The sequence below is a fragment of the Arachis hypogaea genome, chromosome 4 (assembly GCF_003086295.3).
Source record: "Arachis hypogaea cultivar Tifrunner chromosome 4, arahy.Tifrunner.gnm2.J5K5, whole genome shotgun sequence".
NCBI classification, from domain to species: domain Eukaryota; kingdom Viridiplantae; phylum Streptophyta; class Magnoliopsida; order Fabales; family Fabaceae; genus Arachis; species Arachis hypogaea.
Window position 1 is genome coordinate 2037416 of NC_092039.1, and position 144179 is coordinate 2181594.

At 32.4% G+C, this 144179-nt stretch overlaps 10 protein-coding genes, 1 long non-coding RNA gene and 1 pseudogene across 23 annotated transcripts; 4 read left to right on the forward strand and 8 right to left on the reverse strand.

Annotated features, from left to right (window-relative positions):
- The first annotated feature begins 2199 nt into the window (after window positions 1–2199).
- Window positions 2200–3976, forward strand: LOC112795677 (probable xyloglucan galactosyltransferase GT14). The gene has a single exon (XM_025837759.3). It carries the CDS (start codon window positions 2381–2383, stop codon window positions 3827–3829), a length of 1449 nt encoding a protein of 482 aa, XP_025693544.1. The 5' UTR covers window positions 2200–2380; the 3' UTR covers window positions 3830–3976.
- Window positions 3977–12518: 8542 nt separating this feature from the next.
- Window positions 12519–16531, reverse strand: LOC112798320 (probable polygalacturonase At3g15720). The gene is made up of 7 exons (XM_025841589.1): window positions 16385–16531; window positions 16123–16260; window positions 15186–15359; window positions 14202–14409; window positions 14025–14106; window positions 12999–13107; window positions 12519–12878 (listed from the first exon to the last, which is right to left on the reverse strand). The coding sequence occupies exons 1-7, from the start codon at window positions 16529–16531 to the stop codon at window positions 12519–12521; spliced, it is 1218 nt and encodes a 405-aa protein (XP_025697374.1).
- Window positions 16532–28200: 11669 nt separating this feature from the next.
- Window positions 28201–33647, forward strand: LOC112795678 (histidine--tRNA ligase, cytoplasmic). Of its 3 annotated transcripts, none has more exons than XM_025837760.3 (8): window positions 28201–28464; window positions 28953–30376; window positions 30695–30874; window positions 31050–31307; window positions 31814–31948; window positions 32152–32433; window positions 32639–32779; window positions 33119–33647. In XM_025837760.3, exons 2-8 carry the CDS (start codon window positions 29045–29047, stop codon window positions 33416–33418), a joined length of 2628 nt encoding a protein of 875 aa, XP_025693545.1. In that variant the 5' UTR covers window positions 28201–28464; window positions 28953–29044; the 3' UTR covers window positions 33419–33647. The 3 variants fall into 3 exon arrangements, with proteins under 3 accessions (XP_025693545.1, XP_072090898.1, XP_029153535.1); XM_072234797.1 differs by lacking the exon at window positions 28201–28464 and adding an exon at window positions 28657–28807; XM_029297702.2 differs by lacking the exon at window positions 28201–28464 and having other exon boundaries at window positions 28833–30376.
- A 3212-nt stretch (window positions 33648–36859) lies between these two features.
- LOC112795680 (uncharacterized) lies at window positions 36860–42594 on the reverse strand. Of its 7 annotated transcripts, none has more exons than XM_025837764.3 (10): window positions 42404–42594; window positions 40971–41089; window positions 40830–40895; window positions 40386–40730; window positions 39807–40056; window positions 39625–39682; window positions 38688–38774; window positions 38443–38574; window positions 38178–38316; window positions 36860–37157 (listed from the first exon to the last, which is right to left on the reverse strand). In XM_025837764.3, the coding sequence occupies exons 2-10, from the start codon at window positions 41045–41047 to the stop codon at window positions 36932–36934; spliced, it is 1380 nt and encodes a 459-aa protein (XP_025693549.1). In that variant the 5' UTR covers window positions 41048–41089; window positions 42404–42594; the 3' UTR covers window positions 36860–36931. The 7 variants fall into 7 exon arrangements, with proteins under 7 accessions (XP_025693549.1, XP_025693547.1, XP_072090901.1 ...); XM_025837762.3 differs by having other exon boundaries at window positions 36860–37160; XM_072234800.1 differs by having other exon boundaries at window positions 40386–40672; window positions 42404–42573.
- Window positions 42595–58173: 15579 nt separating this feature from the next.
- LOC140184274 (uncharacterized) lies at window positions 58174–61811 on the reverse strand. The gene is made up of 4 exons (XR_011880698.1): window positions 61665–61811; window positions 59122–60131; window positions 58441–58475; window positions 58174–58359 (listed from the first exon to the last, which is right to left on the reverse strand). It is a non-coding gene; the product is annotated as an uncharacterized lncRNA (long non-coding RNA).
- On the forward strand, window positions 60025–61815 carry LOC112794148 (cysteine proteinase inhibitor-like). The gene is made up of 2 exons (XM_025836271.2): window positions 60025–60157; window positions 61591–61815. Exons 1-2 carry the CDS (start codon window positions 60062–60064, stop codon window positions 61813–61815), a joined length of 321 nt encoding a protein of 106 aa, XP_025692056.1. The 5' UTR covers window positions 60025–60061.
- Window positions 61816–64502: 2687 nt separating this feature from the next.
- Window positions 64503–65688, reverse strand: LOC112794149 (probable mitochondrial adenine nucleotide transporter BTL1; annotated as a pseudogene).
- Window positions 65689–74578: 8890 nt separating this feature from the next.
- On the forward strand, window positions 74579–74938 carry LOC112798321 (protein RALF-like 22). Its single transcript, XM_025841590.1, has one exon. It carries the CDS (start codon window positions 74579–74581, stop codon window positions 74936–74938), a length of 360 nt encoding a protein of 119 aa, XP_025697375.1.
- A 12233-nt stretch (window positions 74939–87171) lies between these two features.
- Window positions 87172–92128, reverse strand: LOC112795681 (glutamate decarboxylase 1). Of its 3 annotated transcripts, none has more exons than XM_025837767.2 (7): window positions 91759–92128; window positions 90973–91186; window positions 90681–90881; window positions 89521–89735; window positions 88508–88761; window positions 87987–88039; window positions 87172–87877 (listed from the first exon to the last, which is right to left on the reverse strand). In XM_025837767.2, the coding sequence occupies exons 1-7, from the start codon at window positions 91884–91886 to the stop codon at window positions 87455–87457; spliced, it is 1488 nt and encodes a 495-aa protein (XP_025693552.1). In that variant the 5' UTR covers window positions 91887–92128; the 3' UTR covers window positions 87172–87454. The 3 variants fall into 3 exon arrangements, with proteins under 3 accessions (XP_025693552.1, XP_025693553.1, XP_025693554.1); XM_025837768.3 differs by having other exon boundaries at window positions 90973–91180; window positions 91759–91990; XM_025837769.3 differs by having other exon boundaries at window positions 90681–90876; window positions 91759–91983.
- Window positions 92129–101814: 9686 nt separating this feature from the next.
- On the reverse strand, window positions 101815–104970 carry LOC112795682 (adenosylhomocysteinase). Its single transcript, XM_025837770.3, has 3 exons — window positions 103561–104970; window positions 102853–103117; window positions 101815–102490 (listed from the first exon to the last, which is right to left on the reverse strand). The coding sequence occupies exons 1-3, from the start codon at window positions 104428–104430 to the stop codon at window positions 102009–102011; spliced, it is 1617 nt and encodes a 538-aa protein (XP_025693555.2). The 5' UTR covers window positions 104431–104970; the 3' UTR covers window positions 101815–102008.
- A 1025-nt stretch (window positions 104971–105995) lies between these two features.
- On the reverse strand, window positions 105996–120920 carry LOC112795683 (general transcription and DNA repair factor IIH subunit TFB1-1). 2 transcript variants are annotated; one of them, XM_025837771.3, is made up of 22 exons: window positions 120615–120920; window positions 118746–118883; window positions 118445–118585; window positions 117567–117645; window positions 117385–117446; window positions 117175–117235; window positions 116659–116761; window positions 115946–116021; window positions 115406–115501; window positions 114636–114680; window positions 111886–111942; window positions 111617–111772; window positions 111439–111504; window positions 110261–110384; window positions 109470–109526; window positions 109282–109391; window positions 108925–109116; window positions 108621–108734; window positions 108285–108362; window positions 107318–107365; window positions 107125–107193; window positions 105996–106411 (listed from the first exon to the last, which is right to left on the reverse strand). In XM_025837771.3, exons 3-22 carry the CDS (start codon window positions 118523–118525, stop codon window positions 106331–106333), a joined length of 1755 nt encoding a protein of 584 aa, XP_025693556.1. In that variant the 5' UTR covers window positions 118526–118585; window positions 118746–118883; window positions 120615–120920; the 3' UTR covers window positions 105996–106330. The 2 variants fall into 2 exon arrangements, with proteins under 2 accessions (XP_025693556.1, XP_025693558.1); XM_025837773.3 differs by having other exon boundaries at window positions 118746–118848; window positions 120615–120782.
- A 3382-nt stretch (window positions 120921–124302) lies between these two features.
- Window positions 124303–138764, reverse strand: LOC112795684 (DNA repair protein RAD50). Of its 2 annotated transcripts, XM_025837775.3 has the most exons (27): window positions 138433–138764; window positions 138251–138337; window positions 137936–138103; window positions 137444–137619; window positions 136800–136914; window positions 136153–136381; window positions 135820–135998; window positions 135565–135735; window positions 134972–135076; window positions 134795–134902; window positions 134496–134707; window positions 134302–134394; window positions 133164–133291; window positions 130658–130772; window positions 130411–130540; window positions 130075–130284; window positions 129731–129939; window positions 129136–129337; window positions 128470–128639; window positions 128066–128390; window positions 127783–127908; window positions 127649–127701; window positions 125744–125894; window positions 125587–125649; window positions 125070–125203; window positions 124851–124979; window positions 124303–124640 (listed from the first exon to the last, which is right to left on the reverse strand). In XM_025837775.3, the coding sequence occupies exons 1-27, from the start codon at window positions 138553–138555 to the stop codon at window positions 124601–124603; spliced, it is 3951 nt and encodes a 1316-aa protein (XP_025693560.1). In that variant the 5' UTR covers window positions 138556–138764; the 3' UTR covers window positions 124303–124600. The 2 variants fall into 2 exon arrangements, with proteins under 2 accessions (XP_025693560.1, XP_025693561.1); XM_025837776.3 differs by lacking the exon at window positions 127783–127908.
- Between the last annotated feature and the right edge of the window lie 5415 nt (window positions 138765–144179).

Below are 144179 nucleotides of genomic sequence, written 5' to 3' on the forward strand. Positions count from 1 at the left end.
ATTGGGCCAGGGTATGAACAATAATAATAATAATAATAATAATAATAATAATAATAATAATAATAATAATAATAATAATAATAATAATAATAATAATAATAATAATAATAATAATAATAATGTTACGATGGGTAACCGAAGATTAATGGGCTAGACCGTCCAAACGTCAGGAGGAAGTGATCTCCGATTTGGCTCGCGTCAAGGAGCTGCCGTCCGACTTGTGCATATGAATGAATGGGGGTGGTACCTGCAAAGACACTTCGATGCCTAAGTTAGCAAAGGGTAAGCAGGTTTAGAGAGTATTGGAACTTAGAGATACCTGAGGGGTGTCAATGTATTTATAGTGGTAAACCAATAACCACCGTTGGAGTAGTTCCACCTTTTAAGGAGGATAACCGTCCCTTTATCATAGGAAAGTTGAGATATGGCTCCTAGAGGTGGGTTGAGAGATTTTAGGGACAATTACTTATTTGAATAAGTGTTATCTGCCATCTATCTTTTAAACCCGACTTCTTTGAAGTGGAGTCTGTGTTGAATCCGACCTCATCTGAGGAGGTCGGTGGAGAGCAAAGACCAATCTTTATATTAAACCTTTTGGTATATTTAAACCTAAACCCTAGTGTTGGACCAGATTATTAACAATAATAATAATAATAATAATAATAATAATAATAATAATAATAATAATAATAATAAATTGTACTCTTTAATGTATCAAAATTCTTTAATATTTAATTTAGTTAAACTTTATTTTTAATTTTATTCTTCAATAATATCAAATTTTTACGGTAGATAATTATTCAATTATTTTTTAAAATTTATTCTTAATCACATTATTTTTTTCTAAGTGAATTTATTTTTTATTTAGAGCAAAATTAAAAAATAAATTAAGTAATTATTTGTCATCAAAAAATTAAAATTATTTTTTTCTACAAATTTATGTACTAGTCATTTTACAAATATTTTATGATGAGTAAAAATTTTTACGAGTAAAATTAAAAAAAAGTTATTTAAAATGAAAGTAATGTAATTAAGTGTAATTTACTTAGATATGATGAAAAAATAATTGAATAACTATGTACCATAAAAAATTGATATTATTGAAGGATAAAATTAAAATTTATTTCTAGATGTCATTTTGTCCCCAACGTTTTCGTCATATTTAAGTTCCAAACGTTTCAAAATTGACTCAATGTTGTCCTGTCGTTAGGAATTTGTTAACAGAATTGGCGGCGGGACAAAAGGCCCAGTTTGGGTAAACAACTTAATTAAATTACTTTTGAAGAAATAGCTTAAACAATAAATGCTTATATTAAAAGTAACTTATAAATAAGTTATTTTGTATTTGGTTTTTTAGTTCTAAAAGTACTTATTTTAAGAGAAAAGTGATAAAAAGCTTTTTATTATGAGAGAAGTCATTTTTTTTAACTTCTCCTTGAATACTAAAATAGCTTTTTAAAAAGTTACAATTTTGTTTTAAAAATTATACCAGACATTAATACTACACTTTTTCATAAGTTAAAAATAAAAAAAAGTCACTTATAAACCTAGCCAAACGGGATATGACGATTTAAACGTTAGGGACAAGACTTATCCCAAACTTTAGAAACAAAAAAATATTTTACTCTGATTCATATTAATACACTGGTGTATATAAAACTCTTTTTTTTATTTGTAATGAGATTTTTTGTTTTGAAAAATTTTTTCCTATCTATAAATAATTGAAGGGTTTTGTTAACTTAAAAAAAAGAAAAGTAAGAAAAAAAACTGTCGCAAACTCACCAAAAAACAAAGTAAAAAAAACCTTTTATTAAAAATTTATTTATATTTAGAATAAAACATATATTTGGTTTCTAATATTTATAATTTTTTAAAAATATTCTTAACATTTAATTACATTCAATTTTATTTCTAATATTTTTTATTTATATCAAAATTATCCTGACGTTAACTTCATATTAGATATTAAAAACAAAATTAAAAACTTTTTAAAAATAATTTTATCACAAATAAAAAATATTAAAAAAATTAAAAAAAATTAAAATATATTAAAAATAAAATTAAATATTAAAAATATTTTTAAAAATTATAAATATTAGCAACAAAATATATATTTTACACTTATATTTATTTAACTAATATCTTTTAAACCCTTGTTCACCGGTGAATACTGAATAACGATAACATTCTATCGTTTTGAGTTTTGACTACCCATCTTTGTCTAATTGTCTTTATGACCGAATCATCCCAAAAAGCTGAGTGAGATACTGAGATTGCATTTTTCTCACACTTAACAACCTTGCCAACACGTTTCTCTCACAGTTTACCACTTTAACTACTTAAAGAGACCTTCTCCTCCTCCTCCTCTTGTGATGATCAAATGGAAAAGCCATCAATAATGATCTCGAGAACCTGCTGCTACGATCACCAACTCGGCTTTGCAACCCTCATCTCTCTCCTCTTATGTACCATAATCGTAACACACTTCAATCATTCTCCTTCACTTGAACTAGTATTCAACAACAATGGAGAACAAGTAGATCCATGCCATGGCAGGTACGTTTACGTTCACGACCTTCCCCCTCGCTTCAACCGCTACTTGATTGACCACTGCGATTCTCTAACCAGAGGAACCGATAAGCCCAACATGTGTCCGTACATGGAAAACATGGGCTTCGGCCCAAAACTCGATTCTTCCAGTTCCAAATCGCCAGAGATTTTCACGAACAGCAATTGGTATGAAACAAACCAATTCTCCTTAGAGCTCATCTTTCATCACAAGATAAAAAATTACAAGTGTTTGACGAATGACTCGTCGGTAGCTTCGGCGATTTTCGTTCCGTTCTACGCCGGTCTCGACGTCAGCAGATTCCTTTGGGTCTCTAATCTGACGGTCAGGGATGCTTCTGGAAGAGACCTTGCTCGCTGGCTTTCGTGTCAAAAGGAGTGGAAAAGAATGTGGGGAAGGGACCATTTCGTAATTTCCGGGAGGATTTCTTGGGACTTCAGAAGACAACATAATACTTTGTCGGATTGGGGAAGCAATTTCAGATTCTTACCGGAATCCATGAACATGTCAATGCTGGCCGTGGAGGGAAGCTCATGGAACAATGATTACGCTGTTCCATATCCAACCTCGTTTCATCCATTGAAAGAAAGCGAAATTGTTGAGTGGCAGAGGAAGATCAGGAACAGAGAGAGGCCTCACTTGTTCACCTTCACCGGCGCCCCTAGGCCTGAAATCGAGGATTCCATTAGAGGAAAAGTGATACAACATTGTAGAAGCTCGCGTGCTTGCAAATTCATTGATTGCAGCTATGGTAAAGAAAAATGTGAGGATCCTGTTAATGTTATAATGGAGTTTGGGGATTCAGTGTTCTGTTTACAGCCTCCGGGAGATTCTTACACAAGAAGGTCGATTTTCGATTCAATGGTGGCTGGTTGTGTTCCGGTTTTCTTCCACCCTGGCACGGCTTATTCGCAGTACCGATGGAATTTACCGCAGAATCGAACCAAGTATTCAGTTTATATACCTGTGAGGGATGTAAAAGAATGGAATGAGAAAAATATTAGTGTGGAGAAGGTGTTAATGGCGATTCCAGAGGATGAGGTAGTTGCATTGAGAGAGGAGGTTATTAAACTGATTCCAAGTATAATATATGCAGATCCAAGGTCTAACATTGAAGATGCATTTGATTTGGCAGTTAAAGGGATTCTTGAAAGGATAGAGAGAGTGAGGGAAGCAATTAGGAATGGGAGAGATCCTAGCATTGGTTTTGCTGATGAAGATCATTACAAGTACACATTTTCTGATCATAATCATAGCTAAAGTACTTACTGAACCTGTTTTATAATATTCTTCATCATTATATATAGAGTCTAATTTTGATCCGTTGATAATGTAAAGCCTTTTATCATATCATTTTGTTTAAATGACGATTTACGTGATTAATATAAAACATAATTATTTTTATTAGTCTGACATTATATAATTAGTTATATGTATAAAATTATTTTACATTAATAGTACTTTAAAATTAAATTCTTTTATATATATATACACCTAGGAGTATTAATGAGTAGGGTAAAATCGGGTTTGATGTGATTCAGATCCGGCCCAAAATATATACAAGACCTATTTGTTAGACTCAAAATCGGTATGAAATATATACCGGGTCTATTTGTTAGATTCGAACCCGGTCCTAGATCTAATAAAATCAACACACTTTCGGGCTACGATTATACCGTATAAAAACCGGGTAAAAATCTAGCCATTAACATTACTTTCTTGTAAACTAATATGTGAAAATATCTAAATTTTCAAGACTCTAACAATTATTTGATATAGTAAAATTCACTTAGAAAATATAACAAAAACCAAACCTTTCCTAAAATTAAAGCATAACCACAATCACTACTAATATTGTCTAATAACACCTAATATTTAAATCAATACAAATAACACAATATTATATATTAGTCTAAAGTCTTATGTATTTAAACATAAAATATTAACTTATAGTCTTATAATGACTAATAACACAAAATATTAAGGTTTACAATATTTAAATTCTACATAAAAATAGCCATCATCCATCACTAATAGCACAAAATATTAATTGTATATGATGACTTGGCCATCGAGTCGAATTTGGATGACCCGAACCATGACTCAGTCCCAACCTAATATAATGACCAAATTTTCTAAAATCATACCAAATTAGTCTCTAAAAAATTCAAGATCAGGCTAGATCTTCGAGCAAGACCGACCCATAAACACCCTATATATACCCTACCATAATAACAGCAGCAGCATTCATAGTTCATACTTCATGGTTCCTTTTTTGGTCTTAGAAAAATGTGAAAAGGAAAGTAATATGACTGTTTTTTAGTACTGTGAAGTGTACACTTTTGATATAAAAACTGGATCCCACAGATCCGGATGCTATGATTAAAGGGTTTAGGGTTTAATCGCCCACATTAAAGAATAAGCTTTCATCATTAACGCCACCTAACCACTAGTTTGAATGCTTTGAATGTTTAATATTTGTTCACTATTACTAGCTTCCGTTTTCAAAATTTTGAGATTATTAAAATGACTATGCTTTTCTTGGTAAGTATTTAAAGGATTCAACTATTCACTAACTCCATCTGAGTTTTGTTGGTATCTGTTTGAATGTTTGATACAGAACCCTTGCATAATTTTTTGTTCTTTTATTTTCTTTCTAGAAAAAAATGATCTCATTAAGTAAATTACATTTTTTATACTAATTATTATGGGATAATATTCTTATTTAATGACATCGATTAATAAAAAATTAGAAGAAACATCCAAATTATCTCCAAAAAATTTCAAGTTTAATACTTTGATTTCTAATAATTTTTTGTTGCTCTCAAAATTTTCGAAAAATATTTCTGTTAGACAAGTTATCCATTTATCACTTACAATCAAATTTTTAATATTTATATTAGATAAATAAGTGTTTAAACAATTAAATTTTTTTTAATATTATTATAATATAAATTAGTCTCCACTACTAAAGGACCAATTTATATGACAATAGTAATTTTATAAAATTCTATCGAAAAAATGGTTAGAAAGCAAAATACCTAATCGAAAATTTTTTAAAGACTAATTTATATATTTATTCATAAAAAATTAATATATAAATTGTATTTTTCAATTAATCAAATTTAATTTAAATGTCATTAAATGCTACTCTCTTATTTATCAAGTATATTATATTTTTAGGTTTATTTGAAATATATTCGTAGGATACATAATAAGATTATTATTATTATTAATTTTTAATATTTTTTTAATAAATAATAATAAATACATTAAAAATTAAATTTTATCTCTTTATCATAAAATCTTTTTTATTAATAATTTTAATATATATATATATATATATTTTAACTAAATTCATTATTATTTTATAAAAAATATTAAAAAATCATTAAAATTTATTTTTTTATTATCAATTAATAGCCAATATTTATAAGTGTGGACTAAAACATGTTAGTGGGTTATTTAACTAAAAGACTAAATTAATAACTAAAAATAATAGATTATGATGATTTTCTATTATATATATTAGTTTATTAGAAAGAAATATTGTTTGGACAGTACATCTTCCTCTTCTTGAGATTTTAATCTTGGGTACTGTACTGAATAATTCGTATCTTTTAAAATTTAAATTTTATTTTAAAGAATAAAATATAAGTTTTTATTTTTAAATAATTTTTTTATATTTATTTTTTTATCGTACTTATGAAATTAATAGTGAAAATTCACACTTTATTTTTTAAAATAAAATTCAAACTTTAGAAAATTCAAATTTATACAAACCACTGAGTCTAAGAAAATTACTGTTTGCCGACAATGAATTTGACTGTATATGAGTGGGAGCGTGGCAGCTCCGTTACAATGAGGTTCATGGAGATAGGAAATGGGATGCATCATGCATGTGATTATGTCTTCTGAGGCTGGTAGCTCTGACACAAGCCAGAAGCCCTGAATGTTAGATGTATGAGGAGCCATGACATGAAATAATGCAATGTGTGGAGTTTTTAATTTTCATATTAGGTTTATAGCAGTATGTTTTAATAATGTATAAAATTTGGTATTTTCTTTTATATAGAGATTATAAATCTGATCTTTTGATTTGTGAAGTTTAATTTTTAAAACACAAAATTTACCATCTGATTTGTAAAATAACACAAAATTTATCATCTAATTTATGAATTGACACAAAATTTATCTTCAATTTGTGAAATAACACAAAATCTACTATCCAATTTGTGAATTTTAAATTTTTAAAATTTTTAAAACATAAAATCTGTCCTTTAACTTGTGTTTCAATATTAAAGTTTTTGAAATGTGCAAATCGAATTCTCTAATTTATTTTTTATGATTATTTTTATACTAGATTAAAACACACAATTTTTCTATAATAAAAAATAACACGATAATAATTTTCACATAAAAAAAACCTAATGTATGAGAAAAAATTAACATTTTTTAGCATAATTAACCTGTATTTTAGAACAACTGAAATAACTGTACTTAAAATTTAATGGGTTTAGGACCCATAAGATTATCAATAATAAAAAGTCTTAAATATTTTTCTTTCAGCAAATATAAAATAAATATATTAAAAATTTAATTTTTTTATATTTTTAAATAATTTTTTTATTTATAATTTCAATGTGTATTCTTAAAACACAAATTAACAAAATCTAAATTTAATATACTTTTTGTTTGGTTATTAGTTTTCCAATTTTAGATGGTTACACATAATTGGTTAAAAATTAAAGTTAGTTGTTGATACTTACATTTTCTTCTTAGCTAGTAATAATTTCAGGGGAAATGTTGGGGTAGAGAGTACCCTTATTGGATCAAATAAATTTGTTTAAAAAGCCGTTTAATGTCAATTATTTATATAATCAAACAAAATTAAAATATTTAAAATTTACAAAAATTAAAAAAGAATTGTTTTTTCAATTATCTCAGCAACTTAATTCACGATAAGTATAACCAGAAAAGAATTCATAATATCTAAATCTATTAAGTAAAAAAACTATTTATAAATAAAAAAATTTAAAAGTAAATAATTAATAAAAACATTTAAAAAAAAAAGTAATTTGGAGACAAGATCACAGGAGAGACAGAGCATTGAAGAAAGTAGACCCAGTCTATTCCCCTTCCTATCGCCATTGATTAAGCATCTTTTTGTAACTGTATTCTCTACTCTTTCCCCTTAGTAAAGACAATGTTACAAATTGGTTATCAAATTTAAAAATGCATTTTTGTTAAATTAATTATTATATATTATAAAATTTTATATATTTTTCAGTAAAATAAATATTTTTTATGAATATATAAATTAAATCATTATATTTTTACTATTTTTAATTATAAATATATATACAATATAAATTATTAAAATGATACTCGAAAATTTACGTTATAGACAAAAAAATTTCTAAAAGATAAGAACGACAAATAAAAAATACTATATATTAAGTATATAATTTTAAAAAATATTTTAAAAATTAAAATTTTATACAATTTTCTTAAATATTATTAAAAAAATAGTTTCAACTTTAAAATTTGAATCATTCATTGCTGATTCTCTTTCTTTGAGCGAGTATTTTAGAAGAATTTCATTTAGTCATGTTAAAAGAAATAAGAATAGAATTGCTCATGAATTAGCCAACTCAGTTTTTACTACTCATGCTTCAAACAATGTACAAAGTTTAGCTTGGTTAGATGTTCCTTGTCCATCCGGATGAAATTACTCTTTTCCTGTCTGAAAAAAAAAAAAATTAGAGATTGGTTTCTGGTTCTATTGTTCTAACAAAGCACTCTAGTTTCTGAAAGAAATAATATTAAATGATCACCTTTGTCAAAGTTGTCTCTTACTTTTTTGTGCCCTTTAATCAAGGAGGGATGGCAGGACTTGTGTTCAAGTTCAACATTTATACCGTCCTAGGAGGGGAGTGATAAGGTGGTTTGGACAAGTTTCGTAAATTAATGGTCGGTGTATTAATTTTTGTTTTTAGAAATTGGTAGATTTTTTTTTAATGTGTATTATATATAGTTGGGTGCCGTCTGTGGTGGCTGAAGCATATTGATAGCTAAGGTGACTATAACGTGTGAACCAATGCGAGAAGGACATCTGTGATGTTTGAATATAAAGAGTGGATATTGACTCTCCTAATGACATAATAATTCTACTAATTAAATATACTAAATCATTTGGCACATAAAATTAGAGTAATTAACATGAAAAAATAGATAATATAATTTTGTGGAAAAATTGATAAAGATTGGTCTTAGGTATATAATGATTGGAGAACTAGGATTCCAATTAAGATCGAAAGTCAAATATATCGGAGGGTTAAGTCTTGGCGATGCACGGTCAGTGAACATGTCAGTGAGAGGAGAAATAACTAATTAATGAAAGAAACAACTAATAACTCGATATTTTTATTTTTTTTTCCTTCGTAGTCGTTTGCATATTTTAATTTGTTAGATTTGAAGAAAACGAAAAAACATTTTTTGGAGTTATGGACAGGGATAATTTCACTAACTCCCTCCTTTTCATCTCACTCAATCGTTTCTAATCCTAATCAAGATAACCAAGAACACTTCATCTCAGTGAGGCGCTCCTTCTACCAATAACGGTGGTCGCTGCTGGATGACAGAATAGAGTAGAACGCTGGTGAGCCATTGAACGCTACTGTCATGGAAATGAGTTGCTCTTCGTCTGTACCAATACTTCTTTTTCCGTTATTCTCTGTTGATCGGAGGAGAGGAATGCTGGATTGCTTGCTTTGGATCTCATTGTTGGATGATTCTGCCTTTCTTCAGTTTTTTGTTAGATGATTCTATCTCTCTATTGGTGTTCGAAGTTTTGTCGGCAGTAGTATGCTTCTATTTTCACTTGGCACGAAAACTCTTCTCATCAATCTTTATGCGTTCTTCACGAACCCAAAAGTAATACTGGCCAGGAAACCAAAAAATAATTATTTTCATATTTTTTTCTTTTTTTTTTGACCCATCTTACTTTGACATGGTTTTTGTCCATGCAATCTAAAGCTCACATGTTTTGAGGTACTGGAACAGAGACTGAGTTGAGACTCAATATCATGTTTGTTGGTTTAGAGACTGTTACTAAAATTTCTGTCTCTATCTCCAAAATTCCAGTATTCAGTACCTCTAAAAAATAGGGACACAGGAGACTGGAATTTTTAGAGACGGAGACTAAAACTTTAATAATATTTTATACCTAAATTACCTCCATTTCAATTAATTAATTCTAATTTTACCCATTGTGTAAATTAAATTAGAACTTTATTCTTGTTTCAATTTCTGTCTCCCACTTTACACCAAACAAAATACTGTGATTTTTTCAGCCTCTGTCTCTTAGTCTCCGTCTCTCAATCTCAGTCCTTCAGTCTCTAGCTCTCCACCAAACACTACCTAATGGATCTGACCTGATTGCCATTGTTAACTTCATTGAGGTCAGATTATAAACTTATAGCAAGTGAAGGTAGCAGTGAAGGAAGTGATGCTAATTCTCAAAATGTAAGTTAGTTTATTTGTTAGTTTATCACTGTACTTCTAAGACGTTTCTGTGAATTTTTTTCATCAATTATAAACTTGAAGGACTATAAGATATGCAAAGAAATATTTAGCCAATTTGAGTGATTTCAGGATCAAGAGTAGAGAGAGTGGTTCTGCATACTACATTCATATATTACTGAAATGGAATTTCATTAGAAAATTTCTAGTGTGAATAAGAACTGTTATTACCTAATAAAGATAATGCTATAGAGACATAAACATCCAACAACTTTTAATTTCCTAATATTTTCTCTCTAAACTATAGGAAGTTACAACCATTGGATTGCATGTCTGAGAAAATAAAGAAATTTTTTTTATTAAAAGTTTGTTATAAAACAGCGTAACATATCATGAGGCATAGTGTTAATCCAGAGATGTGTAGAAAAAATTTTGGACTGTTGCCTTATATGTCTTATCTTTTGTTGATACTTAAAAAAATATGTATTGCTTGTTCTAGTCTGAGCATAGGAAAAATTCATGCCTTCAATATACTTGCTTTTGAATTTTTCGTCAGTCAAATTGGTTCTCTTGTTTGAAGAACTATATAGAATTCAATTTTTTTAAACAATTTTAGTTATTACTATATCAATAGTTCTTGTTACCATATGCCATATACAAGTTCTTTCATTATGTTGATATGATCATATATGGTTGCATATATTTGTTTTTATATGCAATAAATTGTTCTTACAATTGTGTGATAATTAATCATTTTTTCGTTTTTCAATCCAGACCAATTACCCGTGGAAGTGATTATTTTTAACAACAGAGGTGTATATGGAGGTGACCAAAGAACTCCCAAAGAGATGAATAGATTTCACAAAGATGATCCTACTCCCACTTTCTTTGTTCCGAAAGTAGGCTACCATGCTTTGATTGAAGATTTTGGTAGAAAAGATTATTTTCTTGGGACACCTAATGAACTCAAGTCTAATCTTTCTCGGCGGTTATCTTATTGGGACATCTAATGAACTCAAGTCTAATTTTTTTCGGCTAAAAAACCGGCTATTATCAATGTTATTGTTAATTCTTATGCTGATTCAGAGAGTGGGAGGCTGCAACATAAGAACTGATTTTCATCTGTATTATACTAAAATTATGTTTTCTATGATTTTCGTTTTAAGATTTCAAATTTCAATAACACAAATTACATAGCCTTGTGATTTTTCATGGTGTACCATGATATGAAAAAGATACAAAATATATTTTATGAATCCACACAAATATAAAATGTTACATGATCATAATGAATACTTGAATGATGAAAATTGAATTTTATATATACTTATTACTACTATTTCTATTTCATTTTATCAATATTATAGGAATATCTTTTATTAAATATTTATAGTTTCATTGAATTTTCAATTAGGTCTCTATACCTTTTTTTTTCAATTGAGTCTCTATATACTATTTTTTCTTTCCAGAGGTATATAAGTAATTTCACAATTTATTAACATTTTTTTTACGTTTAATGTTAACAGGGATTAAATTGAAAAAAAACCATGTATAAAATCCAATTGAAAAAAAATATAAGAATTTAATTAAAAATTCGATAAAATTATAAAAATCTCAGAATAATTAAACTTAAAGTAAAATTATTTTTTATAGACAAAAATGTCATGATGCTAATAAGGTTTAATATGTATAGATCTCTAACATGTATTTTTATCCATCAAAAATAATTTATGAAGTGCACTTTGATATTTACAAATATTTTTGCATATTTTTATTTATCTTAATTTTTTTATGTGTAGCTCAAAACTCAACGCCAATACAAGTGGAGTACAATACCATACCATTATTCAACGGCACACATAAAATATAAATTAAGCATACAATTTAATGAAGTTATAACTTTTTATTTTGTGTAATGAATATATTTTTAGAATACATAATAACAAAATCCAATAAAAATATCAAAAACATCAATTTTTTTTATAAATAACCTTAATAAGTGTTTTTCTAACACTAAATACACATTCTTACATTTCATGGTTGCTTCTCATAATTAATTCCTTGCAACAACAACAATAATAATAATAAGGTTTAATTATTCTGTTAGTCTTATAGTTTCGCAAAATTTTCAATTAACTCCTTATACATTTTTTTTCTTTTAATTGAGTCTCTACACCAAATTTTTTTTCAATTGAGTTCCTATATTTTTTTTTTTATTTGAGTCCCTGCACTAATTTTTTTTTTAGTTGGGTCCCTATATAATTAAACCAATTACTACTAAGAGAGACCTAATTGAAAAAAAAATTAGTGCAGGAACCCAATTAAAAGGAAAAAAAGTATAAGAAACTAATTGAAAATTTTACGAAACTATAGAAACCAACAGACTAATTAAACCTAATAATAATAATTAGTGGAAAAACATAAATCAAAGGAACCCAGAAAGACATGAAACATGTGGATTGCAAGAAGTGCATGTCCCTTGTGCATATTGGCAAGTTGAAAGTGCTTGGTTTGCTTGGCCATAATAAGTAGAGGTTATGTTAATATTGTCTAATACAATGTCATTGCACCCAATGGGATCACAATTCAATTGGATTGCATCTTTCCAAGCTGTGGTTCCCAACACATTGCGATAAGTTACATCACTCACTTTAACTGCTGTTCCAATTCCATCATCAGTAGTATAATAGGGATTATCGTATTGTTGGTCGATAATAATAGGGTTATTGCCTCCAACAATAGTAATATTCTCGAATGTAATGTTTCTTGCATATCCAGATCCTCCCTGGTTCAAAAAAAGGTATTGCTTATTTCATCCATATATATATATATATATATATATATATATATCATTTAATGAAGTTATCATATTCAACCAATTAATTAAAACATATCCTTATGTTACCTTCCATGTCTTGATTCTGGCCCCATTGCTAGATCCATTGAAAGTGCAATTTTGCACATGCACCATTTCAACCGTTTCATAAGCTCCATTTCTTCCGAGGCTTCCAATACTGAAAGTTACAAACGTATTTAAAAGGAATGGTATTATGTATATACATATATAAAAATTAGTTATCAAATTAACTGATAGTATAGAATGCATATTATGATATAAATACATATTAATAAAATCATAGTTATTAAAGTTAAATCGGTAATTAAACCAGTCAGATTATTGAGTTATTGAATTATTAGTTCAACCAGTAAATCACAAATTGAATTAGTTAATTCGGTCATAATTAAATAATTATGTAAAATTTTATAATAAATATCTTTTTTTATTTTATTTTGTATTCAATTAATTATTATTTTTAAATTTTAATAATTCATTAGTTAGTTTGATTTATTATAATATTCAAGTATTTATAAATATATATTTATTATACTCTTTAATTATTTATAAAAAAAAACAGAAAAATAACAATCATAAAAATAAAAAATATATTATAGTTAATAAAATATTATATTTTTAAAATTTATAAATATAATTTAATTTTGTTTATGTAATATATTTTATAAAAGAAATCATGATAGAAAATATTTTTTTTTAAATTTAACCGAATTTGACCAGGTCGATTTAAATTATTTTTAAATAAATTTGGCTGATTTTTATCAAATTTGATTAAATTTGACTGAGTTAATTATTTTACTGTTCAAAACCCAATTCAAATTGATAATCGGATGACTGAATTTTCGATCCCATCGATTGGGTTGGGCTGAATTTGGTAACTATGTTAATATATATATATATATATATATATATATATATATATATATATATATATATATATATATATATATAAAGTAACTAATCTAGTGATCCACTAATTCTTAACATGTGCATGGTATTTTTATTTACAAAATAAGCTTTGTTTTTGTCATTGATTAGATACCTCAAAGTAAAATTATAGAAACATATATAACTGACCTAATGCCATGGCCAGGTCCACAAACAATGGAAGTTATATTGATGTAGGAGGAACCGTTATTAATTGCAATACAATCATCACCTATAATAAATAATAAAATTAAGCTGAATTGATCAAAGCTTATAATTAGTAAAGAAAAAACTAGAAAGTTTGAGAAATATAAAGTTTTGTTTTACCAGTTTGTATAGTAGAAGTTGTAATGACAAGGTTGGATGAACTTGCAATATCAATTCCATCAGTGTTTGGGCTTTCTTTTGGTGCTTCAATATGAAGATCGGAAATTGTTGCGTTGTTACATAAATTTATGCTTATATGATTTCTTGGACTATTGATGTGTGCCAATCTACTAAGTTTTAGATTTTGGCAATCATTGAACTTCAAAACCTGCATATATATACGTAATTAATTCATCTGTTGGTCCATATAGTTTCGCAAAATTTTTAATCGGTCGTTCGGGTAGGGTAAGCTGCGGGTAGAGTAGGGTAGGGTCTGTGTATGCCTGCGGGTAAGATAGGGTATGGGTTTAGGATGTACCCTACCCTACTCTACCCGCACCTCATATATAACACATATTTTATAAAAATCTCCCTATATAATGAAGAAAGTGAGAGTTGAACCCACAACCTCTCTTATGTAATAACTTATAATAAGTGAACAACAACTAAACTAATTAGTTAATTTAATAGTTTAGAGTATTAGTTTTTTATTTTTTATGTTATTAATACGTATAAAATTCGAAATAATTGAATTTTATATTTATTTTGAAAAAATTTGATATTTCTGCGGGTAGGGTAGGGTTTAGAATTTTAGGGTGCAGGTAAGGTTAGGGTTGAGAGATTCTCAACCCGCAGGTAGGATAGGGTAGAATTTTAATAAAATTTTCAACCCGCGAGTAGGGTTAGGGTAGGTCTACCTTACCCTACCCATTGCTAGCCCTAGTTAAAAGGGACCTAATTGAAAAAAAAATTAGTACAGAGACTCAATTAAAAGGAAAAAAAAAAGTATAAGAACCTAATTAAAAATTTCGTAAAACTATAGGGAACAACAGAGTATTTAAACCTTAATTCATCCGAATTAATCACAGTTACATGAATAATTATAAAATAATAATATAACTAATTTAATATATATTTATAATGTTTAACTAATTAATTGCTTACAGTTGGTCTGTCACAATTTTTGCATTGCCACCATGGAGCACCTTGACCATCAATTTGACCACCTCCATTGACGACAAGGCCATTTATATTAGAGAATGTGATCCATGAATCCTTGTTACTATTTCCCCATTTCCATGATTCAAGTGTGTTTGGGGCAGTAATAATCCCTTGCAACTATATATCAAGCAAAATAATCACAACATATATTTAGATATTTAAATTAACTTGCATTGCATGTATTCATCAATATATAATTATTTATAGGATTTAGTTACTATGTGCTATGTGCCATAAAATTATTAATTAAAAAAAATCTGTATAAGAAAAAATATAGAGTTGGGTTTCTAACGTATTTGTTGTGTATTTATTAAAATAAAAAATTTAAAAGTTTTTATTAGTAATAATTTTAAGATGTGCCTTAGAAAAGATGATAACATTTATATCAACCAATTTTAAAATATTTAGGAGAAATGATTTACGAGATTTTCTTACAATTACATTAAGAATAAATGACAAATAGGTCTATAAGTTTTCGACTAATTAAAAATATAAAAACGTCTCTCGCTTTCTAAAATGCAAGATATTTAAATCCTTTCGAGCGACTAATTTATTTGTCCTTATATATTTTGAACGAAGAGATTTAAATGTATCGTATTTTAAAAGATTGGAGATATTTTTATATTTTTAATTAGTTAAAGACTTAGTATATGTTTAGTTTACATTTTTATTTTCAATATTTTCTATTTTTTAAATTTTGTAAAGAAAAAAGAAAAAATACGAAGTAAAAATAAAAAATAAAATTTTATTATTTTTATTGTTTTTACTTTTTTCTTCACAAAATCTAAAAAACAGAAAATACTAAAAATAAAAATAAAAATGCGGCTTCTATTTGTTTTCGAATTAAAAAATTAAAAATTTATTTATCTTTTTCTCTTACATTAAAGTTGACGATTGCGGCTTTACAAGGTCCCATGAACATAACTGGCTGCAACATGAAAGTTTTTCCTCGAGGTACAATGAGTGTTGGAGTTCCTTGAGTTGCTCCACACACTTGTTGCCATGCTTTTAAAAATGCCTTCAAACATTGCCAATTAGTTAGAATTATAAAAAAAGAATAAAATTAAAACAAAAAAAAAGAAAGAAGCAAAAGGTTCAAATAATATTATTTATATATTAATATATAAATTAAAAACATATACTTGTGAATCATCGGTTTGACCATTTCCTAAAGCACCATAATCAACAACATTGAAACTAGTATTTACACCACTAGAAAATATTTGAGTGCAAAAGCATGGTAAAAAAAATATAAATGTTGAAAGTAGGACAAAGATTTGGCTTTTCATTTTTTAGACAGGGGAGAAAATTTCGGATGGTTCTATAATTAAGGTTTGATTTTTATCAAAGGTATTTGCAACAAGGTAAGTGATATATGGCTAAGTGTATTTTGTGAATGAAGTGTATAAAAGTTGAGAATTTATAATAAGATGAAAATTAAGTCACAATATTCACATATCTATTAGTTTGTTAATTTTTTAATAGTAGAAAATTGTTACTTGAATTCTTTTTTATCCGATTTTATGAAAAATTAATTCGCAATAAAAAATAGTTCCATATTCATATCAATATATTCTCTAATTTTAGTTTAGTATCATCTGCATATAAAGATAAATTATATACATTATGAATACTTGAAAGCTTTGTTAGAAGAAAATCTTTTAACCAATATATTCTCTAATTTATCTTATATTATTTTCTTTAGTTTTAAGATCTGTCACGTTAGATGCAATGTATTTTTTTAATTAGATATTTGGCATAGGATTTTGTTATTAATGATTTTTTTAATGAGACATAAATTTTTTCTGATTTACCTTGACAAAACTTTCAAAATGTAGTGCAACAAATTTTATGGATCTAGATTCATCATATAACACTCACTATTATAATATGATGATACTGTAATACTAGAAAGATAAAAAAAAAGTTAAAACTTACTTTATTTAATATTTATTAATTATTATAATAATTAATAAATATTAAATAAAATAAAGTTTAACTGATTTTAATTAATTTTTTTTGTTATTAAATATTTTTATAATATAGAATGCCTATGTAATATTACTAATAGTACAGACATTATTCGTATAATCATATTTACCCATTTGTTTATATAACTATATAAGAGCCTTCACTGTATTTGAGAAAAAACAATAAACAATAACTGCATGGAAATGGGAAAATGTTAATTTCATGATATTTGAGAAAGTATTTTGATCATTTTAAATCAAAATATAATTTAATAATTATATTAATGTGTCATTTAATGTTTGCTCAAGTGTATCAATAAATTAATAATTTTTTCTTAAATATTAAAAGCAAATTAGGTCCCTCTTGAACTTAAAAAGGTTAAAACTTAAATGAAAATAACCTCAGAAGCTAGCTAATTACATAAAAAATAAGAATGCTTAGTTAGAAACATGACAGGTTGACTTCCACTTGCGAAAAGATCAAAGAGGAAAATCATTAACTTAAAAAAACATCTTGCTTCTAACCCTAAATTTAAGAAGAAGTATAAGGAGGCAATAAAGTATTTATATAATATGTATAATGGAGATTTAGGGAGGTTTGATTCAGTAAGATATCAAATGTTTATTATCCCTAGTACTTAGATAGTTATTTTGGATAGTATGAGTATATTGTGTTTGAAAAATTAGTAGTATTTTATTCTGTATATTTATTTTTTAACTCATATTAAGCCAAATAAATATTCTATTAACTTCCTAGAAAAATTCTTTATTTTAAAGCACTCAATAAGCTAAAGTGATTTGCAAAAACTTTCTCTATCTCTTAACTCAAACATAGTACATCACAAAGCTACCATTCTTTGCAAAAATTGCTAACATAAGCTAAAAGTGATTTGATTTTCATCACCTTTTGAAAAATATGGAGATAGAAACAAAAAAAGGGGGAGACAGGTTTGAGGGATCTTTAATGCTCGTTACCTATATAAGATAGAATCAAATTCTTGAAGCAGTAGAAAAATGATCATAGAGAATGAAGTGGTGCTCTTTTCATAACCTCATTTGTTTATTCTCTTCCTCGTTCTTTTATCTTAAAAGAAATATAGTTCTTTCGACTTGTAATTGATGCGTGAACATTTTTTTCTTTTCTTAGTAAATTTACATTTGAATTGTTATGTTTAATCAATATTTAAATATTTTTTAGTTATTATAAATACCACTTTAAGTTGTATGTAATTCTATTTATTTCAGGTAGTATTCAGATGGATTTGACGGAATTTTATAGAAGAAGAGGAAGAAAGTGGATGATGTTGTCAATCTTGACCTCCTTGCACTTTAACGAGCATAACTTGAGTTACAGAGGTCAAATTGATGCGGTTTTAATGGCATTGAAAAGCTAACTTCCAGAATTTTCCAACGATATATAATAATATACACTTTTCTTCCAAACCACACGGCGTTGGTGGCGCCAAACATGGGATTCTCCAAGTTTGGTGCCATGATCATTGCAAACTCGCTAAACACACTACCTTGGGATTCTCCAAGTTTGGCGCCAAGATGAAGAAAAAGTAGTATTGCATACGGTTGAAGTGGCACCAAACTTGGGATTTCCAAGTTTGGCGCCAACCTTAATGAACTTGGTGGTCCCCATTCGTCCCAAAGGAGCAGCTCGAGATGAATTATTTATTTCTGATCGATTAAAATTTATTTTATTTACAAATAGAAAAATATATTATTGATTTTTAGAAAATATATTTTACATTAATTAGGATTAGATATAAAAGAGAAAAGAATCAGCTATTTTGGCTCTTCTTATCTTCTCTTTTACATATCTTATTACGCAATTTATAATTTTTCTAAATCCTAGTTTTCTCTCTGAACCATGAGCAGCTAAACCTCCACTGTTAAGGTTAGGAGCTCTGTCTATTGTATGAATTGATACTATTACTTTTATATTTTAATTCATGTATTGATTTCTATTTCAAGAATTGTTTTCGTTCTTTATCTTATGAATTTGGGTGGAATGGAAGTATGACCCTTGTTCTAATTGAGTTATTGTATAACTTAGAAAAGCTCTTTACTTGAACAACAACTTGAAAATAATTTCTCCTAAATTTCTAATTATCTGGACTTAACGGGATACGTGATATATAATCCTATTATATTTTGGTAATTAGGGTTTCTGTGGCATATAAACTAGCATTGAACTTCACTCTCTAATTGGAATTAAGTAACCAAAGAATTGGCGGTTGATGAAGGTTAGAGAAGACTAAAAAGGTCTAAGGAATTAGGGTTTAATCACATATAGTTTGCCATAAATTGATTCTTGCATAATTACAATAGTTAGTAAGAAAAGTCAATCCGGAAGATAGATATCTCTGAAACTTTAACTGTTTCTCCACATATACTTCACAACTTGTTTACTGCTTGCTTTTCTGATTCTCTGAATTACTGTTTGATGCATTTGAACTCTCAACACTATTTTCTGTTTGGTTAACTAAGTAAATCACTCAACCATTATTGCTTACTCCATCAATCCTTGTGGAATCAACCCTCACTCACTTGAGGTATTACTTGGTACGACCCGGTGCACTTGCTGGTTAGTTTGTGGGTTATAAAATATACAACAATAATCTAGGTAGATTATTATTTTATATCTTAGACCATATTTCATTTTTCTAATTTTGAAAATAGTTTACGTTCATTTGTGATATTCTAAGTGATTCATTGGCTATAACTCGGCTCAAGGAAACCTATAAATCGGAATCTGCTTAAAACTAAATAAACACGTCCTATATCAGGAGTACATGGAGTACGTGTTTTGCTCTTCTAACCGACTTATCCGATAAAATTAAATAACCACGTGCCAACCCAAATCGGCACTGATCCGACCATTACAAATATCAACTCATAACTCGGCATTATGAGTCATAACTCAGCAGAATGCATCATAGTTCGGCGTTATATCATTAATCAGCATTACAGTTATTAAACGGCGTTACGGATGTTACTCGGCGTTACAGTTATTAATCCGCTACTTACGTTACAATTCGGATTAATGGACTACTCTCCAAAAGTGAAACGTCTAACCTAACATCTCACCCTCATTATTGCTCTCTAATACAGGTAATAAAGCAGAGACATAACCGACTTGTACATTTTTACCTACAAAAAGGTATTATCTTCTATCTTATAGACACATTGAATTCTCAATACTGCCTTAAGTTTCGGAGTGCCTTTACAGGTACACTCCCCCCTTGTTTCTTACTCAAAGCTCTGCGCGATTGGACATCCCCTTGGAGTAAAGCTCGAATTACCACAAAGCTCAAAGGTCGGCACCGAAGATAACAACTCGGCGTCTATTCCCAAAGACCAAGCTCTCCCTCCAGGTATCTATACAAGAACAATTGGCCCCACCGTGGGACCGAGAATATAATCCCTTCCATATATCATCGGCCTCGAGGTTCTCACCTGAGTCATGGCTGAACAACTTCCACTCACACCATCCGAACTCCTTCAGATGGTGACCGAGTTGCAGCAAGCCAACCAGCGCATAGCCGAGGAGAACCAAAGAATGGCACCGCAAATTTCCAACTTGAATAACACCCGAATCAAAAACAATAATGATCGGCAAGAACGGACAGAGGAAGCCGAACAGCAGTCACGGCCAACACACGTCTTTGACACTGCTCGACAGGAAGAGGAGCAACCCGAGCATAATGAGGAAGCTCGGCCAGACAACGAGGATGACGATCAGGAAAGCTCCCCTTCACCATTCACGGCCGAGGTGATGAACTTCGTGCTACCCAAGAGGTTCACTCTGCCGACCACCCTAACTCCCTATGATGGGTTGGTATCCAAAGAAATTCATCAAGAAGTTCACCTCCATAATGATAGCCAACGGTGCATCTGATAAAGTTTTATGTCGTTGCTTTCCATCTTACTTAGACGGTCCTGCACTTGATTGGTTTTGTCCTTTGCCTACAGGTTCTATTTCCCGATTTCGAGACATATAAAAACCCTTTGAGGAGCACTTTGCTGGATCGGCCATCTACCTACACGACTCCGATTACATGAACACAATCAAGCAAGGCCAGCACGAAAGCCTCAGGGACTACATGATACGCTTCACAAAAATAGTCATGAGTATACCCGACCTCCACTTCGAGGTGGGACTGCACGCCATAAAAGGCGGATTGCGACTAGAAAAATTCCAGGAAACTATTGCCGTAGCCAAACCTAAGACTATGGCCGAGTTCCGTGAAAAGGCTAAAGGTCAGATCGACATCGAAAAACTCTGACAAGCTCAGAAAATAGAAAAGCTACACTACCGAGACAACGACAGAATACGAGTCAACAAGAAGAACTCCAAGCCGACTTCACGATATGAGTCTTACACTCAATTCAACACTAAGCGCGACGATATTATCAAGGAGATCTTGAATTCGAAGTTGATTAAACCACCAAAAAAAGCCGGCAGGAACCCCAATTCAAAAGGCATGGACAGATCAAAATACTGCTCTTTCCACCAAAAGCACGGCCACACTACCGACGAGTGTGTCATCGCAAAAGACCTTCTGGAGTGATTAGCTCGGCAAGGTCACATTGACAAGTACATCAGCGGCCACATACAACGACGAACAACCCCTTCTGGTGAACAAAACTCGGCGACACATCATGGCCGAGATAAAGATCGGCCAGACAATAGCCATTCCGACCAACCAAGACGAATTATTAACTGTATTTTTGGAGGTTTTGCAGGTGGAGGAACCACAAGCTCGGCAAGAAAACGATCTTTCCGAGCTATGTTTTTCATAGAGGTCAATCAAACTCAACAACAGACACTTCCGCAGTTTCCGCAGATAACATTCTAGATAGCCGACTACAACACCAATGTGGCAAACCTAGATGACCCGGTCGTAATCACCTTGCAGCCCGGAGATCTCCTAGTAAAAAAGGTGTTACTGGACCCAAGAAGCAGTGCCGACGTTCTATTTTATTCCACATTCCAGAAAATGAAACTAAGCAGTAATATCGTCCAACCTTTCACTGGAGACCTGGTAGGTTTCTCAGGTGAGAGAGTCTCGGTTATGGCCTCTGTGTGGTTACAAACCACACTCGGTGAGTTTGTCTCGTCAAAAACTTCAGACATTCAATACTTAGTCATTGACTATTTTAGTCCTTACAATTTAATACTTGACCGACCTTTCTTAAATAGGTTCGGCGCTATAGTATCTATAATTTATCTCTGTGTTAAGTTCCCTTTGCAGGATAACACAACTGCAACCATTCACAGTGATGCCCGAGAAGCCAGAAAATGCTACAACAACAGTCTCAAAAGACCTAACCCAAACACAAAAGTCCATGTTCACAACATCGGCAGCATGGACAACCTACCAGCCCTGGCCGATCTTGATCCCAAAACGGGAACCCTTGAAAGACCAACCCCAACAGAAGACTTGCATAAAATCTATTTCACAGAAAGCACGGACAAATTCACATATGTCGGCTCAACATTATTATCAGAAGAGAAATCGTCATTCCGAGCATTCTTACAGCAAAATGCCGACATGTTTGCTTAGACCCCAGCTGATATGCCAGGCATCGATCCATCCATCATATCTCACAAGTTGGTGTTAGATCCATCTGTCCGACTAGTAGTACAGAAAAAGAGAAACCTCAGCCATGATCGAAAACAAGCTTCCCTAAAAGAAACCAAGAAGCTCATCAACGCGGGCTTCATCCAAGAAATCAGATTCACAACATGGCTGGCGAATGTCATCATGGTGAAAAAACATAACGGTAAATGGTACATGTGTGTTGATTTCACCGATCTCAACAAAGCATGGCCCAAAGATTTCTATCTTTTGCCATCTATTGATTGCTTAATTGATAATGCCTCTGGTTATGAAAAACTCAACTTTATGGATGCATATTCTGGTTATAACCAGATCTAAATGCATCCATCCAATTAAAATAAGATAGCCTTTATTACTGAATATAAAAACTATTGTTATAAAGTCATGCTATTTGGCCTTGAGAATGCAGGTGCAATATATCAACGTTTTCGCCAAACAGATCGGCAGGAACATTGAGGTCTACGTTGACGATATGGTCGCCAAGACAAAGATCGGCAACAATCACCTTGATAACCTCGTAGAAATCTTCGGACAACTAAGAAAATACAACATGCAGTTAAATCCCGAGAAATGCGCATTTTTTTATAAAAAATAACTACAATATCCCTATTATAAAAAATGACTAAAATACTCTTATATATATATATATAAATTTTGAGAACTCTAAATTCTAATCCTTTTCTTTTTTCTATGTCATTAATGAATTAAGATTTAAAAATTAAAAAAATTAAAAAATTAAAAAATATATATAATAAAAATATTTTAATCATTTTTTATAATAAATTTTTTGTAGTTATTTTCTATAAAAAAATATTAATTTAAAGTGGTCCAAAATTTAATTTACCAATTTTTTGATCAAATTAATCTGTCTAATTTAATTTTGTCAAAAGTAACACAATTTAATTAATTATACATATTAAATTTTAATTAATAAAAAATATCAACATTTTAAGTATTTTTATTTAAATAACTCCTTAACAATATTATACCTGTAAATACTGGTCTAACGCAATGTCTCCTGCATCGTTTATTAGCTTCCCGTTTACCAAATTGGTCGGACAGTGACATGTATGGGAAATGCTCTGTCACGGTAAATTTTTAGAAGGTTATATTTAACAGTGTTTGTATAGTTTTCTGGAGTGTTTGAGAATACTCTAGATGGTTCCGGAACGTTCTAGAATGTCCTAGAAGGTTCTGGAATACTCTAGAAGGTTCTAGAAGACTTTAGAAGATCATGGAATATTCTAGAAGAGTGTAGATGTATATAGAAGTATAAAGAGTGGTATGGAATAATCTAGAAACATTTAGAGAGTTGTGGTAGGATAGATATTTGTAAAGAAGGTTCTGGATGATTAATCTGGACCGTTGATTAGATTTAATCCTAACCATCCATTGAGGAGGTGGATGGCTATAAATAGGGGTAAGAGTTAGAGTTTGGGTGTGTGTGAATCATTTGTAACCACACTTGAGCAATAAAGTGTTCTTCCACCAAAGCTTCCTTTCTCTTGTGTTCTCTTGTGTTCTTAGCTTTCTTGCTAAGTATTGAGGGTTAGGCTGACTTGGTCTTAGCTCAAGAGGTTGAGTAAGTCCGAGTGCCGGCACGGTAGCGTTGGAGTGTGTCCAAGGCCGTGACAATTTGGTATCCGAGCAAGGTTCGAGAGGGAGCACAAGTGGTTTGTGGGTATGGCTTCAAATATCACCATGGAGCATGTTGAGTCACAAAGGGGAAGGGATACTATTCCTTCTCAATGGGGAGGCAAGAAGGTACGTTCTTCAAGTGAGCCTAGAGGTAAGGACTCTAACTTCTTAGAAGAAAGAGTTTCTATGTTGGAAAATGTTCTATCCTCTATGGATGAGCGGTTCCAAAGGATAGAACATGACAAGGAGACCCTCGAGGCTCACGTGTTAGGAGAACTAGATGCTTTCAAAGAAAGCATGCTCCAAATCGAAGAGAAGCTTGAGAATTCCTTGAAGTTGTTTGAAGAAGTTCGAGTTTGGTTCGAGGAGGCGAAATCTCGACCAACCATTATAAGGGAGACGACAAAGATTGATCTCCCCAAGCCAAAGGATTTCAAGGGCGTAAGGGACGCTCGCGAGGTGGAGAACTTCCTATGGCAAATGGAGAGGTACTTCGAAGGCCATGGGGTGGTCGAAGAAGCAATAAAGGTACGCACTGCAGCTCTCTACCTTTCTGATAATGCTACTTTGTGGTGGAGGAGAAAGTGCGTAGATATGGAAAAGGGTACTTGCAACATAACCACATGGGAAGATTTCAAAAGGGAGTTGAAAAGACAATTCTTCCCTGAAAATGTGGTTTATGAAGCAAGGAAGAAGTTGAGGGAGTTGAAGCACAAGAGTACAATTAGTGACTATGTAAAGGAGTTCACTACTCTCACACTTCAAATCCCCAACTTAGCATCAGAGGATGCATTGTTCTTCTTCATTGATGGACTCCAACCTTCGGCAAAGCAAGAACTACAAAGAAGGAATGTTAAGGATGTCGATGAGGCCATCGTGGTGGCCGAATCACTCACTGAGTATCATAGGGGAGACTCTAAACCCAAGTCTTCCTCCAAGCCTAGTTTTGCTAAAGGTGGGGGAGACAAGGGGAAGAGTTTCTCAACCAAGAAGGAAGGAAAATACTCTTCAAAGAAAGAGTACGAAGAAAAGAAGAAGGCTTTCGTGCCCAAAGGAGGATGCTTCGTGTGCAAGGGACCACACCAAATGAAGGATTGTCCCAAGTTAGGGACTTTGGCATCTATCACTGAGGAACGAGAAGCTCAAACTCAAGTAACTGAGTGTGTTGGATCTATCCAACACATAAATGCTGTGAAGACCAAAGAGGCAAGCACTGCAGAAAAGAAAGGCTTGATGTATGTCAAAGCCTTTATCAATGAAAAACCCGTCATGGCTATGATCGACACTGGTGCTACACACAACTTCATCACGCCTGATGAAGCAAAGAGGCTTGGGTTGAAGATCACCGAAAAGAATGGCTGGTTCAAACCCGTGAATACCAAGGGTGAACCCCTTAAGGGAGTAGCAAAAGGGGTTGAGATGACTCTTGGTTCTTGGAAGGGCCTTGTGGATTTCTCAGTAGCACCCATGGACGATTTTAAAATAGTCATCGGGCTCGATTTGCAAAGGAAGGCAAATATAATACCTATGCCATACTACAATATAGTATGCGTCATGGAGAAAGGGTCTCCATGCATGGTCCCTACAATCTCAAAGGCGGGAGGAATCCCGATGCTCTCGACCATGCAACTCAAGAAAGGTTTCAAGAAGGAGGAGATGATGTCTTTGGCTTTACTACAAGAGGAGTCAACAGCCAAAGGAGAAGATGTTCCCTATAAAATCAAGGAAGTCCTTGAAGAAAATAAGGATGTGATACCTCTTGAGTTGCCAAAGTAGTTACCACCTAGAAGAAAGATGGATGACAACATTGAATTGGAGTTAGGAGCAAAACCGCCTATCTCAAAACCATACAGGATGGGGGCTATTTCTATGGTTGAAGGAGATATTGTGCATACCATCAAGAAAGGGTTGCATCACGATCCACTAGCCAAGAAGTTGGTGGAGTTGGCTAGAGAAGGTAAGACCAAAAGATTTTGGTTAGAAAATGACCTTCTCTACACAAAAGGGAGAAGACTATACGTTCCTAAATGGAAAAATCTGAGAAGGAAGTTGGTAAGAGAATGCCACGACACCAAGTGGGCTGGTCACCAAGGTCAGCGAAGGACCTTAGCACTCATTGAATCTTCTTATTATTGGCCTCAAATGAGAGATGAAGTGGAGAGCTATGTGAAGACTTGTCTTGTGTGCCAACAAGATAAGATTGAAAACAAGACACCAAGCGGGTTGTTGGAACCTTTGCCTCCATCAGAGCGACCGTGGAAAAGTGTCTCTCTAGATTTCATCTCTTCCTTACCGAAGTCCGAGGGGTTTGGATCTATTCTCGTGGTAGTGGATCGATTTTCGAAGTATGCTACCTTTATACCTGCCCCTACTGATTGCACTGCAGAGGAAGCAGCACGACTATTCTTCAAGAATGTGGTGAAGTACTGGGGATTACCTAAGAGCATCATTAGTGATCGAGATCCACGCTTCACAGGACGACTATGGACAGAGCTGTTCAAACTCCTTGGGTCGGAGCTTCATTTCTCAACAAGCTTCCATCCTCAAACCGATGGGCAGACTGAGAGAGTGAATGCGTTACTCGAGTGTTACTTAAGGCATTTTGTAAGCGCTAATCAGAAGGATTGGACAAAACTCCTAGACATTGCTCAATTCTCATACAATCTGCAAAGGAGTGAGTCTACAGGGAAGAGCCCATTCGAGATTGTGACTGGACAACAGCCGCTTACACCTCACTCTCTTTCTTCCTCTTATTCAGGGAAGAGCCCTGGAGCTTATCATATGATTAAGTCATGGGAAGAACAAGCAGATGTCACTCGTTCTTACCTCGACAAAGCTGCCAAGAGGATGAAAAAATGGGCAGATAAGAAGAGGAGGCATGCAAGCTATCAAGTGGGAGACAAGGTAATGATCAAACTTCTTCCACAACAATTCAAAGCCTTTCGCAAGGTTCATAAGGGCTTAATCCGCAAATACGAAGGGCCATTTGAGATCATTGGACGTGTTGGGGAGGTTGCTTACAAAGTACAACTTCCTCCCTCTATGAAGATTCACCCGGTCTTCCATGTGAGTATGCTTAAACCATATCATGGAGACCAAGACGAACCGAGTAGAGGTGACTCAAGTCGTGCTCCGCCTGTGGTAATTAGATCATTTGATAAAGAAATCGAAGAGATCTTAGCTAATCGCATCGTGCGACGAAGAGGAGTGCCACCAAGTATTCAATATTTGATCAAGTGGAAAGAGCTCCCGATAACTGAAGCTAGTTGGGAAGCTCGTGAAGATCTGTGGCAATTCCAAGAACACCTAGAGCGCTATCATGAACAGAACGCGACGAGGACGTCTGCGCATTAGGTGGGGGAGAATGTCACGGTAAATTTTTAGAAGGTTATATTTAACAGTGTTTGTATAGTTTTCTGGAGTGTTTGAGAATACTCTAGATGGTTCCGGAACGTTCTAGAATGTCCTAGAAGGTTCTGGAATACTCTAGAAGGTTCTAGAAGACTTTAGAAGATCATGGAATATTCTAGAAGAGTGTAGATGTATATAGAAGTATAAAGAGTGGTATGGAATAATCTAGAAACATTTAGAGAGTTGTGGTAGGATAGATATTTGTAAAGAAGGTTCTGGATGATTAATCTGGACCGTTGATTAGATTTAATCCTAACCATCCATTGAGGAGGTGGATGGCTATAAATAGGGGTAAGAGTTAGAGTTTGGGTGTGTGTGAATCATTTGTAACCACACTTGAGCAATAAAGTGTTCTTCCACCAAAGCTTCCTTTCTCTTGTGTTCTCTTGTGTTCTTAGCTTTCTTGCTAAGTATTGAGGGTTAGGCTGACTTGGTCTTAGCTCAAGAGGTTGAGTAAGTCCGAGTGCCGGCACGGTAGCGTTGGAGTGTGTCCAAGGCCGTGACAGCTCGCTCCATAGGGATTTAAATTATCCTCTCCAGTAAAACCAAGCAGGACCTTTTTTATTCTCGGTGAGTTTAATAATCTCATTAAGGCAGTAATCTTTTTCCCAATAACAAGTCTATACATATAACCTAGATTTTGAATTCTTTAAAATTTAAATTTTACTTTAAAAAATAAAATGTAATTTCTTACTATTAATTTCATAAGTCTAGAATTTTGTCCTGCAAAAAGACTACCTAGATTAGATCTTAGGCTAGCATAATATAAACAAAATCCTATCTCTCTCCTTTACAATTACAATTTACAAGGATTACTTCAATAGAGAAAAAAGTATGACTGTCATAACTGCTACATTGTTATTTGTTATTGACCCTGATCAAAGCAAATCATGCTTTGTTGAATGTTAACAAGGTTCACAAACACAATCAACGTTCTCTCATTTAACTTTTATGGTTGCTTTACGAATTTCGGTGGTGTTCTAATTTTAGTTTTAATATGATAATTTTGGTTTAGTGTTCCCACTTCTCAGTTTTTATTTTATTTTTTTGTGAAACAGAAGGTGGAATTGACGAAAAACCCAAACCCCTAAAACAGTAAAACCCTGCTTTCGTTTTCTCAAGTCTCAACTAGTTTCACCCTCCACCACTCATGGCTGAGCTCTGTACCGTTACACTCGGCGGCAAGGGCTCCTCCTTCTCCTCCTCCACCATCTCCGCCGTCGCCGCCAGCCTCGCCCATGTCCGCATCGACACATCCGCCCTCGACAGGCTCTCCGCCTCATCGTCCTCCACAACGCCGTCGTTGAAGCACACCATCGCAATCCCTAGCTTCCTCTCCCTCTCGGAAACCAGAGCCTTCCTCCTCGTACTTCTCAACAAGCTCCTCCTCACTTCGCCCTCTTCCATTCGCGCCGACCTTCTTTTTATCATTTCCGAATCCCTCAATTCCAACCTCAATACCTTCCGATTCGAAAACCTACAAGTCACTGAAGACGAGTTGCTCGTTCTCAACAACGCTTCTTCGGCATTGCTTGGAGTTTCCGCTATTTTGGACCACCAATCCGCCGCATTGACGTCCTTCTCCGATGTCGCCGCTGCGCTGTCCTGTGAGGCCTCGAAAGCCGACGTGACCGCCTTCAATTTGATGGATTCCGGCGACGGTCATACCTCCAAGGAGGAAGTCGGAGTCGCCAGTGATATGAGGGTTCTGCTTAACGGATCCAAGCTGGTGGGAAAGGAGAAGATTGGATCGGTTGCCAAGGTTCCAAAGATTCATGGAACTTTGAGGGAGCAGGTTAAATCAGTGCATTTGAAGATGCGAGTTGAGTTGAATTCGGGTTTTAAATTGGCTGAAATTCAGGCTGGTAGTGATGGAACTGAGCAATCTGTCTCCACTGTGCTGTTGTCATTGGCAGCGGCATTGAGGGAACTTGGTGAGTGTAGTTTTCTGCGTGCTAAGAATAATTTAGAGTCAATAAGCAGTGATGATTTGAAATCGAGTATAGAGGAGATGTTTGGAAAGGAATGCCCCACTGATGGTAGCTTAGGCAGTGGTTTTAATGCGGCTTTGGGCTTGGTTTTCGAAAAGGACTATGTTAGATTTGCACACGAAGTCAACGTGCTTTTGGGGTCTGTTTGGAAGATTGTGGCATGGGAAGTTGTGACTGCCTTTGCTGTACTTGAAGGTACGGAGCTGAATGGAAAGTTTCAAGGGGTTCAGGGCAATGCAGAGAATTCAAAAGCAGACAAGAAGAAGAAGAAGGTTGTTTTGGGCAAAGGAACTAGTTTGATTTTGCCATTGATTAAGGACGCGTTGCAGAGTAAAAGAGAAGCTGCTGTTCAAAAATCAGGGTTAGAGACGATGGTGGGAAACTTTCTATTGTTTTTGGATTCAGCTGAACCTGAGTTTAATGGATTTTTATTGAAGGTAAAGGATATTGTGGAAAGCAATGAAAGCAGAAGATTGCCAAAGATTCCGAAGGTAATTCTCTAAATGTACTTGTCAAGCTTACATTGTAATCTACTTAATTCGTATCAAATGCATTTGAGCACTTTTATGTGTGTTAATCATCGAAAGAGTAGACTGCTTGAGCTTGATCTTACAAGGGGTGAAGCTATAAATAACATATTTTCTAATTCAAATGGCTTGTGTTGCTGAGCTATTATTCATTTGTCTACTTTTATCTTTTTGGCCTTTGGTGCTGCTGTCTACAGATAATGGAATTGTTCTGTGTTTGCATCTGTTCCCACATGGGATGTGTTTTAGTCTTTCCTTGAGTATTGCAATACAAAATTTCAGGGAACGCGTGATTTCGCCAAAGAGCAAATGACAATTAGAAAGAAGGCATTTTCAATAATAGAACAAGTTTTTGAGAGACATGGTGCCACAGCTTTGGATACCCCTGTTTTTGAGTTGCGAGAAACTCTAATGGGGAAGTATGGAGAAGATTCAAAGTTGATTTATGATCTTGCTGATCAGGTACATATATTTATTGCTAGTTTCATTTATGATCTTGCTGCTATATTTGATCACGTTCATATTTTATTTATCCTGACTTTGCTTCTATATGACTTCTATGTAGGTTATCTGTAAGATTGGTTTCTTCTTTTTCAAAGTTTATTTCATGCTAACTTGTAATCGACTTGTTTGACAGGGTGGGGAACTTTGTTCGTTGAGGTATGACTTGACAGTTCCATTTGCTAGGTTTATGGCCATGAATGGTCTGACATCTTTAAAAAGATATCAAATAGCTAAGGTCTACAGAAGAGACAATCCATCAAAGGGAAGATACCGTGAATTTTACCAATGTGACTTTGATATTGCTGGACCCTCTGAAAAAATGGCTCCAGACTTTGAGGTTGTTAGAGTTTTGACTGAATTGCTTGATGAGCTTGACGTTGGGGAATATGAGGTAAATATTTGTGTCATTTATTATGTAGACACAATGTTCTTATATTGTAGGACCGTCTTCTGTGCTCATAATTTGACATTGAGATCAAACATCATGAATTGTCAATACTTTTTGAAGAGTGGTTAGCAATGCAACAAATCTGAATTATACCCCTAGAAAATGTGCTAATTCTTGGGCTTATGTTTTGGTCCAGGATTTTTATTTAATATATGTTCTGTGCTTACGGGCTTCGTTTTCCTTCAAAGTGCAATTGTTAACCCCCATTGTTATCAGAATATCAGTTCCTTTCTATGCCACTTAATCAATGATCAAACTACATGGAAGTTGATGTGGTCTTTGCTCAACCCAACTTTTGTGCTATATTTTACCTTTTTAATTTCAATCATTCCTTTGGATGTGACCGGCAATTGACTGTGGTTCTTGAAACTCTGTTGATTAATGTGTTCAGATTATGCAGTATATTTTGGTATGTAACTTTTTTCTTGTAACCATCCTATGTTTTGCAGATAAAATTGAATCATAGAAAGTTACTGGATGGCATGATGCAAATTTGTGGAGTCCCGCCTGAGAAGTTTAGGACTATATGCTCAAGCATTGACAAGTTAGACAAACAGTCTTTTGAACAGATAAGAAAAGAAATGGTGAGACATATGCTTCTTGTGGTTATTCGTATTTAGTATTTGCTTTTCTTCTAGTGCTGATAACTTACATAGGGTGAGTTTACTATGGCTGTTACTTTTTAAATGTTGCTGATCTCTTAGGATAATATCTTTTCCGGTCCCCCCCCCCCCCCTCCTCTTTTGTTAGGCTCGTCAGTAACATGGTTTGTGCTGTCATGCTGCAGGTGGAAGAGAAAGGATTAACTGTTGAGACTGCAGATAGAATTGAAACTTATGTGAAAGAAAGAGGATCACCTTTAGCGTTATTATCTAAACTTAAACAAGAGGGCAGTGCTTTCTTAGAAGATGCTGGATCTGCTGATGCATTGAATGACCTGGAAGTTTTATTTAAAGCTCTGGATAAATCAAAATGCATTGATAAAGTGGTTTTTGACTTGAGTCTTGCTAGGGGCTTGGATTATTATACTGGAGTTATATACGAAGCTGTTTTTAAAGGGGGTGCTCAGGTAATGCATATGTCTTATATGTCTTCCATTTGAATGTTTGAACTTTAGTAACATTAACGGGTAATCTTTTATTCTCGAAAATACCTCTATGTTGACTTTAGTCTTATGATAGTCATATTTGTGTATGCATACTTTTTTGTTCATCTACATAAGTTTTATTTGAATCTCTCTCGTATTTTGGGATGGGTTTATGGTTTTTCCACAGGTTGGTTCAATTGCTGCTGGTGGTCGATATGATAACTTGATAGGAATGTTTGGCTCAAAGCAAGTTCCAGCAGTTGGCGTAAGTCTTGGAATTGAGAGAGTATTTGCGATAATGGAGCAACAGCAGAAGGATCAGAACCAGGTAAAAGTCATAATGCTTGATAAGTAACTTAATTGGCTGTATATGTTAAATATATATAATTATTGATTCTTCTGAGCATGGAATATCATTTTGAAACCAATTTTGTTACAACATTCAGTGAATATTGATGCTATACCTGAATACAAAAAAAAAAAAAAAAAAAAAAAGGAGAAAGAAAATACAAGCCAGCTAATGTTCCTAAATAACTTGGATTAGTACAGTGTGAGTGATGATGGTGGCATACTGGCATTGTCTAGCAAGTATTCCTATTTTTGTTTTCCCTTCTGTACCTCGCTTGTTAGTTCTTTAAAACTTCAGATTGGTATTGTGTTTCTTTAGGTGCCTCGGCCAAACAAGACAGAAGTGTTAGTGAGCATATTAGGGAATGACCTGACGCTAGCTGCAGAGCTGGCAGGTGAATTGTGGGATGCTGGTGTGAAAGCAGAGTTCTTGGTGAATAAAAGAAGACAGAAACACTTTGACTTTGCCAAAGAATCAAGGATTCCATGGATGGTGATTGTTGGTGAGCAAGAAATAAAGGAAGGTGTTGTGCAATTGAAAAACTTGGAGGCTAGTAATGATGTAACCATTCCTAGAGATCAATTTGCGGAGCAAGTTCGAAGTCGGTTAAACCCATGAAAGGCATGGCCCCTACGGTATTGTTTTCCGGGTCAGCATTCATCCTCATAACTGGGATTATATTATAGCTTTTACCGACTCTATAATATTTTGTTTCAAGTTCATTTACAATAGCAATTATGCTTCTTTTTTTGGATAGGTCGGTAATTCCTTATTTGATTATAGATATATTGAGAATTGAGATTGTTATGTATTCGTTTAATCCAAATTTAGCCCTCCTCAGGTAAAATCGATGTGTTTTTAACTTTTTATCCTCTAGCGCAGTCACTTCTCTTGTCTTACCAACGTAATTCATGATTTCTTGCTTTTTTCTTGTGCAAATCTTGTTTTGGCCCAAGAATGTATACGCTTCTTTTCTATTTAATAAAAATAATATTTAACTTTATGAGCAGTATGTATAGAAACGCTAAAGTTGCAAAGATATCTTGCAGATTGGATATTTAGAATAAGGTAGTTAAATAATAATGCTTCTTATTACGTGAGTTAGTTAGAATTGGCGCCAAAAGCAGTTAGCGCAGAATTAAGAGATCCGTAAGTTATGCAATTAGACTAACTAAAAGACAATGCTATTAAGCATGTGTAAGATATTTATTATAGGCACATAAGCTTGGTTAGATGTAATGAATGTGAATGTGTGATTTGTTCTTGTAAGTTTCATTTTTCACCTTCTAGAAATTCACATAAAAGTTGGAACAAACTCTCTCCTTCCTCTCTTCACTCCCTCATCTCATTTTCTTTCTTCTCTCAATTCAGCAACTCCCTGTTCTTGATTCTCTTATTCACATTTTTTATATGGTGCGGTGAGTGGATGAAAAGTTGAAGGAATCACAAATTGAGCATCTCTTGAGCATTGAATAGATCCAGAATTCTTTGAGAATTCAAACCAATGGACGATATTTCAACCTCATTTTCTTCCATTGCTATCCAAATGCTAGCAAATTTGGTGAATCAAATCAAATCATATACTGATATACAGATGAATCAACCTAGAACTCCATCTAATCCAGCTGTGGATCCAACGAGACATAAAAATTAATGTTCTTGTTTTTTGTTTCGTGATGAATTAGAACAAATTATGAAAGTCTAATTTATTTTTATTTTTTTATTCAAAAAATTTGAAAAAAAACATTATAATAAAAATATAATTATGAAAAATAAGTTGCTTCATTTGTCACTTATTAGTGTAATTTTTATTTGGCTAATTTTTTTTCTGAACGCAATCAGTAGAAGCAACAAATTGTAACTTTTGCATTTAGCTTCTGCGTTCACTTCATAAATTAAAAATTAACTGACATTCTACTAATTTTGCCATTCAATCTCATCTACAATAAGAAATACCAAAAATAATCATCAAAGTTCTTGAATTTTTTTTCATAGCTATGTTTTACAAACAAATATTTTTTAATATTATTATTAGTACTCTGTGTTAAGTTTTAATTTTTATCAATTTTTTATTTATTTTTTTATTAATAGTATGGAAATTTTTTTTAGAATTTTTGTATATTCACTTATGTATATCATTGTATTTTTTTAATAGAATTTTTAATATTCATTGTTCATGTCTTTTTTTTAATTATTTTTATTAATACGTATTTTTTTATAGAACTTTATTTATTTATTTGACTTCGTATATTTTTTACTATGTATTCTTAAATTAGTATATAGTTTATTTATTATTATTAATTTTTATAATATAAATTTTATTAAAAAGATATAATTAAATACAAAAAGAGTACTAAAGAAGAGTATTAACAAATTATAACAAAAGAGTACTAATTTTCAATACATAAATTTAAATTCTTTTCAAAAGTAATTATAGTAAAAAAATGTTAAAATAATATAGATTTGAATGATATAAATTCGTATTCTTTTTAATAATTTTTGTCTAAACATAATTTTGAATAATGTAAATCAAACAACATTCATCTTATTATAATCTATTTTGATACAAAATTATCAAACATAAATCACGTTAACATCAACTCACTCTTTATCACAATCAAGTTTGTAAAATCAATTTTATACAAAATCTCGTTTGCAAACTCTAATCCAAACACACACCTATTCTTTAAGTTCGAACAGTTTTTAGCCCCGGTGATGTTAGTGATGCTGCTTCTTGGAGGAGACAGTCTTTTCATTGCTTCTATGTCCGGTGATGTTAGTGATGCCACTTCTTGGAGGAGACAAAGTCTTTTCATTGCTTCTACGGTAAGAAAGACAGATGAATGCAAGAGAAATAGTAGAAGACAGAATCTTGATGGCTAACTCTAATTTTAGAGGAAGAGGCAGAATTAGTAAAGGCAATTATGGAAGAGGAGGCAGAAGCTCCAAATATTGCAGTCATGGCAGGAAGAATAGACAAGAAGAATGGACATGGTTTTCGCCCAAAGATGAGGGACAGGACACTGAAATAGGAACACAAAAACACAAAATCGTATTTGAATGAAAAAAATGAGAATAAATTAGATTTTCATAATTTGTTTATTTATTACCGAACAGAATATTAGAACACAATTTTATGTTTCTGTCCTTTATGATCAACAATGTTACAATTGGTGAGAACAATGAAGACATCAGTGATAATTTCCAAAAGGATAGTGAGTCAGGTTTCAGTTTTTGTTCGAATTCAAGCCAAAGAGAAGGAAAGACTGAACAATTGAAGCAAAAAAGATGCACAACCAAGACATAGCATCAATCAAATCTTCACCACAACCCTACTACCATCACATGAAGGTATCTCTCATATCATGGCTTTATCTGTTTTCACCCCAAACTCCTGGGTCATTGACTCGAGCTACAAATCATGTAGCATTCTCAATCACATGCTTTCAAGACTTACACCACACAAGACTAGTTTTAATAAATATGCCAAATGGGACTCAACTATTTCAGAATTGGCAGGAAAGATACAATTTTCATATTAGTTTATAGTTTATACTGAATCATGTCTTTTTACTTGCCAACTACACACTCATGAAATTCATGCATGTGCACTTGCATCACAAGCACATACAAACAGAAACACACTTTGGCACCTCAGACTTGGTCATCCACCTTATCATAGAATAAATGCAATAAAGAAGGATTATGTTTTTCTAGACAATACTGAATGTAAAACCCTGTGATCCATGGCACTATGCCAAGTAGAAAAGACTTACTTTTCCAATCAATTCTGAACACTGGCCGTCTCGAATTATTGATGATGATGAAAACATGTGGTAAATAAAAAATATAATCAAATCAAATATAAAATAAAGTATTTTATTTCAATCCCCCCCCCCCCCCCCCCAAAAAAAATGTTTCAAATTAAATAAAGTAGTCATTTCTTTTGCATGATTAAAAGAGACTCTTTTAACACCTTCACTTTTACGAGATTCTTTTTTATTTTTGTAAATCATCCAATGTCAACGATATCTAAACAAAATTTGACTTTAGCACATAGGAAATAGAACATATCAACCTAACAATAAATATAAGGTCACATAGGATAACAATAAGAGGGAAAAATACAGTTTACAAATAATTTGCAGGTCTAGCTATTAGCAAGTGATTTTCTGGGGACAAGGTGGGTGGAACATATTTGACAAGCTCTGCATCTAACCCTAATTCTCTTAACCACATCAACCTTCCCATATCAATAATCCACTTGCACTTGAAACCCAATGCTGCTCGTTTAGGTGCTTCCATGTCTGCAAGGATTTTTTCAACTCCATCCACATAACCATCACCTTGCTCCTTTCTGCTGCCAAACACACCTTTTAGTATTCCAATTTATAATGATAAGATTTTCAATACGATTAAGGATAAAGTATTGTTTTAATCCTTAACATTTAAACTAAGTCCTAGTTTCATTCTTAACGTTGAAACATCTTTTTTTATCCCAAATATCTTATTTCGTTTTATTTTAGTCCTCAGGTCAAAATTAAAATTTTCTTTCCAAAAATACCCTTTTCTTCTAGGTAGCAGCAAAAATCGTAATTATAGTGGTCATAGTAGTCGTTGTAGTGATTTCGGAGTAAAAGTGATAAAATAATAAGAGAAAAAAAAGAAGATAATAAGAGAGGAAAACAAATATTTTTGGAAGAAAAAATTAATCTTGACCAGAGGACTAAAAATAGGACAAAGTAAAATATTTGGGATAAAAGTAGAACATTTCAAATGTTAGGAACAAAATTAGGACTATCCCGTTAGAGACTAAAACAGTACTTTACTTTAGGTTTATTTACTTGATGATCCCTAGAGTTTTACCTAATTTCTAATTAAGTCCCTATATTTCAAAATTTCATAGTCAAGTTTCTATATAGTACAAAATTTAGCCAAGTTCCAATAGTTTACATGTTTCTCGTAAAATCCACCAGGTCACTCTAGACTGTCTCTAGTTTAAGTCCCGTGATCAAATCCCTATGCTATACCAAAATCCTCAAACAATATAATTATTTATCATGCAACATAGGGGTTTGATCACAGTATCTACAGGGGCCTAGGCTAGATGGAACATTGTACTGTAAAGGGACTTGATTATAAATGGTTAAATCATAGGGACCTTATAGGAAATCTTTATACAAAATAGAAACTGAGTTATAAACTTTTAAAAAATAAGGACCTAGTTGAAAACTAACTGAGATTATTAGAAATCCAGAGTAATTTAACCTTTTAAATACCAATATAGAACACATACCTAGACTAACCTCTAATACATTGCTAACAAGTATTGTGATGCTCAATTTTTGAAAATAAAATTCAAGAACCGAAAATTTACATTGATTGGAAATGTGATCTGAAATCAGTGGCATCAGGAAGATCTGAACCATGATTAGCATCTACAGCCCAGCTTGTAAACCAAGTAATAGCATGGAATTCTTCTTCTGTCATCCCCAAATCCAAGAAATACCTTTTATCTACAGTATAACAATAATAATAAGCTCAAAAGTCATAACCAAAACAAATCATCACATCACATCCAGAATGTGGTTGAAATATACAGTTATTAATAGGCAAAGAAGAAGAGGGAAAAAAATTGCTACTTGTATAGTGTTTCCACTGGCAAAGATGGTGGCAACATGTCGCGATTGCTAAACCTCCAAGATTTTTACTGACATCGCGTTGTCCACCATCATTATCTTTACTAACAGGAAAGCAGCATCTCATAGCCAAGTCTGTGATGATATAAAAATAAGAAGCAAAAAATATTGCATAGTCATTTATGTTTTCAGCAATAAAAAATGACCATTAAATTCAAAAGAGTGCTGGTGTAAAGGGCCAAAATTACCTGTTGCAGCCCCGCATAAATGTTTACCAATGGCCAGAAAAGGAACTCCATGCAAAGATTCAACAGCAGTCAAATCTAAATCCTCAACTGCAAAGTCGGATTATACAAAGTTGTAGTGCAGAAAATTATATGATAAACAGAATATGAATAATCATGCAATAGTACAGAAGTATAAGGAAGAAGAAATGAAATTGCACAAAATATAAATAAACCAAATTAAATTAGAAAACTTTTAAAATAATTGCAGCCTAAAAATTACTAAAATTGTGAGCGCAGCACAGAGCATCTAAAATAGTTTCGTCGTGTGTAAATATGACATGCATGAAAGTTAAATTTATAGGGAAATCAAAACCAAGTAGAACTCCAGACCAAGATAAGATCAAGAGAAATGTGTATCGTTCTCATGCTTAAATTGTACTCACCCTATTCTGCAAACGAAGTATAATACACCCCAATTACTGCATACAGTTATCATAACTAATCCAATCTATCTTCTATAGCTTAAATATCACTATAGGAAACAGTAAGATCATCACTAAAACTAGCAGAATCAATAAAACAAGGATAGCCACTTTCAACTTTCAAGCCACACTCTAAACAAAGAAAGACCAACATTTTTTTTTCCTTCAAATAGAAAGAATAGCTAAAACATGAAAAGGAAAGCAATCAAATTTCCTAACATATAAAAATATAGCTCAACTCTGTACATTTATTTTTCTTTTGAACAAAGTTTCGAAAGCTGTTGAAGGTCATTGCATAATGATACATATACATAAATATATGTAATATATTACACCAAATCTTAAATCAATTATTTTAAGACAAAATCACAAGTGTCATCCTATGACTTCCTAAACATAGGAACATCGGGAAGGGTAATTCAACATTACAATTACAGATTCAGAAGTTTTATGACAAGAATACTAAAGGCTCTTACTGTCAATTCTCAAACGTTCTAATCTCAAGCTATCATTCTGTCGCAAAGTTCGATCGGCCTAGAAATAGCATTGGCATTGTGTAAATAGTATAAAACTAAGTTCAAATAACCCAAGAATATATCAAAATGTGTTATCAAGTTTTAGATTCAGCAAAGAGATAAGGTTCTAGGCTAACACCTACCTTCAACTTGTATGACTTTCGCTCAACCAGGAAGACGCTTTTGATTCCATAACAATCTGCAAGCATTTGTGTCAAGTACCCTCTACCAGCTCCAAACTCAATCACCGCAGGAACAGGGTTCTCCTGTTTATCTGGTTCCTCGCTCTTGGAGAATTTTCTATTCAAAGAACTCCTCAATATACCAAAGTTTTCCAAGTTTCCCAGAATAGATGCCTGCTGCATTATATGTTTCTCCTGAAATGGCAATTTCCTGCAAACAACACAAGTTGGAAATAGTAAATCAAATCTAAGTAAAAGGTTAACATCTATTTTACCTTTCTACTTTCATCATTCGTGATTTCAACTTTGTCACGTTACACGTGTAAACGTGTGTTTAATTAAACTAGTAGGACAAATAGAAGTAAGCTTCATGCTAATTGAATTATCCACTATGCATAAAAGCGCTTTTGCTGATAAAACTAACCACTAGGGAAAAGTAACAAAGTTAAAACATACTGACACCATTATTTGAATTGAGACAACTTGGGGAAAAATCAAACACACTTCAATAAATTTCATGGTTTCATCACTGGCCGCTACCTGTTTTCTTCTCCAGTTTTAATCCACATGCGGCAAACCTCTGGCATCTGAAACGAGTCCTGAATATCCTTACAGAAAGATTCATGAATAGACTCAATCTTTTCAAGTAAATTGCAAAATTCAGGTACACTCATATTATGAAGAGCATTCCTCTTCATTTCCGAAGAAACAGTCTTAGCCGGCAACCTTGAATCATCAACCCCTAACACTTCCTTGTCTTCTTGTTCTCCATCAGAACCGGCATTGATCCCCTTTCGATAGAAAGGATGGAGGGACAAGGACTGAACCTGTTTCAGCAATGGGCACCGCTTAACGTGGCTTTTGAGGTTTTCTTCAAGTACTGAGCTATCAAATGAAGAATGCACAATAACCAAATTAAGAAGCCTTAATAAATTGTGGCAATGGTACAGAAAAAATATATAACATAAGAGGGAGAGAATGTACTGGGAAGGATCTATGGGGCATGGGATCCACTGGCCTTCGGACCTTGAGTTGTGATTGCCACAGTACCTAGGTCCATGAATCAAGGAAAGGTCAGAAAAATGAATCAAAAGCTAAGATAGAAAGAAATAGAACACAACTTACAAGGAATCACCAATCGGGGAGTTTGCACAAAATCGTTTTTTGTTGGGAAGCCAGAAGTTACAGCGCTTAGTCTCCATGATGCCTCTATTATCAGTTAACAATTCAAAAAGCTTGCAGCCCTAAATTGTGGTTAATTGGTTATATAATCCAGACCAGAAGTTGAATCAACAAAAAAAAGGTCACAGCAAGTCAACTGTAGGTTAGATGAAAATGAAAACTTTAATGCAAAAGAATGCAACGGAGCACAAAAAGAATAGAACAAGCAATTTTTCAACCACCTAACGAGATTAACAGAATAATTTAAAGGGCACAGTTGAGTTTGGAGAACAAAGTGAACAATCTAAGTTGTTGATAAGAAAATAAAGGAGATCAGTTGCTGCACATATATGGCATGTTATGTGTGTGTTTATCTCTTACAAAATCCTAAACCTTTATTTTTCTAAAAATTAAATGCACACCCTACACTTGAGAGAAGCCAAATTGCTAAAGAAAACACTGCTAGAAGTGTTACCCTATATACTCGAATTACTTGAGCAGGATGAATACAACAGAGCCATACCCACCCCAAGGGCAAAAATAACCCTTTAGGATTTAAAATAGATAACTCGTCTCTCACCGGACAAACTGATCAATCATCATTTTAATTTTTTTTTTTTTGAAAAAAAGAAATTCAGAAGAAAAAAGTAGGCATATTACTCCTCCATTATACATTTACGGATTATAATTTAAATAATCCATCACATTTTACAAATGGCAAGGGACAAACTTGTCTGGTCCTACTGACAAATTCGCCTCTCGCTGGACAAACTCAAGTGAGCATATTAGTTCTCCCTTACACATGTATGGAGTTTGTACAAAATAAACAATCTATCACATTTTACAGATGGTAAGTGACGAACTTGTCATCTTAAATCCCAAGGGACTCTGTGTTCTTTGTCATGAACAAGATTGGGAGGATTATTTTAAAGTCATTTTTTTCATATGTCTTTAATAACATGAGAGCTGGACCAAAGAAATCAAAAGCAAACATCACAATGCACTAGAAAGTGCTGCATACTGCACCAGTTCCTCTGATGAAACTATGCACAACGTTAAGCTGAACTTTTACCCAATAAAAATTAAATGAATAAATAAATTGTACAATGAAATGGCACACCTTCACTATGATCTTAGATTCTTATTATTGAAGAGTTCACTGTATATACTTTTTAGAGTGAGCACCAAACCAAGCAAGCAGGCTTATATCCAGAAATTAGTGAAAAAAAATAATGAAAACATAGGGAAGTATTTGCAAATTCTAATGGTGCCTTCATCAAACCATATTGAAATCATTATTATTATTACTATAACAGAAGGAAACGGTTACAACGATTCCAACGATAAACGAAACCCTTGATTTGAACACGAGAAAATAGAGGGCTTGGTAAGGTTACCTGAATAACGCTCGCTGAAGCAGAGTGACAGTGACACTGCGATGGAGCGAGCAAACATATATGGAGTCGCAGATGCTGAACACAACCAAGGCCCAAGCCCCAAGGGAACCTAGCCGCTAGCTGCTCCGCCAGAACTCAAATTGGCGTCGTTTCGCAAAAGTATTAACCTTGGTTGTTGACTGACGTGGCATATATTTTCGATACGAATTTGACAAGAAAATACCCGCCGGGTCAATTTAGTTTTTGAAGTTTCAATTATTTTAATTTAGTCTTTAAATTTTTCAACGATTTTAGAGACTAAATTTTTTTTGACTAAACAGAAGAGAAAGAAAAAAAAACAAAAACAAAACCAAATTAAGTGGCTAAGTTCATATCTAAATCTATTAGATAGATGTTGAAGTTCACTCCATAGTTGACTTAATTCGATTGAATGTCCGCATAAAAAACAACTGCTCTAGCTATACAATTTGCAACACTATTTACATTTCTCTAAATTAAAATAATAGAAACTCTCTAATTCCAATTCATAATCTCATGTATATGCTTTGCCAAATTCCAATTTAGAATATCCTTACCAAGCATTCTTTGGTTACCAAGAAAAAAACTTTTAAACAGTTGTTTTACAAATAACCTTACGAAATCTACTATCTCAAACTAGAAGTAAACATCTCTAAATTGTATACAATTCAGCAAAAAGAACACTGCACACTTCGACTTTTCCAGTGCAACCTTTCAACCAACATCCATCAAAATTGCAAATGATACAACCAAAACCAGCATAGCCAAAAGGAGCAAAACAACTAGCATCACAGTTCAATTTAACAAAATGAACTAGAGGTGGAACCCAATGCAAACAAAGCGAAGGAGGAGATAAAGATTGATGCGTAGTGAAAATAGTGTGGAACTCCCTTACTGAACTACGAATCGAGCTCACCACTTTACTAGCACTCCAAAAGTCATCTGTATTAAATAAGTCATGGTTCCTCCATCTCTACGTCGAAAAGAAAAGAAAAACATCTCTACTCCTTGTACCTCTATAGATCCAATCACGTAAATTCGAGTTATCTGAATACAAACCTAAAAGATTTCAGATCTCTTTGGCACTAGGGCACTCCCGAAGACAATAAAGAATGGATTCAGAACCATTCTGACACCGATGACAAGTGCTGGATAAAGCTAAGTCACGACCCAAACGAAACTCTGTCGTAGGAATAGGGTTATGAAAACTGAGCCAAATCAAGAACTTGTACTTCTCAGGTGTAAGACCCAGTTAATTAACGGCTAATTAACCTATAAATGAGAATTTATTCTAGAAAGCCAAAAATGTGATTTTTATGGCTTAATATGATAGAGGAGATTGAGACGAGAATTTTGGTACCAATTTTGTGGAATTCGGACCAAGATTGAACCGAACGGGCCAAACTGGGCCAACTTGACCCAAAGTGGGCCCTTGGCCCAACTAAACTAAACCAAAACCCTAGTTTTCAGTACTCTATCTTCTCATTTGATACACACACACGCTGAAATGGTGGAGGGAGGAGAAGAATACTCTCTTAAACTTCTATCTCTCACTTGATCTTCAAACCACCATAACTTTTGATCTAGAGTTCCGATTGTCGCACCGTTTGCGGCCACGCGTTCACCACAGAGAGCTCTACAAAACTCATACCATCAATCTTGAGGTAAGCCACGTTTTGCTCTTCGAATTTCCAACTTTGATTTCGAGTTTCATGATAAAAAATGTTGAGATTTTGGGCTCCTTGATGTTATAGGACCCAACTCTCTTGAAGGAGAAGGTTAATCTTATCTCCTTGGACCTTGGGTGTGGTAAAATTCTCAACCCTAGTATAAATTATTGTTCTATGATGTTTGGGTATTGAGATGTTGTGTATGGGTATGATGATTGTGGCTTAGGTTGTGTATGTGTGAATATTGGAGCTTGATTGGTGATTTTGAAAAGCTTGAAAAAGGATTTGGTGGTGAAAAATCTGTTCTTGAAAGTGTTGAGGCCTTGAGAGCTTGAGGAAAAATCGGTTTGAAAGTGCTCCGATTGAGCTTGGGAAATCGGCTAAAGTATGGTCTCGGTTTCTTGTATCTAATATGTAATGTTGAAGGAAATACTTAGGCTAGAGGCCCTAAGATAGGCATTGAATTGTTGATGTTGTTGAATGGTTGAAATATATGATGTGGTCATATACGTGATGATGATTATTGATGCCTTAATGGTATGATGTATGAGAAATATGCATGTTGTGATATATGCTTGATGATTGATTATGGTTGAATTGTGGGTGGAACCATGTTGATGGTGAGTATGATATTGATTGTGTACAATGATGATTTATTAGAATTGGTGTTGTTGAAAATTGGCATGAGGAAGAGTATATGATATGTCAATGTGTTTGAGTTTGAGCCACTTGGGTGAAGTGGGTTAAAATGATGGGATAGTGATTTTGGTAAATTGTGATAAAGTGTCAATGTGTGAGTTGGGGAGGCTTGATGTTGAATTTGATATATTTTGATTGATTTCAAAGAAAAGGGATGAAATTGGCATGTTTTGATTGATTTTGAAAAGAGTTGAAAATTGCTTGTTTTGAACATGGCATTTTTGTGGTTTTGTATGAAAAACATAATTTTTGGGCATACTTTGTAGGACATAACTTGGACTACGGATCTCTGTTTTGTGCCAAATCTATTTAGAAATAAAATTGGATCCGGGATGTCCATGATGTTTGAAGAACGGGTGAAAAACGATTTAAAATGAGAAAGTTATGTCTGTTGGAAGATTAGGGGTTGAATCTGTGAATGCCATCCACGTGTGCGCGTGGTGTGCGTGGGCGCGCCGATGTGCTGCACCCAATGCCCAGCCATTTTCCAGAGAATTGTGACAGAAATGTGCCAGTTTTGTGCCTGGGGCACGAGAACACCCACGCGTACGCGTGGCTGACGCATGCGCGTCGCTTGGCAATTTTTCAATCCACGCGTTAGCGTGCATGACGCATACGCGTCGATGAGTTTTGTGGCCATCCACGCGTGCGCGTAGAGTGCGCGTACGCGTGGCCCTGTTTTCATTCCAAAGTTGATTTTTGAGTTTTAAAAGCCAAATCTCATACTTCTACGCCTCCGATCTCACCATTTATGTCTTAAATCATTATGATATGCCTAGCAATGAGAAGAGGAGCTTGGGAATGTGGTAACTTGCGAGTGAAGCAAGAGAAAAATGAATGATCAATGAGGATTAGGCATGATTATGTGAGATGCGGAGGATGGTGGTGGAAGTGCTTGTTATGCCATGGGCCGAAGGGCCGTAATTGTTAATGAATTGGCTGGTTATGGATTTAACTGTGAGCCGAATGGCTAGATTATTGCCGTGTTACGGCGGAGCCATGATTATGGCTAAGTATAAATGCATATATGCTGTTGAATGAGTTGTGAATGTTGCACTTCCACTGTTGGAGATGAGAGTTTCCCTGGGAGGAAGCAGTGGCTAGCCACCACGTGCTCCAGGTTGAGACTCGAAGCTCTTTTGACCCTATGTCGTCAGGGTGGCCGGGCACTGTGAAAGCCCCGGATGAGCTCACCCCCGTAAATATTCACCAGTGAGGGTGATGGATATGGATCATGATTATGATCAAGTTTATATTGAGTATAACTCGAGTTGGGGAGATACGACAGAGGGACAGTCCAATGGTTAGCTACCAGGACTTGTCGGGTTAGCTTTATAACCGACAGATGATATCATCAGCCATTAGGGATAGGCATTCATCATATGCATACTATGTGAATTGATTGAGATTGCCTATTTGACTGCATATTACCTGCTATTTGTCTAAATATCTTACTTGTTCCTGTTTGTATATCTCTTGTCTGATATATCTGTGTTTGCTATATTATACTCCTGCTGGTGGTTGGGAGGTTTGAAGGAAGTGAAAAGGGAAGTATTATTTTAGACTGAAGAATCTTTAGTCAGATGCCCTTTTTGGTTTAGCTTGTTTATAAGCTTTGAATTATTTGGAGGAAGTTCTAGGATTGTCTTTTCGACTTTCCTCTATTATTATGTATTATATATGTGAAAGCTGTTGCCATGCTGGGGACCTCTGGTTCTCACCCATGCGGATTTTGTGGTTTTTCAGATGCAGGACGTGAGGTTTCCCGCTGAGGCATGCTGGAGACTTCTAGATTTGCGAAGATCCTTTGTTCTCGGGACTATGTTTTGGTTTATATGTTTTGCTTAGATACTTTTATCTCCATTAAATAATACAACTATGATGACTTCTCTTATGGGAGATTTTGGAGAATAGGTTTCTGTATTTGTGTCCCTTTGGGTTTCCTTTGGGGTTTTTCTTATTTTATCATATGTATATATTGCTATGCTCGGACCGGTTATCTTCGCAGCCGGATTTTGAGTCTTGATATTCCTGTTTTTGACACTCCTTTGTATATATAATCTCGCGTTGGTTTATCCTTGTTCGTTACGTTATCGATCGAAGTGTTGTGCATTCGAGTTGCGATTTTTGTTTACCCCTTTTTTTACAAAGGCTCCTAGTTATAATCAATCATTCATACTATTATACGTACTAAATTTTTTTTAGAGGTCGTAATACCTTGCCATCTCTGAATTATGACTTAAGCATAAGACTCTGTATGGTAGGATGTTACATTATGGTATCAGAGCAGTTCGTTCCTGTAGAGCCTGAGGGACGGACTGACTATGCTTCTGTGCATTCTCTGTATGTGTGTTATGTGCTATTAGTATATCTGCTTGATATAATTGGCATAAATGTTCATGAGCATGCATTTGGGACTTTGAAGCTCTAGACTTCCGATATTGAGACTGATCAACTTAATATCGATTGTTTGGTGTGTATAGGGACCAGATGGCGCCTCGTGGACGCGGTAGAGGCCATGAAATAGGTCGTACTAATGCTTGTGCACCGGAGATTAACCCTAACGATCCGGTGAACTTTATGACGGCGTTGGAGAATATGGCTGCTGCTATGCAAGCCACTGCTGAGGCTCTTGGTCAACAGATGAACAACCATAGTAATGATGGACGTGGAGTTCAGGGCCCAATGACACTGGCAAATTTTTTGAAGGTTAATCCACCTAAGTTCAATAGAACTACTAGCCCGACAGAGGCTGATACATGGTTTCAGGCTATGGAGCGAGCACTACAAGTGCAAGTGGTACCTGAAGGACAGCGTGTCGAGTTTGCTACCTATTTGCTCACTGGTGAAGCGTCGCATTGGTGGCAAGGTATCCGACATCTTTTGCAGCAGGGTGATGACTATATCACCTGGAATGTCTTCCAAGAGGAATTCTATAAGAAGTACTTTCCGACTTCTGCCAGGACGGCTAAGGAACTTGAGTTACTGCAGCTGAAGTAGGGTACCATGTCCGTATCTGAGTATACTGACAAGTTTGAAGAGCTATTCAGGTTCTCTCGTATGTGTCAAGGGACTCCGGTGGAATATGAGGAATGTAAGTGTGTTAAGTATGAAGGAGGACTCTGGAGCGATATCTTCAACTCAGTGAGACCAATGGAGATCAAAACTTTCTCCGAATTGGTGGACAAGTGTAGAGTTGCTGAAGAGTGTGTGAAGAAGGCAGCTGCTGAGAGAGGGAATCACAAAGGTTTATTCCCACAGAACCGAGGGAAGAGCTTTGCACCTAGAGGTTCACCTTTTAAGAGGGGAAGCTCTTTCAGGAGGCCCAACAACAACAACTTCCAAGGGAAAAGGTATGGGAAGCAGCCTCAGAATGAACAAGCTTGCACTAGGTGTGGTAGTCACCATCCGGGAACCCCGTGCAAGACCGGGTGGGGCTTATGCTACAATTGTGGAAAGGCGGGACATAAAGCCGCCAACTATCCAGAGAAGCAGAAACAAGGTGCTGGGAAAGCACAACAGACTAGTCGGGTGTTCACCACCTCAGTTATAGGTGCCGAGGGATCCGAGACACTCATTCGAGGTAACTGTGAAATGGCTGGTCAAACTTTAAATGCTTTATTTGATTTGGGAGCATCACATTCATTCATTGCATTTGAGAAAGCCCATGAGTTAGGATTGAATATTGTAACATTAGGTTATGACCTAAAAGTGTATAATGCTACCCATGAAACCATGGTAACTAGGCTAGGATGCCTGAAAGTTTCGTTTAGGTTCAAGCAGCGCGATTTTGTTCATAATTTAGTCTGCTTGCCGATGATCGGTCTTGATCTTATCTTGGGATTGGACTGGTTATCTGAGAACCATGTCCTGCTGGATTGTTCTACAAAGTCGGTGTACTTTATGCCGGGAGATATAGAAGGGCCGTCGTGGTGAATAATTATTACTTGAATTCGATGATGGTAAACTGTTCCGGAACCGAATGTCAGGGTATCCTGTTGTTAACCGCGGGTGTTTCGGGTGATGATCAAAGGTTGGATCAAATTCCGGTAGTGTGTGAGTTTCCGGAAGTGTTTTCCAATGATATTGATGAATTTTTACCTAACCGAGAGGTTGAGTTTGCTATTGAGTTGGTGCCTGGGGCGGGACCAATCTCAAGTGCTCCTTATAGGATGTTACCGTTAGAGATGGATGAGCTAAAGTCTCAGTTAGAGGATTTGTTGGGTAAGAATTTTATCCGACCAAGTGTCTCTCCATGGGGTGCTCCAGTGTTACTGGTAAAGAAGAAAGATGGGAATATGCGACTCTGTGTGGATTACAGGCAGCTAAACAAGGTCACAATAAAGAATAAGTACCCATTGCCGAGAATTGATGATCTCATGGATCAGTTACAAGGAGCTGGAGTTTTCTCCAACATCGATTTGCGATCCGGTTATCATCAGATAAGGGTGAGGGGTGAGGATATCCCTAAGACCGCTTTCAGGACTCAATATGGTCATTACGAGTACACTGTAATGTCTTTTGGGTTGACAAATGCTCCAGCAGTATTCATGGATTATATGAATAGAGTTTTCCGTCTGTTTCTGGATAAATTCGTTGTTGTTTTCATTGATGACATACTGATTTACTCCAAGACTGAAGAAGAGCATGCAGAACACTTGAGGACCGTGTTGCAGATTCTAAAGGAGAAGAAACTCTATGCAAAACTGGTCTAAGTGTGAGTTTTGGAAGAGTGAGGTGAAGTTTTTGGGCCACGTGGTGAGTAAAAAGGGAATAGCCGTAGATCCAACTAAGGTGGAGGCTGTGATGGATTGGAAGCAACCAACCACCGTAACAGAGATAAGGAGTTTTCTGGGCTTAGCTGGCTATTACTGAAGGTTTATCAAGGGCTTTTTACAGATAGCTTTGCCAATGACAAAGTTAACCCGCAAAGACACTCCGTTTGTTTGGACTCCTGAATGCGATGAGAGCTTTCAGACTTTGAAGAAAAAGTTGACCACTGCACATGTGTTAGTGTTACCTGAGCCGAACGAGCCATTTGAGGTGTACTGTGATGCCTCATTGAAGGGTCTAGGGTGCGTGCTGATGCAGCATCATAATGTGGTGGCGTATGCCTCACGGCAGTTGAGACCGCATGAAGTTAATTATCCTGTGCACAATTTGGAACTTGTTGCGGTCGTGTTTGCGCTAAAGGTGTGGAGGCATTATCTCTATGGGGTTAAGTTCCAAGTTTTCTCTGATCATAAGAGCTTGAAGTACCTCTTTGATCAGAAAGAGCTTAATATGAGGCAGAGGAGGTGGATGGAATTATTGAAGGACTACGACTTTGAGTTGAATTATCATCCGGGAAAGGCGAATGTAGTGGCGGATGCGTTAAGTCGGAAGTCGTTATATGCGGCTTGGATGATGCTTCAAGAGGAGAAGTTGCTCAAGGGATTCGAGAGTCTGAAAATTGGTACTCGAGAAGTATCCGGAACTTTGTGTTTGAGCCGATTAGAAATCTCAAGTGACTTTAAGTCTGAACTCCTAAAGGCTCATCAAAAGGATGAAGCGTTATGGAAGGTGTTACCGGCGATTGAGCAAGGAAAATAGTGGAGAGTGTCGGAAGAAAAAGATGGGTTATGGAGATTCAAGGGTAGGATCATTGTGTCGGATGTTGGCACTTTGAGGCAGGATATTTTAAAAGAGGCACACAAAAGAGGATTCTCCATTCACCCAGGAAGTACTAAGATGTACCATGATTTAAAGGCGAGGTTTTGGTGGCTGGGTATGAAAAATGATGTGGCGAAATATGTTTCAAGATGCTTAACTTGTCAAAAGGTAAAGATTGAACATCAAAAACCTGCCGGGATGTTGCAACCTTTAGAGATTCCACAATGAAAGTGGGAAAGTATTGCAATGAACTTTGTGTCAGGATTGCCAAGGACTAGGGCTGGTTTTGATGCTATCTGGGTGATTGTGGACCGACTGACGAAGTCCGCTCACTTTTTACCCATTCGGATGACTTACACCCTTGAGGAGCTAGCACGGTTATACGTAAAGGAGATTGTGAGACTTCATGGTGTACCTGCTACTATAATCTCTGATAGAGATCCTCGTTTCACTTCAAGGTTTTGGGGTGCATTTCAGAAAGCTTTTGGAACCCGACTAAGCTTGAGCACGGCTTACCATCCTCAAACAGATGGTCAATCCGAGAGGATGATCTAAACACTAGAGGATATGTTGAGAGCGTGTGTTTTGGACCAACCGGCGAGTTGGGATCGGTATATGCCGTTAGTGGAGTTTGCATACAATAATAGTTACCATGCGAGCATCGGAATGGCTCCGTATGAGGCCTTGTATGGGAGGAAATGTCAATCTCCACTATGTTGGTATGAAGCTGGAAAGAAAGGCTTGTTGGGGCCGGAGATGATAGCTGAGACCACTGAACAAGTCAAGAAAATCTGAGATAGGATGCTTACGATGCAGAGTCGTCAGAAGAGTTACACTGATCAGAGGCAAAAACCCTTGGAATTTGAGGAAGGAGATCATGTTTTCCTTAAGATTACTCCAACTACAGGAGTAGTAGGGCGATTAAGGCAAAGAAGTTGAATCCTAGATATATTGGTCCATTTCAGATCCTGGAGAGGGTTGGACCGGTGGCGTATCAGATGGCTCTACCACCACACCTTTCGAAACTGCAGGACGTATTTCACGTGTCGCAGCTTCGGAAGTACACTCCTGATGCTAGTCATGTATTAGAACCTGAATCGGTTCAGTTAAGAGAAGATTTGACGCTTCCAATGGCTCCAGTCAGAATTGATGATACTAGTATCAAACAGTTGTGTGGAAAAGAGGTTTCATTAGTCAAAGTGGCATGGAGTCGAGGTGGTGTTGAGGAACACACTTGGGAAATTGAGTCGGAGATGCGAACGGATTATCCGCACTTATTCTCAGGTAATTGCATTTGAATTTTGTGGGCAAAATTCCCAATTAGGTGGGTAGAATGTAAGACCCGGTTAATTAATGGCTAATTAACCCATAAATGAGAATTTATTCTAGAAAGCCAAAAATGTGATTTTTATGGCTTAATATGATAGAGGAGATTGAGACGAGAATTTTGGTACCAATTTTGTGGAATTCGGACCAAGATTGGACCGAACGGGCCAAACCGGGCCAACCGGATCCAAAGTGGGCCCTTGGCCCAACTAAACTAAACCAAAATCCTAGTTTTCAGCACTCTCTCTTCCCATTTGATACACACACACGCTGAAATGGTGGAGGGAGGAGAAGAATACTCTCTCAAACTTCTATCTCTCACTTGATCTTCAAACCACCATAACTTTTGATCTAGAGCTCCGATTACCGCACCGTTTACGGCCACGCTTTCATCGCGAAGAGCTCTACAAAACCCATACCATCAATCTTAAGGTAAGCCACTTTTTGCTCTTCGAATTTCCAGCTTTGATTTCGAGTTTCATGAGCAAAAATGTTGAGATTTTGGGCTCCTTGATGTTATAGGACCCAACTCTCTTGAAGAAGAAGGTTAATCTTGTCTCCTTGGACCTTGGGTGTGGTAAGATTTTCAACCCTAGTGTAAATTGTTGTTCTATGATGTTTAGGTATTGAGATGTTGTGTATGGGTATGATGATTGTGGCTTAGGTTGTGTATGTATGAATATTGGAGCTTGATTGGTGATTTTGAAAAGCTTGAAAAAGGATTTGGCAGTGAAAAATCTGTTCTTGGAAGTGTTGAGGCCTTGAGAGCTTGGGAAAAAGTGGTTTGGAAGTGCTCCGGTTGAGCTTGGGAAATCGGCTAAGGTATGGTCTGGGTTTCTCGTATCTAATATATAATGTGGAAGGAAATACTTAGACTAGAGGCCAAAGATAGGCATTGAATTGTTGATGTTGTTGAATGGTTGAAATATATGATGTGGTCATATATGTGATGATGATTATTGATGCCTTAATGGTATGATGTATGAGAAATATGCATGTTGTGATATATGCTTGATGATTGATTATGGTTGAATTGTGGGTGGAACCATGTTGATGGTGAGTATGATATTGATTGTGTACAATGATGATTTATTGGAATTGGTGTTGTTGAAAATTGGCATGAGGAAGAGTATATGATATGTCAATGTGTTTGAGTTTGAGCCACTTGGGTGAAGTGGGTTAAAATGATGGGATAGTGATTTTGGTGAATTATGGTAAAGTATCAATGTGTGAGTTGAGGAGGCTTGATGTTGAATTTGATATATTTTGATTGATTTCAAAGAAAAGGGATGAAATTGGCATGTTTTGATTGATTTTGAAAAGAGTTGAAAATGGCTTGTTTTGAAAATGGCATTTTTGTGGTTTTGTATGAAAAACATGGTTTTTGGGCATACTTTGACGGGACATAACTTGGACTACGGATCTCTGTTTTGTGCCAAATCTATTTAGAAATAAAATTGGATCCGGGATGTCCATGCCGTTTGAAGAACGGGTGAAAAATGATTTAAAATGAGAAAGTTATGTCCGTTGGAAGATTGGGGGTTGAATCTGTGAATTCTGCAGCTTTTAACTTAGAAAATTGTTAGCAGAATGACCCCCTCGCGCGTAGGCGCACTGGGCGCGTACGCGCCGTTCTTCTAAAAAGCGCCATCCACGCGTGCGCGTGGTGTGCGCGGGCGCGCCGATGTGCTACACCTAATGTCCAGCCATTTTCCAGAGAGTTGTACCAGAACTGTGCCAGTTTTGTGCCTGGGGCACGAGAACACCCACGCGTACGCGTGGCTGACGCATGCGCGTCGCTTGACAATTTTTCAATCCACGCGTTAGCGTGCATGACGCATACGCGTTGATGAGTTTTGTGGACATCCACGCGTGCGCGTGGAGTGCGCGTACGCGTGGCCCTGTTTTCATCCCAAAGTTGATTTTTGAGTTTTAAAAGCCAAATCTCATACTTCTACGCCTTCGATCTCACCATTTATGTCTTAAATCATTATGATATGCCTAGCAATGAGAAAAGGAGCTCGGGAATGTGGTAACTTGCGAGTGAAGCAAGAGAAAAATGAATGATCAATGAGGATCAAGCATGATTTTGTGAGATGCGGAGGATGGTGGTGGAAGTGCTTGTTATGCCATGGGCCGTAGGGCCGTAATTGTTAATGAATTGGATGGTTATGGATTTAACCGTGAGCCGGATGGCTAGATTATTGCCGTGTTACGGCGGAGCCATGATTATGGCTAAGTATAAATGCATATATGCTGTTGAATGAATTGTGAATGTTGCACTTCCACTGTTGGAGATGAGAGTTTCCCTGGGAGGAAGCAGTGGCTAGCCACCACGTGCTCCAGGTTGAGACTCGAAGCTCTTTTGACCCTTTGTCGCCAGGGTGGCCGGGCACTGTGAAAGCCCCGGATGAGCTCACCCCCGTAAATATTCACCAGTGGGGGTGATGGATATGGATCATGATTATGATCAAGTTTATATTGAGTATAACTCGAGTTGGGGAGACACGACAGAGGGATAGTCCAATGGTTAGCTACCAGGACTTGTCGGGTTAGCTCTATAACCGACAGATGATATCATCAGCCACTAGGGACATGCATTCATCATATGCATACTATGTGAATTGATTGAGATTGCCTATTTGACTGCATATTACCTGCTATTTGTCTAAATGTCTTACTTGTTCCTGTTTGTATATCTCTTGTCTGATATATCTGTGTTTGCTATATTATACTCCTGCTGGTGGTTGGGAGGTTTGAAGGAAGTGGAAAGGGAAGTATTATTTTAGACTGAAGAATCTTTAGTCAGATGCCCTTTATGGTTTAGCTTGTTTATAAGCTTTGAATTATTTGGAGGAAGTTCTAGGATTGTCTTTTCGGCTTTTCTCTATTATTATGTATTATATATGTGAAAGCTGTTGCCATGCTGGGGACCTCTGGTTCTCACCCATGCGAATTTTGTGGTTTTTCAGATGCAGGACGTGAGGTTTCCCGCTGAGGCATGCTGGAGACTTCTAGATTTGCGAAGATCCTTTGTTCTCGGGACTATGTTTTGGTTTATATGTTTTGCTTAGATACTTTTATCTCCATTAAATAATACAACTGTGATGACTCCTCTTATGGGAGATTTTGGAGAATAGGTTTCTGTATTTGTGTCCCTTTGGGTTTCCTTTGGGGTTTTCCTTATTTTATCATATGAATATATTGCTATGCTCAGACCGGTTATCTTCGTAGCCGGATTTTGAGTCTTGATATTCCTGTTTTTGACACTCCTTTGTATATATAATCTCGCGTTGGTTTATCCTTGTTCGTTACGTTATCGATCGGAGTGTTGCGCATTCGAGTTGCGATTTTTGTTTACCCCTTTTTCTACAAAGGCTCCTAGTTATAATCAATCATTCATACTACTATACGTACTAAATTTTTATTTTTAGAGGTCGTAATACCTTGTCATATCTGAATTATGACTTAAGCATAAGACTCTGTATGGTAGGGTGTTACATCAGGAATATGTAGTCCCCATACCACAACCAATTATCACGTTCATTCTAGTCAAACTTTCTTTTGACTAGTCAATTGTATCCACTCCTAACTGAGTAGAATCTAAAAGATGCCACACCCACGACCAACCCGAACTCTCTCCAACATTCAAATTCAGATTATAAGCATTCAGACAATGTTTGACATTTTTTGGAATGTTAGAGAAAACATCGTGGAGATTCCATTATTGACCATCTTTCCAAATGTCTAATAGTTAAATCAGATTCAGATATATGTACAAAAGGGACATCTTGAGCAATTGGGCCCTCAATACTCCAATTGTCAAACAAAAAAGATTGATCAAGCGACTTAACGCACCAAGAGAAGACATCTTTAAGAGTACCAAAAGTCTTTGAGATACTCTTCCAAACATGAGATACTCTTCTAAATTGAGACAATTGAAACTTTAACGACTAAATTGAAATTCGAATATAACTTCAACACCAAACTGAATATTTTTTCTCGAATTTGACATGATCTAATGGAGTAACTCGTGTCAATAAGGGCCAAAATTGGAACTTTTTTTTGGAGAGTCCAACATAAAAATAAATAAATAAATAAGTTTGTAATATTTTAGTTTGTAGATATTTACATTTTTAAAATTTTAAAAATATATTAAAGTTTTTAATTATTTTAAATCTTGACATATTAATTTATATTATTCATTTGAATTTGTTAGATTCAACAAAAAAAATCAAGCGTGACTTTGATTATATTAATCTGGTCGATATAGATACTCACGTAGGAGAATTTTTTAAATAGGATAAATTATGAATAACAAGTAGGGTTAAAAAATAATTGATGATATTTTTAAATTGATTTTTTTATATTTATCCATTTAAAAATTATAATATAGGTATTTGTATTATTTAATTTACAATAATCTTATTTTAGTCATATTATTTATAATTACACCAATACGTTATAACATATTGAATTTTATTAATCATATATGAAGATGCAATATAAATCTATATCATTTTAGTAATTATTCAAAAAAAATTTATACAAAAATATAACATAAAATAATAAAATATATTCAAATTAAATAGATTAGTAAAAAAGAATAAAACTAAAAATATTAATAAAAAATAAATTAAATAAATATTCTTTATACATCGCACACAGATATATATACTAATTGATAATAGATAACAAATATTTTTAAAAAATAAAGTTGTAAATATTTGGAAAGCACAAGCTAAGGGTACTTCCAGGAGAAAAAAAAGGAAGACGGGGAGTACAAGTTTATGACCAACAAATGATTATCAAATGCATAATATATTGATATATGCTTATAATAAATAATAAAAAATGAGAACAGCACAGTATACAAGCGATTAGGGCTTGTAATTATTACAAGTTTATTAATGCCTAATCCACCAAAACGTGCTGCAACTCTTACGTCATATACACGCGCTATATTCACGCGTTTCACGTTTTTTTTTTTTTACCTCTTTTTCTTCTTCTTCTTTCTCCGTGCTTCCTCTTCCTCTTCCTCTTCCTCCTCCTCCTCTTCTTCTTCTTCTTCTTCTTCTTCTTCTTCTTCTTCTTCTTCTTCTTCTTTCTCTGTGTCTCTTTTTCTTCTCTTCCTCCCTCTTTTTTTATTGAAATTTCTTCTCCTCTTTTCGTTTTCTCTTTCTCCTTCATCAAAATCACCAGAAAAAACGAAGAAACATTATTCAAGGTACGTTTCTTGCCTTCTCTTTCTCCTTCTTCTTCTTCTTCTTGCTACACGTTCTTCTTCCTCTTCCTGTTCTTCTTCTTCATTTACGTGTTTTTCTCTTTGTTTTCTTTCTTCGTTATTCTCGGTTTCCATTGTTTTTTGACATCAAGTTCTAAAATCGTTTTTGAAGAAGAAGAAGCAACAGAAGATGAGGAGGAAAAAGAGAGAGAGTTCTGAATTATGCATAAGGTGTACTTCAACGAATTTTGGGTGTATTTCTTAAATTCTTTGGGTGTATTTTTGTAATCCTTTGGGTGTATTTCTATAATTCTTTGGGTGTATTTCTATAAATCCTTTGGATATATTTCTGTAATCCTTTGGGTGTATTTCTGTAATCGTTTGGTTTATTTCTGTAACTGTTTGGGTGTATTTCTATAATTCTTTGGGTGTATTGATTTCAAGAAGAAATATACTGTCTCTCCCTATATTGGGTGTATTTCTTAAATCCTTTGGGTGTATTTCTTAAATCCTTTGGGTGTATTTCTGTAATCGTTTGGTTTATTTCTGTAACTGTTTGGGTGTATTTCTGTAATTCTTTGAATGTATTTCTATAATCGTTTGGGTGTATTTTTGTAATCGTTCGGGTGTATTTTTGTAATCGTTCGGGTGTATTTCTGAAGTTCCATCATCTTCAAAACAATTTCAAAGCTTGATTTCAGAAACCATGAAAATCGAAAAAAACAGAAGGAGATCGAAGGCAAAGAGAGAACGCTTTTCCATACAAATCATACAAGTCATTTATATTCACGCTTCTTCTTCTTCTTCTTCTTCTTCTTCTTCTTCTTCTTCTTCTTCTTCTTCTTCTTCTTCTGTAACGCGCGTATTAGGCCCATCTTCTTCTGCTTCTTCTTCTGTAACGCGCGTGTTAGGCCCAACTTGTAAGACTTGTAAACAAAAATGACTTGTTAAAATCCGCAACAGAGGTGTAAATTTAATTTTTTATCGGGTGTATTTATAGTCTGCGTTTGGGTGTATTATACAGATCTCTATGGAGACCGTCATATATGGGTTCCAATCTATCTGGATCACCACTTCATATTATAATACCTGTAAATCAGACATTTTGAATACACCAGAGAGAGTTTAATTATGGAAAAAAAATTACTTATAATTGGATCAAATATATTTACACCATGTGTTCAATTTCTTACAAGAGTATATAACAGTTACATTAATCAGTGACAATATCATTAGAATCTATCTGACAAAATGGACTCAATAACAATGAGGATGGCCTGGACAGTCTTATTACATCACTTCTCCTCGCTCATATTTCTGAATTTCTCACTCAACAGATGGGTTGCACACTTTAGGTCCTTGATTTGCTATAAACAAAGCAAAATTAGAGTTAGATATATTTCTATTATGAAAAACTGATTTGATCGAAGACATATATTTGTTCTTACATTTTTTTCAGCTTGGTTTTTGCCTTCCATTTTTACTGCAATGAAAAATACACCCATAGATATCAGTCAGATACACCCATAAATCAACCACATACACGCAAACCAATTTTATAAGTATTTAATGAGATCAGTTCAAAATGATGTTCAATTGACTCAAACAACGATAAATATACAAGCTCTAGCAATATTACAATATCAAGCAATATACACCTAAGGACAAGCAATATTAGAATAGTTGCAATAGTTGATTATATTACATGATATGGGTTTAGGAATATACACCCAACAAATTACACCGTATACACCCAACAATCAACCATATACACCCAACACATTACGCCATATACACCCAACAATCAACCATATACACCCATACAAATTACTCCATATACACCCAATAAATTAAGCAATATACAGCGAAAAATCAGTTACGAGAAGAACTAGAACAAGAAGAACAGTAAAACCTAGAACCACTTTGAAGAACAGTAAAACCTAGAGGAACTTACAAGAAGAGTAAAACCTAGAATAAGAAGAATAGTAAAAACAGTGATATGAGATTTAGAACAAGAAGATCAATAAAACCTAGAAGAACATAGAAGAACAGTAAAACATAGTTCTTTGATTTCGAAATCAGAAACAGAAATGTGAAAAATATACAAGATGAGTAAAACAATAACGTACCTTGAATAATATTTTGTTGATGGTTTCTACTATTATTCGCGACGAGTTCAAATGTCTCTTCAGTTTGGAATGTTGCTCGAAACTTTGTGGTTTGTGTTTTCTTTGAAGGAGAAGAGGAAGAGTTAGCCATGACGAGCGATTATTCCGAAGAGTAACCGTTTGAATGACGCGCGTGGGTTGACGCTCCATTCAAAGGGAGTTAATGCGCGTAGACAAGTTATTGAGTTGGGCTAACTTGTAAGGCTTGTAAGCCTTTTTTGTTTGTATGTGTAGCAGACCCCTAGAAAAAATATATCTTATAATAATTCATTTTTATCCATTAATAACTTAATTTTGACAAAAAATTTAGTTTTCATCAATTGGATAACAAAAAGACAAAAAAAATGTTGAGTTTATATCCTATAATAAAATATTTAAAAGAGAGATTTAAGAAGTTGTAAGTTTGAATTTTTCTATTTTTAATAAAAAAATTCATAATAAATTGAGAAAAATTAAAATAAAGATTAATGTCAAATTATACAACTTTTATTTAGTTGTGCTGTTGTGCATGACATGGCTATCACCTTTATTATTTGACAAAAACTCATGATCTAGTTCTTGGATAGTTGATAACAATACTTAACACGCATAGTGATATTTAGATTCTAGACACCTAATTTTTATTTTAAAATATTTATCAAATTTGAAAAATGAAATCAGATAGAAAGAGTAAGCATTAAAACTGTGAATCTAATAATTTATTATAGAATAGATGTTTACAAATTCGTACACTAATTCTAATATAAAAAGTAACATTCTCCATAAGTTTAACTTAGACCAGAAGACAATGAGACTACTCTACCAAATAAACCAAAAATTCCAATACTAAGGCCGTACACAGTTTTAATTTTCCACGCCCAACTAATTTGACCAAAATTAAAGGAAAAAAGAGAGCAAGAAAATGTTGGGAGGGATCAGCACAGTGGAAGGAAGCCAGAATAGTGCTACGACTGAGAGCCTTGGTCGTTTTGCTGTTGAAGAGCACAATAAGAAAGAGGTTAATATTTTTTTATTCTACTTCCCTTCATTGTCTTGTAATTGCATAATTGGTACATTTTATTTTCGTATTTATTTTATTTTTTAACTTTTGAAGAAATGATTGAGTTATAAGAGTTTAATTTGGTAGAACTTTGATTTCTCCTTAAAAAAAATGGGATAAAATTATTTTAATTTGTTTTAAAAGAAGAGATTAAATTAGGATACATAGTTTAGTAGCATAACTTGGTATAATTTAGTCAAGATTTTTTTTTTCAAAAATTACTCATTACCAAAATTGCAAATAAAATGTTAAATAAAATACTAAGTAAATTTCGGCTCAAGTTTCAGGTTTTATAATTAGAAATCTCTACTCCATATATTTTTACTGAATTTTTAATTAGATTTTTATAATTTTTTTTTGTCGATTGAGTCTCTATACGATATTAAATTTTATAACTAAGTTCATGTCGTAACAAAACATTAAAATTAATGGAATATTTCATTAAACAAAATAAATATACCTAACATTTTAATAGAACATTTCGATAATTTCAATATTTCTGTCACAATAAAAACTTAGTTACAAAATCTGAAATGATATAAGGACTCAATTAAAAAAAAATGTGTATAAAGACTTAATTAAAAATTCAATAAAACTATAAAAACCGATAAAATAATTAAACCTAATTAAAATCTATCTATCTATTTTTCTATCTATTTTATTATATAAAAATTAACACAAAGTTATTATATTGTGAAATAACCTTATGCCATATAATTACTTTTCCTCCTGCCATATCAATTATTTTAAATAGGTAACAATCATTAAAAAAAAATTCTCTTATCATTAATCCATGTCATCTATTTTAAATAAGTGATAATTATTAAAAAAATTTATATTTAAAAAAAAAATATTTTCTTAATAAATACTCTTAATTAATTGAATTTACTACGTATCCTTAAATATTTTAATTATAAAGTAACAGCTAAATGCTATTACTATCTATATTAAAATAATAATAATAATAATTTTCAATTAAAAATATTTAAATTACATATTATTATGGTTTACTTATTATATTATCAACAAAACTATTACCACTATTACTTAATCGATCTTATAATTTTGCATACGAATGGTTAAAAATATATCCAACCACTTTTAACTTTAGCATACGAACATCAAAATTACCCCAGAGTATATATCATTCAACAAATTAAATAAACCAATATTCATATTTGTTTTGTAAGTTTATTTAGTGTTATATGTATAAAATAATCAAATACAACAATACTAAAAAAATAACTACAAAACATTACAAATAACGAACTTTGATTTATATTATTCTGTAATATAATATTGTAAATATAAATAAAATGATAAAGCTGTGTTATACAATCTTTCTTAACAAAATTTGTGATCATTTTGTTTGCACGTAAATTGTGGTGCAGAATACAGTTCTAGAGTTCATTAAGGTAGTAAATGCAAGGGAGCAAGTGGTGTCTGGAACGCTGTACTACATTACCTTGGAGGCCATGGATGGTGAGAAGGAGAAACTGTACGAAGCCAAGGTTTGGGTGAAGCCATGGTTGAACTTCAAGGAGCTGCAGGAGTTCAAGCTCATTGGAGAGGTTGTAGCTTCTGATTGCTCTGGAGCCTGCGATCCTATTAATTAAGGTGTGTTTCAAATAAAATATTTTTATGAGTAGTGACGGATTTAAAATTTTTTATAATATTGTGAAAATGTAAAAAATGTGTCAAATATGTAGGGTGCATGTTGACTCTCCACTTATAAAATCTATTCATACTTAATTACACAAAATAATATTATTTTAATAAAAATATCAATATTTTTTATATAAAAAAATTAGACAAATAAATTATTATATTTTGAAATAATTATGTAAAATAAAAATTTATTTGATTTAAAAATTAATATAGTGAATTAACCATTTGATTTTAAATTTTTATCATTTATATATTTATCATTTAATCTTTTATATTAATAACTAAAAAATAAAAAATATTTTACAAACACATTAAATCATTTTAATTATAATCAAATCTTCTAAAATAATAAGAAATTTGATCTTGATTATATTGTTAATCATATAGATTAAGAAAAAAATCAAGTTTTAATTTTTATATATTATTACAAATGTAAGATTTAATTTAAAGATAAAATTATTTTGAAAAAATTTCATTCCCTTCTCATAAGAAATGCTAAAATAACACCTCTTATCATCTATTTATAAAATATACATTTTTCTTCCTTATAACTTTTAAAAAACTCTCTCTTTAATTTATTTTAAATTTTTGTGTTAACTAATATTAACTTTATCTATTTTTCAAAAAAAATAAATTATTTTTTACAAAAATACTTTTTAATAAAAATTTTATTTTTGTATTATTAAATTTTACTTATCAAAAGATTCTTTAATAAATTAATTTTTTATTGATTAAATTGTATTTTTATTAAAATATTTTTTAAAAAAATTAATAATTAAATTATTTTTTCTAAGATACCCTTCAATAATTTTTTAATTATTAAATTGTGATTTTACTAAAGTTTTTATTTAACAATTATTTTTATATTTTACTATTAATTTTTCGATATTAATATATATTATTTTAACCCTAAATAAAAAAAATTTTATCACTGTTATTATGTATAAAAATTAATACATATTGATATCGAAAAATAATCTTATCAAGAATTTTTTTATTTAATGTTAAAATAATATATATTAATATCGAAAAATTAATAGTAAAATATAACTATAATTGTTAACAAAATTTTTGGTAAAATCACAATTTAATAATTAAAAAATTATTGAAAGGTATCTTAAAAAAATAATTTAATTATTAAATTAAAAAATATTTTGATAAACATACAATTTAATCAATAAAAAATAATTTATTAAAAGATATTTTGATAAGTAAAATTTAATGATAAAAAATAAAATTTTTGCTAAAAAGTATTTTTGTGAAAGATAATTTATTTTTATTTTTTTTGAAAAATAGATAAAGTTAACATTAGTTAACACAAAAAATTTACAATGAATTAAAGAGAAAATTTTTTACCGTTATAAAAAAAATGTACATTTTATAAATAGAAAAAAAAAATGTTATTTTAACATTTTTTAAGGAAAAAAAGTTAAATTCTTTCGATTATTTTTTATTCATAGAGATTATCAAAGAGATCATTACAAACAAAAATTCAATTTAATTTACCTAGCTGACCTCATCTTTCAAAGTTTCTAATATTTGCAAATTCATTATTGTTTTCCTAATTCCTGTGTGGTGTGTTGGTAGGTTTTACGTTACTCAAAAACAGGGCAGGATTATTGAAGAGATATGAAGCAATAAAAATGTGTATATTATGATAATTATTAATGTGTGTTCAACCTAACTATTCATTATCCCTGCAAATATGTAATTCAATATGGTGTAATTCAAAATAACGTGGAATGTAGTGTAAATTGAAGTTTACTAGAAATGTATAATGTTGTAAATTAACGTTAAATCTAAATAAATATGAATTGAATATTTGTTCATTTGTTGTGATTTTATTTATTTTATTTTATTGAAAAAGTTTAGAGACTAACATTTTTATTATAATTTGATTAATACTTAGTTCTCAAAAGAAAAGTGAATTATACCATTAGATATAATTTTACATTATTAAAAATACTAATGATAACTAATTGATAATTATAAATCACAAAATTTATTGACTCCTAACACTCTTTTATTTGATTTTTGTATAAAGAAAGATATTTTAATACAATTGAATAATTAATTCTTCGCAAATTATATTAACACATATTCTATCATCTTTACTTAGGTTTTGAACTTATTTAGACTAATTTTTTAAAATAATATTTTGTTAAGTAATAAAATTTTACATCTAAGCAAATTAAAATATTTAGTGAAGTCTAATCAAATTGTTATAGTCGTTTCTTTTTTCGTTTCTCTTATTTTTCTTCTTCTTCTTACTAACATTTCGGTTGCTATTTTTTCTTCTTCTTCTTTCTTTTCTTATTTTTTTTATTATCATTGTCACTACTACTATCACTATATTCTCCTCTTCCTCTTCTTTTTATTCATTTGATTTCTTCTTTTCATTCGTTTTCTCTTCTTTCTCTATCATCATCATGATCGTTATTATTACCTAAATTTTAAATGAATGAAAAACTAAAAACTAAAAAAATGTTTTGTAGTTAGTCTTATGTATTCCTCATGTATTCTTACTATAATTAATTACCATCAACATTAAATTAAAAAATTATCTAGATAAGAGATATCAGATCTAGTGTCTGTAAGGTAAAAAAAATCAACCGTGAGCTGTTTGTAAGTAGTATTGTTCGTTAAAATAATACTTCATTACTTCAAAAGTTTTTAACTATAATCAAATGGAGTGGAGAGAGACTTGCAAGCAAATGTAAATTCCAGAATTAAAGTGTGCTACTTCCATCTTCGAAAAATACTTGAGATCACCAAGATCTTTTATTTCGAATCCTTTCAAACCTTCTTCTCGAATCAATTCTGAAAGTGCAGCTGCCATGTTTGGCGGACACTTACCTTGCAAAGCTCCCACCATTAGCCGCTTCCTCGCTATAGACTTCTTATTTTTAGTTTGGCGGTATAACTTCTTTATTGTATCATACATGAAGTAATAATATGGCAGACTTTAGGGTAAATATTTTTACTACAATGTTCAGATTAAGGTAGACTTCAGAACTTACAGTCAACTGATCCTTAAAGATTTCACGAGGGTGACAACAGAGTGTGTTGGCAATTCTACAACTGCCCCAGTCACAGCAACAGATGAAATTCAGGACAAAGATAAGTTCATGATGGAACCTGCAACCTGGGGCATTCTTCCTATTTCCGTTTGTCTTGGAGAGATGTCATTGTCCGTTTTACGCACTCAAAGGTGCCAAGCTCAATAGCCTGTGTAGGAATTATACGAAACATATTGATAGTGTTTCCAACCCACAATCTTTGCTAACCTGCTCTTCTATAACCTAAACAAGGCTACCAGCGATATTTCTGGAGCCAACACCAACCAACATTCTTATTCTGATGGTTTTAAGAGGGCAAAGTACGACTTTAGTCATAGCTCCTGCGAGCTTACCGCTAACAAACTCGCCAACCTCCCTAGTCATCAGAAATTCTGGGAAGGCGTGTGCAAAGGGTAGGCAATTAAGAGGCGGAGTCTTTGTCTGATTTCATAATGATCGAGAGATGTCTCCGAAGACACCCTGTTTCTTCACCTTCTTCTAATATTCCTGAGAATGAAGGTAAAAGTGAAAGTGAGAGAGAGGGAGGAGTTTTAGTGACATCTTAGATCTTAGATAACAGATATCTTTGTTTTGGAGTTTTGGCAAGATTTCTGTCTCTGTGCAAATATTTATGCTTTTTGTTTTTTAGTTCGCAGCGTGGAATGGGTGGTTGGTAGCTAGCTAGGATAGGATTGCCTTAAATTCGGCCTATCACTAGTTAAATTAAAAGCTTAAGGCTATGGATGGCGCCCTTAGGCCTAGGCCGAGGCCCGAAACCAGTTGGTTATGATAGTACTTTCTTTTGGCATCTTCTATATGTTCTATTTGAGAAATTTTCTGTTTATTATTTTCTCCTATCATATCCTCAAATTGTATCAGTTCAGTTTTATTTTTAGTTAACCATATAAATCATATTGCTACTAGGATTTACGTGACTAAAAAAATTAGTTCTCTTCTCGTTTTAAAATTTTTTATGATTAACCTTATGTACTCGTTATGTACTCTAATTATAATTAATTATCATTAATATTAAACTAAAACATAATAATTTAGATAACAATTATCATTATTATATGGTCATCGTCATTTTCTTTATCGTTATCGTCATTATTATTATTATTATTATCGTTGAATTTTTGTTATATTAATGACGTCGTTTGATCCAAAATTAATTTGGATGTATTTTTCTTTATAATTCAATTTTGTTTGTGTGCTTGTTTTCGAAGTATCGCAATCATTAAATAATTTAGTGTAAAAACTAAAAAATTTATATGTACTTGTTACTAAATTTTGATATATTTTTATTTTGAAAAATTTTGCATAATTCAAAATTCTTCCTCTTTCTTCTCATCTTTTTCTTCTTCTTCTCATCATCATATTCTTTTTATTCATCTTTTTTTATTTAAAAAAATATAAATTATAACTTTTAAACAATAATTTTTTATTTTTCTAAAATTTTTATTTTTATTATTAAAAATTTATCAAATATACTAAAAAAATGAAGAGTATAACAAAAAATAAAAAATATGTGGGATTCAAAATATTTTATAAGCAATTTGAAAATGATATCGAAAATACATTTAATCTCCTAGTACCATCAATACTTATCATGTTAGCTAGAATTGTCTTATAAATATGTGACCTAGGACAAAAATAATCCAACAATTCTAAACAAATTATGTATTTCACTATTTCTCTAATTTTGAGTTTTACTCACCAAGTAAATTTTTTTTTTCTTTAAATGCAAAAATCAAAGTCTTATCTTGAATCTTAACATGAATTCATCCTCTTATATATATATATATATATATATATATATATATATATATATATATATATATATATATATATATATATATATAGAATAATTGTGACAAAAAGAATATGGAGTAAAAATATGGATAGACTAAAAAGAATGATGAATTTTAATTTTCACCTTTAAATTAAAGTGTCAATTTTGATAAAAAAAAAAAAAGAAAAAAGAAGAAGAATATGTTATTAACTTATAAAGTAGTTAAACAATAAACAAAAATTGAATAACTAAATAAAAGTCTATGACTCTTGATCATACACACATAAACTAAAAATAAAACACTACATATAATATTCACAAGAGATAAGCTTTAATGTAGTCCTTAAAGTTGCACTCGAGTCTCAAAGTAGTCCCTGAACTTAAAAGTTTCTAAGAGTCATCCCCGAACTTGCACTCCGGAACTCAAAGTTGTCCTTCCGTCAATTTCAGTACACGTGGCGCAACCGAAAAGCTTAGCTGGCAGCCTTGGTGATACGTGGGACTCACAACGGCTAGCTGATGTGGCAGAGTAAACTCTTCCGACTCAATTTGGTCCCTCAGGATTAGTTAAAACCCTAATCCCCAAATTTGAAGGCCACATTGTTCACTCTACTCTCTTCTCGTTGGTGCTGTGTTCTTCTCTTCTCCCTTTCTGAAACCCGCCGGTTATGGCTACCACGAGCAATGCAGCTGGGAGCTCGAACAACCCACGATCATTTGAAAGCATCATGAGGAGAATGAATAGAAACAGAGAAGCTCGTTTACCAGAATGGTGTGCCTGCGGGTCGAGACCGGTGTTTCGGTGGTCAGGGACGAATTCTAATCTAGGGAGACCGTTCCTGGGTTGCCCAAAATACAATGTAAGTGTTGTTGTTGTTGAATGCTATATTGGATGATATAAATTTTGCTGATTGAATTTTCTTTGATGTGCAGACCGTTGGGAAGAAATGGTGTGGATTGTTTTTGTGGGTTGATAAAGTTTTGGAAGATGCCATGCCATGTGATGATAGAACAAGACATTCAGTTGATGATGAAGAATGGAAGATGAAGATGGCTTGGAAATTTGGTAAATTAGAAGCTGAAATTAGGGTTCTAAAAATGGGGAGAATTTTGATGTTTGTGTTCATGCTGCTGATTGTAATTGGTGTTCTTGTATTAAAGCTGGATAGACAACAGGGTCAACTATATCTAGCAAAAAACGAATGACATGCATGTTATATGCATTCCTTGTTAATGTAGTTGTTCCTATCCTTTTGTTTGAAAGAAATGAAAATTAAGGTGTTTGATTATATGCATACTTCTGTTCCTGGACCTCTTTTCAATGAAATAGAAATGGACAGCACTTGAACTAGTCTTAGATTTGTAACAGAGGATAATATATAAAGAAAAGGCTGATAAAACTCAATTGAATAAAATCATAATTCATAATTCATATTCATATTGGTAATGTTTGATTCAAAAAGGCATTATAGAGCCAAAACACCAGCAAAATAGATACAAAAAAATAACCTGCTTTCCCTAAAATTCCCAACACTGGGACAATGTTTTAGGCATTATAAACAACATCAGCAAAATAGATACAAAAAAACAGCCTGCTTTCCTTAAACATAATCATCCTAATCTTCATTTTTTGTGTCTAGGTGCCTTGAATCCAGGATTGGGCACAAACTTCATGAAATTTGCAAGTCTTGTAGCAGTTTCCTGTGTTGCACCTTGCATAGGGTTAGGTGGGAGATTTCTTGATGTATGACTACTTCCTGGTGGGGTAGCAGTAGGTGGGGTGGTTACTGGTAGATTGCTACTTCCTGAAGCTGTTTTTTCACAACCCTTGGCTAACTTTCTTTTTAAAGGGAGCTTTGGCGGCCTAACAGGTGAGGGTAGAACCTATCAGCCAAGAAATATAACATAGTTAGTAAACTAAGTAAGGATGTGAGTATGATAAATTTAAAAGCATATAAGCTCGTGAACCTGTTGAGAGTCATCAGTTACTTCCGAGGGTGGTTGACTTTGGTCAAGATTGATTTCGGTTGGGACTTCTGGGACAGGGGCAGCAGAGTTGGCCTGACCTTCACCACCATTAGCAGCAGTGGGTTGTGCAGCGGCAGCAGCCCTCTTTGGACAGTTCCTTCTCGTGTGTTCTGCTTCGTTACAACAACGACATCGACCTTTTTTATATATTCTTTTCATCTTCGTCTTTAACTTCTTACTCCCACTTGGCTCCTCATCAGCATCTTTTCTTCTTTTATTCTTGAGTGGTCCGGGCTTGTTTCTAAATTTTGGTGCTTGTGGTCTGTTATATGGTGACTTTTTCCATAGTGCTTGACCTGGAATTGGATTGATATGGAAGGCATATGTGTTGTTATATGCTTCCATGGTCAACCACTGGTGACAGTAGTCCTCCGGTCTCTTACCAGCCCTTGCCAGTGCAGCACACGCATGCACATATGGCATCCCTAAACAACATTCACACAACAACGAAGACAACAACAGTAAGCCTATAACAAAGGTTGATAATGATAATAAGACTAAGACAATGAATTTAAAAAATAGTACCACTTAATTGCCAGAAATCACATGTGCAGAGCCTCTTTCCCAAGTCCACAACCATGTTGGTCGGCCAGCCATGTACTTTGAACTTCTCATAATCTGCGTCACCAGACCACATCGGGACCCAATTTTTTTATTCCTTCCGTATCTTTTCACACCCATTGTTTGAAATCAGACATCACTGCTAGTAATAGATTGGAATTATGAGTAAATATATGTATGGAATATTCAACTAATACCTATTAGACTATTATTAGTTTTTTTTTAGATAGTCTGTACAAACTCAACCTAAAACCAAAAAACAAAAAACAAAAAAACCTTTGATTCATTATCCATTCTTTGGATAATGTCTACGAATCACATGATTTTTTCAAATCACAATAATTACACTTTAAACCACAACAACTATGACACACAAAAGAGCACACACACACAAGATAAACCAACCACTCCTAACACTAATCATAAAACAGAATAATGTATACTATTATAAAAGAAAATCCATCACCAGCTCCGCTTCACCTGTAGCAAGCGATTTAAGCCATTATGTGTGTGATAGGAACAAAACACAATTTTTTACTTATAAAAATAAGAAGAGTAATAGTTCTCACTCATAATAAGTAATAATTTCTGCTCATAATAAGTAACAATACCAGTACAATAATATTAAATAGCAGCAAAAAAATTACATAAACAAAAAATTACTCATATTTTTGGATAAGCATGGACATTCGGAACCAAAATGATTGATGAGGAAAATAGAATCAGAAGATAAAAGGATACACTTGTGCCTACATGCCATAAATAAAATGTTTGAAAAGAAGATCATTGATAAAAATCAATGTACCTGAACCTGTAATTCTTGAGCAGAAAACTCCAGCAAGGCACCTAAGAGTCTTCTCTTGAATATAGGCAATGCTTCCTCAGGCCTTCAAGACATTCAAGAATAGTAATAATATACATTAGGACCTTTTTTTTCTATTCGAAAAAGTGTAGTCATTGAAAACTTTTTAGCAAAAAAAAAAGTTCCCAAAAGTCTTCTATGAAAAGCTAACCAGTATCATAATTGTGTATTCCAAGAGAAAAATAGTTAAATGAAGCACATAAAGCTAAAAAGCATGTTGCTTTGCATGTTGCTTGATCTGCAGCTGAAATTCTATGGAAATTAGGTTAACTTACTAAATTGCTAAATATGCCTTGTTTGGAACCTTTAGCTGATACTTTGAATTGTACTTTGGCTAGGTAATATATTGGTATATAAAGCGGCATGCTTCCAGAAATGAAAATCTAAAAGAAAAATTCATACACTAATTTTATGATTACTTTTGCATATTTTTAGTGGTTTCTATGTTGTAACTATATACTTAAACTCACTATTTTTAGCTAAAAAACCACAATAAGAGGGATGACTTAGGAATGATACAATGTCCAACCTGATATGGAGGTTGCAAAATTCTAAATCAGATAGGTACAAGTGTAGAATTGATATAAATTAACAAGACAATTCAAACCCTGCTACATCAAAGTTCAAAAAGTTAACCTTGGTCATTAAAGACAATCAACTACTATTATTGACCTAATTTCTAATTATTGTAGAATAAATTGTTTGGTTTAAAAAATCTGACTGAAAATTGTAAGGTGAAAATTATGAGTATTGAAAGTGCCAATCGCCACAGATTCTAGTGTTATTGATAAACGTTTACTTAGTTTTACATAGTTAAAATGGACCCTCGTGCTTTCACCAGGTTCTTTCCTAATGGAGGTGCTAGCTTTAAGTCATGCGATCATATGAGGCTAACTCATAGCTTATTATCAATTTATCAGAGTATTTTTGACATTTTTAATAGAACTCTAGAGATATTTGATAATGGAGCTGATATTATATAAGTGCTCACTATATTTGTATCACAGGAACCATTTTCAAACACTAACTAGGTGTGTTTAACTATGAGTGAAGCTATTTATTTTTGGATAAGCATGGACATTCGGAACCAAAATGATTGATGAGGAAAATAGATGCAGAAGACAAAAGGATACAATTGTGCCTACATGCCATAAATAAAATGTTTGAAAAGAAGATCATTGACAAAAATCAATGTACCTGAACCTGCAATTCTTGAGCAGAAAACTCCAGCAAGGCACCTAAGAGTCTCCTCTTGAATATAGGCAATGCTTCCTCACGCCTTCAAGACATTCAAGAATAGTAATAATATACATTAGGACCTTTTTTTTCTATTCGAAAAAGTGTAGTCATTGAAAACTTTTTGGCAACAAAAAAAAAGTTCCCAAAAGTCTTCTATGAAAAGCTAACCGGTATCATAATTGTGTATTCCAAGAGAAAAATAGTTAAATGAAGCACATAAAGCATAGAAGCACATTTCATCTAAACTTCAGATAATGGCTTATCATCATTTAAAACCATTCATGATTTTTCTCTTCTACAATTTTCATCATCACTATCACTAATCAGTCAAGTTCAGAATCCATTATCAGAGTTACAAAAAATTTCAACTCCCTAAAAATCTTTACTTCTACTGTGATCATGCAAACTCTGTTAAACAAATACATTGATCAGAGTCATTCTCCTCAAACACATTAACAGTTTGGAAACTCCTCCACTAAGAGCAGTAAATCCTAATACATAGAGAACACGTTTTCATATCATCAAAACACAAGAAACACTCCTACTCTACAATTTTGCTTGGCCAAACTACTACGAAAGCCAGTAGTGATCAAACCCTAACACAGAGAACAGAACAGAGACGTTTATACCCACCAATTACAATCGAAAAAAGGCCTGAACCTTGTGAATATTAGATGAACAACAACATCAAAAAACAGAGGAATCACATTTTTTTTCATTTTTGGCTTACCTCTTTCAGAGAAATAAGGTTGCCCAACTTTGTGTATGAAGGAGAGGAAAGCAGCGATGCTCCAGAGCCAACGTCTTCCACTGAAATCGGTCCGGTTAATGGAGGAGCACATGCGCCATTGGAGATTGACGGAGGGAGAGGAAGAAACCACACTCTGTGTTGTGTTTGTTTTGTGTGTAGAGAGGAGGGAGACAAAACGTTATGGAAACGTTGAGGGAGGGACGTAGTGAGCATGAAACGACGTCGTTTCATGTTATTTTGGCGCCACAGGCAAAACGACATCGTTTGTGTGAGTCCCAGGTGTCAACGATGTTGCCAGCTAAGCTTTCCGGTTGCGCTACGTGTGCTGAAATGGCCGGAAGGACCACTTTGAGTCCCGGAGTGCAAGTTCAGGAACTACTTTGAGACTCGAGTGCAACTTCAGGGACTACATTGAAACTTATCTCTATTCACAAAGATATAAAAAGAATCAAAACAAAAATTGAAAAATCAAAACAACAAATCTTAGATCTAGAATTTACAGTCATAAATTATAAACCAAACACTTTATATTTAATATTCATAGAAACATAAAAAAGAATTAAGATAATTATTAAAAATATAAAATAAAACATTATGATTATTAATAAATATCATCATAAATAATAAATTTAGGTTAACATATTTAGTTATTTAATACATAATGCTTTTCAAAAATTAGAAAGAGAATAGAGATGGAAGCATAAAAAAATAAATAAATAAATAAATAAAAATATAAGTCCAACAAGAAACATAAATGATTATTATGTGTATATAAAAATTAGTTATTAAAATATAAAATATATATTAAAAATAAATAAAATTATATATATATATACTAAATATATATAATAGTTGATTTTAATATAGAAAGAGTATTTTTAATAAATAAATCAACAAGTATTGTGCATGAAGTCATCAACTTAACCATATCCATATTTTTTTAATTTTTTAATGAATGATAAGAGCAACAGAAGACTTGCGAAGTAAGATTCATAGATCAATCATGTATACCAAAAAGAATGCCAACCACCCAAAATAGTTAAATGATTAAATTTATCTTATGGTTTTTTTTAATAAGTCAATTTTAGCGCATTAGTCTTTTTTTTATTTATCAAAATAGAAAAATCTGAACTTACAATCTTTTAAATGAGTATAAAAAAATTATACCATTTGAGCTATAATATATTGACTATTTTAGCGCATTAGTTAAAAACATAAAGATAAATCACTTTTACCATGTGTAATATTTTCTCTTATTTTATAAAAATTTAGTAAATTTATCATTGGTCCATTCACGAAACACGGGAACGGATAAATAATTAAATGTTTTACCATGAAAATAAGATAAAAATACACGTATATCATTTATAATTATGCTCACCGTAAATTAGATAACAGATATAACAAAAAAAACACCTATTTTGTTTTAATCGAGATGGGTACCAAAAAATATATATATGATTTTTTTTGTTTACGATACAAATAAAATACATGTATATCTATTTTTTATTTTCTTTAAATGAGATAATTAATATTATGTAAATTAATAAATATTACCTAAACTGTAAATAATGTATTTTGATAATAAAATATTTAATTTATGAGTTTTGTTAATATATATTTTAAGGACATATGATAAAATTATCAATTAAAAAAATAATAAAAAAAGAAATAAAATTTAAATTCTTAATGTATTTGTTTGTATTTATTAAAATAAATTATTTAAAATTTTCTATTATTAACAATATTAATTTTTCTTTAAAATAAGAATGTATTTATTTTATGTTATAAAGTCATATATTAAAATTGCAAATTAAAAAAGTTTTTATTAGAAATGCAAAAAATTTAAATATTTAATATATTTGTTTTATATTTATTAATGAAAAACTTTTAAAACTTTTCACTAATAAAAAATTTATCATGTGTTCTTAAAAAATATATTAGCTAATTCCTTAAAATAATTGTTAGTTAAATTCTTAATTTATTTATTTAAATTTTTTTTCCTTAAAATTAGTGTGTCCTAAACTCCTAATAATTAGTATTTGGGAATTGATAAGAGTAATCATTTTGTTTTATTTGGTGGGTTGTTGACACTTGACACTAAATGATGGCGCTAAGTAATGGTTTATGCTAAGTGTATATTAAAATCAGTCACTAAAGTTAATTATTAATATAAAATATATGCTGAAATATAAATACATATTAAAAATAAATTAAATTATATTTATACACAAATATATTGATAACTGATTTTAGTGTGCGAAAAACATTTTTGCTAAATAATATATAAGTTGACTTTTTTGCCCCTCTATCCCAACCAAATTTATTACCATCCAACAACCAAACCCTTTCTTTGTATCTCACTTTCACAAATCCAACAACACACATCATCAAAATGTCCCAACCCAGATTCACTTCAATGACACTTGTTGTTCTTCTTCTTCTTGTTCTGTTCTGCCCCTGCAATTCCCTCTCTTCATCTTCTATGGACCTCAACACAAGTGATCTGAATGCGGTTTCCAGAAGGGTATGCAGAAAGAGCATTGTAGAGTGTTTGGCTGAGAATGAAATGATGGATTCAGAGAGTAACAGAAGAATCCTTGCAATGCAGCAGCAAAAGAGGTACATAAGCTATGACACATTGAAAAGAGACATGGTTCCTTGTGATAGAGTTGGTGCTTCTTACTACAATTGTCATGCAAGGCAAGCAAACCCTTACAATAGAGGATGTGAAGTTATTACTGCTTGTGCTAGAGGTGTTCAAGCATCCCACAATTGAAATTTCATATATAGGGATTCATAATTTCATATACAACTTCTAAATTCACAAATATTTTGGATAGGAAAGGGAATAGGATGCTTAGGAATGTGACCCATGTGGGCTTTACCCTTTTTTTTTAATCATTTCCTTTTAGTTAATATCATAATTTTATATATATTTTTTTAAAATTTAATTATATGTATGTGGCTAGATAATCTATGAAAATATCTAAATGTTCCTTTTTCCAGAAAATCTATGCTTATGTGACATTTTGATGTCTGCTATTTAAAGAGTATGATGTAAATTTGGAGTTACAATTTACATCACTTTGTTAGAAAGCAAGAACAGAATCTTAAAATGTTATATGATATCCCATTTTAGTTGCAGCATTTTAACTTGTTGAACTTGTCCTCATAACCTATTTTTTTAGAGAGAAAATATGGTGTCTGAAAAATTACTTTCCAGAAACTAGGTCCATTATCTTTATTTATTCATATTGTCTTATGCAGAAGACAGCTACTAATACCAGAATTTGAGTGCAATGAAAAGTCTATTCCTTCATATGGTTGGTATTGAAAACAATCTCTTGTTGACTCTTTCTGATCTATACATCAAATGCCGTGGGGTTATTTTCTCGATCTAGCGGATTCAGAAAGATTAGAGTAGTTTGATCCATAAGGAAAACCAAATTTTATCTTAGTATGTGGTTATTTTCTGAAACATGTCTGTACATATCACTCAACACAGTATATAAATTCGATCTCTTAGGCTGTGTTTAGAAAGGAGACTAAGATTGAGAGACAAAGACGAGGAGACAGAGACAGAGAGATACAGACTAAATTAAGTCTCTATATTGTGTTTAGTGTAAAATGTACTAGACTGAGTTATGTCTAGGTATCGTATTTGAGAAATAGATTTAGAATTTCATAAGTTACGAGAGTATTTTTGGAAAAAAATTTCAATCTCTAGTCCTAGAAATTTCAGTCCTTTCTGTCTCCACCTTTTGGAAGTATTAAAGGGACTGAAATTTGTATCTCGGAAATGAAATTTTAATTCCAGTCTATGACCACCAAACACAATACTGAGTCCTAGTCCTTCAGTCTCAATTCTAGTCTCTAAAAATAAATACCAGTTAGATACAGAATTTTTTTGTTGTAGAGATATTGATAGAGAAACAAATTTTTTCTTTCCTTCCCAGAGACCGAAAAATACAAGTCTTGGTGTTTTCTATATCTGTATTCTTGTCATAGAGATAGAATTCAGAGGCAACCTTATTGATCTAACTTTTATGTGATTGATATCTCCTATAAGATATGTGTTTATATTACCAGCTTCTGCAGGTCTTAAATTTCAACTGCTGTTTTATTTCTTCTTTTCAATGTTGTATTTGTGAATCAGAAGTTGAGTGGGGTGGTAGGAATCTTGTAATTCAGTAACTTAAGAGTATTAATTACACATCTAGAGTGAAAATGTGGAGCATACTGCATCTTGGAATATGCCATGCCACTTTTTCAGTATGTTAGAGTGAATTGTAACCTTACAAGCAAAGAATAAGGGAAGAAATCATAGATCATATTAAAATCCACAAAGTAATATTCTCTGTTTTTTTTTTCTTTTAAAGTACTGTTTTAGTCCCTAACATTTAGATTAAGTCCTAATTCTTGAGTCTAACATTTAACATATCCTATTTTTATCCTAAACGTCTTATTTTGTCCTATTTGAGTTAGCTGGTCTAAAAAAAAGTTTTAATTTTGACCAAAAGACAAAAATAGAACATTAAAATATTTGAAATATGATATACATTCAACGTATTTGGATATATTGATTTAAGAATGTGAAGTTAATAATGACAAATTCAATGTTTCTGAAAATGAAGTTCTTTTTGTTGTATAATTATTTCAGAATATAATTACTATATCGCCCCTCCTTCTTTCTGTGACTTTAGAGCAAATTTGGATAGGCTATTTGAAACTGTGTCTAGGATTGCTTTTTAGGTTTCCAATTAGGTACAACCTTCTCAATCATTGCCATGGAAATTGAAAGGAAGAAGCTTCCTTCCATTCATGTTCAATTCAGCTTTTTAGCTTATTTTAATTGCATCAATTCTTAACACATAGTTCTGGTTAAAAAAGCATATGGTAATTCCATTGTATCATGCTTTTTATGTTGCATCTTTTGTTATAGTGTAAAGTTATGTACATAATAGGTCAACATAGTAGTGTAGATATTCATAAAAAGATTGTGTTTAATAGCTGTGAGACACGATACAAATATAAAGAGAGAATATTTTATGTCTCCACTTCTTTGAAGGATAAGAGATACAAAAATTGTGTGTTTTGAAACAAAATATTTTGCATTCTTGTCTACAATTTTAAGCTTAAGTTTAACTTTGGCTCACAAAATTGAGTTTGACTCAATTTATTAACAATTTAATTTATTTGTAAAATTCATGTTTGACTCGCAAAAAATTTACTAGTTAACTCAAACTCACAAATTGGCTAAAAAAACATGAGTGTAATTAGGGGTGACAAACCGAGAAGCCTGTCCCGCCCCACCTTGCTAAAAGTCCGCTCTGTGGCGAGTTGGCCTGCCCTGTCCCACCCAATGAGGCGGTCCTAAAACCTGATCCCGCTCCGTCTAATGGTGGGCTGGTGGGCCAAACCCGCTAAATTTCTTTTTTTTATTATTAAATATTAAACAATATATATAATTTCATAATTATTTTAATAAATTTATAATTTCTGAAGATATAAAAAAATTATAATTTCTAAATTCACAAACGTTAAAGTTTTTAAAATTATAAATATGTAATAAACATAATCATAAACCAAGTTTGTTGAAACAAAATAATAAAACCAATATTGTCAAAAACATATAATTAAACATCTACAAATTTAGAATATAATCAATCAAACGTAAAACATAATTCAAAACACTAAATTAGAACATTTTCAAAAAATGTTCCTAAAAAAAACGCTGGTCCCACCCTGCCAAAGTCCATGGTTTAAACGATGCGGGTTAGGTAGACTTTTGAAGTGTGACTGTCTCAATTTTTCAGTCCGACCCGCCTTTTTTGACGGAGTACACCGACTGGCTTGGCAAATTTAGACTCGTTTGTCACCCCATTCTATAATTCTACAGAAATAAATTATAATTTATATATAAAAAAACTATGAATTATATATATTGTCTATTAATTATAATTTATATCTTCCATCATAATTATAGGAAAAAATATATGTTTATGTAAAATTGTGTACGGTTAGTCGGTTACCGGACGATTCAGAGGGGGATTTGAGATGGTAGAAACGCCTTGATCGGTGTGACTGTGCGGGAGGTGATCAGCCGGGAAGACGAGGTCTCGATGTGGAGAAAAAAAAGGGGGTGTCACCTGTAAAGACACTCCGACGCCCTAGTCAGTTAGCATGCAGGCCAAAGGTGGGTAGGTGGTATGTGACGTACGTTGGGGGAAGGACAGGTCCTTCCCCATTTATACCGTGTCAGAGGTGGGCCCTGCAAGGACGGGCCCACCTTCCTCGAAGCTTCCTCACAGCTGTAGTAGAGAGCTGTCAAGGAAGCGTGTCCGAGTTGCGTGGCGAGTATTGCGTGTCCGACCGTTCGGGTCGGGTCCTCAGTGGGTCGGGTTGACCCACAAATGGCCTGGTTTAGGCCGTAACAAATTGTATATTGTTACTATAAATTAAAGATATAAAATTTATAATATATTAATATAAATAATTATAATAAATAATATATGATCAAGATCGTTTACGAACCAATAAATGGAACTTACCAAGTTTAAGCTCATCTCATTTAATATATGAGTTCAAATCAAATTTGGCTCATCAGCTCATAAACTCATGACCTCAACTTATTGAGCTGTTTGCAAGTCATATTCGATCTAGCTCACGAGTCAGTTTGACTCATTTCTATTCTTATGTACACCATAATAAATATTACTCAATCGAACATTTACGTATGCTAGTTAAACAAAATATGGACCTTATTTTGCTTATTGATGTTAGGTAAAATTTGCCAAAATGACAGCATAAAGTTTAAAGGAGGAACAATTTTTTTTTTTTTTGAGTAAGAATTCAACACAATAAGGGATAGTATACAAAAGACAAGACAAGAAATCAAACTACCATAATTTTTATTTTATTTTCGATATTGTCATCAATAATAATAGTAATTAATCACCCCTCCAGTCTTTATAATTATTAAAAGACTTGTCAATGGTATTTGCAACTCCCGTTGTCCTGTTTTAAAAGATGCCATCATTTCTGTTTAATCAAATATTCCAAACAACAGAAAAAAACCAATCAAATATTTCTTGCATGCTTCCTTTCTCGTCAGCACTCTTATCCAATTTTCAGAGTGTTGTTTTATGGTGTCTGGCGTAGTCTAATACGTTCCCATATCAACTATTCAAGCATACCACACTTATAAAGTAAATTCACAAATAACAAACAAGTGTTGTACCATTTCAACATCTTTCTCACACAGTACACATGCAACATTAGTTTGTTCAATAATTTTTAATCTACTCAACCAATCTTTAGTATTAATTCGTTCAACAAAAACAAACCAAGTAAACAGTTCAACATGGGAATGAATTAATCCCTTCGAGATTATTTTGGTGAAACTGTAATTGGTTATATCTTTTGTCAAAGTTTTCTATCTGCAATACCTACACAAAAGAGTTAGTAAAATATATACTATTATTATTATCAAATTTTCACACTACTGTATTCTGCACTCTTTCTAATAAGGCAGTCAATTGTAGGACACCAAAAAGTTGGTTTAAGAGCTCTAACTCCCATTGACGAAGCTCTTGTCTTAATTGAAAATTCCAGACCAATTGAAATCTATCTCAAAACGCGTAATCACGAATTACTGATCCTTTGTTATTTAAAACTGAGAAAAATCTAAGACAAGAGTCTTTCAACTTTTCACATCGTTATCATGTATCCTCCAAGAATTTAGTTTTCCTACCATCCGCTATCTCTATGTACTATGTCTAACTCATTAATCATCTTTAGACTCACATTTTACTCTTTTATTTGTAATTGACATATATTTCTTAAAAACTTCCTTTTGTCAATAGCACCTGTGTAAATAGCATTTGATTTGGATTTAAATGATTACATGAATACACAACTTTTTTTATGAAAAATAATCTTCTTTTAAAAATCTCTACTACCATTTACATAATAAAACAGTATTTTAAATGACTACATCACTGATTAAAGAAGGAATAATTGTTCAGTAATGCAAGTTCCGGGAATAATTTCCGATTATTTACTCAAGTATCTGTTACCTGAGTTAAGCATCGTTACATATGGGATCTTCATCAATTACACCGCAATAACAATCAAAGTCGCATTTGATTAGTGGTAGGGACGTAAGTCAGGAACAACAACTAATATATATATATGGTGTGCCAAACAATGTTCACACTATATAAGCCATCCAGGTTAGCTGTATGCTAAAATGTTTCGAGGTCGGTTGAGTAGCACTAACTTTTTTTTTCCTTATAATAATGTACAAATAACAAATTATTAATTAGCAACCAAAGTGAAGTTGGTGCGGTTGAACCATGTTTCAGCCGTTAAGTATTTAAGTTTGAATTCTCATGTTTGATTCTATTCTTCTCCAATGTTTTGGTCTAAAACCTAACAAGAGTGACTTTGCTGCTTAGATTTTAGTGCAAAACAGAATTTTGGCATCATTCTATTATAAAGATAAAAGTCCTCTAATGGAAACTGCGATGATGATCACTTAACAAATCCAAGCACATTATTGGAGGGGTGCACATGATCCGATCTGGCCCGAAAACCCGGTCCGGCTCCAAACACTTTAGAGGTTAATTGGTGTGATTTTACCGGGTTTAGGATCGAGTAAGGGTTTTAAAAATAGACCCGATCATTATTTCGGGTCAGGTCCGAGTCATAACTCGTGTCACCCGAACTCGACCCAGTGGTCCGGTCATCATACACAATTAATATTTTGTGTTATTAGTGATGGATCATGACTACTCTTATGTAAAATTTAAGTATTGTAAATCTTAATATTTTGTATTATTAGTCATTATAAGACTACAAATTAATGCTTTATGTTTAGAATGCATAAGACTTCAGATTAATGCATAATATTGTGTTATTTGTATTGATTTAAATATTTGGTGTTATTAGACAATATTAGTATTGATTGTGGTTATGTTTTAATTTTGAAGAAATGTTGGTTTTTGTTATATTTTTCTAAGTGAATTTTACAATGTCAAATAATGGTTGGAGTCTTGGAAATTTAGATATTTTTACATGCTAACTTACAAGAAGATATCAAGGTAATGTAATATTAATGGTCCGATTTTCACCCGATTTTCATCCGATATAATTGTGGCCCCAAAGTATTTTGATTTCATTGGGTCTAGGACCGAATTCGAGTCTAATAAATAAACTCGACGTATATTTTAGATTGAATCTAAATTACATCAAACCCGGCTTTACCCGTACCATGTGAACCTTACTTTTTAAGCCCTTCCATCAATACAAGTTATGGGCTGGGAGCACAAATGAAACATTCATCAATGATTCATCCCATTTTATTATAATGTCAATATAAAATTGGACCCACCCACCTTCTCATACTTTAACTTTTCAACACCAACATAACGGACGTTCAACTTAAAAAAAAAAAAAAATTAGCACTGACTAAAACTTTTCACGCATAAAAGAGTTAACATTTAATTTATATTTTTTATCAATTTCTCCATTTGTTTTCTTTTTCATAGTTGGCCAAAAAACAAAGGTAAAAAAAGAGACCACACATAGAGGGGAAATAAAGAAAGGAAATATAACAAAGGGAGAAGAACAGAACATATCTGCTATGAAGTCATCAATAAAAAAGAATGAAAAAAGCAAAGAGGGGCTAAAATCTTTTACATTTAAATAATTTTGGTGTGAAATACGAGAATATTTGATCATTTTAATATTTTATACTATACGGAAGATGTTCACATGTACCGTTGTACTTGAGTGAAACATGCTATTTCCATTACTTTTAGCCATAGAGATATATATTAAAATATATAGATGGTGGAGATTTTGATAAATTTTATAAAGTAAATTCCATTTTTCTAAGTGCATGGAGGAAAAGAGATGTGTTGATCCAGTATCCCAAGTATCCCATCTTATAAGAGTGAGAAAGACACTTTTGTGCTACTTGCGTGACTAATGAGTAATGACTAATGAGCCATGCGCCACTTTATTAAATAGAAGTCACAACTTAGCTAAAATTTTAATGAGTCTTTGACCCAAAAAAAAATAGTAGATAAAATAGATGAAATTATAAATTGGGTTAATACAACTTAGAATAATAATAATCACAGAAAGGTATAATTCTTTTTCTCTTTTTAATTTTTAATGTAAAACTTATTAATAACTTTATGTGTCATGCATTTAAGAAAAAAAAACATAAACATAGATAAATATTAGAGAATTATTTTTTAAAAAAATCATTACATTCTTTTAATTTGTTAGGTTGTGGTAAAAAAATTTAACGAACTTAGTTTAGATATTTTTTTAACATTTTATAAGAAGTAAAAAATATCTATAACAATTGAATTTGTAAATATAGAATTTAGGGCATATGAAATTATATTTTAAATAAATAAAGTGTTCATTAATTGTATTACAAAATTAAATAAATATGCTATTTGTTTTTAATATTTATATTTACTTTTATATTATTTCAAAAATTTTATTCAATTTTATTTTTGACTTTGTAAATATATTTTACTTATAATTTTAGAGAGTGACAATACTACTAGAGAATTTAATAATGTATCAATACTAATATAACTTATTGTTTGGACACGGCAGAACTGGAATTTATATAAAGTTAGCATCTAAAATATAATTGAAATAATTTTAAAATATTAGAGATACTTTTAAAGATAAAAAATATGTTTATTATTAAATTTATTTTTATTTTTTGTATTACGATTGAATATCCTTAAAAAGCATACCGTCTTTGTAAAGACTAATCATTTATCATAGTATGATTTTTATTGAAAATAAATATGAGAATATGATAAATATCACATACTTGTTTATTAATTATATAAAACTATTCTATAATTTCAATCTTCTTGATTTGCTAGATAATTTTATATTGTTTATATATAAATATTGAATTTACTTTTATTTGATGTAATTGTTTATATTTAATTTGTCGGATTGTTTAATTTACATAATGAATATACACTTTTGTATAAATATTGAATTTACTTTTATTTGAATAGACATTTATATTTAGATTATTGATCTCTTTAATCTCTATTTCACTTAAGATTATATTAAAAAAATCTCAAATTTAATAACTAACTCATAATGATGTATTTTGTATATTTATTTATTTTTTTGGTTGTTCATCTGATATTCAAAACTTTTTTAATTCAAACTAAATTTAGGTTGCGCACTTAATTGCGATGGATGTGTCTTAATGGAGATTTATAATTGCACACAGTAAATTTCAAAAAATAAATTCAAGTCACTTACTATTTGGACAACTCCATACTTAATTAAGAACTATAACTTATATCAAATATAAATATCTAAGGGACTTGATTTATTAAGAATTTTTTTTGTCTTTTAATTTAATTATACGAAGTCATTATACATATATACACTAAGACCAAAATTTTCTATTAATAGTTTGACCAGTAAAATTTTAATCGAGAGAATTTTCTAAATGACCTTAACACAAAATTTTTTTTTTAAAATTTATATTTACATGTTCATATAGAAATATATAAAAAGAACTTAATTTCTTATCTTTCTTTTATTATTGCTATAGATATGTTCATACCCTGATTTAATGATAAGGCCAAGGTTCAACAAAAGGCCCAATCCAAAAGGATTGAGCCTTACCTTATACCGACCTCCTCCCTACGAAGTCGGTTCTTACTACGACTAACCCTAAAAAAGTCGGGGACGAAGATTAGCTGGCAGATAATCACTCATTCAAATGAGTAACTGCCCCTAAAATCTCTCTACCCACTTCCAGGAGCCATATCTCAACCTCCCTAAGATAAAGGGGGCGGTTATCCACCTCAAAAGGCGGAAATACTTCAGTGGTGGTTATGGGTTCATCCCTATAAATACACTGACACTTCTCAAGTATCTCAGAAGCCCAATACTCTCTAGACCTGTTTTACCCATTTGCTGACTTTGGCATCAGAGTGTCTTTGCAGGTACCACCCCCCATTCTCCCTTACACAAGTCGGACGGGGTCTCGGAGCACAAACCCACTTGGACGTTTCATCGTTCAGACGATTGGGCCAGCTAAACTTGTCAAACCCATTAATCTCCGATTACCCATCGTAACAAGATATATAGAGTATGATGTCAACAAAAATTTTTAAATTTTATTTTATCATATTTCAAATTGAATTAGTTCATATCTAATCTCATTTTGACATGAATTTATTTAATTTCTTATCCAAATTTAATTAAAAATCAAATCAAAAACTAATAATAAAATATATTCTTAATTTATATTTAATATTTTTAATTATCATGTAATTATTATATTATTGGTGTTAGTAAATAATACAATAATATATCTGTCCCTTTTTTAAATTTAAATAAAATATATATTATTTATCATTTTAAACCAAAGTAAGACATTTACAATTTAAACATTACATTATGTTTTTGCAATTACTGAATGTGAAAATAAATTTTAAATAGTTTACAAAAATTAAAGCAAATCTTTTTTTTACACATATTACCAAAAGAAATAACTTTAGTTTGAGACAAATAAAAAAAACTATGATAAAATTGATGCAAATTAAAAAAAGGTATTACGTCAGAAAGTATATTAGAGATATAATTATTTATATATTTTAAATATTATTAAAAAGGGTAAAGTATTAAATTGATCCTCTAGATTTGGGCGTAATTCTGTTTTGGCCTTTAAGGTTTAAAGTATTCTATTTGAATCCAAAAAAGTTTCATTTAGCATCAATTTAGTCCCACAGTGAGGTCAAAATTAAATAATTAACAAAATGTCATACATAACAACAGTACAAGAACAAAATCGATAATTTGGAGAACAAGTACAAGCTCTAGAGGCATAAAATCAACCATTAATGCATCAATACATTTATTTATTATTTTTTTATAATATAAATAAAATATTTTCTATAAAATTAAAGAAAATGATAAATAAATGTATTGATGCATCAATGGTTGATTTTGTACTTCTAGAGCTTGTACTTGTTCTCCAAATTATCGATTTTGTTCTTGAACTGTTGTTATGTAGGACATTTTGTTAATTATTTAATTTTGACCTCACTGGGACTTAAATTGATGCTAAATAAAACTTTTTTGGATTCAAATAGAACACTTTAAACCTTAAGAACCAAAACAAAATTACGCCCAAATCTAGGGAACCAATTTAATACTTTACCCTATTATAAAATTGTACCAATATCTTATAATAAAAAAAATACATTCTGAAATTTTAAATTAAATTAAGTAAAGACAATACATTAAACAAGACCCGTGATTAGCCAAGCTATAATTCTTGTTACTCATAATTATCTATTAGATTATGTTATTAATAACATTTTATAACTCAAAATTGTTATGGATATATTTAAGAAAAGTTTTTACAAATTTAGATACCTACAAAATTAAATGGTTTGACAAACTTTGTATTAATACCTTTGTTAATAGGTTTAGCTTAAAATGTGATATAAAATTATAGATAATAAATTTTGGAAGTTCTATAAATTTTTTAAAATAATATTAATTTTATCATTTATTACAAAAATGCAAATTCATTTTGTTTGTGGTATTTTCATAATTAAGTTCAATGCTTCATAGTATAAAAACAAATTATAATATAATACAAATTCCAAATTTTAGTCGCTCATTATCTTCATATAATCAGATTAATAAAAAAAATTATACTATATATAAGAAAAAAATAAGTTGTGCACTGTTTAAATTTCATTAATTATATATCAAATTATACCAATAAAACTGGTGCAATAATTAATTAAGCAAAAGCTACAAAAATCAATATTTAACTGCTGTCCTTTTTTGTCTTTAGTTCTTTAACTAAAGGGATATTTTTGTCATTGAGAGATATACTAAAAGACAAAATTATACCCACTACTTGATCGTACATGAGAATTTCATGTTCTATAAAAGTAAGCGGAACATGTGATAATTTTCCTATACTATTATGATAGTAGTTTGTAACAAAAAATATTTGTTTAATTATCAAAAGACAAAATGTTATTTACATTTTGTAAAAAAATATTATTTTAATTATTAAAGACAAAATGTCAATAAAAAATATTATTTTAATTATAGAAAGATAAAGTGTCATTGACATTTAATAAAACTTTAAGAAGGTACTAATCAAGACCCTTAGCTAAGTTAGTTTGAGAGAAGATAATAACAAACATGTACTTAGCGATGATAGAAGGAATCGTTGTTGTGATATATATAAAGGACTCCAATACTATATATATAAGGATTAAAATTAGATGATATACCTAGGGTGTATGTCATGCATGATCTTTATTTACAATGTTTGAAAGAAAAATAAAAAAAAAATCTAAGTAGATTCCTTTTGGTTTTAGATAAAATCTTGTACGAATATATAGTCCATTCCTCCAAAAGAAGTGTTCTTGAGTTGCCCATCATCGCCTTAAACCTAGTTTGGGAGTTGATGACAACAGAACTATAGTGGAGTATTGGCAAAGGTTTTAGGCCAGCTTAGAGCAAAGTTTAGCTGGGTATAGACTCTGTTGGTGATAACAATGTTATTAACCCCTGTTAAGGTTATTTCCCTGCTAAGGCCTTAGTTCAATGGTAATTTATATGCCTCTTAATACACTGCATTCCGGTTCGAATTTTGGTGTATGCATCAAGTATTAAAAAGGAACATTTTAATGTTGCATGAGTGAGAATGACGTATCACGTTACGTATCACATGAATATGATATGTTATAATGCCACGTGTCACAATGTTAATGTATTTCTGAAGAACTTATTTATATATATATATATATATATATATATATATATATATATATATATATATATATATATATATATATATATATATATCACAATGTTAGTGTTTACACTTTTTTTCATCTAAACTTTTGAGTTTAAGTATTTAGTTTAAGTACCATTATTTCGTAAGAAAAAGAAAAAACAGATAAGTAGCAATGAACAACTTGAATCATCTCATCTAAATACTAAAAAGTAAATATCAATTTTCTTCATTTACTTGTACAATTTAGAATCGCATATCGACTTTCTTCATTTACATAATTTGGTGGTTGGGGGGGGGGGGGGGGGACAACAAATAAATCATATTGATTTTAACACTTGCTGTTAAAAATACAAATAAATGAATTGAATATGGTTAACTAAAGTAAAATAAAAAGAATTCTAGTTAAGCCTTTGGGTTATGTACGAAAGTGAGATGCCTAATTAATCTTCCCTATGCTGCCAAGACTTTGTGATTGTTGTTGGATTCTCGGACAATGATTTTCCTCTTTGCAATTTTTGTCACTTTTGGTGTGTACTTGGGACCAAGCTTCCCAAGTTCTTGCAACACATTTTCTATGTCAAGCACGAGTTTTTCGGCCATCTCGCGCGAAAACTCAGCTCTAACCACGGCGCGGAGCACATTGACATGCTCCGCACCGGATGGCATTGGATAAGCCGGCACAACCCAACCGTGGAGGCGGCGTAGCATCTCCGATATCTTGAACTCGTCACCGTGGCTTGTGTCCTTAAGAGAAAAGGCTACCAGAGGAACACCATTGTCCTTTGAGAGTATGTTAAAGCACCCTGTTTTCTCCAATCCTTGTTTCACCACCATTGCATTTTCTTTGCACTTTTCCATTACTCTTTGGTATCCCTGGTGAATCAAAGATGCAACCATCATCAGAAACAAGAACATTCATGTAAATTGTATAAAAATAATTAAACTATTTCAAATATAAAGTGATAGAATTCTATCTAATTACCTCTCTGCCAAGGTGAACTAGTTGATAATATTGTGCAATAATCTGACTAGACCCTGCATTTAACAAGTCAATTTTAGAGCTGAAACACAAAAATATTTTGGGTATAAAAACATGCTAAAAAGTTTAAGTTATTTTGGATTAGATTACAAAAATATATACAAGATATTTTAACCTTTGTTTTATGATGAGTACACCCAATGTTCAAAACTATATATTTTTCTAACTTAATCCTAACCTTCTCAATTTTTTTTATCATCCACCTTTTTTTTATCTTTTAAAGAATTTAATTTTGATGTACGTGTAAAAATAACGTCACATTAACAAAAAAATTATCTTTTACATTGACTGCGTGAATAACATTCGAAATAACAGATGTGATTAAACGACTGGATAAAAACACTTTAATTATTGGTACATCAAATTTAAACTCTCATTTAAAATAATATTAGTGTACATTTTGTCAATTTCAGACCACAATAAGCTAATAGAAATGTATATATTGTGAAATAAATAGTAATCACCTTTAGAAAAATTAAGGGTAAAGGTGGGTTGGTCTGCTCCAAGGTAATTAATATTGAAGATAAGCTCTTGAGGCAAGTCCTCTTTGCTTCTCCAAATAACCCAACCAATGCCTGCATAAACAAGACCATACTTGTGGCCACTAACATTTATGCTCTTCACCAATGGAAGCCTGAAATCCCATTCTAGCTCTGGATAAAGAAATGGAGCAACAAACCCACCACTTGCTGCATCAACATGAATCGGTGTATCCCATCTATAATAATGTCACAAGTCAAAGGGGGCCAAAACATTAGTATAGGGCTAAAAGGTAAGTCATACAATATATTTGGATTGTTTTTAAGTTTTAAAACATAATTGTAGTTCTGACCAATATATATAAAATTGTAGTTATTTTGAGGTGAAAACTCAAATACAGTCGACTTCACGTGAAGTTGATACTTGAGAGCTGTTAGATGATTTGACTGATTTGACTAAATTTTCATCTAACGGCTCTCAGATATCAACTTCACGTGAAGTCGACTTCACCTGAATTTTCACCTTTCAACAATTGGCGGGTGAATAACTGTGTTTTGAACTTATAATTTGGTTTGCACAATTTACATGATGAATAAGAAATGCCAATAATTTTCTAAATATTGTACAATTTAAATCTTGTATTTTTAAAATGTGTAATTTGACATTCGTAAAATTAACAAATTACAAAATAAAAACATTGTGTTAATGGTTTTTAAAAAACACTCATTTTAACAACAAAAAAGTTTTTAAATCATTTGGCAACTTTAAAACAATCTTAAAACTGTTTAAATTACACAAGTCAAAATATAAAAGAAAGAATTATGCTACACATATATCAAAAATCAATCGTTAAATTAGTTATTTCTATAAAATATATATTAAAATATAAAATAAGTTAAATAACATATATATTTATATAAAAATACATCATAATTAATTTTTTGTGTATACGTAATATTTTTGAATTATAAGAATTAGTTATTGGTGTATTACTCACCCATTTTTCTTGTTTTGTTGTAGTAAGAGGTCGTTAAGCAACTTGACATCTTCAAATTCGCCATTATAAGTTGAACCCAAGACTGCAGCCACACAGATAGTGTTCTCATCAACCATTTCAATGGCTTTATTAGGGTCCATCACATAATACCCTTCTCCAACATCCACTTTTCTCAACTCTACATCGAAATACATTGCAAATTTTTCCCAACATACCTGCATAATATTTATTTATTTAAACAATATGCATATAAATAATTTTTTGCTGGTAAAAACTCATGGACAGTTGACTTTACGTGAAGTTCATATTTCAGAGTTGTTAGATGATTTGACTGACTTGACTAAATTTTTATCTAAAAACTCTCGGATATCAACTTCACGTGAAGTCGACTTCACCTGAGTTTTCACCTTTCTTGTTACATTTTTTACAATGAGCCTTTCAAAAAACGTGTGCTTTTGTTGGCTTAAGATATCACCTAGTTAATATTTTATAGACTTTAATTACACTTTTTTTTTCAAATTTTAACTCTCTCTCTCTCTCTCTCTCTCTCTCTCTCTCTCTCTCTCTCTCTCTCTCTCTCTCTCTCTCTCTCTCTCTCTCTGAAATGATAATCAAGAGTATAATTAACCAAAACTTTATAAATGATATAAATCAAATTAAATTTACATTTATAATTAAAATACGACTATACCCATGCTTTATATATATGTACAAAAAAACAGCCATCAAATTATCCACCATATAGAATACATATTAAAATATAAAATATATATTAAAAATAAATTAAATACTACATATATTTATACAAAAACATAATGATTACTTTGATGGCTGGTTTTTGATGTACATATAGTATTTTTAAAAGAAAATAAAGTATAATAAAAAGTGGTGACATATTTTTTTGTCATGATTAAAATTTGATCATTTTATTAAAAGATATAAAATATATACATAGAATTTAATTTTAATATACTGTAAATGTAAAGTAGTTTTATACGTGTATCCAATTACGTATTACCACATCATCAAAACAACTATCTTTCATATTGACCGCGTAAATGATCATTCAAAAGAACGAATGTAATTGTATGAATATATAAAACACTTTATATTGTGAGAACATCAAAATTAATCTCTCATATATATTGAATAATTAATACCTGGACATTGGCACCAGTGACCATGTTGGGCTTATGATAGGGCTTTCCTTGGGCCTTGAGCTTGTTCTGCCATTTTTTCTTGAATGCAAGGCCCGCCAGCATTATGGCCTCTGAAGATCCAACAGTTCCTGTTCCAATTGCGTTCTCATTTTCTTCAATTTCAGCGTTGAACAAACGTGCTATCATATTCACACATCTATTCTGTACGCAAAATTCACAACTACTTTAAAACACAAATTAAAATTACATAAAGAAAGATTTAATTGAGAAGATTATAGATGAAGTTTAGTACGTGAAGTTGAGTGGTGGCAGGGTACTCATCCATGTTAACATAGTTCTTGTTGAAGGATTCCATCATGAGTATGTTACATTCTTCCTCCATTGACGTGGTCACAAAGGAAGCCAAGTTCATCTTTGGCTTTGCATCAAGTTTCAACTCCTCCCTTATCTTCTCGTAGGCCGTCTTCTTCGCCATTGATTTCTGCGGCATCTCATTAAAGCTGCATCTGCCACCAAATATTTATTTTTATTAGATATATAATTAGAATTTAATTTTGATGCACTGTAAAATAGTTTTATACATCCTTCTCATTACGTAACGTCACATCAGTAAAAGTAAAACTCAGGTGAAGTCGACTTCACGTGAAGTTGATATCTAATAGTCGTTAGATGAAAATTTAGTCAAATCAATCAAATCATCTAATGGCTCTCAGGTATCAACTTCATGTGAAGTCGACTGCACCTGATCGATAAGGTGAAAACTCATGTGTAATTAACTTCAGTAAAATTGATAATTGAGCGCCGTTAGATGAAAATTTAGTCAAATCATTTAACGGCTCTCAACCATGGCTGCATGTGAGTTTTTACCTTATTATTTATTTTTTTATTCGAAAAGTTTTAAATCAGATGAGAATTAAGTATGCTGATGATTACAGTGTCAAGATTTTTTTATTCTACAAAAAAAAACTGAAAATTAAAAAAAAATAAAACGGAAATTAAACCGGGGAACATGCATGATGATTGATGAAGATTAACATAAATAATAATAATTAAAAATAAAAAGAAAGCATATATATACCTGGGAAGAAACGCCCTGGCATGGCGAGAAGGGTGGTTATTAGAGTGAAGAAAGAGATCAGATTGAGAAGCTGGTTTTGGAACAACCACTGTGGAATATGTTGCTGATTTTAGAACCGAAAAATTCATAGAGAGTGAGAATAAAGAAAAGAAAAAAGATGTTATATTGATATGGTGGTGGTTGTTTCTGTTTTAGCGAAGAAAATTTTTTGGTAAGAACTATCGTATATAGAACAAACAAGTTGTGTTGCTTATATACTACTTAGTGATGAGAAGGTAAGGATTGTATTTGACTTTGAAATTTCTGTTTGACTTATTTTAGATTAGAAAGAAGCAAGCTTAATTTGAAAAACGAAAGCTTATTATCATTCTTTGAATTAAATATTTTAAGATTATTTAAGAATTGTTATTACTTATTAGCGCGTTTCTTACACCCTGTTTCTTGGACAACGGCACGCCATTGGTAGCAGTAAATTTACTAGTTCTTCTCATAGTTGTGGTCAAATCTAACTTTTAGGTTACTTCTTTAATTTGTACCTATTAGAATATTTTTAAAATACTATATTAAAAATATAGTATTTAGATATTTTGGTATTGATTTTATGTTTATTTTTTTGTTGTCCAGCAGTTTAAGGTATTTTCTAGTTTCAAACACTAATTTATTGCAGGTTTGAGTTTTATTTAAGTGTCTATTGAATAAATTATTGCATACACAGAAGGATATTTAAATTCTTGATACTTGTTTAAACGGACGAGTGAGTTGATTACTCGACCAACATAAATTAATTTAATTTTATGATTATTAGTTTTGTACGGTACATCCATCTGACCTGCGAGGTGATGTCACCGCCATAGAAGAAGTCCTCTGTGCTGGGAAGCAGGTAGGAATCAATGAAGTTATCGGCATCGAAGTTCTTCTCCATTACCGTGAGGACTCCCTCAGGGTTGGAGGACGGTTTCCTTTTCCTCAGGTTGTCAACAACAACCACCTCAGGTCCTTCACCCTCCACCTCGACCTCTGGTCAGAGACTCGGACTAGCACTGGTCCCAATCACCTCCCCCTGGGTAGGTTGGAACTGACCCTCGGCGGTATCATTGGGAGGCACCTCGTTGTTATGGGTAGCAGAGTCATCATTGCTACCATCAGCAAAAAATGTACTAAACAAAACATCAAGTCCAACTTACTCGCTAGCCATCGATACTGAAACAAAACACGGAAGCTAGTTAGTTGTTAAACCGGTTGAATAAATAAGGGTAATAGCAAACACGAGTGCACCACTAAAAAGACTACTCACATATATAACTCCTAGCCATATCCCGATCACCCATGAGGAAATGGAGATTAACATGATTCTTCCCGAAAATAGCCAACAACACGTCGGCAACTCTCTTGTTCTCGGGAGACAACCTTTTGTACGTCACCTTAGTAAAAGCGTTAGCTCCCGCCCCAAAACTCCAGTAGGTTGGGATGCCGACCTTCAGCCGGGTGAACCTTAAAGTATTTATCCTTAAAACCATGGTACGAATCCTCAAACAGGCCAAAGATCCTCCGACCTTGGGCTAACCGAAATACATGAAGCCTTTTTTGGCCCTCCCCTCTTTAGAAGGGTTCGTCAATGTAAAAAGAAATAAAAATACCTCGACGGAGGTCGGTAGCTCTAAGTACTCACAAACCATCTCAAAACAGCGGATAGAAGCCCAGCTATTCGGATGCAACTGAGACGGCGCCACATCACAGTGGTTAAGTAACAACATTTGAAAGGGAGAGAAAGGGATGCGAACCCCCAGGCGGGTGAACATCGGCTTGTACATCCAGATCCAATCGAGGACCCGGAGAAAGTGTAGGTTTATTTCGAATATCCGTTCGGGATTGGCAGGGACGAGAACCTCGTAATTAGCTTCCTCATCGCTTCCCCCACATAGATATTCGGCTTGTCGGAACTCGGTAAGTTCCTCTAGGGTCATTTGGTTGGGGGTTTCCTTCACATCCGAGGTCACCCACGCATATCAGTCGTAGGGCTGCGCTATCGCGGCGGGAACCCTAATGACAGGACGCTGAGCCATACCTACAGTGGGGGCACCACTCAAAGTCAGTCTATGAGGTCGAAAAACCGTCATTAATACCAGAAAACTACAGTTTGCCTACCCAAGGTCTACAGTTAAGCAAAGTCTAAATCTATGTTCAAAAACGAAGCCTAAACATCAAAAGCTTGGAATGGTTACCCTTTTAATACCTATGTACTGAAACTATTCAAGCACTCAATCAAATGAACAATGCGCATGCAGAATCGAAATGGAAAAGCAAGCAGCGTAACAGTGAAGTAAAACTATCCAGATTAAGAGAGGGAAAAAGGAACTTACCAGGATAATAGCAATGATTGAAGAAGGCTGAAAAACTGGGGGAGATTTGGACGAAGTAGGGATTTGCAGCAAGGAACTTGGGAAGAGATGGGAGAAAACGAAAGAGATGTGATGATAGTGGAGAAGTGGAAGCGAAAGCGAAGGGAAACCAAAAGGAAACTGACGCATAAAGAAGCATGAAAGACAAGGGTATAATAGACTTTCCACGCGGGGTTTAAATCAATCATCAAGGGCATTAAATGCTCGGTGCGGAAATCGAGGCGACATGGGACGTTCCCTCAAGGCTACGAGCCTCACTCACCCGTAGGGGGCACGCCCTAAACAACCAAGCGGCAATCCGACCAGGTGACAACACGTGAAGGAGAGCATAACGCGCCAACAACGGCGCTCACGGCCGCAGCTGGTGTGTTGGGGGTACTGTTCCAGCCCGACCGGCCGGGTCATTATTTAACCCGACCCGGTTAGCCGACTTAGCGGACCCCGCGCCCGGGTTGCAACCCGGATACCAACCTCCTGGCAGCTAGCTGTGTGACAGCTGGGAAAGGAAGCTTCCAGGAAAGGTACCTCTCCTGTGAGATCCGCCCTACTAACAGGGTATATATGGGGAGGACCCTATCCCTCTCCCAAAGTACGTCACTACCACCCTTACTCTCACTGCCATCTGTATCATTTTTGACTTGAGCGTCGAAGTGTCATTGCAGGTGGCACCCCCCTTCGCTCATCAGCAGTTCGAAAGGTCGTTTGCCCTCACATCTCTCCCACCAAACGTAGATCCATGCCAATTCCCACCGTATCACCCTAACAACATTCCCGATCCGTCCGGCACACAAAGGGTCGAACAAATTTGATATTAGATTGATTTTGTTATTATGATTAGTGTATTTTTAGTTTATAAATAAGCACTTTTTATTATTCATTCAAACAACAGTTTTTAAACATTATTTTTACTCATAAATTTTACGATAGAAATTTAAAAACAGTTAACTTTATATGAAGTTAATAATTAAGAATTATTAAATAATTTAATAAATTTGACTAAATTATTATCTAATAATTTTTATATATTAATTTCACATCAAATTAATTTCACCTGAATTTCTATCAAATTTTAATATAATAATCAGGATCATGACATTCTTTTTGAGTTATTTGAAATTGTTGTTCCAAACAACTCTTCCGTAAAAAATAAGCTTGTTCTATTTCTATTGCTCCTATTTAATTACTCATTGATATTGTAATCAATATCATGACACATAAATCATCACTATCATTTTATTCTTCATTCGTCTTGGTTCTATTTTTTAAGTTTATTTTAAAAAAAAAATGTTAGGACTAATATTTTTTTGGTAAAATATATTTTTTATTTTTAAAATTTTACAAAAATTTTAAAAATACCTTAAGTTTTATTTTATTTTAATTTTATTCTAAAAATTTTTAATTTGCATTAAATATATCTTCGGAAGCTAAATTTTCAAAAAATTTAAGACCAATATAACAATAATGTATGAAAATTATACTTAATCTGTTTGTGTTGAGGAGTTATTCTTATAAAATTCTTGTTGAATCAATCTTAAATTTTTAAAAAAATTAGCCGTCAGGGGTATATTTAATGCAAATCGAAAACTTTTGTGATAAAATTAAAACCAAATAAAATTTAGAGATATTTTTAAAACTTTTGTCAAATTTTAAGGACAAAAAATATACTTTACTCTATTTTTTTACAAATATTAGTTAATATTATATTTTATTTTTATACTATTGGATTTATGGATTATTTTAGAATTTTATTTTTATATTATATTTTTGTTTTGGATTCCAATATAAATTACGTAAAGTTTACCTGCAATTATGATTATATTGTGTTTTTAGGTATTTTTTATTGTACTTTCAAATAATTATATCTTAATATCAAATATACTTTTATTACATAAATTCTAACTGGAGAAAAAATTAAGTAAAATATCTCATCCTTACAATAATTTATTTTGTTTATATATAAACCATACTAGAATGAGACCCGCGCGATGCGCGGGACGGTAAATTAATGAGAGTATATAATAATATTAAAAATTGTCATGTTTTGTAGAAATAAATTAAATGTGTAAATTGAAGCTAAATTTAAAAGGTGTTTTATTTTAAATAATTTGTAGTACAAAAGATTTGGATGTTGGAGTTGTACAAAGTGATATTTTTATTTGGTGGTTTAATTTTTGCATTTCTTTTAGTTGATGGACTTAGTCATCTTATGTGGCGCTCGTTCTCCTTTTTTTTTGTTGGTTGTTAGAGTTGGTGTTTTCTTCTTTTTGTCGTAGGTTCTTATGAAGACATGTTCTTTATGAATTGTTAAGTTTGATGCACTTTCTATTGTGTTATTTGGTTCCATCTTTGTATGTATGTTCTTCTTTAGAAGATGTGTCTTGAATTTGTATGGTTTTCTTTCTCCTTAATCTCTTGATGGGATGGTGCTTCAATGTCATTATTTTTCTGAAATGTCATTAGATTTGAAGCAGTTGTGCCCAATAAGTTTTTTGCATCGCCATCAAATAGTACAAAAGTTGTTGTAACACTTTGATCTAAAACTTTTAATTGAATTCTGAACTTAAAATAAGTATGGGCTAGCAACTAATAATTTGATAGATGAAATTATGAAAAGTATATAAAGTTACCTTATTGTTGGATATTATGGTGTTTGATTACATGTGACACAAATGTAGTTGTTTCTTTTTTTTTATATGCTTTCTTCTAACACTTTTTACATTTAACATAGTTCCATCCTAATTTGTCATCAATTTCGTTTATAGTTGCTAAAATTGTGATGATCTTTTCTTATTCCAATATTCAATTTATGTTATCATTAGGTATATGGTATTTGAGTAAGTATGAATATATGATGCATGTTGTGATTTTTTTTGTCATACCTGATCATCAGATTCTCATTGCAGTTCGGAAATAAATTTTTTTATGCTAAATTTGATGTTATGTGAAGGAATAGTAATAAGAGACTTATATATGTAGTTTAAATGGTATGGAATTTAAATACTTATAACGTAAAATTTATTATGATTAATAATATTATTATGACATTTGTAATATGGACGTTTATTACCTTTAGTGAGTTATTTATAAAAATTAATAAATTAATTGTTGCGGTTATAAATTTATTGTATTATTTTTAGCGGTAAGATATAATAAATATAGAAATATGAATTCAATATATTTGGAGGTTACAAATTTATTGGATTCTATTTTTTAGTTTTTTATTTGTATCTAATATGAAAATGTATGTCTAATATCATATATTTTTTGGTTTCGTTTTGATACTCTTTTAATAAATTTGTTTTTTTTAGTTTTCAAATATTCTTTTCAAAATTTATATTGGTAAAATAAAATAGAATTTGTTTTTAATAATAAGTAAAAACTATAATAATAGTTCTTTGTACCTAGTGTTACTTCTAAAAATTAAAATGATTATTTTTTTAACCAAAGATACAGAGACTCCAACTCGTGACCAATATAGGAGACTATGCTATTTGAGGTATAATTCATTGGCAAAAATTAAAATGATTATAATAAAATATAATTTTCATTTTTTAAACTTTTAATTTATAAATTAATTGTTACGGTTATAAATTTATTGTATTGTTTATAACGGTAAGATATAATAAATATATTTGGAGGTTACAATTTATTGGATTCTATTTTTTAGTTTTTTATTTATATATTTTATTTTTTTGCTGATTTAAAAATAATAGTTAATTTGTCAAAAATTGAGTGGTTGATTTTAAAAAATTGTGCCAAGTAAGTAATATTGTTGACATGACATTAGTAGAAAAAAATAAATGTCTCAAAAATAATATAGTGCATGCTTATGTATCTATTTTTATATATTAAAAATAGATCGAAAGGAAAATGCTAATTATATAATCTGTCCGGATGTAACGGATTGTCGTACAGTAGTTCTGCTGCATCTACAACTTCCGAAACTTTTTTCTTTTGAAAACAACTTCTAACTATATTAATTAATAGACTAATAGATAATAACGATGGCCATCTTTTTAAAATATTGTCAAAAACAAATTTAAAACTTAAAATGTTATGTAACCTTATCAATCATGATGTATATATCTTTTGTCTTTTATTAGTGTGTAAATATTAATATATTATTAAAAAAGATAAAAATTGACAAAATTCTCAAAACTTGGAATGGTATACATTATTATCGTCGAATTAAATTTTAAATTAATTCTTAAAGTTGTATTTAAGTCTTAAAATAATTTCTAAAATTAATAGTTATTTAAATTTATTCTCAAAATTATACTCCAAAACTTATAATATTATAGTAATCTCTAAAATATTTTTCATCATCAAAAAGTTGAGCTAGATTGATTTTTGCGACGTTAACAAACCCTCTTCTAAAATTACATCATTTTGTGTGTGTGTATATATATATATATATATATATATATATATATATATATATATATATATATATATACCAATGGCCTTCAGCCCCCTCTCGAACCTTACTCTCTCATATTCACATGTGAGGCAAAACTTTTTTCAATTTTTTGTTGCTGCCCGCACCAGTCGCCATTCGGTGTCACACCGCTCGTCTCTTTTCTCAACCTAGTCTCGCGCACTCACAATACTCAAATACGGTAGAGGCAGAACTCAAAGCCTCAACCTCTTCTATCATCGCCTCTCGCCAGCCCCATTCCGTCGCTGTGCCACTCGCCGTCTCCTTTGCATCACTGCGATCAGAATATATTAGGATCAATTAGCATTTATTAGAATTATTTATTATATCTGAATATTTATTATAGAATATTACGTCTTTATTATTACAATTCTCTTAGCACCTATAAATACCATTTTATATTGTATCATTCTAGACAACTTGGACACAACTCAATAATACACAAATCTTTTCTCCAGTTTGGTCTCTTGTTTCTAATATGGTATCAAAGTCATGGTATCCTCGTTGAAGAGGATATGTTATTTTTCTTCTGGCCGTATTTTTCATATTTTTCTTTTGTGCCATTTTTTTCCTTCTCTTTTATCAATGCTTTGATGCTTTCTCACCTAACCGATTAGCTCATTCGCTACTTACTTATTCTCATGGAGAAATCATATATTTTTTGTCACATTTCGATAGTTTGCCATTTCTTTACACTTTTTCATTTTTTTAGCAGTTTTTCGGCAATTCGCCATTTTTTAGCAGTTTTTTGGCAGTTTGCTACTCTTCTGGCAATTTCGTCTGTGTTTTCTTATGACAGCTCTGTCTGCGTTTTTTTGTAGCAGTTTCATTTGCGCTTCTTTCAGACAGCGATAGTTCCGTCTGCACTTTCTTTCAGACACTGGCAATTCTGTCTGCACTTCTTTCAGACAATGACAGTTCCATCTGCACTTCTTCATGGCAGTTCCATCTGCACCCGTTCTATTAATTTATACATTTTTTATTTCCTTAATTTGTTGACAAGTTTTATAGCTTGTCAATTGATTACACAAGAATTGGAGTTTTAAATTTGTAAATGCAGAATTGATAGATAGGCAACAACAAACTTAAGAATTTGTGCTACTTCAATGTAGACTGAGTTTGAATCTATTGTTAGCTGCATGTAAGAGTTTAAATTGGTGTGTAGTTTGTTAATAGATTTTGTGTTTAGAATAATGTTAATTGGATATACACTTTTCAAGATAGACGGTTACTTTTGGGCGATGTAATTATAGAAAGTTTAGGACATTGGTTATGACTAGCACATCACTTGTTTGCTTAATTGATTTTCGAATCTTCTGGTTATATTTATAAATAATTTATTGGTATGAGAAACTGATGGTACAATAGTTATGTTGCTGTATACCATGAAATCTTCTATCTCCTGAGTATGTATTCACTCTCTGGTTCTGCTGTAACATGTAGGACTTTAGATTTTGGAAGAGCTCCTAATATTGATGCTGTCACTGCTGTCATTTTTGGATTATTTGTATTTGTTGTTACAGTGATGATTGAATTTAAAAGAGTGAAAGTTGAGAATAAAATTAAAGAAGAAGAAGAAAAATGAGAAAGAGAATCTGATGAAGATAATTTGGGGTTTGGTTGGATTTGTGTCTGAGTTAATTGTTTTTTAATAAAGATTTAAAATTATATATATTGAATTTTTAAATATTTTTAAAAAAATTAAAATTAAAATTAAAACTTATCTTCGGTTAAATCCGTCGGTAGTTATTAACTTAAATATTAATAAATAAGATATTACTGTCAGATTTACTAGAGATAAATCCGACGGTAACAAATTTTAGAATTTTACCAACTAAATGTTTATATTTGTCTCTAATTTCATCAATAATTAGCGGCGGAAAAAAAAAATCTATCGATAAACAATCATCAACAAAATTTATACCGTTAGATTTATTTTGTCGCTAAATCTGACGATATCCAGAGATTTTTTTATAGTGTGAATAAGTCAATTCAATCGGATTAATCGAGAATCAATTACCGATTTGGTTTAGACAAAAAATTAGTTGATAATAAACCGATCAAAATATCAAAAAATCCGTCAAAAAATTGATTATCCGATCAAATCGGTCTGATTTTTTAAAAGTTAATCGATTTAAAATAATAAAATATCAAAAAATTTTAAAAAAAATTCTAACAATATATATATATATATATATATATATATATATATATATTATACATAAATATATGATTCTATTTTAATCCATTTAATCTGATTAAATCTCCGTTTTATTAGTTTAATTATCGATTGGATTTTTACATGAGTATATTTTTTGTTGTCAAGATGATAAAGGCCCCACTTTATGTATCGCTTCATCCATATTTTTGTAAGGGTTTAAAGAGCACGGAGATATGCTCTATTAATCACAATAAAATGACTTAGATATCTATTAGATCTACCTAAATTTTTTCTTATAAAACATTTCCATGTTTAAATTGAGTATGATTTTCTATAACAATATATTAAAAAAATGAATACTTTGACAAGTCAAATTCTTTGAATTCCACAAAAAAGACTCATACTTCTTGTTTTTGTTTATCACCGTGGCACATGGACTCTAACTTGTGTAAGCTAACTGCACATTATTAAATATATATATATATATATATATATATATATATATATATGTATATATATAATAGTATTTGTTCACATATTTGTTCCTGTGAACAAATACCCAAAGTTTGGTCAATGTATTATCATGCGACTAAATAATTATAATTAAGAAATGAACTATATCAATAATTTGTGGAGAGGGATATCGTCACTCTTATTTTGGTAGCGTTACCTTTTTTTTTTCTCCGAAGAATTCATATAAATATATAATGTAAAAATATTATGTGCAAAATGACATTATCAAAAATTATTTTAACATTAACCGTATTCAACCGATTTTCTAATTTGGTGTTACGATATTACGCATATAAAAATAATTAATCTTTATATTCATCATTTAAATAAAAATAAATAAAATATATTTTTTATTTATAATATTTGTGATTTTTTTTAAAATATTTCTAATATTTAATTTTATTTAATTTTGTCCTTAATCTTTTCGATTCATTCCATTTTGTTTTTCAATACATTATTATCTTTCAACCTGCCAAATTAACAGAAATAATACAAACTATAGCTACGCGAAAAAATAATTCTATATCAAACAGAAAACCCAACGATAAATCCTTATTCAAATCCATTTGATAGATTTTCCACTACACTTGTTCTTTCCAAGATTCCAAATGAAACACACCCTAACAAAAATCCAACAAACTACCACTACCAAAAAAACACAAAAGAATGAAATAATAATCTAGTCCTTGGCACTTGTTGACATGAATATCATCATAATCATCATGATAATGACATGTTATTAGTACCTATAATGAGCAGGCTTATAGGGACCCTCAACAGGCACACTAATGTAATCAGCTTGATCTTTGCTAAGCCTTGTGAGTTTAGCGCCAAGCTTTCCAAGATGAAGAGAAGCAACCTTCTCATCAAGGTGTTTGGGCAAAACATAAACCTTCTTCTCATACTTGCCTGTCCCCTTCTCCTTCCAAAGTTCAAGCTGAGCAATCACTTGGTTTGTGAAAGAACACGACATCACGAAACTTGGGTGCCCTGTTGCGCACCCAAGGTTCATCAGACGCCCTTCGGCCAACACGATGATGCCGGAGTTCGTCTCCGGGAACACCCACCTGTCAGTCTGAGGCTTTATCGTGATGCGCTTCACGCCGGGGTATGTCTCAAGTCCATGCATGTCTATCTCGTTGTCGAAGTGCCCAATGTTGCAGATAATCGCATTGTTCTTCATTTTCTTCATGTGACTCACCATGATGATGTCCTTGTTACCTGAAACTCACATATTAATAATTGGAAAAACTCTAAGTGGCCACCAGTTTTATTGAAATCTGGCAAGCACTTAACCAGCAAAAGCAAAGCGAGTAATCTCACACCATTAAAATCACTAATGATAACTAATTGATAATTATAAATCACAAAATTTGCTGATTCTTAGCACTCTTCTTAATAATATATCTTTTTTTAATCTAGAGGTTAATTCATATCATTTTCAAATTTTACTTCAAACATAGCTGATACTATTATATTTTAGCTTTCTCCTGTTACTCTTAAGTAATAGATTCAAAAGAGTGAATCTAATATAATAAATTAAATTTGGTAAATACGTGAATTTAATAGTTGAAAATCAGTACCTGTGGTGGTTACAAAGATGTCAGCTTCTGAGAGGATATCCTCAAGGGTCAGGACTTGGAAGCCTTCCATGAGAGCTTGGAGGGCGCATATGGGATCGATCTCGGTCACAATGACTCGCGCCCCGGCCTGCTTCATTGCGGCGGCGCAGCCCTTTCCCACATCTCCATAGCCGGCAATCACGGCAACCTTGCCGGCGATCATGACGTCGGTGGCTCTCATCAGCCCATCAGGGAGAGAGTGACGGCATCCGTAGAGGTTATCAAACTGTCGTCACAGATCAAACAAGTTTTATTAGACAAATTGTCATTTTATATTCATGCATCCAAATCAAACATAGTTAGACCAAAAAATAACAGAGGATTACAGAACATGCTATAATTTATAACTAGATGACTCCATAGAATCAAATATGATAGATTAGATTCCACGTCCCACTTGTTTCTTCTTATTAATTGATAATAAACAAACTCTGATCCTTTCATCAAACAGTTGATAGATCCAACTTCAAACCCAATATAGAAACAATTTTCGGAAACCAGAGAAATTCCTTACATATTTAAATGATCATTTCAATAACCAAAACTAGTATCGAGAATAATTCTTGAAACAAACAATAAAAAACAAAACAAACACGTTCAGATTTATCGTAATTTGCAATCAAACCACAGATCCAACACAATGAGAACACAAAACTGAAGATAATATACCTTGCTCTTGGTAACAGAGTCATTAACATTGATGGCAGGGAACAAGAGGGTCCCACTGGCTTGCATCTGGTACAACCTCTTGACACCGGTGGTAGTTTCCTCGGACACACCAACAAGCCTCTCTTTCATTTTATGGTACTTCTTGGGATCCGTCTTCAACCCATCTCTTATGATCGTTAACACGATCTGGAACTCCGCATTGTCCGTAGAAGACGGGTCTGGTAACTTACCCGTCTTCTCGTACTCTTCCTCGGCCTTGACTCCTTCGTGGATGAGCAGCGTGGCATCGCCACCGTCGTCCACGATGAGGTCAGGGCCACCGGAAGGTCCCCAGTCGAGGGACCTCTCGGTGCACCACCAGTACTCCTGGAGGGTCTCGCCCTTCCAGGCGAAGACGGCAGCGGAGTCGCGAGCGATGGCGGCGGCGGCGTGGTCCTGCGTGGAGAAAATGTTGCATGAGCACCAGCGGACCTCAGCGCCGAGAGCGGTGAGAGTCTCGATGAGGACAGCTGTCTGGATGGTCATGTGAAGGGAGCCGGTGATGCGGGCTCCCTTGAAGGGCTGTGACGGGCCGAACTCAGCCCGACTGGACATAAGCCCAGGCATTTCTACTTCGGCCAGCTCGATCTCGAGGCGGCCGAAGTCGGCCTGGGACATGTCCTTAACTTTGTACTCTCTACCACTGGTGGTCTTATCGACGAGTAACGCCATTGATGGAGAAGTGAGAATAGAGAATGGAGAAAGAGAGTGTTGTGGAGAGTGAGCGAGTAGAGTGGGGGTTGTGAGGGAGTGTATATATAGGGTTTGAATGGAAAATGGAAGATCCGTTGTTGGTGCTGAGTGACTATAAACCACCCAAAACAAACACATGCTACTACAATTGGATGGGAATGCTTTTTAATTTTTAATTTTTATATTTTTCTTTTTCTTTATTTTAGTTTATTACCTATACTTTTCCTAATAAACTAATTCTATACCAACTTGAATTGGCTAGTTATTTTGATAGACAACGTAACTATCGTATATTTATCCTAAAATCAACCAACAACCATTATTACATGTATATATATGATTGTTTTATTGTGACATAGTATTTGATCACTATGCTTGGTTAGGTTTTCGTATTTCGTTGTGTTAAAAAAACCATGAAACACTATGTATAAATATATGCGATTAAGTTTTAGTGTTTATAAAATTTTTAATCAAATTATTAATCAATCATGTTACCAAAATGCTTATTTTAAAAGAGGAGTGATAGAACGTACTTAGAAAAAAAGAAATTATATTTTTAACTTATTTATAAATACTTTAAATAATTTTTTGAGAAGTCACAAATTAATTTTAAAACTTATACCAAATAATAATTCTGTAACTTTTTATAATTTTAAAAGTAAAAAAAAAAAAAACAAACTTCTAAACCTTTTCAAACAAGCCTAGTTTGGAATAGTAGTTCTTCAACTTATTATGACTTAGTTCAAAACAATGATCGAATAGTATTTTGGCTTATTATTGAATTGCAAACAATGGATAAATACATAAATAGTGTCCTTTAGCACAATTATGATTTATTATAATATTAAGCATGACAAAATGAATAAATAAAATAAGTTATAATAAGTCACAAAAAAAAAAAATTGTAAAGCAAGACTAGCAAACTAAGAAAAAAGCACATATTAAAGTGAACTTACCTAAATAGAATATAAATTCAAATAGAATTTGATCAAAATGAAAAATAAAATTATTTATTAGACTACATCCATCATGGTGAAAATCTAAAAACCAAAGAACCAAACATTATTTTAATAAATTACATCCAGCATCATTAAAATCTAAAACATTTGTAGTAGGTTTGTGATTGCTAGAATATTAAAAAGGATTACAAATATAAAGATTTTAGTTGTCATCATATTATTAAAAGGGAATTTCTTTAATAAAAAGTAAAATTGTTTACCAAATTTATAAAAAAATATATATAATATAAATTTTTTTGTTAATTTTTTTTACTAAAAGAAATAATCTTTATTTTTCGCCAAGACTTCAATATTCACTATAGCATCACTCGTATTAAAAAGACAATTGAATTTTAAAATTCTCAGTTTAGTCCCTAAAAAAAATTAAAAAGATATATTAGTTTCTATAAATATCAACACTCCTAATATTTGCAAAACACAATTTTGCTTATTGTGCATAAAGACTAATTTATCCAATATTATATACGTGACATTTATGGGTGATGTGACGATTTAACAATCCACATAGAAAAATGCCGTTATCCATCATGGTGAAACTAAGATGTGGATTGTACCAAAATAATTCTTTAATGACTTTTTTCGTAATTAAATTTTGTTAGAAACTAAAATGTCAGACTAAACAGTCCTTAGAGACTAATTTAGGATATTATTAATATACATATTCTTCAATAAAAAGGACATGCATAATCAATCAAATTAACCACGTTTTTCAGTTCTCATTTAATGGAAGCAGTGCTTTGAAATGCAGCAGCAGTAACATAATAGTATAATACAACGTGTGGGAGCTAAATTCTTCTAAATGCGCAAATTTTTTTATGTAAATTCATTTGGACTATGTAAGGAACTATGTTAATTCTGTGTTGCATGTTAACTAATAACTATATAATAAGATTCGCGCTACTACTTTAAATTTTCACCATGGTATATAGAAGAATAGCAATATGACTTTTCATGTCTCGGCAAAATTGTCGGAATCTACATCCCTAAACTGTGTTTGGGATGATGCTGGGGAATGCCTCCTAAAAACCGTTGGGCTTCGCTCCTTTTGCGTTTCGTTTCCTAATGTCAGCATCATAATGTAATAAGGCAGCATCAAGAGCCTGCACCAAAAATGTTATCGTTTTCAAATGTCAATAATAAGAGGCAACAAGCACTAGGGATTTCGAAAATAGTAACAAAATACAATGAGTTAACTAGGACAATTAGGACTTTCTGCTTGTAAACGCAGGATTTAAACAATTTGGATGTAATTGTTTGAATATCGGAAAATAATTAAAAAAAATGATAGCATAGTACATTCATCAAAAGGGGATTTTATCAGAACATTGACCACTAAGATGAAGATAGTAAAATCAAAACCTAAGTACCTAACTATAAATGTTGCAATGCTTTGACAAGAAGATTGGACAAGAAATTCTCCTAAAACTTCAATTACCTTAAGATAAAACTCTATAGGATTAGTCATTAATGAAAATACATCCTCCTATTTTTTCATGGCATTCTATTGATGGAAATACATCCAATTGAATATAAAGACAAAAGAATTAGGTGGCAAAAACAACTCTGTATGAGGGAGGGGTTGGTTGGTCGGGAAAGTGCTCGATGCTTTTCTTCTCCAAAACCTATTTATTCAATTAATGATAATAACATAATAGTTTTTTTTTTATGCCCCTCCCATCTTTAAAATATAATAATTAACTTGCTCAAAAACTGATTCCGCTTCTCGATTTTACTTCGTCTACTCCGGAGGCAGGACAAGCAGAAATTTAAGAACAAACAATGAAACATGGTCAAATGAGTATGGTATGGTTACCTGCTGCATAGGGTGGACAATAAGGGAAACCTGGTGCCGCAGGTCCGACTTTGCAGATACCTTTATTTCCTGGGAATCAACCAAAAAGAAAATGGGAACAGGTTAACACAAAAATTAAATGTTTACTACTAATGAAACTAATACAGAGCATATATGCTAGTGGATTTCTTTTTTTTTTTGGCTAAATAAATACCTCGAGTTTAGAATACACTTGTGATATGGCATCCTTTAGTCTTCTGGTCTGTATTTAATTTTGACATGAACGAGGCATTAGACATGATAAAATGAAATTAGGGCAATTTTTGATGAATCACTACATAAAAATAGAAGCATATGCATACAAGGGCACGTCACCATCAATGTCATAAACCAATAGAAACCCTCTCATCACATCTAACTCGTAACTAATCAATCACTGCAGTGCCAATAATAATTAACTTTAGAAAAGAAAAGGAAGTAATGCTCAATGAAAGACTGATCCGAGCAGAACATTGATAAGAGCAATGTTACATGACCAACAAAATTTATTTATTAATAATAGTCCTTGGAACCTATTTCGGAATTATTAAACATCACGAACTCATATGACGTACATTACTTATATTACTGTTTTAACTGCTCGGTTTAGTGGTTCCTTGGCAAGACATCAAAATCTCCATTGATCAATTAAGTTAGGCCTCAATCATAAGTCCACAAGGTGAAGATAATAGTTCAGTAGTTACTATATAACATCTTATAACTAAATCTGATCAAGTGATTAAGCATGTTAGAATTTTAAACTTTAATTATAAATCATTATTAAAGCAAGCAAAATTGATTATATAATCAACCAAAATTTTGACAAAACTGATTAACCAGGACACTTATCAAGCTAATGAATATCCCATATGTCAAGGAACTTCTTACAAAGTAGGCACCAAAGTATTAGAAGAGACATAAATAAATATGAAATTATAATATAATGTGCTGAAAGCACTGCTCCTTAAAATCAATGGGATGAGAGAGAGAAGGGTAGCAGGAAAAAATAAATAAAAAAATAACATTCACGACAAAATCAATTGATATACGATGAACTCAGAAAATAATTGTCTCAACATTTTTGTGGTGCAATTTGCAACAATAAATAGTTCTTAGTGAAATCACAAAAGCTCAGCATTTACCTTATTTGCAAGGTTTTGTGTTGTAATTGGATATGAAGACCAAAAATGCCTCAGCAATTCCTGACTGCAAACCCAATGCTGGAAGGAAGGAGACATCACAGAAATATATATAAGGGCATTTAGGATAAGTGGATAACCCAAAACTAGCAATATAAATAAAACTGAAAGCCATACTACTTGAAAATAAGAGCAACACATGCCACTTTCTCAAATAATAAGCAAAACTTGAAAAATTATCCCCTTATCCCTTTTCCTTCTTTTCTATCCATTTCTATTCTTTTTTTGCTTGGCATCTTCCCTTTCCAAAGACCTCAAAACTAATACGGGTTAACTTACATCTAGTAGTTTCTCCTTAGTTGAGGTGGGCAATATATCAAGGACGCTATCCTGAGAATGTTTCCCTATATGAGATTTGGTGCTTGAGATATTTTTGGTCAATTCATTAAGGACCTGAAAAGTAATAAACACCTTCATTATTTATGACAGAATCATAGTTAAAAGGGAAGCAACAAGACAGGAGAAAATGTTGTCTTAGCATAATATAGAGTGATAAAAATATAATATGAATTTGTCAACTACTCAAAAACTTTATCTTTAAAATGAAAGAATTATGCATTATGCAACACAAATATGTCATTACCTTGAGAGCAACCTCAGGACTAAATAAAGGATCCCTTAATCCTGAAGCTTTGATCTTTAGTATGGAGTCCCTCAGAGAGCTGTAGGCTTCCTCAGAACTCAAACTGCATTTTATTTTCTCCATTCCAGCTTGGGAATCATCCAATGCTTTTACTGCATTAACTTGTTGGGAATCAAAATAGTCACGAGGATCCTGGTAAAAAAACAGACATAAAAGTCATAACAAACAACAATTATTTTAAGCCCAAAAGAAAATATTGAATTAAAGTATAATTTTATAATTTGATTATGCACTAGAACTATACGAAAAAAGTACTACAATAATAATTGGCACTTAATTCTGGAGACAAAGTTGGACCTTGATGCAGAGTGGTGCAAAACGATGATCATCCTGTGCCTGAAGATCCTCAATCTGGGTCATCTTAGAAATTCTGTTATGTCTTTCATCTTCTAAAACCCCATCGGATTCTATATAGTGGATTGAATAAGAGCTTTCTCCACATGAATAGAAAGGAAATGAGCAACAAAGAAGTTAGCCAGACTAACCCTGTTTTCTCCGGGCAAGAACTTCTGCTGCTGCTCTTGGGTTTTCCATTTCTATATCTACATTTGTATTTTGAAACCCCATTCATCAGACTAGACCATTGAGAGTAAGAAAAAAATCTAACACAAACACAATGGAATAAGGTTTGGTCCTATCCAATTCAATTAAGAGAAAATTTGAAACAGAACAAGTTGCATACTTTCAAAACAGAAAACTTCTCCATTATATTTCCAGGGGGGGAAAAACCAATCACATAGTTACTATTTATTACCGGTAGTAAAAACACAAATCTTTGTGCAGGAAGAACCTTTTTCAATTACTGTTCATGCTATTGCATCATGTTATTCATGCTACCATAGCAGAATATAACTCACAGTATGGTAGGATAAGTGATGTGCACTGACAACTACATATGCTCTTATCCTATTCTATAACGAACACAATCAGATAGAACACCAGTGGAACAAACAAAACCCTAGCTGGTGTATGTGATGCAGTTTCTCTCTTGTATTTTCCCTTTGAACAAATACCCAGAGAACATAATCAGAAACCACCTTTAATATCAGTATAGGAGTAAAGCACATTGAGAATTTGGGAATTTTTAACCATATTATGAGAAAGGTTTTCTTTTATCCTCCTTATAGAGATACAATTAATAGAAAAGTACAACACGCATGCTCTATGAAAATTGACACACGACATAAAACATGGCTAATACTAAATCAAAATTAAAAAGTACAACATAATCATATTAGAAACACAGAAAATCCGTAAAAGTGGGTCGAAGAATTACCTAAAGTTTTCCCTTCAAGAACAACTGCACCTTGTCTATTAAGATCTTGCAACAATGTTCTCCGATATAGAGAATTTTGAGCTTCAGATATTTCCTTGCTACCATCACGGAAGATTCCATGATCCTTCTCATTGAATAGAGAGAAAAATATTAGGATGCAGGAGAACAATGCAGCCCTTGTACTTCTTACCCAACAGCACAAAAAGATAACTATGCATGTATGGAGCACTTTTCATTAACTACTAAATGATTGGCAGCATATTGTATGGAATACGAATGACTTGCTATAATGGATAATCAATGAAGACAGTTTATTATAGGTTTCGTCCAAACAGCTATAAGAATATAAGGGTAGCATATTCACTTGAGCCTGGATTTTATTTTATCTTATTTTTGGAACAACAATTTGCAGCTCTTGCACTTCTCTTGTCTCAATACACGATCTCTCATCATTATGGAGATGTGGGTAAAGAAAGAGGATAGTTCATATTTGGCGGGGTAGATTTACCAGCGGTTGAGGCAGCAGCAGAGGGAACAAGTCAGTCAGGATGGCACTGGTGATCACAAGACACTGAGGAAGACAGAAAATGCACTTTCAAGCATTTTCCCAGAGTTTCCTCCATCATTTCCCTTTTCTCTATTTCTAAGTAAACAAGGTACACTTTAAGGCCCCATAGACTTTATGGCTCAAACCAACTTTGGCAACCAAGCAATGGGTATATATTTGTCTATTTCAAAATCACCAGAAAGTGAGTATTATGGGCTTCTTAATGACACTAAAATAGTGAATCCTTTAACTAACTGCCTTCTGCAACAAAATTTCAAGCAGAACTGTTGTCACTTGGTTTACATACTTTAGCAACTTCATACAAGACTAAAAGATGGTCTGAGTGAAATATATTCCCTTTGCTTGTGTATTTCATTGTTCCCAGTCTTAAAAAATGAAGAAAAACCCTACTGAATATTGGTTTATATCCTTGAAACAAAACCCATGCCAACATAGTTTACTGCCAATTATCCTCTAACTAAAATAGTGGGAAAGTGTAATTGCAGTTTGACAAAGAATAGCTACAAGTTGCAAATCGTTACTTTCAAATAGGGCAAACTTTGCACGAGTTATGAAATCAATGTAAGAAAACATCCTATGTGAGACTAAGGAATAGTTTCATTCACCATACAGGAAGATGAGTGTAATCATCTCCTTGATCTGCTTCCATGTCTAAAGTAGGATCAACCCGCCGAACCTGCAAATGCGGATACAAATAGCAGAAAAAAATACCGAGGTAAAAATAAATGATATTAGAGAGGAGACCCAAAAGATCATCAAGGAGAGTACAACAGAAACGAAAGAAAGACCTTCTTTCGAGCTTCAATTTCCAATATCTCATCATCTTTCAAAAAAACAGCAAGATCCTCATCTTCAGCTGCCTCCGCAGCTGCTGCAACAGCATTTTTGGTACTATGGAGATATTCAGCTTTAAAATATTTGTTCCAAAAATCTACTTCACTCATCTTGAATTTGGACACCAATGCGAAAATAAAAAGACTTGTTATCCAAAGCGACAGATAAACAAATGTAAATGATTATCAAGGAGGATATTACAAATTTTAATAACTCAACGTACCTTACTAGGCACAAAATTGAGGAATGCCTGGTGAACAGCTGGTTTTAGGGCAAAAATCTGGAAAGACAATAATACAAAGAAAGTAAAGAAATAAGTCCACATGTCAAACTTTTTTCTTCTTTCTTATTTTAGTGAAAAGCAATATACAATTATATTAGAAAAATGGATTGAAATACAGATAGAGGATAGTGATCCATCCTACCCAAACAGCCACAAATAAATAAGTCCAACTTATAGTATGTCAAGTCCAAAATGTTGCTACCCCACGCTCACATCTTAGTTGAACAGACATTCTATATGGTGCATCCTAGTCCAAGATAATCCAGAATCCCCCGAGCTTGGTTAGGAAAGTTCAGCTCTATTGTTCAAAGATTTGGCATGAAAAGGATCGAACTGAACACGTAGTGTACTTTTGACACAACTCACATCAATCTGACGACTCAGGGTTCTATCAACACAACTCACATGGGCAATGAATATATTTGGTTGTTTATGTAGATGATATAGTCATTACTCATAATAATCATGAACGGATAATTCAGTTCAAGAAACATCTATTTCATCACTTTCTGAATAAGGATTTGGGGAACTCTAGTACTTGGTATTCAGGTGGCTCAATCTAAAAATGGTGTTGCTATATCACAAAGAAAATATGCCCTTGATATATTGGAAGAAAGTGGTCTGTTGAATTGCAAAAATGTTGGCAGCCCAATGGATCCTAATAGTAAATTGTTGCTGATCAAGGAGAGTATTATCCTGATCCAAGGAGATGTTGAAGACTTGTAGGGAAGCTAAACTGCCTCACTATTACTAGACCAGATATTTCATATCCTATTAGTGTAGTGAGTCAGTTTATGCAGTCTCCTTGCACTGATAATTGGGATGCTATAATGCAGATTGTGAAGTACATCAAAAGAGCCCCTGGTCAAGGACTACTATACAGATATAAACGAAAAACCCAAGTAATTGGGTATTGTGATGCAGATTGGGCAGGTTCTCCTTTCTTGGTGGCAATCTTATATCATGGAAAAGTCAAAAAGCGGTGTTGTTGCTCGATCAAGTGCAGAGGCAAAGTATCACCCCATGACACTAGTGCCGTGTGAGTTAATATGATGGGTTAAACAAATACTTTCAGAAAAGTTTGGGACAGTTACAGAAATGAAGTTATATTATGATATAATCAAACACACTTCACATTGCCTCTAACCCAGTATTCCATGAGAGAATTGAACACCTAGAGGTTAATTGTTATTTCATAAGACAAAGGATTATGTCTAAAGAAATTGTCACTAAGTTTGTTAATTCCAATTATCAATTGGCTGATATTTTTACGAAGTCTGTTAGAGGCCCTCATGGTAACTACATTTGTAGCAAGCTTGGTGTATATGATATATATGATATAGCGTGAGGGGAAATGTTGATATTAAAGTTCCTTTATGTATCAATTAGGATCAATTAGAGTCAATTAGGATAAAGTAGGGATCATTAGTTTCTCCTTTATTAGACATTGTAATTATGAAGGATGATTAGTTTAGTGTAGGTAAAACCTTATAAGCTGTGTAGTTCTTTCCCTCAATCATTCACATAATAATCACTGCTGAAACACACCCAAAATCCTAGTTGTATATCCTGAACAGCTGAAACATACATATGAAATCCAATTTTCTCTAGCACCTGGCATATGACTTCTTAAGCCACCCAATTATAGGCTTTTCCTCGATACATGAAGACACATGCAACCGAAAAATTGATCAATGCTTCACCACTTAGTAAACAATGAAACTTATTATTATAATTTGCTACAAATAGAAAAGGCCGCTATCCTTCACCAAACTCCACAAGGTTTTAGTTATAAGACTGGGGAAAACTAACATCCACCTTATCCTTAATATAAAAAGAAGTTCAAAACTCGAGATAATGGCAGCCTAAAAGTATGTTTTTGCTCCCATGTTATAAATGCCTTAAATGAGGGCCCATTTAAGAGTCATAATTCATTATATATACATCAAACTTAGTCTAACATTTTAAATATTGCCATTATTTGTGAAAAACTAGGACTAACTTAAAAGATCTTCGTGAATTTCCTTAACCAACAAAGAAGAAAAATAAAACAAAAAAACCACGGAAAAAAAAATATCCACGATAGTGCTGAACAGCTGATTCAATCAAATATTAATTTTCAGACACTTATCACCAAACTAATATAGCAAGAAAATAAGTTTACCGCTAAACCACATGCAACTGCTAAATGGTAGAATAGAGTCCAAAAACAAAATAATATAGACAAGCCAAAACACAAGGATGATGGTACAAATTAATTCCATCTCTTCACGTGAAGTTCAAAAATGAACTCCCAACTATAGAATTTTATGAAAGCTTCTAGAGAATAATTAAGAACCTAAGCAACAAGAAATGTAAGATTGTGCAAATCTCTTATATATATATATATAGCAGGAAGCATGTAGTTCACATTCACATCAGCTAGAAGCTTATATAAATCGTTTTTATAAAAAAGCAAGCTTCAATAAATTAGTACAAAACCAGCACTTCTGTTTGTTTGGCAAAATTATGTGAAAAAGTCTAAACTTTAGAATATTTGAGCTTCATATCACATTGAAAACATGATGATTATCTAGCTAAAATTCTTTGCATTACCACCCACCAAAAAACCAATACCACATTTATTCAAGATTTAAGTTTGACTGGAAAAGCCAGTTGATTGATATAGGGAAGAGCTATATGAAGCATGCCTGATATTTTATCTCCGGTGTCAATTGAAATTTAACCTGGTTTATCTGCAAAATAAAACAAGCAAAGTAATTGATTATGATTACATATGCATACTCCTGAAGGGGGAAAAAGGAATAAATAAAGCATATAGACACAATGAAATCAATAGAGGCAAGTTGAAGAGTCTAGAGAAGTCTAGAAGGATCAAAATCAGTTAGAGCTTTAAGAGATGTAACTAACACAAGTGTAGAATGTCAGTATGTCACCTATGCCCCCTGTAGTCTATATATATATATATATATATATATATATATATATATATATATATAAACTCAGTCATCAATAACAGAATCTAATTCACATCTTCTCTTCACTTTCTGTTTCTATCAGAAATGTTGCAATGCCATCCAAGGATGATCTGATTATTGATTTACATGACCAAAAGTAGCAGTAGCATATATCTACTCTATTCTTGTTGAAAAGTTGCAGAATCAGTATTGATCTTTCAAATACATGATTCATATATACCTAGTACTGGGAACATTTAGTTTGGGATTTCTTGAGTCCATCAATCATATTTCATGTTCTATCCAATTTTCTATTCCTCCATTCACTCAAGGGAAAAGCACAAAGCCTGGCATTCAATTTGACATCAGACAAACTAAATACAAGATACAGATACCAAATATACAGCATTCTCATAAAGACATCCAAGAATGTAGTGATCAGTGACACATCCAAGTGTAATCAGAGAGATAGAGAACCAATATAAAAAGAAGCATTATCATACCCGACCATCACTTGTAGGCTTTGTGTCGAAGATCAAAGAATTCTTAAAACCAATTTGTTGTTTTGTCTTCCTGTTTTCATCTCGATCAAGTAATTGCTGAAAATAATAATAATAATAATAATAATAACAACAACAACAACAATAACAATAACAATAATAATAACAACACCAATAATAAGAATAATAAAGTTGCAAAAGAAAAAATTGACTAACATGAGAAGAAGAAAATTACATTGAAAGAAAGCAAGAATAAAAACAACTGAAAAATGTAAAGGGAAAAACCAATATGGCAAAGCTGTCCAATCCCTTTGCATATCGCCTAGGGAAACCACTTAAAAAACAAGGTGCTATAGGAAAAATACATTAATAGCAAAATCCTTCACATAGTTCTTTTCCATGCATAAAAAACCTTTCATGAATCATAATATCACCCCACACCTTGTTGACCATATAAGTCTCACTAGAGTTTAAAATACAAATGCCATTTGCAAGCCTGGAAAAAATAAAAATTAACATTACATTGCACTCAAAAATATTTACCTTCTTTGTGGCCCAAAATTCTGATTCTGTCAGCTTTCCACTAGCCACAAGTTCTTTATGAAGCTTCTGCAACTTGCTGCATAAGTTGTACTTTAGCAAAATCAATAACATTGAGGGAAGCATGAATATCAGAACCAAAGATAACCCAATAGCAAGCAGAACATATTCAAATTTCCTATAATTACTAAAATGAGACCTGTTCAATACTCTGAGCCAGAGTAATTAGAGATTGTAACATTTGAAGTAAAAGCATGGTATCAAAGACACCTTGATCAAAAAGGCCTCTGTAAGTTTGGATTTTAATTAAACACATTGCTATCATTTAAACCATGTTAATTCACCAGGGAAAAATTTTTTTGTGGAACAATGTAGATTTTGATAAAAATAAAGAAATATATTTCTCCTTGTTACAAGATTTTAGCATCACTTCCATCTGGAAGTAATTTCAGAAAATATATGAAAGATAAAATTCACTGATCATTGACAGATGTAAGCTCCGGAAGAGGAAACATATTGACAAGTTTCAAAGACAGCAAAAATGAAAACAAAAAAAATTAAACATAAATAGAAAAAAGGAATAGGAAATTCATCAATAAAATATTGTAAAGTAGAACCATGCACACAAATAAAGAGTCCGCCATAATAAAACAAGATCACTGATAAATAACACTTTCCAGAAAAAGAATCAAAGTGCATTTTTGTAAAATAAATACCTATCTTCTTGTAATAGCTTAATTCTTTGTCCCATTTCAGCAGCACTCAATTGTTCCTCCGAAACGACTTTTGCAGCTTCTCCATGCTTGCTAAGGGCAATACCTGCTCAAACAAAGCAGACAACACATTGGAAGGCTATAGAAAACAAATAAATGAAATTGATAACTCCAAATTTGCTTCATATGATCAGATACTTTCATATTGAAAATAAAATTGGATGATGAAAATTGAGAAAAAGGAGGAAAGACACTGCAATCTTTGGAAACGTGAAATTGGTAACTGCATGATGCATCATTTTTTTTTATCTAGCAAATGTTACCAGAGTAATAAATATATAATGCAATCAATGTGAAGGCATAGAAACAGAATGATTTATAAATGTAGAACTTAAGCTGAATGGCAGTGTGCCACAATTCAATTGTACAAAATATTAATCAATAAAGCCCTCAGAAGGACATTTAAAAGCTAAATAAAAGAAAAAAGACCTATATTGTGATTCCATGATAGAAACTTACCCACTAGTTCCCGGCAAACATGAAGATCTGAGAAGGTTTCTAATTCGAATATGTAACTTCCCTGAACAACATTTTTAATTAGAGTTCATTCAGCATGAGAAGACATTAAAAATTTCAAAACAATTTAATACTAAGTGAACTATAGTATACAAAAAAATGGAACAACAGCAGAAAGGAGTAGCAAGAGGTTAAAATAAACCAATGAAACACCTGTGAATGGGTGAGGTTAAGCCATGGTGGTTTGTTGGATCCCTCTTTAGTGTGTTTATGACCTAAATTTTTTAAGCAATAAAAAGGAAAAGACATCAAGCCCAAAGAATTAAAGTTGCAAACAACATGGACAAGGAACATTCGAAAACTAACAATAAGATAAAAATACGGGTCATAAGTACTCTTTATAAATTTGAAATCGACTTCAAGTTTGTTGCTTGATGTAGGATCATTGGGCTTGAAAACAAATTTTTCCTCAGTCTGCACAGAGGAAACAACATTCCAGCACAAATGATTCATTGATCTGTAGCAAACATAATTACTTCGCTACACAAATTATTTAATCAAACCTCAAATACTGTCATCACACACCAGTATAATACAATATATCAAGTGCCAACTGAGCTAGAAGCTTATCACCAAGTTTATACATAAATTACAAGACACCAACAAGACTACCATTATAAATATTAATAATAATTCACAAATTATTTGTCACTTTGGAAATTTTGGTATATTTGAAACTCACTGTACAAATAATTAATGACAGAGGGAGTAATACAACAATGAGCAACCTGATTCCACTGAATAGGATCTGTTACATCTGACAAACAATCTATTGATAATAATATAGAATCCAATTTCAATGCATTGTGACTTGTGAGTACAAAGGTATATAACACAGACACTCAATTCAATTTTATATATGGCACATCAACAGAAATGTTTAACAGTACCAAAGAGATAGTTTATATCAAACATAATCTATCGATAATGATAACCTTCTGTATCATTCTTCAAGTTATTTCAGGTCAAAATTCCAGAGGTTAAGTTTAATCATAGAATAGACCATGAGATTACAACAACAATCTTTACCCCAGTTGGTGGGGTCAGCTACATGTATCAAAAGACAATATTGCGCACTGACATGAGTCATGTCTGTACTCAGCCCACTCATGCTCAAAGTTTAATCATAGAATACACTTAAAAAAAAACAATATAAGTAAAATTGTACGAAGACAATGACAATTGAATTGGTTCAAAAGAGGAGGAAGCATACCAATACGAGGATACCAGGAGTACCAGGGTCCTTCACAGTGGCTTTGTACTTGGCTTTCTTAACCACTTTTCCTGATGACATTCTTAGCCACACCAAAACAAAAGAATCTCAACAACAATCCAAAATTTCACACCGATTAACCTGAATATTGAAACAGCAGCTCCAATCATCACAAACAAAAACTGAGACCTTTGTGGGAGTGTTTAGGAAAATGACTAATCAAAAGTAAAGGGTTAAATTTTGCATTGATGAGAGAGAGAGGAATAAAAGTGATTCAAGGAGCTGAAGATCAATAGCATACGAGTGGGCAGAAATCACGTTGCACGGCAGCAAGTCCGTTTTCAGCAGAAGCAAGCTGCTTCAGGAATCATGCATATTAACACTCCATAGCAAGGTTCTGAAATCTGACCCAGACATCAAACTGTTCAGGCTACCAGGTCTGCAGGTCAAAAGTTTAGAGGTCTAACCAGTTTAAACAAGGTTCATCCGGAATAACCAGATTATAATAAAATAAAATATTAAATCATAAATCTATATTATTACTTAATAGGACAAACATTGCAGCAGATTGATAGCTTATGAGTCATCTCCTGAGGCAATTATGAATTATCCAATCTTCCTCACATTATCCTTCATTATTTTCCCTCCATCATATGGTACATGTCCATGCATCATGTTTATTAATGTCATGCATCATGTTTTATTTATACACTTCCTATCCTCTTTAAAGCAATATAAAAAATTCCAACCATGTGCTAGGCTAATAGGCTTTGACCAGCTACACTTTCATTTCCCAGCTGGTTTGGTCTTTTTCACATGCGCTATTTTCTGGATGTTCCGGTTAAATTACGAAGGCTAATGTTGAAAAACGGCACCCCAAATGTTGAAATCTTCTAACCTACTTGCACTTAAACACTCAACTGTTTTCTTATAAAAAGGCAGTCCTTTAAGCTGAGAAGGGGGAAAAAAAACATTCAAGAGTGTATGTTGTGTAATCTTTGTTATTAAAGTGTGTGAAAAATCCAAATATTTTTGTTGAATCATTGCTAGATGATGTAAGAAATCTGGTGTTGAATATTATAACTCATTTTATTGCCTTTTTTTTTTTACCATCTACTCATCATCATCAATATCTCATACAAACACTCCATTGTCACTCACAATGACATCGTGTATTAAGCATAGCAGAGCAATCTATTTAGATAAAAGCATAACAAATCACAAATCATTATCATTATATTATACACATTAAAAGTGAACAGAAAGTTGGTTTCTCTCGTTGGTTAACATCAATAAATCAACAAGGTTTGGATGATTATGCAAATTAAAATGCCATTTTCATTTTCCTCAAGCATAGACAGAGCAAGAGTTCACTGATTAAGTAGATTTCTACCACAAACAACAAAAAGAAATTTTTTTCTCATACCTGTAGTTTTGATAGAGTGCAAAATTCTTAGCACTATAATTGTATTTCTACTTCTCAACGTTTTCAATAATGAATAATAATATTCTGTGTGATATCTTGCAATTTACAAAATTACATAGACAATAATAAAAGACAGGAATATGGTTGGTTCAACAAGCGGTCATCAATAGCATAGCCAAAAACGAGTCTCCTTACATCAACAAAAGATAAATCAAGAACTGCAAACAATCATATGCAAGACACTTATTACATTCTGTTTAATGAAGATGGATTAGTGAACTTAAATGGCAAGCAAAACAGAAGCAAACTAAGGCCTTCACCCTTCCATTTGTCTTAAATTAAATTCGTTCATTCTTTCATAAAGAGGCAAAATCAGAACTAATTTAATAAAAAAACATAGATAAAAAAAAAATTTAAAAATTCAACTAATCCGTATTCTTAACCGATCAAGTCATCAATCTTCAATAATCAATAATCAAATAATCAGAAATCAAGTATCAAGAGAGGCACAGAAAAATAGAAGAAGAAACACACCATCAATGCTCATTCCATTAGGGAAATTCTAATGCCAAAGTTCTATCGTTCCAGAAAATGACACAAAACACCATACAAAAATACCACGGTTTAAAAATAAATAAACTCAATTTACAGAGGTGAGAGCAAAATAATAAAACAAGAGACACAAATTTAGGTTCGAGAAAGAGAGAAGACAAGTATGAGAAGATGAAGAACGAGAACGCATACCTAAGTTTCCGAAGTAGGCAGTATACGAGCAGAGGATAGGAGAGGAGATCGGCGATGAGCTCAAAGGTTGCGGTCTCGGTGGAGAGGCATTACGTAGCAACGACAACGGTGGAGAGAGAAGCGCAGAGCAGTGGCCGCAGATGCTGGAGAAAGGAGTGGCTGCCGTTCTGTTAGTATGGGGAAGAAGGTTAGGGATTTCGAATAGTGGCCATTGGTCGGTAAAGTGACCAGAGAATCCGGTGTGATAGTAGTGGTAGGGGTATTTTGGGATTTGTGTTTGATTTATTATTTCGAGAGAGTTAATATGTATCAAAAGAGAAAGTATTGGAACTAATACTAATTGTGTACCATGTGTAGTTGTGTACAATAGATTAAAAAAAAATAAAAAAAAGGATAAAATTATGAAGAATTTTGCTAAAAAGCCAAAAAGATATATCTACAATGTGTATAATAGGCTAATTATTTAGCATAATAATAAAAATTCGTTCTCAGATTATTCTAAATTTAAAAATTCTTATTCAAATATCTTATATTAAATTTTAAATTTTTTTAATTTTAAATTTTAAATTTTTAAAAAATTCAATTAATTATTTAAAAAAAATAACCATCCAAAATCTTAATTTACCAAAACATTTCATTCTAATATCCTCTTCTTTTTCAATCGGCGGTCGCCCCACCTTCATCAATAATCATCTCACTCTACCTTCGTTGTTTGGCTTGCTACACGCCATTCACCTTAGTAAAAATAACCATCGACTTAAGAATAAAAATAACCATCTACGTACCTAATGAATTGAACATCCAACATATTTTAATTATATATAACTAAACTCAATCCAGTCAAAATAATCATTTACATAAAAATTAAAATAATTATTCGCATACCTACTAAAATGACGATCTTAAATTGACCATTAAAACATCTCATTTACATGAAAAACAAACATCTACATGCATGTATAATACTGTCTCCCAACAAAGAATTCCTTCCGATTGGTTGCTTCAAAGGAAATGTCCATGCAAGTTACCTTTGGCTTTATGTAAAGACACCAACATTTTGCTTCTTAGCAATTTTCTTTTTTGGCTTTCGCTTAAAGCACCACAGCATAAAAATACAAACATCTAACAAAATAAATATCAAAAGATCAGTACAGCAATCTAAATGATATTCTTAGCCATAAATAACTTTCTAGCATTTGCAAGCATTGATGCAGTTGGAGAAGAAGAACTATTTGCTACTCTCCATAGTGATTTTCCATGGGATGGAGCCATAACTGCAGGTGATGGGCTGCTGCGGCATGGCACCGATGAGAGAGGATGGAGAGGGAGAGAGAGAGGGGAAGACGTGTTCGTAACTATTTGAAATTCTTATTTGCTTTGTATTTAAAAATAGAAATGATTTTGATTAATTTAATTATTATTTAATGTTAATTTTAAAAGAGTTCTGTTAGGGAGACAATGGCTTATTTGTACAATGTGTACAATGGGCTATATGAATTACAAAATGAACATCACCCATAATATTTAGAATAACCATCCGCGTACTAGGCATAATAAACATCTCATGTCATAAAATCACTCATCCCAAAAGCTTAAGATCTAGAACTCTAATACCATGTCATGATACCACTCATCCTAGAGGCTTACGCTGATGAAAAAGGGTAACACTAATAGTTATATCTCTAACACTCCCTAAACCTCTATTGTACACATTGTACAGATATTCCATTGACTCCCCATACTTTTCCTTTCAAAAATACCCCTATTGTACACATTGTACACTAATTACATTGACTCTTCATACTTTCTTAAATTACAATAAAAATTAGAGTATTAATTAATTATTTAATTTCAAATTTTAAAATTTGAAAAATTAGGTTTAGTATTTAAATTCATTCACACTAGTCACCAAAAAAAATTCATTCACACTACGTACGATTATTTCTAATCATACTGTAACCTCCAATACACGTTTAAAACTCAACGTCATCTTCTCCGATCCTCACCTCGCATCACTGAATTCCTCGCTGGCCATACCAACACTGCCGCATCCTTCCACCGACACCGTCTTCACCTCCGCCAGTCAGCCCGACGCACCTCGTTTTTTGACACTCAGCCTAACGTTACTGCCTCTTTTTCACACGCCTTTTTATCTCTATTTTTGTTTCTGAAGAAATAAATTAATTAAATTCTTCTCTAAAAAATAAAGAACCTATTCATATTAGTCCTTATCATCTCTTTAGCCGAGATGACTATCACTCGTTGATGCGGTTCTTTATTAACTGTCAACATGATAGCCGTTTAGTATTACTTTTATTACCGACAAAATAAGTGTGTATTTTTTTGTTCTTATTTTTAATATTTTTTATTTTTGTATTTTATGAAAAAGAAATGAAAACAGTAAAAATAATTTTTAATTCTTGTTTTTACTTTTATTTTCACAAAATTTAGAAAATAAAAACAAAAAATAAATACATAAACCAAATACACCCTAAATTTGTTATATCAATTTAAATTAGTCTCTAAATAAATCCTAATGTTATTATCAATCACCTGCTCACAAAGTATACAAAAAATCTATTAGTAATTGCATATAAACTTAAGGTATTTATGCATTTTTGTAAGTATTCCATTATTTCCCTTGTTTTTAAAGTAAATTATTATAATGGTATCTGAAAATTTATATGGTCAATGAAAAAAATTTCAAAATATGCTAAAAATAAATAAGCACCCAAAAAAGTTTAAAATGTGACAAAAAAAAATAGATATTACATATATAAAATCAATTTTAGAGATCATTGATGTAATTTCTTAAAATTATTATTGAAAAATAAGATCTTTTCATCTATAAATTTAGTCATTTTTTGTCGAGTAATTTTTTTAAAAAAAAAATTATTGTGAATGAACTTTTTTTAAATAAAAAATCTAAAGATCAAATTTTATTCCAAATTTTTTTATACACCTTTTAAATATTTATTCAAATATTATCACAAAAATTTAAATCAAATAAATAAATTGTTTGTTAGATATAAAAAAAATTTATTACTTCTAAAAAATATAACATTTATTGGCTTTTTGTTGTATTTTCAAACTATTCAAGGTATGATTTGTTAATATCGATCTTTCAAAAAATTTTCGGTCTGCGACTGAATCTTGAAATACCGTTTTGATACCTTAATGTCGGGTGGCGATAAAAAATTCACCCTTTGACAAGATTATTATACCACTCATGTTGGCAACCCTCAACGGGACAAGAATTGTGAACCACAATAATAGGTTGAAGTCTAGAGAACTGTTAGTTATAAGAGTTGAGTTGGTTACTAGAGCAAAACCAGCAAGGATAGCTGCAAGTTTATTACAGCTGTTATAACTAACTTAAGCAAGAAAGGACTATTCTACCCTTTGGGCTAGCTTACACAGCAAACTATACTTCTCCATATGTATAAGCACAGATTAGTGCTAAACGAACCAATAATTCACATTACACATTTTTTACCTCTCTCTCTGAAACTCTTCATTATTACAAAGGTTTTGGGTTCAAACGTGCACTGCGCCTATCTAGTCCTTCCTAGCTTGCATAGAATTTCACAAGATATATATGTGGCTGCGCCAACACCTCTCCCCACCCAAAAAAAAAAAAAAAAACCCCAAAAAAGGTGCTAACCTAATACCAAACAGATGTAGAACCTTGATGATCAATCATTTTCTTATATACAGGCCTGATTTCAAAATTCCAGCAATAATGAAAAGCTTATGAACAAAATTCAAATGTTATAGAAAGTAGTCAAAGATAAACAAAATTAGTATACAAATTTTAACCAACGAAGTGTGCTTAAATGACCACCCATCTAGAGCATCTTATAACTTGATCAAGTTACAGCATAAATGTATGAAGTCTTGGGGCTCTGGTTCTTCAGATCCTCATTTTCTCCGATGTGGAAGGACAAGAATTCTCGAAGGAGTAACTAACTAAATATAGTCTCTCTTCAGTCAAATATCTCCTGGCATTCAATTATACTGTGCTGACTGAAAACGTAAGATAGAAAGCTGTTAATAAGCAGAGACAGTAGTAACATGGGGAAGTAATCTTGCACAAAAATCTTGTCATGTATAAATTTTCACCACTGATGGTAAAAAGATTTACTTTAGTAGTGACAAGGTCATAAAAATTTCAGCCGAAGGATCCACATATAATCAGATGAATTTGAAACAAATGCCTGGTATTGCTATCCTTACAGATCATCTTTTGAGACTCGATAATATTTCTCTGCATGCTGGCGCTGACCAATCAGTTGAGCAAAACGCTCATCATGAGTAATTACGATTAGCTGAAAATTTTCCTGGCCTTTCCTGTCTTCCATGATCCTGCATGTTAAGAAGATAAAAGGCGGGAAAGTGAAAAATTACTTGACAATAACTAAATGCTAGCCTGTGAACTAGGAGATCTATTCACACCTTAGGAGAGCAGCAGCCAGACTTTCAGCATTGGGGCCATCCAAATTTGTGGTTGGCTCGTCCAGTGCCAATATTCCACAATTGAGGCAAAAAGTTTCAGCTAACGCCAAGCGAATGATAAGAGATGCAAGGACCTGTAACCTCGAAATTTAGTCAAGCTTGTTTTTAAAAGATTATAATGTACGAATAAGGATCAACTGATACCAATGTCAATTTAAGCAAAGTTACACTGCTACTGTTGAATTATACTCACCTATCAAAAAGACCTTGTGTTAAATTTTGTAAAAAAATGAACATCTATTCTAACAATTCATATTCATGGATGTTAAAAACTTCTATATTACTGTCAATTTGATCTATAAAAAAGTTATCAAATGATTTTAGATTGATATAAAATTTTATATTTATAATCTACAATATATAAGCTTCTAATCCAACAGTAGGCAATGTGATTTGATCTTAACTCTCTCTCTCTATATATATATATACACTAAACCTCAACATAGTAATAACAGACCTTCTGGCCCGCACTACATCTTCCTCTCATTTCTAGCTCGGCATCACCAGTCTGCATGAGAACCTGTATGGAATGTGGAAGAAGCAATATTCCAGGAATCGATGAGAATATTACACAGCTTTTGAAGGACCAGTGATTGAATACACAGATGACAAACCTTGTAACTGTAGGAACGGGTCCCAGCACCTTCAGAATCTGAATGAATACTAATGTAATCTATATCCTGTCCTCTATAGGTTTGTTGCCACAATTCCCTTATAATTTTGTTGATTTCTTCCATTTTCATTGAGTGGAAGCGCATCAATGCTCTGAAATGGAACACAAGGAAAATTAAATGTTGATTAAAATATAAGGCACATATATCTAATTTTGTTGAGGGTTAAATATCAATATGATCACTTGACTACACCAAACAAGAGCAGAGAATAACGATTCTATGTCAGGCATGATAATCAGCTATTTAGCTTGCAATAAGAACAAACACTAAAAGTGAGTACACCAATCAAATGAACTCTGAAGAGAAATGCATTTCCTTGCTCTAACATAGTTGTACTTTCAGTTCTACTAGTTCTGATCTAAGATAGTTTGATATCGAGTCCCCCTAATTTGAGTTGGAACAATGTGATTCTCTGTTCAAATTGATGCAATTAAGTCCCCTATTAGCCAGATCAACACTGGTGCCTTTTAACCAATCTAGCCGTTTGATTGACTCTACCAAATTCAAAAATGTCATTTACAATGCTACACCAGCAAAGAAAAAGATATCATCTTTGATCAGGGAAAGGGACTTCATGGCAGCTTCAACTTGAATACTAAAGGCATGACATTTCCACAAATAAAACTTATGCCATCAAAGTCCGACGTTATTAGTGCTAACGGGACCTAAGGCCCTGTTTGGTTCATGTCTATGTCCACGAGAGACATGGACACGGTGGCACGTGTACACCGTTTGTTTGCTGAGACACAAAATTTTAATGGACACAGTTACACAGATGCACATAAAAGACGTGTATTTAGTGTATCTCTTTCAAGATATGACACTAAGACAGAACCCATGAGACACATTTTTCCAATTCTATCCCTGATTACTTTTTTAAAATTCCAATCTTGTCATTTATCCTAATCCTCATAACTCTCCTCTGCTTCTCCTTTTGTCAGTTCCTTCAACCTTCCTCCCTCCCTTCTACCACTGCCTTCTCCTTCCACCATTGTCGCCGCCACCACTACCGGCGTTGCCACTGCCTCCTTCCTCTGTCCGCTTCTCTCTCTCTCTCTCTCCCCCCCCCACCCCCTTCGCCGCTGCCGCCTCCCTCAATGTTGTGTCGTCGTGTCTCCGGCTGCCTCTCTTCCTCCTTTGCTCGCGCGTGCCGACGCCTCCCTCACCTTGCCTCCAGATCTATATTCGCCGCTGCCCTCTTCACTCGTCGTCCACTGCGTCGCCCTCCGATCACCGTCGTCATGTTGCCGCTGCCCTCTTTGTTTGTCATCCACAGTTTCAGCAAACCCTTACCCTCCTTCTCAGATCTTTTTTTGTTAGATCTGTTTCTGTTTACTTTTTTTAATTATTCCAATTTTTTTTAATTTGAGTTCTGTAACTGATATTTGAATTAGAGTTGTTAATTTTAATTATTTGAGATAAGATTGAAAATTAGAAATGATGATAGTGGTGGCAATGGAAATCAGAGGTGGTGGTGGTGGTGATGGGATTGAGGTTTTTTAGTTTGGGAGCAAAAATTGACTTTTGAATTAAATAGATGTGTCTTGTCCATTATCACCAAACATGTTATAAAATTTGTGTATCTTTGTGTTCATATGTGTCTCTGTTTGTGTCTATGTCTCTATTTTTTTTAGACAGTAACCAAACACAGCCTAAAGTGCAGTTCAGCAGTTCAGCTTTCAATCTCTCCAGGTCGGTAAGATAATCCATAGGATCTAACAAACAAAATATACAACATATACCTGAGAATGCATATAGCCTATAAAGAGGTTTCCATAGCCATGACTAGTACATACAAAATTGATGGATCCGGTAGTAACTTCTATTGAATTCTAAGAAACTCACTTATCAAGTGCATTGTAGTATCTGTCCAGGTCCTTGTTTGCCATTTCAGTTGTCTGTGATGAAGATTTAACCTGTTAGCCATTTCAGAAGAAGTCTTGAAGTAGAAAGTGTACAAGTATGACAGTAGATTACACCTTAAGCTGTATAAGCTGATCAAAGTATCGCTTATCTATGTCCTTGTATTGAGACTGCTTAAGATCAATCTTATTTTTGGAAATATTGCTTTGGTAAACAGACATTGTTCCATGGTACCTGTTTAACTGTCATCGAGACACCAGTTGACAACAAAAATTTGAAACGAAGAAAAATGGTGTCAATTTAATATTAGTAGGTAGATGGTAAAATGTCCAATCACTGTGTGGCTAAACTATTAATGTATTGCATGCTTAGAGATATGATTCATAGATTTGAGAATACCTCTGAAAGAAGCGTCTCTCTCTCCTTTGATAATTTCTGTAGTTCACTTTCAATTGCGGACACACCACCAACCTTCAATATACTTTCTTCGAGTCTTTCAATTTCACGTCCTAGCTCATCTACTTCAGCCTTTGTTTTCCGGTAATTTAAGTGGTCCTCGATATTTCTTTTTATATTATCTTGATCTCGCAACAAATCTTTGCTTTTGTTAACATCAGCTAAAATTGCTTGCTTCCTAGCATCACAACTTTTAAGTTCAGACTCTGATAGAGATTTCTTTTCCTGCAGTTCCTTTAACCTGTCCCCTTTCTTTAAATCTGAGTACCTGGACAAACAAAAGTTGTGTTAAAGAAAAGTAGACTATAATAAACCTAGAAAAACACTTTCAAGCTGACAAAACTTACTCTCTAATTTTAGAAGTCATTTTAAAAAGTGATTCAGCTTCTTGCTGATAAATTCTCTTTTGTTCAACTAGGTACTCAGAATCACGATTAAGTCTAACTTTCAGTTCATCATGGTCAGCAAGTAATTTATCTCTCTCCTTGGATAAGGGTCGAAGAGCTTCTGCTAAATGCTGCAAACAGATTGAGTGGAATGAGAGAGAGACAGATACTTCATTGTTTAAAAATAATAACCAAAGGTAATCAATTATTAAGCCTTGACAAGAAAAATTAAAAAAAGGCTTCTGACTTTTGTTCCCCTGGAAATAAACCAAATAAAGCATACTGCAACAAATGATAAACTAAAACAACTCTATTAGTCATTATTCAGATTGGGTATTTTGAAAAAGAGAAACATTTCTTTTGATAAAAAGACATTTCTTTAGTGTAATTGAACACAAATCCAAGTATTCAACATACACAATTGGATGAAAAATTCAATTAGCCAAAAAATAGTTAGAATAAAACTCAATAATCCATGTTATATGTAAGAGAATGAATCATTTTACTGAAATTCTTTTGTAAGTGTTTTGTGAGTGAAAGATACTCAAATATGTGCACTAAAAGGGTCATTTACATGCCTATAACTTAAAACTAAGTATTCATCAATGTCATGGATAAGTAGACAACCTTTTCATCAAGATCAACTTTGGTCTTTTCTTCAGTCAGACGTGCTAATTCTTCTTCTACCCTTTTAGCATCTTGCAATGTGTTGGCTGCTTTGACTTTCTCCTCCCTAAGAGTGTGCCACCTTATTTGAATACTTGATAGATCATTCTCTGCATATCTCTGTTCTTCCCTCAGCTTCTCCAATTCAGCATGTAAATTGTCCCTATTAACCAAAATATGCATGGATATTGTTGTGATAGGAAACTGAGAAAGAGGATATGAAAGAAAGACTGAATATTTTATTGGATAAATAATGAATTTCATTAAGATAGGGAGAAGGATTATGCAAAAAAAAGAAAGACTACGAATATATATTGATATTAGTATAATATGATGTGATGTGGTATCTTACAAGATGAACACCTATGCCTATTTATAATAATAGGAAAATCCCAAATCCTATCAAATAAGGAAACAATCATAGAATAATAGAAAACATAAAACTAATCCCAGAGATATTATGACAGAAATACCATAAGATATAACTTAGTTAATAGGTTTAGACAACAAAATTGACCATGTTTGTAAAAAGTAGTAATTAACTTAAATCATTTACTTTGTTCCCTGCAATGATTTAAGCTCCAATTGAATTTCTTCCATAGTCCTCACTCCTTGTCCCCGAAAATCAAGCTTATATTCTAAATCCTCTACTTGCTTCTGCAAAGCAATAGTTTCTTGAAAATGCCGGTCAGCGGTTTCAATATGTTGCATCAATGCTTTGGCCACATCTCTGTCACTCTGTATTTGTGCTAAAACACCTAACATCTGAAACAAAATTTCGGAAGTTATAATGTTAAATAAGATAGAACAAGTTAACAACACAGATAACACTAAATGAAACATTAAAACTAAACCAGAATCTTACGCAAGAAACTATTCCAAATTAATTAAGATAGTTACATCATCCAGTTCCTGAGATTTGCAATCCAGCTCCTCATTAATTTGCTGAAGTTTACTTTCAGCATCAGGGATTGTCTCCTCGTTAAGTTTGACATATTCTTCATAAACTACACGAAGGTTGTCCAACTGCTGATAGTTAGAGTCTGCAATTGCAGACTCCTCAGCAAGAGCTTTAATAACTTTAGCTGAATTAGCAACCCTTGATCTTTGCTGTCATTATTTTAAAATGAAATATAAACAGAGAAAAAGAAGCAGTGAAATCAAAACCATATGAAGTGCCTGGTCAAAGCCAATAGATAAACTAGTACATTACAATAGGCTGTGAACTTTACAAACCTTCTTCACAAACTCGTCTTCTTCTTCTGCAGAGAAGGCGCGGTCACAGCAAGGGCAAGCATGCTTAGTTCTGGCTTCCTTTGCAAAAAGATCAAGTGAGTTTTGGATACCTTCATTACCTTTATACTTGCTGCAGGAAATAACCAGATAAATTATCAGTACGTTTGGAGCAGTCAAAACAGTGACAACACGAACAGTTCAATGCTGTCAAAAAGAAGACTGTGTAAGTGGTTTGGCATAAAATAACCTTATTGCGAAATCTCTCTTCTCCTTAAAAGACTCTAACATTTCGAGATAAGAATCAATACAAGACCACTGAGGATCCAAAGACTGAAGCTCGGTTTCAATACGTCTCTTTTTTGCTGCATGAAAATATTTTTGATGTAAGGGTGCATAACATTGTATTCAGTAATTCTGCATGCTGGAAGTAACAAACAAACTAGAAAACTGAAGGAGTAGAAACATAAAGAAATGCAAATATAAGCTGTTTCCAATATCAGTAATATAAAAGCCATAAAAATGCAAAATTACAAAATGCCAATTTCATTCTCTTGCATGCTATTATCATATAAAAAAATTATAAATGATATTCAGAATCATGTGGTTCAGTGCTTTTAAATTAAAAATACCAATGTCATTCTCTTACATTCGATTATCATGTAAAAAAATTATAAATGATATTCAGAATCATGTGGCTCAGTGCTTTTAAATTATGGCGTGGCGGTTTTTGGGATAACCAGCATCTTAAGCATGTGGCGTTGCAGAAATGGCATTGGGTAAATGGTCGCATTGGCGGTGGCACTGTGGCGGTATGATACAAGTATGGCATAAATGGTGGGGGTTTTGAAATTTTATTTAAACTGAGGGTCTTTTGGTTATTTAGATAGCAACCCTAACATTTATAAAAAAAACCTCCTCTGGCTCTCGTATTCTGCTTCTTGCCCTCTCACTCTATCATTCACCCCCCTCTCTGATGCTTGAGGAAGACCGAAGACCTGTGTGACTTGTGATGCCAACAGCATCACCGCTGTTCTACGGAGGAAGACCACTACAACAAAGCAACAGAGGCACACAATATTGAGGATGATGGCATCATGACCCGCAGAGGAAGACAATGACGTTGAATATTGTTCGTGAATTTACTTCTCTAAGCTGCTTCCTTTATTTCTTTATATTTTGAACCCTTAAGTTTTTGCTTTTCCATTCTAATCCCTTTTTTTCTATTCTCACCCCTTAATTTTTTTATTTTCTATTCTAAACCCTCAACTTGCTTCTGCTGCTGCTTAGTTTATTATTAATATTAATGGTATTATTTATGTCAAATTGATATTAGTTTTAATCTTTAATATTGATTGTTATAATATGGATAAATAGTTTCATATTATTATTAACAAAGTATTAGTAGCTAGTAGTTTAGATATAATTCCTTTCTATCTTTTAGTACTTTTATTTATATTTTGTAGATTATTTCAGTATCTATTTGTATACAATTTTTATATATTTTTTAATGTATCTGCCATTTCCACCCTTTGCCACACCATCCGCTATAACCTCAGGGCGGTGTTTTACTCTTCTGCCATGAGCCACCATCCACCACCAAAAACTAGATGTGGCTTTCACAGCCCTGCTGAATCAATATACAAATTCCTTACTATTTTATAATGCAACAGAGGCAAAGGAATGTAGAGACCACAATAGTAAACTTAAAATAATAATCATTTCTAATTTCTGTTAAAATATCAACCAGATAAACATATACTACCTACTAAACATTTTTAGAATAACGGATGCAGAACTCAACACTGATTTCACATCCTCACTTAAAATGTCATGAAATCACCTTTCCCAAAAACTTGTGTTTCTAGTAGAAGCACATGAATATTTTTGTATCTATACTACAATGGGCTCATTTATTAATGCTTTTGGTAAGATAAAAAGCAAAATTAAGAAAAAGCAGAAATTTGCTGTGTTTGGATGCAGACACAAATGTGCTTTTTTTTTAAATCAAAAGTAATCAAGTTGTTTGGATGTAATAAATGTAAGTTTTTTTTTCTTTATTAAAGAACAATCAGGGGCATAAATATTCACTTTTGGAGAAATACTTTTAGATTGAAAGTCATACATTGTACTACAAAAATTAAAAAATGCATACTTATTTTAATTAATAAAATTAAATAATTAACAAAAATAATTAATACAATATATAATTAATAATATAAAAATAACCTAAGGAATGAAACTATATTTATATTTAAACAAAATAACAAGGATAACAAATTAGAGTTTACTATGTGTACTAACTTTGGTTACATAAAAAACATAATTTACCTTTTACAAAACCAACTACATGACAGAAATATAGTTTTTATTATTTAAGATTCTAATAAAAATTTTACATATTTATTGTATTATCGTAAATAATATTTAAGATTAAAAAAATGAAAATGTGCAACATTAGAAAAGTAAAATAACAACCAATGAGTATTATTGATTTTTAGGAAGAGTTTTTTCTCTCTTCTACTGCTTCTACTTTTTGGGAGAAGCTGCTTCCTATATGCTTGTTAAAAAAAAAAAGCAGAAACGCTACTTATTTTTAGCTTATGTTTTTTTTAAATCACAAATAAACCCAAAAAAGGTTATATAAAAATATGTAACTGATTTTCCTATAAAAGAAATTTATTTCAAGGAAAAAAGTTATAATAATGGAGCTAATGGTTAATCTATAGTTTATTGGAATGACAGATAGCACTTACATTCCAAATCCTTCTTGTGTTTGAGCAGATTATTTTTAATTTCCGTTTCTTTTGTCTCCAACTTGGTAACTTCCATTTTGACCTCATTGCAACTTGCATTTTGATTATCATATTCACTACCAAGAGTCCTGCACCAAAAAATTAATGAATCAAAGGGTACTCAGGATGTACGTAATTGAAGGTTTCGTTTTTTTTTTTTTCCTTTTTTTGTGAATGAAATACAACAAAATCATGTGAAACCACAAAATAACAGCAAAGACAACTATGGCACTCAGTAGAATATTAGCTTTACTTTATTCTGTTTTTTTTTTTTTAACACAGCAACTTCATTACCCCCCCCCCCCTCCCCAGGGGGAGTTGGGGCCTTTTTGCATTCTGTTCCACTTTCAATGTATCAGAAGAAAAAATGAAAAATCATATAATAGCAGGCCAATTTGCCTTTCAAAAAACAAAAAAACAAAAGAAAAAATGTAATCAGAAGTAGTGTACACTAACCACAGTTCCCTCTTTCTCTGGTTCGTACATTCCGTGTTAACTTCTCTGCTCCTATTTTTTTTTTCTCTCTTCCCTGGTGCCCCTTTTTATACACCTTATCAGTGATATAAACCTCTCTTCTTCCAATTTTTTTTTTCCGTTCAGTTCACTATGTCTACTTCCAGACAAGCCCTGATTCTATATTTAGATGGTTTATTTCATCATTTGTTAGTCTAAAGACATTATGAGACAACGGCTTGGTTTTTCTTTTAAGTTTCTAGTTTTTATGTTCTCTGTGTTATGTTTTATGGCCTCTTATGACTTATGAAATATGACTTGAACTTGATGTTATGTTTATTTGTTAAATTTGCTACTATATTTGCTGCATTAATTGGATGTCTTATGACTAGAAAATTGCTTATATAGACTAGATTTTATAGTTTATTATATTTGCAATTTTTCTGCATGTTTGTTTGTACACATATATGTATTTTTTAGGTAATCTGCCGTTTCCCGCAATGCCATCCGCAATAATTTTATGGCGGATTTTTTGCTCACCGTCATGAGCCGCCATCCGCAATAAAAAACTACGGGTTTCCAACACTGAAATTTTGCAAATATATATAAGAAAAACACAACAAAAGAAAGGGTTTCCCCGATCAACCTTAATGCTTGAGAAACTTCCTTCATCAGATCCTTATCAGCAGGGACCCTCCCTTTTAGCACCATTTTTATTTTATCCTTTTGGTCATCTACTCTGTAAAGAATACACAGAAGATTATCAACTTCATAATATACAGTTATGAAAACAGAAAGCCAATAATAAGGAAAATTAAATGATACAAAAAATTGATTTACATCTTTCTATGTTTCTTCTTGTGATTCTCCAACTCTGCTTTCTTAAAAGATAGCTTCACTCTGTCCTCTGAATCAGCAACCATGATATCCTTCTCCCGATTGACAGCCTTAATCTTTTGTTCAATACTATATACCTCACTTTGCTTTTGACGTATATTTACTTCAAATTCTCTTTCAGCTAGTTGGTTTGTCTTCCTCTCGACATCTATTCGCTGCAAGCATCACTTCATAAAACTTGCTGGTGTCTAAAATTAAGGTTATGTTAAACTGAACAACATCAAACAACAGGCTAAACTCACCAAATTTCTTTCTCTTTCATCAATGTGAGAAATGTTTACATTGGAAATTTGAAGTTCGAGTGACTCACGCTCATTTTCTTTTTCCTCAATGCGTCTAACAATGCCATTCTGCATATATAACAAAATCTTAATATCATAAAACGAGTTGGCATCTGACCATGCATTTAAATGTCAAACCTTGATCTCTGATTTAGCTTTTTTTTGAGCCTCGGTATTTTTCCATCGGTCATTGGCATTCATGTAACAGTCCCATGCCATCTTGAGTTTATTGTCATCTGCTTTCTGCACAAAAGAATCCAAAAATATAAAATAAGATACTCAATTCACCATAATTTAGAAGCTCCAGGAATATTTTAGAATATCTGATGTTACTGACATCTTCAACATTGATGATGTTTTGTAAGTGTTGAAATATTGAAAATGATTTAGAAGTTTTGTCAATCAAGAGAAGCACATCAAACAAAACATCAATTCATTAGTGAATAACTGAACAGACAGAATAAAGTACAAAAAACTAGGATAACATATCCTGCTAACAAAAGCACCAAGGAAAAATACGCATGTCATGCACATTAGCATGCCATTCTCTCTGTACATCCAGCAAAGAAATCCGTTACAATAGTCGCTAGCCAAGTATGACAATGAAGCCCACGAGATCAATTAACTAACCAGCATCAATTATTCTCTAAAATTCTGTCATTTCTATCAAATCATTATCATAAGTACCTAAAAGCAAAGATGTAATTAGAGATGGAGGACAGAAAACACACCTTTTTATCTTGGAGGTCCTTCTCAAGATCTAAAGCCCTTGATTTTACACGATTGGTCAGGTTGGTAGCAACCTCATCAGTGAAGGGTGACTCTGGAAGAGGCCCTAAATTATGCTTCGCAAAAAAATTTTTAATACACGAATCACGTTCATTCTTCAAAGACATGTGAGCCTGTAGTTCAAAGTAGAGAAAATTACAATAATGTTCCACACAACTGGATAGCTGTATAAACACAACTTTTCATCAATTATTTACTTCAGCTTCAGTTTGAAGCTTGCTGATCTCCCAGATGGAATCATTGATAGTCTGCTTAAGGAAAGAACTTTTAGTGTCAATGTCATTCAAGTCTCTCTCCAATTTGCTTATTTTTGTTTGTAAAATTCCAATCCTTTCTTCAAACTTTGTCTTCCATTCCATCAACTCTTCATCAGTGTCTAATCAATGTAAGAACCAGAAGTATAAAAAATACTTTCTGTGAAGTAAACTAGTGGGCGATAGGTAAACAAGCACATAGAAATATAGAATGAAACTAAAACTAGATGAAAACTAAAAGAGAAATGGTAACACATATACAACAATGGTCAGCACCTTCATTATCCTCGGTAAGAGCTGCATATTGTTTCTGTTGTTCCCTAAACAGAGTGCTTCGTTGAGCAGTTTTAGTTGAGATTTGGTCCTGCAGCTTTCGCAAATCTTTCAGTGTTTTCTCTGCATGATGTATTTTATCATCCACATCTTTAATGCTTCCTTCCAACTCCTGTAACTGACATTTTAGAGATTCTGTTTTCTCCTGATCTTGGGCAATGCTTTCACGAAGCTGTAAAAAGATAAAAGAAAATAGTTATAATCAGATTTTTTTTTCTTTTACTTTTTTGGGAAAAACTGTGGTCTATTTTATATTTATAGTAGTCAAAATGGCAGAACTTCTCTACATTTCTGTTTGAAGACACATGGAAAAGAAGACAACAACACTGCCTGGAGAGATGAATGCCCTCCAAAACATAATATGTCGTTGCAGCAACTGAGCAGCACATGAATGCAAGAACTCAGAAGAATTCAAATTGTTTTTTGTGTGTCTTACATTTATGATCCAAAAAAGTAGGGAGAATAACGCAGTTTATGTCCAAGATCATCAGGAAAAAATTAAAAAAATTAAAATAAAGTAAAATAAAAAGGGAAGACAATTTGCAAATTTTCATCTGCAGAGATGTCAAATTTTAGAAAAGGAAAGTGACCTTATAAGCTGCATCTTTCAATGTTTGAAGATTCTCAAGCTTAAGCTTGAAAGTCTTTATCTCTTGCGCTTGTTCCTTGTGAAGTTTCTTTATAACCTCCAGTGCCTTTGTATATCTGCTCAGTAATATTAATATGTTATCAACTCTAAGTCACAAACACTAGCATTTCCTTGAATTGCTTTATGTAAAGTACCTAATCAGTTTTTGCAAACTCAACCTAACATGGCTCAGTAAGGAATGTGTGTGTGTGTGTGTTTCTTGTCCTTTTTTTTTTTGGTCAAGCAGAGCACTCCACACATGTAATGGAGTATTATCAGCTATGTGATTTAAACCATAGATGATTGAAAGTTGCTTCATACTTATGATAGTAAGATTCTTCTGAAGCAATTTTACAATGTAGTGACAGCTGATTTCATGTACTACCTACTTGAGCAAGATGGAAGACAACTTGAATTTCATAATGATGAGAAATTTGGTAATTTGGGTGGGCAGAATGCATTGACCAAACACAATATGTAAAAGACAAGTTAACCGAATTATACAAAGCTCACAAAAGTTGAAAATCCAAAGTAGATCTGTGATGTGTAACCCTTTTCATACAAAAGATTAATAAAAGAGGAATTGTATAGTAACACAAATGATACCGAGTTGCAGAAAAGATGTCGTCAAACTTTTTCTTCAATGTGGAAGGATCCTGCAGTGGCCAATTTGCTTCATCTTGATGAACAAATATAACATTTTCTAAAATGGCCTTAGAAACACCCATGAGCGCAGGAATTTCCTTATCCATGTCTGCACATCTATAGCTAAGGCAAACTTTCTGACAAAGCAAACCAATTAAGTCAAGTTAATACGAAAATAAAAAAAAGAGACAATTTGGCAATCACAAGCCAGAAGCAAACCCTAGATTCAAACTATACTACGTTAACAAAGTAAAGCAAACTTAGTCTCTCATTCATTGGATTAATAAAACACTTTCATTAACCTACTTCCTATACTGATTATAAACACAACATATTGCTTTTGTATTGTTTCCTCATCTCAACATTTTCACAACACCGTTAAAACTAATGTTGAAATCAAGAAAATGGAACCTATCTTGTGGTTGAAGTTGAAGAATAAAGTTGACAATGTACCTCCCCATTATGAGGATTAATAGTTTGAAGTACACTCTCAATTGCCTTGTACTCCATCTTCGACGCCTTTTGCGTGAGCTGAAAGGACCTTATGCAAACCACGTCTTTTCCCGCTGCTGTCTTAAATCGGAGCTTAATCTGGCCCTTCGTTTCAGTTTCACCAGCAACCTTCCAAAACAAGTTCCAAAATACTAATCAATTAGTAGTAGCCATAGCAGTATCCTTATGTTTTGTAAAATATAACATGAGTGAACTTAACATGATCCTAAATCCCTAAAGTGATAAGTATACTACAACAAGTTTTAAGAGAGGAACCTTGGGGTCATGAATAAAGCTGTGACCAGACCTTGCATTAGGAGGCAACTCGCCGGTGCAAGAAAGCTTCAAGCACTCGATGATTGTCTGCATAAAAGGAATGAAAATGGCGTATTATAGTAAGAAGTTAGGGTTATGAAAAAGAAGAAGAGAAGAGAAAAGGGAGGGAATGAAAATCGTACGGTTTTTCCAGCACCGTTGGGGCCAACGATTAGGGTTAAGGGTCTGAAGAAGGTGATGACGTTCTTGTTCTCGGGGTCGAAGCTCCGAATGCCTTTGATGAGCATCTTATCAACGGTACTCATGTTTTCTTCCTTTCTTTGTGGGTGCTGTGTGTTTTGAGAGGGGGGAAATGGCGGGAGAGGAGTTCCCCAAGTAGTGATGATGACTGAGAAGAAATGAATTTGTGTGTGCTGCTCCCGGCACTCAAAACAAAAGCAAAGTAATGACTAAGGTTCAGAAAATGGTGAGTCTTCGAACCGCTCTCCCAATGATTCAACGAATCTATCGGTTCAATCGGTTCAATCGTTCAAGTGGGATTTAATTGAAGAGGGTTACTAGGTTCAATATTAACAAAAAGAGAAAGTATAGGGAGTCAATGACCTAAGTGTACAATGTGTATAATAGAGATTTATGAAGTATTAGAGATATGATTATTAGTGTTACATTATCCTGTCAGGTTACGTTTTTAGGATGAGTGGGTTCATGATATGGTATTAGAGTTCTAGATTCGAAAGGTCAAAGGTTCAATTTTTGGTGAATTCCAAAATCAACTTAATTTTATTCATGGACCAAAAATTTAGCCCATTGTACACACTGTTTTTTTTTTCTTTTCTTTTTTTCTTACCCTCGTTTTCTTTTACGCACTATTTGGATCAATAAATAATGCAAAGAAAAAAAAATGGCGTGGGACCCACTCTCAAATTTTCTTCTAACTCTTGCGATGAAAATTGATGATAACACACAAAGTGAAAGTCAAATTACTAATTTATCCATGGTGTTAAAAAAATAAAAAAAAGGATTTTAATGTAATTTCACTTGGTTATGATTTTCTTTCTCTCCTTTTTTCCATCTATTTTCTCTTCATCTAAATAACATAAAAAAATCAACCTTTCTTCTTATTTTCTTTCCTCCTATTTTCTTTTTTTTTCATTTTTTATCTTCCATCCAAACAAAGTGTTAGGGAGCTTCTTCTTTTTACTTTCTGCTTCGCCTTCTTCCTCCTTTTTTTGTATTTCTTTTTCTTCATATGTTTTCTCTTTATCATCATTTTTTATTATTATTGTTGTTTTTTTTTCTTTTCTTCCTTCTCTTCCTAGTGAAGAAGCAGTAGAAGATAAAAAGTAAGAGTTTTGAATTGTACAAAATAGAAATGAACCGAAATTATAGTCAGAAATAAACTGAAATTATATTTAGAATGAACCGAAAATTAAATTCAAACTCGTTTCAAAACAAGCACACTAAATGCACCTTATTTAAATTCAGAATAAATCAAAATTACTTAATGATTGTGACACACAAATTTAATTTGAAAATAAACACACAAACAAAATTGAATCATGAACAAAAACACATCTAAATCCATCAAGTGATTTTGCAGCATTATGTGTTTCTTCTTCTTTATTTTGTTAGATGAAAAAGATAAGAAAAGCAAAACATTATGAGAAGTTTTGAGGAATTTTTTTTTCCTATTTCTCTTTTTTTTGTTTGATTTTTCTTCTCTTTTTCTTGATTTGATTCCTCTCAAGATAGTAAAACAAGAAAAATCATAACAAAATAATTCACTCATAAATGAACCAAAATTATATTCAGAAATGCACTAAAATTACTTAATGATTTCGAGTTTATTCTAAATATAATTTCGGTTCATTTCAGTTCTGCACAATTCAAAACTCTTCCTCTTCACTTTTCACTGCTTCTTCATAGGGAGAAAACGAGGAAAAGAAAAAAAAATATAAAAGCAACAACAACAAAAGAACGAAGATAAGGAAAAAACAAGTGAAAAAAAGGAACGCGAAAAAAAGGAGGAGAATGAGGAGGAGGAACGCGAAGGAGGAGAAGAAGAAGAAGAAGACGCATTCGTGTGTGAGAAGAATGAGAATGAGAAGAAGAAGCGCATGCCTCTAAATTACTTGGATAAACTTATATGCTAAAATTGTTTGGATGTGGAGAATAATTCTTAATTGAAATAGTCCAACTACACGTACAAGTATTTTTGACAACCAAATCCAATCAAGTTGGCTCAAATTTAACAAAAACGATTTTCATCACACCAGCGTATACACACGCGCGTTTCAATAACGCAAAACATATTCTTCTTTGTCTTCACGTTCTTTCTTTTTCGTGTTCTTCCTTCTTCTCCTTCGTTTTCCTCTTTCTTCGTCTTCGCATTCCTTCTTCTTCACGTTCTTCCCTCTTCTTCTTCGCCTTTCTCCTTCTTATTCGCGTGTTTTCTCTCAATCGTTATTCTTTTATTGCTGTTATTGTTACTGCGTTTTTTCTTTTCCTCCTTTTAATTGAGGTTCATTTGGATCGATAAATGAATTCGATGTGTTTTTGTTGATAATTGAATCTTTTTTATTGCTTGTTCAAAATCGAACTAATTTCAGTTCATTTGTGAATAATTGAGAAAGAACTTGAGGCAGTGAAATTCCTCAATTTGAAATTTATTTGATTTAATTATATAAACTTATCATGTTAGTCGTCTATTAAGACCACTAGATATGTGTTGTAGTATCACTTAACGCGTCACATCAATAAATTTAAACGCCGTTAACAACGAAAGTAACAAAATGATTAAAATAACTAACTTAAAATCCTTAAAACACAAATTTAATTAAAAAATCTTTTAGAAACTAATTTAAAAAATAAATAATCTTTCGAAAATTAATTTAACCATTTATTCATTTCCTCATATATGGACTGTTGGATCGACTTTGGGACACTTCCACATTCTCACTACCTTCTGGAATATTTTTTACACCAAATGTATTTTCTTTATCAATTAATTTGCTTCTTGCTGAACTAGAGAGTTGGTTTCTTTTACTACTAAAAAATAAATTTTTATTAAAAAATGATACTGATCGATAAAAATACTTTTTAATTGATCCAACTTAATAAAACCTTGTAAAGCCATCTTTGGGTTGTCCAATTCAATAAAAAATTTAAAATATTCAAAACTCTATTTGTTACATACCTCAGTCTCCATTGAATTATTTTTTAACTCTTTGGTTTGCATTGATTTAAAAACTTGAAAATGATTATTGCACTGTTTACAACAGAGTCACTACTACTAACTACTATTCAATGCTGCCATTCCATGCATGCCCATTTTAAAATTGTCACGGCTCTTAATCATAATAAAACTTGTGTTGAAGGGTACCACGGAAATAGATATTCTCCATTTTTTTGAACACTTGAGATAATAAAATGTGATCTTTTACTTTTAATTTTATAAATAGGACCCAAATTAAATAAAAGGAAAAGAACAATGAATAATAAAATTGAACACTGAACACCATCCAATTTTTTTTCACTAAAAAAAATCCACTCTAAGTACCACAAACTCATTTTTAAAGTAGTTACATCTACATTCTTCTACAAAATAATTAATCATTACTGTAAATTTTTACTTGTTCTTTCTGTTTCTATTATTAATATTGCACACTCACTTATTTTAAAGTATTGACATAAGCCATATATGATTCTACTTTTTACGTATCTAAAAATAGTCTTTAGCTGCTGTATTTTCATTCAAACCCAAACTTAGACGTTAATGGCTTGATTAAATTACCTACTGTGGTTGCGGATGAGCTAAAAATATAGTTCTCCCATTGATACATTATCTCCATTGCTAAACTCTTATTGCTAAAAACCTCAGATAACTTCTTTTGGTTGTCTGAAGATTTTGTTTTACAATGTTTTAAAGGAAGAATAAAAATGAGGGGAGTTGTTTGGTAGCTTTAGTTTTAGTAATTAAGAGTAGCATAAATTTGACTTATAAATAAAACATTGACATATGACAAGAAAATCAAATCTAACACCAAAATGATTCTCTCTTTTTTTTTATAATTTCTTATAATTATTATTATCAAAATAATTTCAAGAAAAATAACACCAAAATAATTTTTTTAACTATATTTATAATTATTATTTTATTATTATTTTTATTTTTAAAAATAATTTCTTATAATTATTTTTATTAAAATAATTTTTTATAATTATTTTTTAATTATTTATTATTATTATTTATTTCTACAAATAAAATCAAAATTATTTTTATTTGTAAAAATAATTTCTTATAATTATTCTTACTATTATTTTTACCAAATTAATTTTTTATAATTTTTTTGTAATTTCAAAAAACTAACCCCAAAATGATTATCTTTCTCTCTCTTATAATTTTTTATGATTATTTTTATTAAAATAATTTCTTATAATTATTTTTATAAAACAATTTCAAGAAACTAACATCAAAATGATTGTCTCTTATAATTTTTTATGCTTTCCACTTGTCCAATCTTGATGAAGGTTATGATTTCACAAATTTGTTTAAACATTTCCAATTTTATACTCAAAATGACAAATCATGGAGACAAATTTGTGAAATCACAACTTTCATCAAGATTGGACAACTGAGAAGCATACAAAATTATTCTTATAAAAATAATTTAAAAAATTATGAGAGAGAATCATTTTAATATTAATTTTTTGAAATTATTTTATAAAAATAATTATAAAAAATTATTTTGATAAAAATAATCATAAGAAATTATAAGAGAGAGAAAATATTATTTTGGTGTTAGTTTTTCGAAATTACAAAAAAATAATTATAAAAAAATTATTTTGGTAAAAAATAATAAAAATAATTATAAAAAATTAATAATAATAATAATAAATAATTAAAAAATTATAAAAAATCATTTTAATAAAAATAATTATAAGAATTTTTTAAAATAAAAATAATAATAAAATAATAATTATAAATATAATTACAAAAATTATTTTGTTGTTTTTTTAAATTATTTTGATAAAAATAATTATAAGAAAAAAAGAGAATTATTTTGGTGTTAAATTTGATTTTCTTGTCATGTATTAATATTTTACTTATAGATTAAATTTATGTCATTTTTAATCACCAAAACTAAAATCACTAAAGAACTCTCCTTTAAAAGAAAGAAAGAAAGAAAGAAAGGAATTTATAATCATATAACTATATAAATTCCAGCCACTTCTCTTCAGTTTTCTACTATCTCTCAGTTTGAAAATGTGCTGTTCCTAATACAACATCTCTCAGATCAATTATTATCATCAATATAATAGGGTGAAACTTGTAACACATTCCTTCACAGTATCTTGTGTTAAAATAAAAATGAATGCACACGGTCCAATATATATATTTACATATCATATTCAAGTAAATTATTTTTTTATTTAGTTTAATTTTACTTTTGTACTCATTCTTTCTTAACTTGATTACATTTTTAATTATACACTTGTTAAAGTAAATACTAAATTTTGTTAAATATTTACAAATAAAAAAACAAAAATATTTTTTATTAGTCATAATATTTTTTATTTAAATAAAAATAATATTTAATTAATCAAAATACATATGTATAAACTTTTTTTTACATGTAATTTCTCAGAAAATTTTAAACCAAAACGCATACTAAATACAATTACATATGAAAGAGGAAAAAAATTATTTATGTTTTTTTTTAAATAATGATAACGTCAATCCTAAATTAATAATACTGCTTTTTTAATTATATTTTTTATTTTTTTAAATTATTTTTAATTTTTATTTGTTACATCAACATCCTTGTATTTTTGTCAGATTCATAAGGACGGTGAATAATTTTGTAAAAAAGTAAAAATATATAATTAGAAAAATAATATTATAAATTTAAAAGTGACATTGTGTTTT

Excerpts from the sequence above, each read along its gene's own strand:
- LOC112795677 (XM_025837759.3), top strand. The coding sequence starts at position 2,381 with ATGGAAAAGCCATCAATAATGATCTCGAGAACCTGCTGCTACGATCAC.
- LOC112798320 (XM_025841589.1), bottom strand. The coding sequence starts at position 16,531 with ATGAAAAGCCAAATCTTTGTCCTACTTTCAACATTTATATTTTTTTTA. Across the intron at positions 14,410-15,185 it reads AAAATTGTGACAGACCAACT|GTTTTGAAGTTCAATGATTG; the intron begins GTAAGCAATTAA and ends ATATATATGCAG. Across the intron at positions 14,107-14,201 it reads AACTTCTACTATACAAACTG|GTGATGATTGTATTGCAATT; the intron begins GTAAAACAAAAC and ends TATTTATTATAG.
- LOC112795678 (XM_025837760.3), top strand. The coding sequence starts at position 29,045 with ATGGCTGAGCTCTGTACCGTTACACTCGGCGGCAAGGGCTCCTCCTTC. Across the intron at positions 30,377-30,694 it reads GATTGCCAAAGATTCCGAAG|GGAACGCGTGATTTCGCCAA; the intron begins GTAATTCTCTAA and ends ACAAAATTTCAG. Across the intron at positions 31,308-31,813 it reads TTGACGTTGGGGAATATGAG|ATAAAATTGAATCATAGAAA; the intron begins GTAAATATTTGT and ends TATGTTTTGCAG.
- LOC112795680 (XM_025837762.3), bottom strand. The coding sequence starts at position 41,047 with ATGGAGACTAAGCGCTGTAACTTCTGGCTTCCCAACAAAAAACGATTT. Across the intron at positions 40,896-40,970 it reads TCCCCGATTGGTGATTCCTT|GTACTGTGGCAATCACAACT; the intron begins GTAAGTTGTGTT and ends TCATGGACCTAG. Across the intron at positions 39,683-39,806 it reads GAAAGTCATACAAGTTGAAG|GCCGATCGAACTTTGCGACA; the intron begins GTAGGTGTTAGC and ends TGCTATTTCTAG.
- LOC112794148 (XM_025836271.2), top strand. The coding sequence starts at position 60,062 with ATGTTGGGAGGGATCAGCACAGTGGAAGGAAGCCAGAATAGTGCTACG. Across the intron at positions 60,158-61,590 it reads AAGAGCACAATAAGAAAGAG|AATACAGTTCTAGAGTTCAT; the intron begins GTTAATATTTTT and ends ATTGTGGTGCAG.
- LOC112798321 (XM_025841590.1), top strand. The coding sequence starts at position 74,579 with ATGACACTTGTTGTTCTTCTTCTTCTTGTTCTGTTCTGCCCCTGCAAT.
- LOC112795681 (XM_025837767.2), bottom strand. The coding sequence starts at position 91,886 with ATGAATTTTTCGGTTCTAAAATCAGCAACATATTCCACAGTGGTTGTT. Across the intron at positions 89,736-90,680 it reads TCACTGGTGCCAATGTCCAG|GTATGTTGGGAAAAATTTGC; the intron begins GTATTAATTATT and ends AATATTATGCAG. Across the intron at positions 88,762-89,520 it reads CAACAAAACAAGAAAAATGG|ATGGGATACACCGATTCATG; the intron begins GTGAGTAATACA and ends ACATTATTATAG.
- LOC112795682 (XM_025837770.3), bottom strand. The coding sequence starts at position 104,430 with ATGTGTTTGTTTTGGGTGGTTTATAGTCACTCAGCACCAACAACGGAT. Across the intron at positions 103,118-103,560 it reads ACTCTGTTACCAAGAGCAAG|TTTGATAACCTCTACGGATG; the intron begins GTATATTATCTT and ends CTGTGACGACAG. Across the intron at positions 102,491-102,852 it reads CATCTTTGTAACCACCACAG|GTAACAAGGACATCATCATG; the intron begins GTACTGATTTTC and ends TGTGAGTTTCAG.
- LOC112795683 (XM_025837771.3), bottom strand. The coding sequence starts at position 118,525 with ATGTCATCAGGAAAAGTGGTTAAGAAAGCCAAGTACAAAGCCACTGTG. Across the intron at positions 111,773-111,885 it reads TCAATTTTGTGCCTAGTAAG|ATGAGTGAAGTAGATTTTTG; the intron begins GTACGTTGAGTT and ends TCCAAATTCAAG. Across the intron at positions 108,735-108,924 it reads GTCCTGAGGTTGCTCTCAAG|GTCCTTAATGAATTGACCAA; the intron begins GTAATGACATAT and ends ATTACTTTTCAG.
- LOC112795684 (XM_025837775.3), bottom strand. The coding sequence starts at position 138,555 with ATGAGTACCGTTGATAAGATGCTCATCAAAGGCATTCGGAGCTTCGAC. Across the intron at positions 138,338-138,432 it reads CCAACGGTGCTGGAAAAACC|ACAATCATCGAGTGCTTGAA; the intron begins GTACGATTTTCA and ends CCTTTTATGCAG. Across the intron at positions 135,077-135,564 it reads AGGACCTCCAAGATAAAAAG|AAAGCAGATGACAATAAACT; the intron begins GTGTGTTTTCTG and ends TCTTTTGTGCAG.